At 42.6% G+C, this 121,896-nt stretch overlaps 2 protein-coding genes and 2 long non-coding RNA genes across 22 annotated transcripts; 1 reads left to right on the top strand and 3 right to left on the bottom strand.

Moving 5' to 3' along the window:
- Window positions 1-20,938: 20,938 nt before the first annotated feature.
- On the top strand, window positions 20,939-54,302 carry ADTRP (androgen dependent TFPI regulating protein). The gene is made up of 6 exons (XM_054190948.1): window positions 20,939-21,218; window positions 28,198-28,332; window positions 29,816-29,917; window positions 41,334-41,449; window positions 46,314-46,465; window positions 54,185-54,302. The coding sequence occupies exons 1-6, from the start codon at window positions 21,066-21,068 to the stop codon at window positions 54,226-54,228; spliced, it is 702 nt and encodes a 233-aa protein (XP_054046923.1). The 5' UTR covers window positions 20,939-21,065; the 3' UTR covers window positions 54,229-54,302.
- LOC128905217 (uncharacterized) lies at window positions 24,691-71,571 on the bottom strand. Of its 15 annotated transcripts, none has more exons than XR_008464786.1 (10): window positions 60,720-71,571; window positions 50,352-56,441; window positions 43,041-49,208; window positions 37,777-37,902; window positions 35,694-35,851; window positions 35,231-35,303; window positions 34,381-34,440; window positions 34,126-34,233; window positions 29,112-29,503; window positions 24,691-29,010 (listed from the first exon to the last, which is right to left on the bottom strand). It is a non-coding gene; the product is annotated as an uncharacterized LOC128905217 (long non-coding RNA). The 15 variants fall into 15 exon arrangements; XR_008464780.1 differs by having other exon boundaries at window positions 24,691-29,300; window positions 29,408-29,503; XR_008464791.1 differs by having other exon boundaries at window positions 24,691-28,343; window positions 29,408-29,503.
- LOC128905219 (uncharacterized) lies at window positions 71,572-83,148 on the bottom strand. Of its 5 annotated transcripts, XR_008464796.1 has the most exons (5): window positions 81,779-83,148; window positions 80,176-80,279; window positions 80,015-80,083; window positions 78,540-78,640; window positions 71,572-77,648 (listed from the first exon to the last, which is right to left on the bottom strand). It is a non-coding gene; the product is annotated as an uncharacterized LOC128905219 (long non-coding RNA). The 5 variants fall into 5 exon arrangements; XR_008464793.1 differs by having other exon boundaries at window positions 71,572-76,036; window positions 77,307-77,648; window positions 78,540-80,279; XR_008464794.1 differs by having other exon boundaries at window positions 80,015-80,279.
- A 772-nt stretch (window positions 83,149-83,920) lies between these two features.
- TMEM170B (transmembrane protein 170B) lies at window positions 83,921-111,929 on the bottom strand. Its single transcript, XM_054190949.1, has 3 exons — window positions 111,399-111,929; window positions 100,216-100,386; window positions 83,921-95,271 (listed from the first exon to the last, which is right to left on the bottom strand). The coding sequence occupies exons 1-3, from the start codon at window positions 111,493-111,495 to the stop codon at window positions 95,141-95,143; spliced, it is 399 nt and encodes a 132-aa protein (XP_054046924.1). The 5' UTR covers window positions 111,496-111,929; the 3' UTR covers window positions 83,921-95,140.
- Window positions 111,930-121,896: the final 9,967 nt, after the last annotated feature.

Below are 121,896 nucleotides of genomic sequence, written 5' to 3'. Positions count from 1 at the left end.
ACAAACACTATCTACAAGCAAATCTCAGGGGTGCTAAAATGCTTCGCTCCAAGGAAAGGCCAGGACATCCCAGGGAAGGGCACCAGTCACCCGGACTCCACGAAAACACGGCTTGCCCCAGCTTCACAATGCAGTGACAGCACCTCAGACACACTTTAAAAAAAATCCACCTTTTAACCCACCCATGCCCTGGGTGCAACACCATAGCGTTTGCTTCTTTTTCCTGGGGACTTACTTGTGTAGTGCTTCCATGTTCACACTAGCCCTGTCCGTCATTCACTACTTAATTGATTTGGCTTTGCATGCTGATGAAATCCTGCATTTTACTGGCTCTCACCTACCGACTCACTCTGATTTCTTTAATCAGGCCATCGCTTCTCTCTGATTCAGTGAGCTGGCTTCTAATTCCTAGTTCCGCTTGATTAACCACCAGTTTTATAGAGTTAAGGCTGTTTGTTCTCTTCCTGTAGGTTCAGGATGCCAACGACATTTGCGCTAGCTCTGCCTGCCTCACCAGAGTGCAGTCGGCAGCAACACCAGGAGGAGATGCAAGACGCGAGCAGACCAAATAGGCCGACGGTTTGCAGCTCCTCGGAAGAAGCTCTGCAACGTTGCAGCAGATATCAGCTTCTGATGCCTTAGCTTCCAAGGCAGATGGCTCCCCCATAAACATTACCCAGTAAAAACTCAGTCGCACATCAATGGATACTGCTGAAAAATTAAAACCTGTAGATCTTGGAATCAAACTCGGAAATGAATGAACTATTCATAGGAAATTATATCCTTCACACCCGCCTCTTCCTCTGTTTGCAGATTGTCCACCAGCATATCCCAACTTTTAGACGTATGTGTTGTCTGACATAATTCATCAAATAACTTAATCTACATGACAAAAATTATGTAGATTATTTGTGAGCAGACTCCACAGGCATTTAGTATTCAAAATTCAAGCTGTGGTGATTAGTCTTGATTGAACACACAAATAAGCCAGTGCCTTGCTATATTTGAATGATTAACTCCATTTTTGGGGGGGAGGAAAAACCCCACATCTTTATGATGAACTCAGAATCTGCTTTTTTGGGACTACTCTGATATTTGATTCGTTTTTTGCATGCACCCTTTTATTTTTTTATTTTTTTTTAATTCCACAGCACTCTTGCTGGTAAACCCATTTGCAGAAAATAAATAGAAAAGGTGGGTATATTCCAGGAGATTCTTGTAGAAATTTGGAATTTATTTTTACAAAAGTTTTCTGCAACACTTGCTCTGACCCCCGATTTTTCAGACAAATAATGAATTCATGCTGATGAACAGTGGACAATTTGCTGACACCAAGTCAAAGTGCTTTAGAATGATTTTCTTCCTCCTGCTTTGTCTTTCTTGCCTAGGATCAGATCAATGGATGCGAAAGACCGCAGACTGGGGGTCTTCCATTTAACTATTTTCAGAGGAACATCTTGAAAGTTTCCTTTCTCCTTCTTAAGATGAAAAGTCCTTTTGAACTCCATTGTCACTTCAGTGTCAGTAACGAGGTCAAAATGAAGGGTTTCTTACTGCCCCCCCCCCAGCCTACACCTGGAAGAACATCAGAGGCTATCTGATATTCTGAATATCTGCCACGTTTCCTCTTGTGGCAGATGTTCTCATCATCCCTGGACACTGCTGCCCTTTAGTGTGCTTATAAACCCAGTGCCAAGGAAGAACGCTCTAGAACAAACAAAGAAATCAACTACTAGAATGCAAACATCAGTATAAGTATCCTATTACTAGCAGGGTTTGTAATCAACTGTATTATCTTGTTACAGCAATATACACAAATCACCTACCCATGAGAGGCAACTGAAGCGGTAAGTATCCAGTAAAAGAAAACCACCATGGGAAGAGCACGAGTTCCCTTGGAAAACGGCCTTCCAGCAAAATCAGAGCAGCACAAAGTCACGCCAAGACATCAAGTTTCACTGACATTTTGTTTTGGAAATAACATCAAAAATTAAGTGTTGTCAATACCAAAAAGCAATCTGATAGCAGTGTTTACAGTTTCAGTATGCTAAAAATTAGGTTGTTTAACTTAATTTCAAAACCACCTTTGCTTCAGTTTTCAGTCAATCAAGTACAATCAGTCAATAGGTACAATCCCTACCTATACCCTCAAGAAAAAGAGTGGGATGGAAATGCTTCGGTTACTCTGAAGCATGCTGGGAGGAGGACTTGCAGTCATTTTTATTTTAGTAATTACTTTGGTCAAGAACAGTGCAATTTGGGGCTGTTATTCTGAATCAGTATGAAACCACACTTGGAAAAAAACTTCAGAAGTGATGGTGAGAGAGCACCTCTACCCTGCACCCAGCTCCTGGTGCGACAGCAAAGGGAGAGTTGTTCGGATGCTGCTCAAGTTCAAGCTCTTTCCTTTGCCTGGCAGGGAAGATCTAAGGATCCTTTGGTTCTTGCAGCTTCTGCCCATGAGGGAAGGAGATGCTTAACCTCCTACTGCCTGCAGCAGAGCAACCTTGGGGCAGGGGCTTCCATGGTAGAAACCTCAAGAGGGCAGAAAGGGTAGCAGGAAAGTTGGTGACTACGTGGGAGAGGGAAGGGTGAACAGGGCAGCTGCCTCTGGGGCTAGGGCAAAGCAGTTCTACCAAGGTTTCTGTAGGAGGGAATTCCCCAGCAGCTATTTATTGCCATTTCTGACAAAAAAAAACCCCAACCCAGGACCTGGGGAAATTCAGCACAGAGAAATACCCAACTCTCCATCTCCCATTTCTGCTTCAGATGAGGAAACTAACTGAAGCCTGCTTCTGCTCTTCAAAGCAGCTGCATCACACAACACACATGCTTTATAGGCATCTTTCATGCATCTTTTTGTGTGCCCAGGAGGAGGACAGGGTGAGGGGATCCTTCCATTCACAGAGATGTAAAACCTAGATTTGTTTCCCAAGAAGAGCAAGGCAAGGTCAGACAAGGTCCAGGTTGGCAGAGCTGTCCCTGTTTACGCTGTAAGGTATTTTTGGCACCTCCAAGGGGAAACCCCAGTTTCAAAGTGAGCCTCGTCCTACAAACAGGAGCTGTCTTATGACAAGGAGCCCATCTGACAGATGTTTGCAGGGAAAGGGGAGTCATAGCACTCCCCAGGAAAGAGAGATGCCTCCAAAACCCAGAGAGGTGGGAGGACAAGGAGGGGGGGAGGTCTGCTCCATCTTGAGGCTTCCTAAAAACCACTGCACTCCCACAGCATGCTTGCAGGCACATGGGCTGTGGTCTACCACAGAGGACGGCCACCTGGGAGTCCCTAGTGACAGGGTACAGTGTGCCGAGCAGCCCCAAATCCAGTGTTCTCCCAGCCTCATAGAAACCACCCAACACACTCCAGTCGTGGGAGCCCTCCCTTAGCTAGAAACACACCAGCATGACGAGGACAACCTGCTGAGCATGGGCAGGACCCTGCACTGCCACCGTCACACTGCTGTAAAGGATGGTGCCCAGCAGTACTGCTGCAACACCCAGAATCACAGAATGGTTTGGGTTGGAAGGGACCTCAAAGATCATCTAGTTCCAACCCCCCTGCCACAGGCAGGGACACCTCCCACTAGACCAGGTTGCTCAAAGCCCCATCCAGCCTGGCCTTGAACACTTCCAGGGATGGGACATCCACAAGTTCTCTGGGCAACCTGTTCCAGTGCCCCACCACCTTCAGAATAAAGAATTTCTTCCTTATACCCAATCTAAATCTAAAACAGTTTAAAACCATTACCCCTTGTCCCATGACTATACTCCCTGATAAGGAGTCTCTCCCCATCTTTCTGTAGGCCCCCTTTAAGTACTGGAAGGCTGCTATAAGGTCTCCCTGGAGTTTTCCCTTCTCCAGGCTGAACAACCCCAACTCTCTCAGCCTGTCTTCACAGGAGAGGTGCTCCAGCCCTCTCATCTTCTTTGTGGCCCTCGTCTGGACCTGCTCCAGCAGGTCCATGTCTTTCCTGTGCTGAGGACTCCAGAGCTGGATGCAGTACTCCAGCTGGGGTCTCACCAGAGCAGAGCAGAGGGGCAGAACAACCTCCCTTGACCTGCTGGCCACGCTGCTTTTGATGCAGCCCAGGATACGGTTGGCTTTCTGGGCTGTGAGCGCACATTGTCAGCTCATGTTGAGCTTCTCGTCCACCAGCACCCCCAAGTCCTTCTCCTCAGGGCTGCTCTCAATCCATTCTCCACCCAGCCTGTATTTGTGCTTGGGATGCACAAATCCCAAACCAGTGTCTTTTCACCTGCCTCAGAGAGGAGGGAGGCGGCTATGCTGTGGCAGGGATGGGGACAAGGGTCTCTCTCCCATGCCAAAACCGGACCTTCTCTCCCAGGACAGGCTCATTTCATCCACCAAGTGAACAGATGGCAAAGCTCAAGTGCTGTCCTAGTCTGTTTCAGAAAAAAAACAACCCAAGATAAAACCATCGGAGCGGAGGGAAGCACCACGTGAGCACACGCGCCCACTCACCAAAACACAGCTGGCTGGAGTTATTTTTAGACCCGCTTTGACAGGGTCCCTTTAAATTTCCCTGGCTTTTGTCAGTTTGTATCACAGAGCTAACGTTGTTTAAACAGAGCACATTACTTTTGGCCTGTGAATCACAGGACTCACTCGGGAGCCCTTTCATGCAAACGGTCGAGAGGCCTCTGTTTTCGCCACACCGGATTATTGCTAAAAAACCCTTAATCACCAGGTACGGTGATTGGCTTCAAAGATTTGCAAATTAGGAGTAAGCTATCAAATAGCTTCCTGGGGGCTGTAGGCCGTGCAAATCCCGTTGCCGTTAATGAGGGCTTACGCTGCTAAATAATAGTATCTTTTCCATACATGCACACATATATATATACCCACACACAGAGAGCGTATAGCGCCTTTCAGGAGAAGGCTGATGGAGAGCCTGGCTGATTTTCCCCTGTAAAGGAGCCACGTGGGGTTTCCCCGGCATAGCATCCTCGCTAAACCTAACCAGCAGGCAAGCGGGAAGGTCTCTCCGGGACCCCTCACTGGGACCATCCTCTGGGACCCAGCTCCCTGGGAGCCACGGCGGTAATTGCTCGGCTGTGGTTTTAAGGGAGATGCTGGCAGAGGAGCTGTGGGAGTGTTAGGAGGGAGGGCGAAGCAGCAGGGGACTTCTAAATGTTGGAGGAGTTGGGGGAAGGGAAGGCAGTTTGTTTTTCAGCTGTATTCCCAAAGACCTCATAAATACGTATGTCTCATGCCTAACCACTGTCAGTGGTGACAGGGAGCTTCCCGGCTCCTCCATGGCGGCGGGAGGAGGAACATCCCCAGCCCTGAGCTCGGTGCCTACGTAGGAGCGTGGTTCCCCGGCCGGGCTGGACGGCGGGCAGCCCTCCTCCTGCCTTGGAGGCAGCATCACCAGCCCCATGAGTCACAAGCTGCTGGGGCTCGTCCCCTCAGCCAGCAGACCGCAGCCTGCGTACGTAAGGCTTGGGGAAAATCAAAACAAGAAAACACCCAAGCCACGCACTCCCCTCCTCTCCGTCCCAGGGTCTGCTGTCCCAAGGATGGATTTACGAGATGATTTGCAGCTGTTGCACAAGACCTTCCGCCTCCGGAGGCTTCATCCCCTTCACAGCACTGAGGGGAAGGGAGGGCAAGGGAAAAAGCAAAGCCCCGAGGGGGGGGCGCAGCTCTGGGAAACCCAGTCCTCCCGCTGAGCCGTCCCAGTTGTTACTGGCTTTCCTCAGCTCGTGCTCATTTAAAACCGCTATTTTAGAATGGCAGGAATATCCAAATCATGACATATGTGTGAAAATGAAAGGAATGCAAATGTTTTCATTTTGTTTTGCCTTTTTTTTTTTTTAAATTGGGTCTGGAGATTCTCTTCTGCTCTAAATAAAAAAAAAATAAAATAGAGAAGCAAAAGTAAAAAAGAAAAAGCACACAGCTTGCATTTCCCAGGTTGAAATAAAATAATGCTTTTGCTCTCTCACACTGGGGATTTCCAGGCTCTCCCTTCCTCCGCGGGGACCAGCCCCTCGACGCTGCTGGTCTCCCCGGCACAGCTGGAGCCCGTGGCAAGGCCTGGGCAAAGGGCAGGGCACCAGTGGGCTGTCTCCAAAATAGACTCAGCTGCAGCCGCGTTTCCTCCTCACCGCCCTTTATGTGACAAGTGGGGAGCCTTGCCCAACCCTGTCTAGCCCGATTTTTCTTAACCGGGGAAAGCCGTGCCGCAGCTTGTCCAAAAGGGGTAAAGAGAAGGCAGTGTGGAAGGATGCAACGGAGCCCAAAAAACCAAGGAGGCTAGGAGGGACAAGAAGCAGGATTAAAACAGCAACAATCATTCCCAGAATAAAGATGGTAACTCCCAAGAAATGATGGCTTGGAAAGACTCCAGGCAAATGCAGACTCTTAAAACTTTGTAATGCTTTATTTAAAAAAAAAAAAAAAAAAAAGAAAAAACCATAAAAAAAACCCCCACAACCAACAAAAAACAAAACCCAACAAACCCAAGCCACAAACCAGGAGAAGCCCTGCCTAGGCAGCTCCATTTTAAAGACCACTTTCCCAACGTGGCAGCAGCAGTCATCGCCTTCGCTGGCCACATGGCCACGTGCAGCGGGCACTTGACCCCATCCCCCAGCAACATATCCCAACACAGCTCCTCTCCCCACGCTTTTCGATCTGGCACCATCATTTGAGCCACCTAAATTCAACCATCCCAGAAGGGCCGGAGAGGTGGGATGGCACCTCAGCGGCACCTGGGGTGGGAGGCTCAGGACGGGGCAGCATCACCCTGTGACACAGGTGGGACGTGGGCAGACGGAGGTCATGGGTGAGGCAACAGCTCTGCTGAATGCAGGTCATGTCACTTCACCTGTCCTCGCTCTCCCCACCACAAACATGGAGGAAATAAATGCATTCAAGTCTCAGAGGGCAGCCTGCGATGAGCACTCCAGAAGGGCTCAGAGCGACAGTAAGAAGAGGTGCACGAATGCAAGGTCAGGTGGTTGGTTTTTCCCCCCAAGCAAGCGTTTCCATTTTGTTCACTCTCCGATGACACTTTCTCACTTTGTAAGGCAATCTTGATCCACTCCAGCATCATCTTTGCAAGACATATCATTATCTGGGACTTGTGGATGACTTACCCACTTCAAAAAATACATATCACATACAATTACCACTGCAGCTTAATAGGGAACATATTCTTCCCAAAATAAACATGTTGGGCCAGTGAGCTTCAAGTGACTTTCAAACAAGGCTTACCAAAACAGAAATAAAACAAATGTGAAAAAGCAGGCCTACTTTTCACTCCCTCCCCCCACCCCTCCGCACTACAGAAATAAAACAGGTTTGTCCCCAGTGGAAGATTCCACCAGAAATGGAAGAGAGATAGGATTACATGGAGAGAACAAAGCCTCCTTCATTAGGGGAGGGGGAAAAAAAATAATATTTCTATTAAGAGAGAAGAAGAGTTTGATTACCATTAGCTGCTATTTCACCTCGACAGTTGAGCGACAAGAAGGAGGGAAATGAGTCAGTTTTGCCGTTGAGGGCACACAGACCTCAGCAGGTCCCAGGGAATAGCATCAGGAGAGCTTCCCACGATGTGCCTGGGACAAAACCACCATGAGCGAGGGAGAAGGAATGAACACCTTAATGCACAGCAAGCACCCACACAGGCAACTTCTAGGATTGCCTGATTTTGGGGGACAGGTCGGGAGGTGACAGGACAATTTAATGGCTTGCATGGCAGTCCTTTACAGCATATGGCATCCCTAAGGAGCCGGGATCCCTTCTCTCCAGTGTTTTACTTGAATTTAAAGTTGCTGGGCTATACCTCTGTTCCTTCACAGGAGACTACCAGCATTGGAAACTTTTCCCTCCTACCCCAAAAAGCTAATAGGGTGGAAAATGAACAAGGCAAGAAGAAGGAGAAGGTCAGCTAATGATCTCCCATGACCTTTTGACGAAACAGCCCCCATCGTCAGCGGGCAGACAGCCAGCTGCCGAGGACGCGCCGTGCACCAGTGGAGGAGGGCTGTGTGAAGTCAGTCCCCTCCACCGGTTTCCTTGAAGCATGCCATTTCCACAAGAATTGCGTAACGCCGAAAAGCTGAACCACCACAGAAAGGGCAAGGCATCGCATCGCTTCCACTTTAACGAGCATAACGCAAGTGCATTTGTTAAGAGCTGTCAAACCCAACAGTTACCCCCTTCGGATAAAACTGTGTTTGCTGACCACACATGCAGATGGTTAGATGAGCTCTGGCTGCTGAAACGTCAAAAACGGGAAAAGAAAAAGAGGTATTTAGGGGCCAGGGGGTGGGAAGCAAAAAACAAAACACAAGAAACCTCCTTTTTAAGTAGCTCTGCTGCTGCCGCATGATCTCAACGCCCACGATGCCAACCCACGGGGCTGTACAGACCTGTTCTACCCCCTGGGGCAGCCCCAGGAGTTTCCTCTAACAGGTGTCAGCAACGGGTCAGAGGGTGCTGGAGGTGAACTGGAGATCTCAGCCCAAGCCCAGCCCCAGCCTAGCATCTTCTGGGGATGATCCTCTCCAGGCCACAGCTGAGGTGCAACCAAAAGCATCCCCAGGGAAGGGGATAAAATGCACAGAAATGACTGCGCTTGGCTGGGTGCAGAGCCCATGGCGGCTCAGGTCGGGGAGGGGGGGGTGGAAGAACGAGGTGAGGGCCAGGTGACAAAGACCGGTTTTCCATGAGGCTAGTGTATTGCCCCTGGAGAAGGACACAACTTTGTGCGTACAAGAGCACGTTCAGTCAATGCATCTTCCCAACTAGAAGAGCCATATGGCCTCTGCAGGGACTTTCAGCTGGTTCTGTTTGAATCTGCCAGGGGCAGCAGAAACCCAATGGGGGCAGCTGCAACCCCAGGCCATGGGCATTGCTTCCCTGCTTACTCTGTGTGCCTTCATCTTAGTGTAAACCAGTTGCTGAAGTCGCCTTGGGTTTGGGGATGAGGCTGATAGGTATATGCTTCATCATTTTCATTAATGTCTAAGAGCTACCAGTTACAGCTACAGATACTAAGCAGCACACTGGAAATATAATGACTTCAGCTTCCAATTCACCCTGCTTTAGGGCAGAGGCTTAATCACAGAATAAGCAATGTTACACATTAAACGTGACTTCTGACTGAAGAGTGGTTAACACCATGGTCTGATACAGAAGTCCAACCCAGAGAGGCACCTCCTTCCATCATAGCACTGTTCTGATAGAAATGAAGGAACCCATGTAAGGTCATTCAGCATGTTGTCACATTCATTTTATACACACACACGCATATATATAAATTAATACAGGGAATCCAGAAGAGAGAATCCCCCTGCCTGCTTCACCGCACCACTTTTTTGATTTTAAAGCAACAGACTTAGCAGTATGTCCTTCTTTAAGGAAAGAATACCCAAAAGGTAACAAGGTCACTCTGAACTGCAGCTCCTACCCCAGCCACATACTTGCACAGGTGATCGTCTACATTTGAAACACAAAACAGTTTGAAGAAAATTATACTCCAGCTTCCTGGAAATTGTTTGCTGTTTCCTCTTCCCATACCTTTATGTCACTTTCCCCCTTGCCCTCCTAATTTCTTCCTGCAGTTCTCAGAATATTTTTCATTCCTTGACTTCATCTTTTTTGCCTGCCAAAGTTCTCTCCGTGGCCTAAATGCAAAGCTAACCATTGAGGCTCATTGAGAGAGAAAGCGCGCTCAGTGAGACCAATTACACAGAACCGAAGGCTTTTTTCTCTACTGCAGAAATACAAGTCAAATAAATTTTTAAGAGTCTCTACGTGTCTCACAGAATTACGTGGCTAGCTTCAGATTTGCAACAGCAATCCTTGAACCCATCGTATAAAGATGCCCAGACCACTGCACTACTGAGTCATTTCAAAGAGCTCACTTAAATCTATATTCTCCTACATGTTTCCACAGCGTGTTTCTGGCATTATTTCATATTTTCGATATATATTTAGAACAAAAGTCCGAAGAGTAAATAAGATATCCCATTTGCTGTTGAATGTATGTATTCAAAGTCCCTGTACATTGAAGTACAAGGCTCCTGGTGCAGACCTAAAGAAGGGCTTTTGTTCTCAGAGCTTGTCTACTTCTCCCCACTGTATGAAGCTTGCTGATGAAATCTGATCTTCTCTCTTCTGTAAGCTGGACTCACTATGGGAACGACCTCTGAAAGTCCAGTGTGGCCATGAATTCTGTAGAGTCACTGGGGACACTATTTTTGTGGAAGAAACAGATTTGGGATTTTAATGCCATGCAGCTTAGTGTTTTGGGTTTTTTGTTTGGGGTTTCTTTTTTTTTTTTTTTTTAAACTAACTGGTTACTCCCCACATATAACGTTTTCACTAATCTATAGCAAAGGCCTTGCATGGCCTTTTGTTTCTGTTCAGTTTTGTTTCTGACTTTTCTGTTGTTGGGAAACAAGCTCTCATGAAGGTGCAAGTCATCTTTGGTCTAAGTCAGATCTGCTCGATATTTCACACATTAATTTCACTCTGCTCAAGGAAGGTCTCCCCCGCAACAGGCTTCCAGCAAAGCAATGCAAAGCTGCGCCAGTAAATCCCTCTGCCAAGCTTGAGGTCCTAAACCTGCAAGTTGTCCCGGGCAGGAGCCCTTCTGGTCCTTCACAGGACTTCTAATTGACTTTTGCTGTGCTCATGGAAACCATTGCCTGCATGGTCCAGCCCTTGCTATTTCCACAGGTTTTCTGCATATTTTGCCTGTGTGTGCGCACACACCCCACCACGCTGCATTTCCCGGCTCCGCTGGAAGGAGACTCAGGCATGCGGCGAGAGAGAAGTCCAACAGCAAGCCTCATCCGGATAGCTAGGGCAGCAGGGCTGCGGGGTTCTACCCCACGGCTCCTACCTCCCACACAGTACAGATGCAGCCCAGGTGGCTCACAGAGTCTTTATTACTGCACTGATGGAGAAGCTTGAAGGAATGCAGCTTTGGACAGTCTGGAAGTCATTATCCCATGGCGCCGTCTTTAGAGTAGCTATTCTGCCTTGAACAAGGCTCTCTGAAAATGTACGCAGCCTAACTTCTGTGCTTTAATAGGTGAAATCCAGCTTTACTCAAAAGTACCTGCCAGGGTATATAGATTGCTCTTTGAGAGGAATAGGCGTTTGCTGAACTAGAACTGTTGCGGAATGCAGAGGTGCTCTGCTCAAGGATGTTACCAAATATCTGCAAAGAACCACAGAGGCCCAGCTTCATTCAACACAGACCTTCACTGTGCTGTACAGTCAGCAATATTCACACGTGATACTTGGCCTTCCTGAACCGCATGCTTTACAGCTCAGTTTTCAAAAAAAGCAAAAAAAAAAAAAAAAAAGGCAAAAAAGGCAGTTCAAAGCATCCTCAGCATGTGCTGCAGTCATGTGCCGCATCCTAGCTACAACTCAGGGGATTGAGATAGGCATTTTCAGCAGACAGTAGAGTAGTTTGATCCAAACGCTGGGATTCTCAGCAAAGCCTTTTTTCTAGCACAGCATCAGCGTGCTTCGGCTCTAACATCAAGCTGGATAGCCGATCACAAAACTTGCAACCTTTTACGTGGCAAGAGTGTATTTTTCTGTTTCCTAGTTCCACACAAAGAAAAACTTCTTTCCCCTTTAACTGTCCTAAAATAATGTTAGCTTTTGAGTGTGGAAACTTAAGTCCCAATGGAGAGAAGAGCGAGAGAGAGAAAGGGATAAGGGAGCAAAATAAGTGAAACTGGAAATGAGCCTCCTTTTAATGTGGCATTCTCTGTCCCTCCCATTCTGGTGTGAACTTTAGGTCCCTTCCTTTAACTAACTACATTTGCTATTTGGTTATTCCTTGGTTTTCATTCATTGCTACAGACAGCCTGGATTTTCCTCCACTTTGTCCCTGGTTTCATCATGAAGCATGCATAAAACACCGTCTGGTTTCATAACGCTAAGCCCACTTAGCTGACAACATCACCTTTCCTTGCAGCCGTGGTAGACTGAACCAGGTCGTTTTATTCCACAGCGACTACACGTTTAATTAGAAGAGCAATGGCACCTGGATTCATGCTTATTGCATGACCCTATCCGCAGACACAAGGACAGAAACACGGACTGTGCTTATGTACGTCTGTGCAAATGAGAGCTTCTGCCACAGAAGTCAGTGGAATAACACCAAGCTAAAAGCCAAGGGCACAGGCAAGCTCCAGGCTTTTAGCATCAGCACAGGATCACCTACTTTCCCCCCTGTGCTTTCTGCATACGTGCTGGGCTGAACTCCAGGGATTAATTTACCACCCACTGTGCAGTTTTGCAGAGGAGGAAGGGATCAAAGACGAGTTCAACAATGTGAAGCTGTCACTAATGACGCAGAGGCTGATATTTCCTCTTGGCAGCCCAGGGTGCAGAGAGCGGTGGCGCTGGCACCTCGTTAGGTGGCACCAGCACCTCGTTAGGTGGCACCAGCTCTCCTTCCCACGCCAGAGTGGCACTGCTGGAAGGCAGCGCTACCCAGCCCCGGATGGGTTTGACTGCAAGGAAATCTTCAGGCTCGGCATCGCGGCAAAACTCCAGCTCAGCTGACACGAGGCTGGTGCTGATGGTTCCTGGGAGACACCTCATCTGACTCAGGGGGTCCTTTTGATTGTTTTTCCATTCTTGCCCTTTTTACCCACCACATGTTTTCCTGCCTTAATCACCATCACCAAAGGGAGTCATCACCAACCAGAGTCCCCCTTGCAGTCACCTGCATCAGCATCACTCAGAATCAGCGTACATTAGCATGGGCAACTCCGCTATTGTGGGACACAATTTGGGGAGAAACAGGCTTCTCTGGACTCCAAACTGTTCTTTCTCTTTCCACCAACTCCCATCTAATGTATGGGGCACAGCACCCCTGCACAGCTTGTCCAGAAGCTCAGGTTTCCTTCCTCAATGCAAAGGTGACAATACCTCCCTTTTTAAAGGGTCTTGAAACGCCTAAGTGGAAAGCGGTACTGCAGGTTGCCGCTGCGCGTTACAATTAAACAACAGCAGAAAGCTTCCGATGAAAACAAGCAGGCAGCTCTGTCCTGCAAGCTGTGGATCAACTGGAGCTCGCTGCCAAGCACAGGCCGTTGTTAGCTGTGTGAACAGTAAACGGTAGAATTAGCTGATAACCAGCATCTTGAATTTGTCAAGGGCAGGTCTCTTTCCCACCCCCACTTTTAGGAAGCAAGAACACAAGAAAACTCCAAGCTTTTGAGACAGGAAGCTAACAGCAAACATCTCTTCCCTCCACCAGCTGATCCCAGGAACATAAAGGTCTACAAGCCACCTACGTTTTCACTAAGCAGCTAAAACATGTGACCAAGAAAGTTCAGATCCCTCAGACGCGTTTAGCATTAATGAAACACAACAGGTTTTCAGAGGGCAGCGAGAAGGAAGGGGTTAGCGCAAGAGTTTTTTAGCAAATGGCCTGATTCCAAACTCAAATTCATCCGATTATCTGACCAATAACCAAAGGAAGCATTGCAAATGCTGGAGGTGCTTTTCCTCATCACTGAAAATAGCTGTAAGGAAAGGAAGTGTGCTGATGCAAGTCGTATAATGGAACCGACAGCGGCAGAACAAAAGTTGAGGTGGAATTTTGTCAAGACGGATGAAAAACTGTTGAGAGTTTTGTGGTTTTCATTTGTTTGGGTTCCCCCCACCCCGACCCTTTCCCTCACACAAGTTCATTTCTACATAGGGTAACTTTTGAGGGATAACTTTCTGTTGCAGGAGACAGCCTGTCTTGTAAACAGCTATGGCAAAATGCTCTGTGAGAAGCCACCACTAAATCAGCCCAGTCCACGAGGTCATGACATGCTACATCAAGTACAGAGGCCCTGGCTGCAGACACAGAGGTGAACCACAGCTGCTGCAGGAAGCACAGGGCTCCCCACAGCACCTCTTTCCTTCAAAGAGGGTCACCTTGAAGCTGTGTCCCCAGGGCAGCCTGCAAACAGAGCGACCTGGGCTGAGGAGCAGGTAGAAAGTGCCCTTCATGCCATGCCCATCACCTATAGCACTGCTGCAGCACACTCACATTGCGGATAGGTGCTTTGTGGCCGAATTGCGTACTACCTAGCAGAGCTATTTGGATAATACACGCTTTACCACAGTACTTTGGGGAGGTAGGAAAAGGAAAAGCTGCCCAGACAGGAAGATCTGTGCAAATTAAGAACTACAGGAAGCAGGTATACACACGAGAGCTACGAGGAAGCTGGGGGAAGTGAACTGACCCCCTCACAAAGATGCTGGTGTTGGAGAACATCTTTATGTGGGGGGTGGTCATGGTGATCAGGATAAGAAGAAATGGAGAGGAGGTAGCACCGACTTCAGCTTGGGGAGGCAGGGCAGGGCTTGCTCTGAACATGATGCTTCCCCATCCCATCTTCAACAAAGAGGCAAGAAATTTCAGAGAGATCTTCCCAGAGCAAAGGGGCTGGGTAACAGGGAGCAATTTGCCAGCTCTTCACAGTAGCAGGAGTACTCATACATTGCCGCTGAAGGACAGTAGCTAAGACACTGAGATACCGTTGGTGTCCCACACAGCTGCTGCTCGAGGATTTGCCTTTTTTTTTTTTTTTTGAAGGAAGAGATGGAGAGTGGCATTCACTTATTAAACTGGACACTTTCCTGCTGACAGTGCCCCATTAGAACCTGATCGCCAAGACGATGCCTCACGCCTGAGCCCCACAGCCCTCTCGGTAACCCCTCTCCCAGTAAGGGACCGCTAACAGCTGACTGCCTTTTACATAAGTTGGGTCCAGAGCCACAAGCCGTGTCAGACCCTGGAGATATCTTATGTGAAAATGGCAGCAATAGCATGACTGCTCTTAGGCAGGAAACTCACTTTCTGCAGTCTGACCAACCCACTTTGAATTTCATTATGTTGTTGACATCACGTTGTTAGCATCATTAAAACTTTGCAATCTTTGTTTTACCATTGCCTTTGACAGACTGAAAAATGTACCTTGTTCTTCAGTGCCTGGTAATGAGCAGGAACTGGACACGGGTTTGGTGTACAAAGGATAGTCATGTTCCCAAGGACACTTGGGAGATTCTTGTACTTGCCACCCCAGCCAAGTTGCAAGAGCCTCAGCATCTGGCAGGTTTTCGGAGGCCCTGGGGGTTGCGTGATGTTTTATAACCTGTTGGGTCATTTGTCAAGATGATACCAGTGGTGGGGATCAAACCAACATCTCTTACAGAATTACAACCTTTCCTCCAAGATGCTTTAGATGCTATCAGGACTTCAGGAGAATGGTCATTAATTTGCTTTTCAACAGCAACTTTCAGTGTGACCTTGGACACACCATTTCACCGCTTTGGGTCTCACTTCTCCATGCATAAGCAGTTCCTTCCTCTGCCCAGCATTTGTTGCAACTAAATACCAAAGGCTGTGACAGATTCAGGCACCACACTAATACAGGCTGTAGGTAGGCCTTTATTTTAATTCTCCGGTACCCATTTGTAACAATAGCTGTTCCTCTAGGCAGATCTGCACATAAACATCCTCATTTCGGCAATCACCGACTGGTGAGTTAAGTGTTGGGCGATTCTCTTGCCTGTCAAATGGTTATTTATGATATACATAGGCCACAGATAGTCAAGAGTCACATACACTAGACCTGCTAATCTTTGGAGCAGCAAGTAGAAAAAAGCCACAAGTGATGTCTTCTTACAGTCGTGAAAGAAGAGCGAGTTCCCTGGTTTTTCTACTCTGCCACCTGCATTTCTTATCCCATCAGTCCAACAAGGTGCTTTCTACAACCACTCATAAATCTTTATGAGACTCTTCTATCAGAGTTATTGTGTCCTGCCCTAGAAGTTGCTGCATTTCAGTAGTAGACTGAGAAACCCCACACAAATCATAAAGCATTTTGATGTGCAGTATGTTTTCAAACACAGCTCTATTTGCAAGACCAGCTGGTACATTCTTGTCCCTCTCTAGAAAGGGCAAAGAAAAAAATGAACATAAATGCATCACTTAGCTTGCCCACCACAGTTATCTAGCATGGAAGTGTCTAATGAGAACCAGGCATACCTTGTGCATCCAAGATCTAAAAAATACCCTGCTACTTCTTCCCCAGTGCACCGTGGCACATTTGTTTGGCTCTGAACTTCAGATTGGTTGTGCACAATCTCTCTAAATGGTTAAAGATTAAATGTGCATTTCTGACAGAAAAGGGAAAAGGTAAAATTGAGAAGCACTATTGTATATCTCTTCAGAAAGCAGGTAAGTTCTGGAAGGTGTTGAGAATCAGTGAAAACTGTGCCTTTTATTTCTAAGCAGTACTCACCTTGCCAAGGGAGAGGATACTACTGGGCTTTGGTGATAAGGCAAACGATTACTAATTTCCACTACAAGGTGGAGATAAGATAGGCACGCATTTTTCCAATCAACTGTTTCTTATTTTCAACATACCTACTTTTAGGACCCAAGTTGTTAGCTGAAAAGGTTTTGTTTTGATTAATGTCATCATTTTCATTCATTAAAAAAAAAAAAGTCAGAAACGTCAAGTCATTGTTACACAGGAAGTTTTGTTTCTGGATTGAAGTGACATTTCATTTAGCAATCTGAATAAACATAGTTTAAAAGCCAATGGAACTCAACGGGAGGAAAAAACTCCGAAATCTGCGTGAGTGCTTCCGACTACTGAATCCAGTTTCTACTCATACACGACTCATCACTTTGGGACTGAAAAATCCTTCTGGATTTTGTTGTTTTGGAAGAACTTTTTAAAACCAATTCAGAACAAGTGTATTAAGATGAGATAAACCGCTTTCTGTTTTCTCCTTAAAAATATATATTTTAAAAAAAAACACAAAACAACACAACAAAAACTCACACAAGATAAAGAGGAGATGCCCGTGCAGGAGGATTCACAAGCTTTCAACCGTGTAACTTTCTGGCTTGCCACACACAGCAGATTGATATTGCAGCATTGCCCATTCTTAGATTTTTAGTGAAATATCTCAGGATATTTTTTTTAATCGATTTTCATTAGTTGTCACTATCGCTGCTGCGTCGCTGGGCAAGGCTTTTATTAGTAGTTAAAACACTTTTATGCTTGTTGTTCACACAGCTGTGAAAAGGAATTGGAAAACCGAGTCCCATAGAATCTGCTAAAGCCCAAGACAAATAAAACCAGGAAGAATTAAATCTTGTGAGTTACACTAACCACACGATTTGGGGGAGTTTGCCTCAGGATTTGAGGATGCCTGGAGCAGACTATGCCAGGCTTGCAATTTTGTCAATTATGTTTCATTTCATACATCAGGGCCATCACGGAGCAAATCGTTATTACAGATGTCCCCAGGGACACAGGAGCCCAGGCGGCCTCACGCTACACGCTAAAAAGCTTTCTTGGCTGATGCTTATCAGAAAAATGCTTCTTCCACACAGAGCCCTGCATTACCTGCAACTAAACCAGAATGTAGCAGAGATGGGGTCTATTAACTCTCGACACATCACATAACACATGGAGGATGCCGTACAAGAAAGGCCCCAGAGCCCACTTTCAGGGAACGCCGCCCTTAACGCAAGCCAGCTTATAATAACAGTAAATTAAAAACAAATAAATTCTGAAATCCACGTATGAGAAAATAGAACTGCATTGAGGAGAGAAACAAGCTTCAGAAAACTAGGAGAAAAATATGCTCACCCAGCTCCTCATGTTTTCCTTCACCCTGTAAAAATCTCCCTCTGACTGAGTCAAGTCCCATTTGCGCATCAGTCCCTTGTTATTAGATTGTGCCTAGAGAAGTAGAGCCAGACACAAAGACCCCGATTTGCTTCTTAGGCCCCCAAATCTTTCCTGGGGCTTCGCTTGTGCTTTGAATCCTTCCCTCCCACCTGGCCTTAACTGCTGTCACCTGCCAGTGATTTCCTGCCTTGCTCTCGCTGCTTCTGCCATTGCTGGGTGCTGCTCTGACAGAGAGCAAACCTTGCCGCTGCAAGAATATCGAAGCCTATTTGAAAGGTGCCTAACTGGTCTCTAAGCAAACCGCCAGCCTGTGAGGAAGCAGGAATATTTATTTCTACCAGCTGCTTCCTCAGAGGCAGGCTGAGGGGGAAGCCAAGCACCATGTGGTAATGATGGACGTACAGGGGGACTGCTGGGTAGCCTGGACATACCATGCCCATCAGCGGAGACACACAATGACATTGCGAACAGACACGTTGGTCTAAGGTACTGCCAGTTTGCACCGTTGGCTGTCAGATCTGTACCTGAACCGTACGAGCCATACAAGTGAGTCGAGCCCATTTCGGTGCAGCGTCGGGCAAGCTGGCCTAACCCGCTGCCCTAGAAGAGGGCACGAGCAGGGGACATTTTGTGTGCACAAGGTGATGTGCGGCTGCGGTTACTCGTTACTGTTCTTCAGCCAACGGGCGGAGCGGGAGCTCCCAGTTGGCTTCAGCACAAAGTCGTCTGTCACTGCTGAAATCAGAGGAGCCCCCGAGGCGGGCTGGGAGCGTTGGCAGAGCGCGTGAACGTGGCTCAGCTGCAGGGGAGCAGCAGATGTGAGCTGGGGTGGGGTACCCAGCAGATGGAAGACGGTATTTCCCTCAACCATCCCGCTAGATCGGCAGCAGCAGCAGCACATCTGCTTGTGCCCCGATGCGCTCCTTCCTTCTCCCTCCTCTCTCCCACCCCCTGCAAAAACTTTTGGGATGAATTGCCCGTTCCGCCGAGCAGATGTTCATAGCCACGGAGAGAAGGCATAAGATAGAACCTTTCCAGTGTATTTGCTGGCTGCAGTGAAATACGAAAGGCTCCATGAAGTGTGGGGTGTTGGACTTCAGATCCTATCGGGTGCTCATCCTTTCTTTGCCATTTTTCTACAGGCGAACTTCATCCCTAATCTAGGCTGAGGGATAAGTATCTTGCTTCTTGTATGTAGAAAAACAAAGCAGATGGTCTCAGTCTGTGGGACAGGTGTCCACATCAGAAAACTGTCACCGTACTTGACACCTTCCCAGCCATACTGGCCAAAAATCCTCCAGAAAAGCAAAAAACATACCTTGCCATTTTGCATACATTTACATTCATTTGCATACATTCGGGCACATACACATGCCTTCCCATTTTTAAAGTTGCACTACAGCAAAACCTCAGAAAGAGTGGTGTGAAGATAACTTGTTAAGTGCTGACTGCTTGGTGCCTTTGATATGCAAATCCCTAATAAAAAAGGTCCTTCCATGCCACAGTCCTATTCTGTTCCTGCCTTTTGTCACAGGGATGAGTCTTAACAAGGTGGAACAGAGGAAGCAGCTACCCAGAAAGTCTGTAAAGGAAAGGCAATTGAAAACTCTTTTCTGCTAGATTTCCTAAAACAAGACCAGTGACATTGTCAGAGTCCAAAAAACATATTCCCATTTTTTTTCCTTTTTTTTTTCCCCCCATCAAGAGGTTTTCTCCCCCAACCTCAGCCAACCACAAAAGGACCTACACCTTTATTTTTCCTCTAAGTGAGGCAGAAATATTTCATTGGGATTGTGATGGCTGGAATGCCTTGGGGAGTCTGGATGCGGGGAATGTGAATTAGAGGAGAAGTCAATGAAACACAGGAGGATATTGAAGGGCCTTAGTGCAAGGGCTGTTTCCCAACACACATGCACATTGCTGTCTGAGTTCATAGGAAATCATCTCGCATGGAGCCTTACGTCCAGTATCAAGGGGAAAAAAAAATGCGAGAGAAAAACCAAAACAAACCAAAACACAGCAGATTGCTCAATGCTGCCTGCAGGCCAGTTAGAAGGGTGGAAAAAAAGAAAAAAAAAAAAAGATAGAAGGGATCCCTTAATGAGGTCTGCTCGGCTGAAGCCCAGCCCTGCCCATGGGGACAGCCTGCGCAGGGGCCAGAGGAGCATCCCCTCTCCCCATCCTGCCCGGGGAAGGTCCAGGCACAGGCTGGGACATGGAACGCGCTCCCCACCAAGGCCCCCTGTAAAATACTCAGGTGGCACTTACAGCCGGCAGCACTGCAATTATGCAGACTCTGGCCCAAATAGGAAATGCCGTCTGTATTTTCCAGTGCTAATTAGGGCTGCCCTTGGCAGGAGGGGAGGGAAAAATGAACGTTTCCATGGGAAGTGTTTTTTTTTGATCGCTTCATTTTAGGGTCACTGCGTGCACATCAGTTCTTCTCTTCTGTGCTCCAGCCCTGACGGCGCGATAATGTTGCGCCAGGGAAGAGGGGCTGTCTGAAGGTGAACGGCAGGTAGGTGAGACGCCCTGCTCAGTGCTTAGGGTTTGTCACCCAAGGCCTTTGCCCTGTGTCCCCATCCCTGCCAGAGCTTCACAGCGACTTGGGGTTTGGCTGACCTGCCGTGCGTGGTTGTGACGGATCCCAGCTGCGTGGAGCGGCGGGAAGGCGGCAGAGCCTTTTCCCACAAAAAAAAAATGTCAACGCTCGCAGTGATTTTGAAGCCCAAGGACCTCTGCCTACGAATACTCTCAGCTTCCTTGCCACCTCCATTGCCTATCAACAAATCAACTCGTTTCTCTCTCACAGACCGTTATGTTTCCCACTTCTTCCTTTGGCATGAGGAGAAAAAAAAACCCCTCATCTCAGAGGCTTCCCAGGCTGAGCTGGAGACATGGCTGCTCCCATAGCTACCAGTAGGGAAAATGCCGCTTGTTTTCACGCGCTACCTGGAGCACGACAGCCTGTTACACAAAATCAGCAGCAAAGCTCCCCCTACTTTTGCAAAAAGAAAAAAAAAACACACCCCAAAACTTATGTAACTCTGCAACTAATCTTCACTAATCTTGAGCAAGGCATTTAAATCCAGGGAATAAGCCTATTCTTCTCGCCTCCCCCCCGCCCCCAGCCTATCTGAGTACAGTGAGAAGGGCAACAAATAGAAGCAAAGTTCACAGCCTTGTGAATATTCCTTTCGACGAGAGCAAAGTGGCAACGCATCCCGAGTCTGCTCCGAAGCAAACCCTCCTGCCCTGCCATTTCCCATGCACGGCGAGCGAGGACCTTAAGAGAAAAGCTGCTTTTGGACCGATTATCACTTGCTCGTAGCTAAAGCATGGAAATCTCTACTCTCACAACGTACCATTGCCTTGCTTTTGTCTGGTATATTTTCATCACCTATTCGATCACGCATGTAAGAACAGAAGAGCGGCCATCTGAAGTGTTCCTTTACGGTGGGCAGTGGAAATATTTGACAGTCCTCAATCTGGTAAGCGAATCGTGTTGTACAGTGATACCAGTATGTCTATTTGTTTGTCTGCCATCTGTGCCTCAAGACATATGCAGCTGGTATATTTGCTGCTGTTAAACTCCTTCCTTTAACGGTTTATACCCCGAAGGAAACTAAGTAGGGATCCATGCTTGTGCTGTGAGGTGCATTCGCAGGTTTAACGCAGAAATAATACTGGCTGGCAAGCTGCTTGACTTTCAGAAAGTGCTCTGAGGCTAGTTGCCTCTTTGTAAGAGGCAAGCTATCAGTGAGGGAAGAGGCAGAAAGGCAGGGTATGTCCAGCCCAGGACATGTGCAGTTTGTTGCATTGTTATCTAACCCCTAATTCAATACGCATTATAATGCTGCTTGGAGCATGGCTTCAATTTTTTAATAGGCTTTTATGTCTCGTAAGTTCCAGAAAAGGTAAAATAGAGCATAGCATGGTGCTAATTTCACCATTCAGAGAACAAGCTTAGTTTGAAAATCAGTCGAGAGCACGAGGGAAAGAAATTCCAGCCTGCGGAGAGAGATGCTTGTGACATTATTACGTGTGTTTTAACAGTGCAATCCACTGCTTGCTGCATTTCCTAAAAATGCACAGAAAAACATAGCCCATAACAAGTTCTGGTTCTCCAAAGATAGAAAACAAAATGAGAGCACATGAGATACCCTGGGGGAGGAGGCTTGTTCACAGTCCAAGTGGTTCATCAGTGACTTGTGGCAGTGGTGGCAGCGGCGTAGAAAGACTGGGTATGTGGAGAAGGTTCCTAAAAGGGACGTATTTCTGGGACACTTGCTAATCTGAAGGATGTCTGCAGGGACCTCCGTGGCCTTTCATCCATTCTGTGTGACTGTCAGAGTTAAATGCCAGTGGGAAGTCTGGCCCGGAGTATGTTTATCTCTACTTTTACTCTTCAGGAGACGCCCCATGGTGGAGTTCAATGGAAGCCTAAGGGCTCCCCAGCTCCAGGGGCTCCCCAGCTGAGGGCTGGGAAATCTGGGTCCATTCCAACCTCAACCACTCTGTGATTTTGTGAAATATTTGCAACCAAGAGGCCGTGAATGGCACATGAGGTGGCTACAACAGGGCGGGCTTCAGGGAGCCACAGCGCCCTTCTCAGTGGCCAAGCCGCTGTGGATGGATGAGGGCACATATGTCGCTGCAGTCAGGATGCTATATGCATGGTTTGTTACTGTGTTACCTTCGTATAAGTACACCCAGGCTTTTCATGATGTTTTTAAAAATTAATTTTTCTGAAAAATTAATTTTTCTGACAGCAATCAAACGGTCAGCATTCAACAGCCTTAAGGATATTCAGTTCGTCCTGCTGGGACATGTGTCCGTAGACTAAAATACCACCAGCCACATCCCAGACAAGCTGCTCCCCGTGTGCCCAGCTCCTCTCCTTTGGTCTTTGTGTAAAGCTGGCCCCGTTAAAGTACCACCCACACCCTCAGATAGAAAAGCATCACCATACTCTGGCATCGTTAGAATAAGATCTATCACCCAGTGTATGACACAGGTCTAAAGCACGATATCAAGAGGAGAAAGCAAGCAACTCGGTATTTTGGGATGCAGAAATACTCAGTGAAATGATCATCCAGCTTCAAAGCTTTCCCTTCATCTATCTGAAAGAAAAACATACCCGTTTATACTTCTGATGCCTTCCCTATCCTGTGGCAATGAGTGCCACAACTCAAACGTGCCAGTTCGTTTTGTTGGGGTAAACCTGCGTCCCGACAACTGAATTGGATGCCCCTTAACTTCTGTCTTATAATTTAATCATCCGTCCCTGCTCACTTTTTCTTTGCCAGTTATTAGAGACCTCTACCCGACTTTCCCGGGCCTTTTTCATCTCTCTTCACAAAGGGCTGCTTCTTTCATTAAAACATCCTTAACGCCCTTTTCAGTAGTTTTTTTAGTTTCGGGAAGGGGTAAGTAGGACAGGCTGCAGTGGTGGAGCTATGAGCTTATGGATTTATACAGTGGCCTAAAGGTGTTGCCTTGTCTGTTGTGTATTTCTTCTTAACAATTCTTAACTCTCTATTTGTCCTTTTGATTACTGGTGAGCAAGGAGCCAGCAATTTGAGAGCACTATCCATGGCGAGTCCAACATCTCTTTCCTGGATGGTGATAGTTAATTTAGAACCTATTGTTGAAAAATATGTGATTGAAGTTGCTTTTTTTCTGAAATGCATTACATTGCACTTACCAACACTGATTTTCGCCTGCTATTTGATCTTCCATGTACTCAGTATCCTGAGATTCTTTGGCAATTTTGCAGTCAGGCTTTGCTTTGACAGAAAAAAACAACCAAACCTACAAAGCTTTACCATCTCAGTGTTCACTCCCCTCCCCAGCTCATTTACGAATCTGCTGAACAGCTCAGGTCTCATTAAATCTCTGTGAGCGAGGGCCCTTGCTCCACTTCTCCAGTCCTCTGTCTCCGCTCTTTTAACTGCTTACTGGTTCGATCCCGGTGCTAAAACAGAGCTGTCAGCCAACAGGGAGATGGCTTGGGCTGAAGATGCTGCCTTTCTCTCACGCAGAAAACATGGCAATGGGGCAGGGTGTGCAAAATTACTCCTTCATGGCCAGTAGTCCTTCTTCTGCAGAGATGTGGGGTTTTTTTCAAGAAAGGGTTGCCAAAGAGTGAAAGGGCCCCGGGGAGAGAAATGCCCTCTTTCCCGCTTCTCCCCTTGATCTGGACAACGTTTGAGGGTATCCCTGGGTGACAGAAGTTTCCTGAGCTGCTGTATGCGTGAGGAAGACGGTGAGAAGACAATATGGCCCAGGGGGCTGTGGAGCTCCTAGAGCAGTTGTCCCGTGGTTTGGCATTAAACCACTCCCTGCTGCTGAGGGACATCAAGGAGCAAGAGGTGGCTGTCACCCGCAGACATCCATCAGGTGCACACCCGACGCTTTTATATTTCTGTGCTTTTGGAGGTAGTTCCAGGAAACTCCTCAGGATGCTGGGAGGTGCATTCCCGGGGAAGAAGAGCAGGGAAAAGCTTCCCACTGGGCTGTGCTGGTTCAGCAGAGCCACCGCACTGGAAAGGGCTCGGATGTGCCTTGGAGGCTTCCCCAGAGCCAGGCAGGCAGGGTTCTCGTCCAGCTCTTCTGCCTGTCTCCTGCCAGACTGCGATTGCCTGGCTTCTGGCACTGGCTGGCTGAATCGCTTGGAAATTTTCCCCCCAAAATTCCTCTTGGCTCTTTGGAATTGTATTTAAAAGTTTCCTTCTGTGGAAAGCCGGCTCGCTCTCATCCGAAATGGAAATACTGGGAAACACGACATTTTCTGGGGATGGAAATGCAGCTTGACTCCAGCTCTGCTGGAGGGATGCTGAAGAATTTTTTCTAGATATGACCCTCTTTAAGCACTTCATTCAATTCCTCGCTAGTCATGCAGTTCTCCCAAGAGAGCTCCAGCTCTGACGTTACTTCAGATTCATTTATCTAGTTAATGATCATAGCAATCAAGACTCAGAAAGGAAATATTTTTGGGGGGGGGGGAAGATAAGTGGGTTTTGTATCAAAGGAGTTCCTTGACCAATTATTGAACAAGCAGAAACAACAGATAAAAATGGTTTTGTATTCATTCGTCTGCGACACAAAACAGTACAAGCTGAATCATTCATTGCCTGAAATATCCAAGCTCATAAAAAACTGCTCACTGCTGTAAATCTATTAGTAAATCATTGCATAAAGAGCACACTGCACCTTTAAAAATTATTAATTGCATTCCTGCCCCATTTTATTCCTTACGCTTTTGTTTCTCATAATTTAAATACTTTTCACCTCTCTTGAAAGCTGTTTTTTATTTATTCCAAAATAGACCCAGTGTTTAGTATACATATTTTCCAGGTTGCTATCATGTGAATGGATGTGTGTCTACACTAAATGTTGGCTGTTATCTCTAATAGCCTACTCAGAATATTGGATTTACCCCCCCTTAAAGGCAGAGCTTGGAGCCCGATTTATTTGTACTAGTTGGAGATTCCAATATACACATATGGCCAGATCTTATACACAAAAGTAAATCATGTCAGGTTAGTTAAACAGAAACATCCCTTTGATCACTGCAGCAGATAAAAATTAAGGTTTGTCACTACGACTCTCAGTTTGGAAAATCAATCTGGCCAAATTAAGCATTTCTACAGCACCCAGCGCCATGGAGCTCTGCGGGGTCTAGAGAGGAAAGCAGCATCTCTTCAACAGGGATAATCATATCCATATTCCCCTCTTTGGGTTAATCATTAGCTTTCTGAATGCTTCCAGTCTTCCTTCTGTTCGCGTGGGAATACTTTAGGGTATCCTCTTCATTTACAGCCAGCGGATTTACACTCCATGCGCGGCTGCAATGGATTTCTGAGCGCCAGCACCGCTGTTTGGGAAATTCACAGGACATCTGGAATAATTTGATGTTTTCATGTCATTTTTTTTTTTTTTTAATGTCAATGTTTTCCCATTAGTGAAGGGCTGTGAGATTTGGATGCACTTTTCCTACAGGAATAAGCCTGGAAGAGCACGGGTTTGGAGATCTGACCCGAGTCTACCGGTGGTGCGCCCTGCCAGACTGAGCATTACTAGGGATGGTTCTAGCCAGGTTCAGTTTCCTGGCTTGAAAAATTACTTGTATATTCTTCCATTGCTCCTGAAAATACAGATGATCACAAACTGCCTGAAACCCCTTTGAACCCACATCAACAGATAAGGGTAGAGCTACGAGTAGCGCAAAAACGAGCTCCTGAGATGGAGTTCAAACTTTTTCAGGAGTTGTGCTTCTCCACGTTCAGCTGGAGAAATGGGTCAAGTTACACATTCGGATAAGCATTTTCCATAAGGAAGATAACATTGTCCTCCCCTGCACATGACAGAATACCGGTCTGAGAATGTGGCTGGTTTGGGACTGTTTCTTTTCAGAAATGTTTGTTTTAGTTAATTTTGAAGGGGGGGGAAAGAAGAAGCCTATCCCTGTCCCATGATTAATGTAAGGCTGACCATGAACAAGATAATAATAACCCCATCCTCTGGGAACCAGGCCTCTCCCTAATTGCTTTATTGGCAATTAGTCACCATGTGTCACCAGACTGTCACCACCCTCATGTTCATTTTTCATGCCTTTTACAGAAAGTTACTGCTGAGTCTACAGGGTGTAACAAGAGCTTCTGTTTATTACCAGGCTTTTCTTAGCTCTTCGTCGAGGACTTGGTTTTGGTGCCCTGGTGAGGCCGAGGACTGGGGCAGAGGTTTGGGTTGGACACGTGCTTGGGTCTGAGCATGCTGAGCCCCAGCGCGGACTTTTCTCAACTAGACCCACCCCTGACTTGGAGGGCTGAATCCCTCCTGACTGAGATTGCGCCTGCAGTTACAGAGGCTAATTGTGATACTGGGGAGAGAGAGAGAAAGGAGAGAAAACCACGTTTAAAAGAGCTGGTTCGAGTGCCTCAAAATTGAGCAAAACCATATACGGGTGCTGAGGAAGCTGTTTGTTTTTTTATGTAAGAATGTGGCTGTTCACCCCACGCTCTAGAGAGGAAACAGGGGGGGGCTTTGCGGCTGAACCTGGTGGTGCACGACCTCCGATACCTTGCCCAAGGTGACCCTGCGACCTGCAAACTTGCAAACTGAAGCATGCGGAAACCCTTATTTGAAGATGGGCATGGTGAAATCACAGACCCCTTCTTCCCTCAGATACTTTGATAACAGAAGAATTTCTGATGGAAAAGCATTGCACTAATTCCGTCCCCTCCCAAGCACCACCCTTCTCGGCTCCTTCAGAAACTGGTGAAGTAATCAGCCACAGCTTCAGACACTTCGCTCTAAATAAATATCTGATTCAGAGTAAGATCATGGCAAAAGAGATCTCATCCTGAAAGCCATAACGCGGCCTCTTTCCATTTCAGCATTGCTAGCTGGTCCAGCGTTTGCAGCGGGCTGCACTCCCCATATTGCAGCACTCTGGGACAACCTTAAAAAGAAGAGGCCACCCCATGAGTTAAGAGAGCTGAACTAGACTCAGTGCTGAATGCAAGGTAGTGGGAGAAGTATTCTTCTGCTGGGTTTTGCCTTCGTGCGTCTGACAAATCTGGTTCAGCATCATCCACTGTGTAGCGTTAGGAGAGAAAACGGAGTAATTAGAAAAGCAACATTGGCTTAAGCCACAATATTCTGACAATTTCATACACAATTTGTGGAATTCTGTTTTGCCACTGCACGCTTACCTAATTTTTTACCAAATCCTCCTAGCACCCTCCCCAAACAACCCTGCCCTCGTTACTTGTAAATGATTTAAAGAAAGAAAAAAGCCCCGCCAAACCAAAGCACAACACGCCTCTTACCCAACTCCAAAATTCATTAGTTATAAATTGTTTAAGTTATTCAGTTTTAATTACTGAAGTCCGCATCTCTGCTTCTAAGCACTTGAAATTCTTTCCTGAATCCCTCTGAGTTCAGCAGAAGAGGTTCTGGTTTTGGTAACTTCTGCACCTAATTCTCACGTTAGAGCGCTTTTGTGCTACTTGGCGCTGAGAACAAGGGCACCCTGAGTCCCCGGAGAGCAGGCCCTGTGTTGGCTAAATGGTGGGAGAAGCTACCTGGCAATTGCTTCGTAGGAAACACTTCCTGCCGTATTTTTGTTCTCCCCTCTGCTCCTGCTCAGATACATTGAACATAACAATTAACATCGGAAGCGTGAAGGAGCTGGCTTTCAACATGTCCTTCCACCCCTCCCCTCTGAATCACATCACACATCTCTGTTTAGTCTGTTAAACGAGATACTGTTAAAGTTATCTCCCGAACAACTTTATTTAATCAGTTTCAGTTAGTAAAAAAGATTTAGCCAACAGCTATTTCCCTCACGCGGGCTTGCAGCTCACGAACAAAACAGCTCCCTGAAGAGCAGGAACAGAGTTCATTGAGAAACGTGCTAATTAAAGCTGGATGAGTTTCCCTCATTAGGTGTAATTACTTTAGGTTTTGCAGGCTGTCTTCTATGGGGTGTCCTTCCTGGCTGATGTGTTGAGACTAATTAAGAAACTGCGATGTGCTAAGTGCGTAATTTCCAGCAGAGACCTTCTTTTCAGTGTCCTGGCTTTCCCAGTGTCCACAGTAAGTAACCTCTGTACGTAAAAATAATGTTTTCATAAATGATTAGGGGTGTGTAGCATAACATGCGCATGTATAAAATAGATAAGAGCTGCAGGCTTTCTTTTACCATTTGAAAATGGATTTGGACCGTTTAGAAGAATAAACAGTGCTGAGCCCGTTACGGTCGAAAGCAAAGCCTCTTGCACAAACTTTAGGATTGCTGTCCCCGAACGAACACAGATTGACCCCCAAAGGGTGAATGAGGTGTAACCTCTCTGTTAATCTCACGGTCCAAATAGCTGTGGAATTATCGACTTAGGGCATTTCTCTAAAGGGCAGCACGGGCCAGGAGGACATGAGAGGGTACCTAAGAGGCAGCAAAATTTCACATCTCCTTCTGTGACTCCAGCATGGCTTTAAATAATTGCTGGAGAGAAACAGACTCACAGGACAATGACTGTAGGCATAGCCAACATCTGATTCACCACGGATCACCTATTCCCTCGCAGAAAATGCTGTTTCTCGAAATGCTGTTTATCTGGTGCTGTGGGTTGGACGGGATCCGATGGGTTGCTTATGCACGTAGGTACCGCTCTGCGTGAATGAACCCTGCGGCCATCTCTGAATATCAAAGGGCTGAGAAGGGCTGCTTAAATCTGGTCCACAAGCAGCTCAGCCGGCTGGCTCACTACAAAATTCCTGCCAGTGATGGAGACGGAGAGAGATCGGCTAATTTATGTTCCCTGCACGGCAGTATTCACGATGCTGCTGTCATATCCCCCCCCCAAAGGCATCCTCACCGTGCCCGCAGGACAGAGGCACGGGGTAGTCTCATTCTTCAGCATCTCACACCCTGATGTCCAACCCCAGGCACAAAGTGTGCTCAAATACAAAGCCAGGCCAAAAAAGTGCAAATCGGCTCCCAGGTATCCATAACTGATGCCAGGGTGCATTTCCTCCTGTTAAGTTCTCCCACCATAAATCCACCTCTGTTGGGGGAAAAAATGGGTGCCCACGGTGCAGCTTGCACCTGCAGTTTATGGATTAGGCTTATGAATTGTGAAGGTAAGGATAAGTTTTGGGTGAACTGTCTTACCGAGATCTGTTTTGACTTTGTTACTGAGCAGAACAAACGCTGTGGCTTGACAGCCAATCCCTTGAGAAGAACTTCTGGACCATCAAAAGATCCCATCTGCAAAGAAAAAAGAAAAAAAAAAAAAAAAAGAAAAGAAGTTTAAAGCTAATCTAGTATTCCACAGCAAATGTCAGTGTTGGCAGTTTATAAAGAGGTTTTTCTCGCAGTATCAACACAGAACACTGCACCTCAGAGTAAATTCCTTTCTTTATGTTGTAACATGTGAGACACGTGAGTTTATCTGGCAATATCGCCATTTTTCATGTAGGAGATGTTTTGCCTTCTCAGAAATGACAGCACTAGCCAAATCCCATCAATTATGTCTGCCTTTCATTTTGAAATGTCTTTCATTTTGTATTTTGGTTCCAGTTTGTGTCTATATCCTTTTGGACACTGTATACCTACAATCGAGAGCTGGTTTACCCCAAAAGCCTTGATGGAGTCATCCCGCTCTGGTTAAATCACGCTATGGTGAGTAAGAAACACCCCCGCCTCTCGCAGAGGCAGTGCGTGTCCCACCGTTGCATTGTGCCTCTTTCCAGAAGAGTTTCACGGCTTCTTCTTCCTCACCTCCTCCTTCCTACTTATCTGAATCCGCTGTTGAGCTGTGCACAGCAACCAGATGCATGTGCTTGCAGTCGCCTCGAGAAGCCTTTTAGCGCACAAGGAATGTCAGTGAATCGGTGCTTGTCAAACCTCTGAAGTCAAAGAAATGATGCGCAGTCACAGGAAAAAAAAAATAAATCGCTTCTCAGTTATTGTAGCTCAAAAAATAAATTGTTTCTGCAAACGGAAGTCTACGAAATACAAAATGGCTGGGAGTGTAACAGAGCAGTTCTTAATTTTTTAAAAAGGTGAAGGAATTGAAGAACATCTGACAGCTCAACAGCTAATGTGTGCGCAGCTTTGAATAGCTGAATTGCAATGATTGTTTACAGATTTTCTATAAATACTTTCCAGATTTCTCCTTCATTTACTCGGGCTGTTTTTATGATGTGTTGAATAATCACATATTTCTCATCAGTCAAGTGTAAGGAGGCTGACAGTAACATGGAAACCGTGGGTGGATTGTAAGGTCAGGGAGGCCTCGTGGGGCTAATGCGAAGGGGGAGAGAAGGGAGAGGTTCAGCCCCAGACTGAATCAGAGAAGCCAGAAAGGATGAAATAATCACACAGAAGACTCATTTCTCTCCACGCTTCATTTCTTAAGTACAAGGCTTTGCAACCCACCGCAGCAGTTCCCGATGCGTGGGGAAGGTGAACGCAGAAGGCTTCAGGGTTTCTGGCTGAGGACACTTGCTCAAGGTTTCGAGCAGCCACTTGATTTAGACAGGCACATTCAGACACGTGTGCCTGGAATCCAAACACACATAGGCACGCCTGCATTACTGATATCCCAGTGACAAACTGCAGCCATCCTGCACTTTTAACCTTATCACCCGCTCTCTGCCCACCAATGCGTCTCCACCGGGGCCTTACGTGGCTGTCCAAACCTCCACATGGACGCAAACGGGCACTGCCCTTTCTCAAAACCATCGTCCACTGAAAAGAAAGATTCCTTGGGTCCTCAGCATCACACTGGTTTCAGGTCCAGGATCTGGTACAGGTGACTGGTTTAAGTTCGAAACCTTCACGGTAGTGGAGGTGCCGGGGAAGGGAGGGCACAGGGTGGAGCCAGGAGGAGATGGGCTTTGCTGCTTGTTTTAATCCCAGTGCACAGCTGAGAATTTGACCCTTCCACTTCCACATTTGTTTATGACATGGGACGGTTGAGGGGTACTAGAACGTACATTTTTATTTCGTGTGCAAGAATTCTTTGCAGGAATCCCTCAAACATATTCGTTATAACTTCTTTCTTACCCTACCTGCATCTACATTTCATAACAGAGTCATTCTGACAACAACAAAAAGCTTTTCCATTTCAGAAATGTCAAAAACAGGTGTTAAAAAAGGAAAACAATTCTTCCTCAAAATTATTTTGACGAGAGAGAAACTTCACATAAAGCAAACCTCTATCACAACCTAGTATTTTATTTCTAAAGCTCTTAATACACTACAGACATCTTGTGTTTGACAGTTCCTGGGTGGGAAATTTTCCTTCCAGTCACTATCGAGCATAAAACAGCTGCCACCAGAGTAGAGCGATCCCTGCTATTGACAAGCCCCATGGTTTGGGACACCTTCCAACAGGTGCCTTCAGGCTTAGCTGAGGCATTTCTTTCTTCCTACTCAAAATACCCGCTGGGAACACTGGGAAGATCCAGGGAGCTGCCGACACTTTAAGGGACAATCTCCAAGTTCTGATTGCCAAGCAGACGCTTTCTCTTTGGGTTCATTGCCTTGCACGTTGCTATACTTTATGGCTCTGAGACTACAGACTTTTCACGGCAGATTGAGGCAGCATCTAGCTGGCTTTGGTGGAAAAAGGCATCGGTGTATCAGTAGTAGACGTCAGTGCCATATCGTTTGCGGTGGGAGTAAATTTTGTGTGTGGTTTTTTTTTTTTTTTATCACGGTCTGTTTTAACGTTGTAAATAGGGAAAGCATATGTCGTTATGTAACTGAGGAGCGAACCTAAAAAATAATCATGCAAAACCACTTCAGGAATAGCAAGCTCCTTGAGTTCGCAGTGCTGCTGCAGCATTTTCCTTGCAGAAGTGAACGAGCCATTTATTTTTCTCACATTTACTGCTCTTGCAATGGGAGAGCGTTGCCCACCTGGTAGCCCAGCGCCGTGCAGAGCACACGACATTTTAGGCATGTTTTTTGCACTCTGAGCCAAAACATTTTTTGTTTTGCAGAAAGGAATCTTGTCAATATTTGAAGGAGGCCAAATACTCCAGACTACCTAGGTTTCTCTCTTTGCTTTTCTACTGAGTTTAACCCAAGGGCTGCACCTCAGTTTTCACTTTTGGTTGTCTGAGATAATTGCATTTCACCATCTTTATACAAAGCTTTGACCTTCAGGGATGAAACAAAAACAAAACCACCCTACTTATGTCTCCAGCACAATTATTTTATTTGAACAAGATCTTTGAATTGGAAGATGGCTGAGACAACAGATACGCTGGCCAATTCGTCAAGTGAAATTGTTTATTCTTTTCCCAGTCATCTCTTTTCAAGCGACATCTGGATACTCTCCAGAAGGCGACTAACTGCTGGAGACAGCTTGGGTTAAATCACATGCATGTATTATTCAACTTAACGGCAGTATAGGGGAACGCTCCATTTTGAAGGGTCTGACAGAATCGAATGCTAAACAAAGAGGGGCAATGGTGGGTCAGAAGCAATCGCTCAAAAACATTTTAATCTATAACAAAAGAAAAGATACACGTCAACATTGACCAGATGCGTTCACAAAAATGGTAATGGTACAGCTGCCTTTTTGTAAAGGAGGTTTATATTTTCAGTCTGTAAGGCGCAGTTCTTCTAAAACACAAATTTTCTTGCAAAAAAGCACAATTTTCTTTATTTTCAGGCTGCAGCTAAGTTTAAATTAGGAAAAGTGATGGCTAAACTATTCTGTAGCTGTGTTACCCTCTCACCTTGACAAAAATCAGCATTTTAGTGTCCTGGACACTGACACATAGTTATGAACCATGCATGTTCTGAAGACCTTATCAGCTACGTAACTAAGAACAAAAAAGGAGGGATGGTAAATGGAGGCACAGAAGAAAAATTACGTATGTGGCAGACTTTCAGCAAAAAATGACAACAGACCCCACGTGGCCTGAGCCTCTCAATCTTCTTTGCGCTTTGCCCCGATGAAGAGTACCTGAGAAGTATCTGAATGCAAAAGGAAAATATAGGGGAGTGAAAGAACAACCTGGGCATATACGAGTAATTTTCCTCCACTGAAGCAAGCCGCCTGACAACAAGAATAACAGCAAGACTCGCCATGTCCCCTCTCGTCTTGGAGCTTCTCGGTATCTACAAGCTCCTTGTGTTCTGCCCACCTAGCTGAACCATTACCTGCCCTAGTGTGGACACAGATACATCAACAGAAATGTTATTTTGGATCAGTACGGTTTACTTCCATCTGGAAAAGAAAATAAATCGTATGAATACAAATTACTCCCTCCCATGCGAGGGCACCTATGCGATGGATTGTATCTTTCTACAGCTTATTTTAGGAAGCTGCTGTAACACCTACCAACCAAGGGGGTGCAAAATCAGAGTGTGGAGCAGAACCCGCTTGTCCAGACCACTCTAACTGGACTCCTGCTCTGGGTGCATACACAAGAACTACCTCAGGTTCATCTTTGACCATCTGAAACGATTCTCCTTGCAATTGGTATTTAATGCTTAATAATTCTTGCATATTTACACAAGAGAGAAAAATTTCCATTTGTTTGCATTTCACAGCATCTCAGTCTTAAGCTGTCTGGCAACTATGGATGTTCATAGTCTTCCAATTACATTCAGCTTTTGGCAAAGAAGAAGAATGTGTGTGTGAGGGATATGGCACATGAAATTAATCACCCCACACATTTAAGAGCAAAGATGCTTAGCTTTTCCCAGCACTACATATATATATTTTTTTTGAAGTTTACATTTTTGTTGACATAAGCCCGTTTCCTCAGGGAGAAAGTATGTGTTTCACAGACAAATGTTATGTCAGGGAATTCTCCCGGGCTGCTGCTACCCCGACGTGCACAGGTGCAGTCTCCATAACCCACCCCGCGAAGGAACAGCTGGAGCCAAATATTCCACAGCGAAGGATATGTCACTTCAGTCTCATGTCAGCTTCCAGCTGCAGCGCAACATCAGCTTCTTAGACTAGGTATCTAATGTCAGGGAGAAACGCAATTAAAATTCTGGCATTGACACGAAGACAAAACATTTGCTAGTATGCAATAGGATATTCAGCCAGGGCTTTATTTCCAAAAACGCATGCACGCCTGCAGGAAATGTTATCTCTGAAACTCTTTTACCTTTGATCATACAATTGGTCTGATGCTTCATCCATTTTCACAATAATGCTCCCGAACTACCTACGCATCTCAGAAAAAGCAGAAAAAAAAAAATATGTCGCTTTTCAGGTGAGTATGAACAGACTTGGAAAGGGCAGAAAGAGACGGTAGCTGACAGTTCAGAGAGGAGTGCTGCTGGAGTTAAAATTGAGGAATAGCTTCCTGGCTCATTTGTCACCACACCTGCTCAGTTACAGGGCTCCCCGTACCTCCCACTCGATAAAATAAATGTGTGGTTCCCTGAAAATGCACCGATGGCTGAGAATATAAGAGGCAGCTAGTAACTCTGAGAGAGAATTCTTTCTTTAACTAAATATTTTAATCAAGGCAATGTACTAGTTAAAGAAATAAAATGAACAATAATGCTTAAGCCCCTCCCACCCTAAAAGATGAAGAGAGGTTAAGAGAGGAAGAAAAATGTAAAAGGACAGATTACAAAGGAAAATTTTAAAGGAGGTGTTTGAATGAAGGCAGTATCATAGCAGAATAAATCAAAAGAGGGAATTTGTTCCAAAATGAAGCCAAGAAAGGAGAGAGCATACAGAGATTCAGAAAATTATGAGGGGTATAAGACTAAATAGGGGTTACGGTGACAGGAAGCCATTTAGTTTTATTACAGGCAGATAACACAGGCTGTAATGGTTTATAAAAGCATCCAACCCAAGGAAATTTCCATAGACGAGAGGACGTTTCCCAACAAAGAGCTGAATAACTGAGTAAACATCTCAAGGGTCAACCAACGCACACTAGTTCCATGAGCCTCATAAGGCAGCACTGAAGTGGGTTTTTACTTTTCTGTGCAGTAACGTACCGATGGAGAAGATACAAGCATGAGTATCGGCCACAAGTGGTTGTCGGCACAGACAGCTCTGCGGGGAACTTGTCTGCAAGGAGAAAACACGGGCAGTTTTTCAAAAACACTCGATGGTGTCCAACTGCACCCAGAGGAGTTTAGTTTGGCCAGCGGTAACTGTGAAAAATCCCCTGCTAAAGTCTCGCACGTTAATGGAAAGCAGACATCAGAGGGTGCGTAAATGCAGACGAATTAGAAACAAACAGCGAAGGTCAACCGAGGCATCGTTTCCTTCGCCCGGGAGTCAAACGGGGTCACAGCGAGCCAAACGGCGACGCACGCGTTAGGCGTACGAGTGATCTCAGCAGCTCTGGGGAGATTATTCATGGGCTTAAAACCCAGCCTAGGCTGGAGCCGGCAGCTGAGCACAAGCTCTACCCAACCCCATCTCCTCAGCCCCAGGAAACCTGCTTCTACTTACATTCTCAACAGCAAAACGAGGCTCTAACGTTGAATAAATAGACAAATTACTCAACATATACGGGAAGTAAAAATTCCATGTGGTCTTCCCAAACAGTGGAAATAATATCCAGAGAGGGCTATTTATCTCAGTTTAAACTCATGAACCTGAAACGTATCCTGGGAAACATACAACATAGGGTAGGAAACAAAAAATAAACAGGAGAATGTTGTAATTTCATTCTTCTCCACAGGAGATGAATTATCATGCCAATATTTCAGATCAAGTTCAGCATATGTTTAAGAAACTTTTTCCCCACCGTATTCAGATGACAGAGCTTATGAGCAACAAAAATTTCTTTTGCAATTTTACAACTAGTTCAGATGCACCCAAGTTTGTCAGGAAAAAAGCAAAGAGTCCAAACCCAAGTTTAAAAAAGCCAAAAAGAGCCACAGAGGATTTTTAAATCAAATGTTTGGAATTAGAATCCAGATTACAAGTGTGATTAGTTAACAAAACGTCTCTGATAATTTGGAAAGTCCCATAACTTTTATCTTTCCACTGTACAAATAAACTAAAAAAAAAAAAAAAAAAAGGCATTTAAAAATACTTAAAAAACTTGTAAGCTGAAAGCTTTCCTCAACAAGCAGAGGCTGTAAAACAAGTAAATATATCAATATTTCAAAGAACATAAAAATAAGTACTAACAGGATTCCTGTCAAGAGAAGAAAAAAGCTCTCTGATTCACTTCGGTTCATTGATAGCCTGATCAGCACACACAGCTATTGTTTTAGCCTCCTTTCTTTACCTTGGAGGGAAATAGGGGTTTTCTCTCTCGGTGATAATTATTTTTGACAGTTTCACTGTTTATATGTGAAACTGAGAAACTGTTAATTGAAATAAAAAATGAGTCACTGTTTCCAGCAATTTTTGCCAATGTTTTGATCTGTGTCAATCTGAGCTTAATTATTAAGTTTTCTTTAAAGCAAGAGGCAAAACTGTATATTTGAATTTGACCCCATACAAATGCTGCACTCTTCAGACGTATGTCAGTTTAAGGATATAAAGCACAGCTAAATAGGGTTGAAAGTATATTTAATGACCATACACTAGAGACCTATGTTAAAAATAACTCAAATGAGAAAATACACTGGGGGTTTTTTTTGAGGAGGATATGAGAAGTCTTTAAAGCCTTTCAGCAGATATGATTAACCATGATATATGGTCTATCACTAATGATGCTGCCAAAGTCAATGTCTATCGGCTGTGAGAGGGAAATCGTTTGGGAAGCCAACTGCGTGTCATAGGCAAAGGGCAGAGTCTGCACCCCGGCGCCAACCACGCGTTCCTCTGGTGTCTGCTGTATAAATAACGCATCTGCTCTCATAAACATGCTCAGTTATTCCGTAGAAATTCCACCGTGATTTTACTGTTAATGGACAAACTGGGCTCGGCAGAAATACATGAAGTCAACAGCAGACTCTGAGATAGCAGAAGTGCAAGGGAAGACTTTCCCACATGTTTATTTGGCCTGGGGTGTATGCGTACATGAGAAGGAAGAAGGGGGCGGGGGAGGAAAGAAAAAAAAGCAGCAGCTTTATATCAACAAAGGAAGAATGCTAAAGCGAAACATTTTCATTCTGGTGCATGAAGTAGTGGAGAACTGTTGCAGAAATCTCTCTCAAGAAGGCATTTGCATGGCAAGTTTAAATGGCCCTACAAAAAGCATATCTAGTTAATAGACACAGTGGTTCTCTCTAACTAGGAACAAGATAATAATCTATTATAAATAAAATTGGATTAATATATGGCAATTTTTTTTTAAAAGATACAATTATTTGTACAGAAGACACAGCACACACTTTAAGTCATGTGCTGGTGTCATCATTGGAATTGTGAAGAAAGCAGCTTTCCTATGCCACAACAAATTTTCTTTTTTCTTTTCTTCTTTTTCCAAATCAGGATAGAACCTGTTCACAAAACAAGAACACAGCCCCACTCTTGAACACTTTCACCACTTTTGGAGGTGGAAGCACTCTTTCAGGGAGTGGGAAGCTTGGATTCAAGCTCCTGCAAATCAGGCAGAGTAGAAATTTGAACCTACCCCTTCCACCGAGCTCCTGGTTATTTCCAAAAGCAGCCAAATTTTCAGCTTTGCCAGTGACTTTCAAACTGCTCTTGATTTACGGGACATGAGTATTTTCTCTAACTCCTCTGTAAGTGAAAGAGCCTGCCAAAAAATGACTAGTTAAGCAAATCAGCAACATCTAAGTCAACACAGAATAAAAAGAAGAGTTCCCAAATGTCTTTCACAACCACTACCAGTTAGCTACTCATCTGCAGTGCCGATGGGTGTTAGAGCAGTGGGCTCCCCCTCGCCACCCCCAGCTTGTAGGTCCCTGTGACTGTCTCATGCTGTCCTCACATTGTTCATGTGCTGCTGCAGGGTGCCTCCAGCCACCATCCAGTGCCGTGCCGCTCACTCCCATGAGGAAAATGAGAAATTGTAAATGAGGTACAAAGCTCTGCTTTTCTCTCCTCTCCCCCCTTTCCTGCGGGATTCACATACTGTAGGGCAGCGCAAAGATGTATGAACTGAGAAAGAGAAGAAGTTGGCTAAGGGAGTGGAGACACTGGTGGCCTCAGTCACGATAGCTTGCTCCCATCAGAAGAGGGGAGCCCCCATTTCTCCGTGCTTTCAGCCTCTGTTTCTGGACGCGAGCACTTGCACCAGCTCTGGAGCCTGCACGGCCCCTGGCGAGCTGGTTCAGAGGAAAACGGAGGCTGGGTCAGAGATGCCCAGAGGGTGCTTGGCAGAATCGCACTCAACTTCTTGTCTAGCTTCTCCTGTAAAGGACTTGCCCAGCTTCCTTAGGTGGTCATTTACCTGCCCACCCTTGCTACATATTTCCCAGTATAAAGCTACATCTCTCTTGAGGAGAACTGAGCCAATCACTCTTGGTCCTACCCGCGATGGGCATGGAGAACTTGCCCAACGCAGTCATCACTGTATCAACCTCTCCCATTTTCCTTTTCTCTCTAGATGCAACAACGCATTCAGTCCTGATTTCTACGCCTGCCTTCGGACTGCCTTCCTCTTCATACTTTCTTGCTGTTTGTGCTGTCCTTTTCTGGACGTGCTCCAAATTATCTGCACCTCTCGACATGGGGTGCCCTAAGCCAGAGACAGAGCGCCAGCCAAAAACCTCATCAATTCAAGTGGAGCAGCATAGTTACTTCCCAGGTCTTTCTTACACACAATATTCCTGTTAATACCATCCCAGAATGCCACAAGCTTTTTCTTTGAAAGCAGCATCATATTGCTGACTTGTGCTTATTTAACATCCACTCTGAGAACAAAAAGCCACGAGCTAAGGAAATAAGTATATAAAATAACCCCCACCTAAAAACTGTTCACTTCAACAAAGGATTATATCACCAGGTCACTCATACTAAATCCCTCTTAGGACAGCAATAATACATCTGGAACAAACAGCTTATCGTTGTTAAAAGTGTTTAAATTAATTAAAAGACTAGGAAGGACGTTTCATATATCCCAAAGGGATTTTGTAGGCCACTGGATGTCAAATGAAAACAGGACCTATTTCCACTTCACATAACAGACAAATCCACCGTGAAAGGCTAAAGCCTAAAAGTGAGGACAAAGTGCAAGTTTTCCATCGTTGCTGTCTTGCATGGGCATTTTGTGTTTTATTCAAAACACACCACCTATGGAAAATAAACGTTTTCTAATCATTCCAAAAGCAGCTTAACACATAGATTTCCAACTAAGAGACAGTTACAGGGATTATATATGAAAGCTGTGTGCACTGGAGACATTTTTCTGGTTAAACGGATCCAGGAATCACTTGTACTGATGCAACAAGACCTCTGCTACCAACCAAGTGGGTTGTAGAGAACAGAGGAAAATCTCAGTGCCAATAAGCGAGAGGAACTGGAACATCAAATAGATCTTTTCTATCTATCTCTTTTCTCTGAAAAACGATCACTGAGATGGACGGCTTATTTTGGTAGTAGGACAGACAGGTATGAATAGCAGCTCCTGGGGGTGCGCTGGTGGGGCCTGAGGGACGACACGTAGCTTCCAGTGAGTTGTCACTTGGCAGTGGCAGACAAAAAAAAGAATGTCTGCCTCTTAAAAAAATAGGTAAAGAATGTTTTCATGCATGCTGTATGTAGCTCAATGTGCATTTAAAGAATTTCATGTGTGTTTGTGGCAACTTATAGTACAAATATACAGCACTAAAAATTTGGCACCATACTACTTTATGAGATACATGTTTGTCAGAAGCTGTGCTGAGTACTTTGAAGGTATGTACTAGAACCACTTCCCTGGGACAAGACAAAAGTTCATACCATACAACCAAGCATGTTGTGCCTTTAGAAAAAAAACAAAACACCAAAAATTCATTATTTTGGTGTTTTTTTCTGTTTAAAAGCCTAACTTTCTCTGCTGCCCTTCCCCACTTCTTCCCCCCATCTACTCGTGAAACTGTTTGCTTAATTAATAGGAATTTAACCAAGTAGTTAGCTACAGCTGTTGTTGTAGTTTTCTCCTGTTGCACCTCATTGACTGTTTTTGCTGTGCTGTTCCCCAGTGGTGTTTAGGCCTTCTGTTGTAGGTATTGCAACTTAAAACTATCATTTGCTTGCACAGGGAATATTACAAAACTTTTAGTGGGGAAATTTCACCCTAACTAATTATTTCCTGAAGTTGCCACAAATCAGCCAACAAGTTGAGGCGTTAGCATGCCAAGAGCCCCGCATTGCCTGTTTAACATCTGAGCCCAGAGGGACTTCTGCTGTGCTCCCAACTGCCCCATGGGCGCACAAGTGTGGACCACCCCTCTAGCAGGCAGATCCCCACCACAAAATAGTCAGTGCCACCAAGCTGTCCGCTCTGTGCTGAAAATCCTCCGTGCTCAGACAATTATCATCATAAAAGCCCTTGAAACTGAAGCTGCTTCATACAATTCAAACTCTTTGACCAAAAAAAAAAAAAGAGAGAGAAGGGAAAAAAGCTTCTCCAGCAAGCTAACACTTTACTAACTCTTGGTTAAGCTTGTCTGAAGTTCCTTCCTCATCTTGAATCACAGCTAACAAGTCCTCTGTATGTTTTCCACCACATTTCTCACTTTACAAAGAGAAGCACAACACGCTGCAATTGCACTGGAGCAAACAATAAGTGACAATATATAAAATACAATAACGAACTGAAGAGAACATGAAGACAATTTAGCAATTGCTTAATGAGTTCAAGGAGGAGACTTTTGACATCCTCAAGTGCGCATAACGATAGACTTCAATATCTTTTGTACTCTAATGGGAATTAACAAAAAAATTATTGCATTATAAAGTGTAAAAGGAAAGCTCACCTATTATAAAGTAACGCAGATCATTCTACAGGCAGACGTCATTACAGTACTTTTTACAGCATACTAAAAGAAAATTTCCATGCTCGTTACTGCAGGGGCACTTCTTCACTATAAAAAAATATGAAATATGCACATTTGTATACAACTACCTTCAGTATTGTGGAGTAATCTTTTGCTCACGGGCGGGCTCTTGAGCTTTCTGATCAGCAATGACCGAAGGCGAGGCATTGCCACTGATCAGTGACAGACTTTCTTTTCTCCTCAGCACACGGCTGTATTACCATTTGCTGTCCTGGAAATCCTTGCCATGCCACATCGTTACCCGGCAAAGAAGAAAGGAGTGATCCTATTAGGATTTGTCGCTTTTCTGTATATCAGTTGGTAAGAATTACGTACTTTAAAACATTTTCTTCAAGCGATCTACTTTGTGAAACAAGGCCAAATCCTGCACTTTTAGATTTAAATTCCCTCCCAGACACACGGGAGACAGCAGTCTGTTCTGTGGAGAAGTCATTTAAACTTCAGCTGAGATCCATGAAAACTATTTCCAGACGTAGGCAGAGCAGGTTTCTTCAAACACAATATAGGTCCCGAGACCATACATATCATCTCCTGCTCTTCTAAGGCCTCTTATAGAAAAGCAATTGAATTGCCATAAACTCTGGGTACTTTGAGTTATTTCTGATGGGCTGGAGTTTTTATTTCTACCAGTACCATTAAATTTACCTCCGCTCTCTGTCTTGCTCACTGCAAAACCACCAAATCTCAAAGGTCTAGGGGTCACTGGAGCAGAAGAAGAGTAAAACTCCGTTTGGTATTTGTCAGGGACACATGGCTGGGTTTAGAAACTTGAGATAGAAAATGATACTCAGAGCCAGGTGCAAACTGATGGGTAGCAAGGAGGCATCCGCCCCGCTACCACCTCCCACTCCACCAGTGGATACTGCCTACATTTCCAGCAACGTCCCACAGTTGATCTCCAACCTGTTGGAGGGTGATCCCAAGAAAATAAACTATATCTGACCCTCCCCCTCCAGCCCATAGCCATCCACCCACCTCCTGTGTGTGTCACACACCCCTGGAGCTCAGTTTGCATCCCCTCCTGCTCATTGCATCCCGTCTGCAGTGCCGGGATCTGGAGGCACTGCCTGCTCCATCTAACCGTGGGAGGATGCCAACACTTCAAACCACTCTGAGGATGCCTTATGTTGAGACTCAGCTCAGGAACTGGTCCATATAGTTTCAGGGTACGCTGCAATATCACTTTCCAGAGCTCAGGAAACACCTGGGCCCTAGGGGGGTGGATACAGAACAACTGGTCAGCGGGGAGGTGACGTCCTCATGCAAAGATTTCTGAGAAGGGCTGTGAGGGAATCCATCCTTCCCATTCCTTCCCACCAGTTCTCACTCTCAGCTAGAGACTACCTTCAGCCTACCAGGTGAAAATCTGGAATAGAAAATAAACTGAAACACTCTTGTGACTTGAAACCCATCAGCGTGGCTGTAGATGCAATGGACTTCACTGTTACACTATGTAACCAAGTCAGGAGCCATTTATCCTAATCCAGCCCAGAGCCTAATAGGATTATGACCACGGTTTCCTAACTTCCTTTTCTATGTTCGGTTCACCCAGTTGCTTAACGCCAGGTTTGTTTTGCTTGTCTTCTGACCGCATTTGATTTTTGCTGTCTTTGAGACCAGTGGGCTCTCCAGGTGACTACTGCAGTCACGTGTGCCATGCTTTCCCCTGAAGCCCCCATCAGCTGAGCAATTTCACCTCGCAGGAGACACGGCTCATCCTGAACCCTCATCAAAGGATGAGGATCAACACATTGAGCCTTCCCAGTATCTTCTTTGAATTGATGTTTCATGGTGCTGCTGGGGTCCTGAGTGGAAGGCGGCCCCTTAGAGCTCTTGTCCCCTGTGTCCCAGAGCCCTGATAACTGGATAAATGACATTAGAATTTCAATACCGTTGCTTTCTCTCTTCCTGAGGCAGCAAGGGACCTCCTGTCTTCTTTCTTTTTCCCTCCTTGTCTCGGTTCCCTGCAACCACAGACAACAGCTTTCAACTAACAGATGATTACATTTTTTAGCCTGTGCACTGAAATCTTAACATGCGTACACATTTTACTGTCAGTGCCGCAACCTGGTGATTTAATAGCCCCATTTGGGCACCTTACGTTTCACAAGCAACAGAGCCCTTCCTAAAAGCCTCTCCTTGAACTGTCACGGTCATCCCTGCCCTTCCCCTTCCCCAGTGTCCGTGGGCTGAGAACTGACTGGTCCCTGCAAGGCAGAAGAGAAACCGAGCAGCCGGGGACACCTTGCACCAGGTACCTGCTCTCTGAGCGGGGCTTCACGGTAGCTTGGAATACCCACAGAGTTCAAAAAGGAAAAGCGGCTCTCAGTTGCAGGACACTGGGGCTAAAAGAACCCTTAGGCATGCTAGTTAATTCTTGCAAGGACGGATCTTGCATCTCCTGGCTGCATTAAGTAGTGCCTTACTCCTGGAGTCACCACATTGAAAACAGTGAAGAATATATACATTTTAGAACTGGCATTTTAAATCTTAAGAAGGAAGTAATAATAGATTGCTCCTTCTCATTTCACTGGTAATAGATCAGTATAAAATAAATCTTAATCTTCGCAATTTTGTATGCGTTTTTGAAGAAAAGCTCAAACTACCTCCGCAAGGGAATACAAATCCTTATAGATTTCACTCTGTATAAAAAACTAAAATACAGAAAAACCAAAATACAAAAAAAACCCAAATCATATTAAATCTAGAGACTGACGTCTTCCTTGTCATATGTCCATATTCCACCCCTGTTAGGAACCAAAATATGTTTCCTTCACTGCATGCTCTTTTTCAGTTCACAACCTTTTAATTTTGAATTAACAACAGTCTCAGGGAGCTCATATGTAGCCAATATGTTCTTTTCTCCTTTCTGGATCTTCCCATTTAATAATTCCCTAAAGATACTTCCCCCTCCCCCCCTCCTTCAGTAAATGCAGTGGTCCCATTAACATTAATAGAAAGGTAATGAGAGGACAGGATAAATCCCCCACTTGCATCCAGCTGTACTATGACAGCACATCTGGTGTCTATATGCTGTCCTCTATCCTACAGCAGTTTGGCAACTTTGGTTATACGCAGGGTTCTTATCTCCCCATAATTCTGGGCGTTGTCTGCTTCTGACTCACTCACTGATATCCAAGGTAAAGTCTCCGTAAAAATTGAAATTTTGTAAATGAAATTTTCAGAATAATAAGCCTCTGAAGCCGGCATGTGTATTTAACAGGTCATTACCCATGAGAAATGAGCAATATCCATTTGCAAGTTGTGGGATGCATTTTATGAAATCCCTAGGGGAAAAAAAAAAACAAACCAACAAACCCAAACCTCAAAACTGTCAGCTATTCTGTGATCAAAATGAGTAGGGCTCAGGAATATGGAGGTATGCCCCAAGACAAAAATCTGGCAACACACAGCTCCCACCAAGTTAGAAAGATGAGTGCTTTGGTGCTTCTGCATAGTCATTTGTTTAGGTTCCAAAATACATGTTGAAGTGCTTCATATCAGGTACACCAGTTTGTCGAATTGGATCAAGATTTCATTATATAAAATAAATATTTTTAGTTCTTCCTCATATAAAATAAAGGCAATTGTCACTTTCTGTTTTACTGTTCAAGACACACGAAGAAAACAGTAGCCCTACGCAGTGAGGAACACACGCTGCCACTTGCATGGGCTCCAGTTAGCACCTGATCTTCAGTATCTTTCAGCTTCTCTATGGCCTTTTGTGCAGGCTTTTTTTAATTTTTTTTTTTTTTTAAATTACTTAGCTGTTTTGCAACCCAGTTTGCTTGATGAAAGAACCTATCCTAAATCACGAAAACAAGTCTCTACACTTAACGTTTCCATGCTCAGCCCAGACAGCTCTACTACCAACCCCCTGCATTTCTCCACTCTACCTCTTAGGTGGGGATCAGCAAGGTAAACCCCCTCCTTTCTTATGTACTACCCCTTCGTGCTCTAACTAGAGAAATAAGAAATCATCTTTTCAGACATGGGTTGGCATTTGTTTGTGGTTTTTCTTCTTAGCACTCTCCCAATTCCTTGGTTTTATGACACAGTTTCAGGCTGGTGGTGGGGCAGCCTGTTTGTCACTTCTCCAAGGCATGATGCTCAGTGCAAGGTAGCAGGCTGGGTGCCTTCAGAGAGAGTGGGATTACATTCCTGTGTTAGCACTGGTGGTGAAAAGTATGGCATACTCCTCGGATGTGGGTTTGGGTTTTTTTAGTCAAGAAAACGAAACCTTTTAGGACTCTTCGACCCAAAGGTTCTTTTTAGGCAAGCGCTGCCCATCGCTAGAATGGCACATCCTCATAACAATCACTGGAGACCTGACCTATTTTTTTTATATTCTTTACATATTGAATACAAATATATATAATTTCATCCATAAAATTTTTTTTTCCTATATTTAATATATAAAGACCATTTTTATATTCTTAATTCAAGAGTGTCTGGTAGCAAATGCCTGATGAGCCATAAACAACTAAAATAGTATCAGTGAACAGAGAGCCTAAGTAGAAGAAAAGAAGCCCTCCTTTTCCTTCTTTCCCTTTTCCAAACAGTGCTTTGTAAATGGTTCTGGCACAACGGAGCAAAGCAGCTACACCTGTTTCCTACCTACCTTCTCCTCCTCCTCAGACCAAGAGAAAAGGTGCTGGATAATTCTCCTTGCCCTCTTACCTCCTGCTAATTTCTTTCCACTCCCAAAAGAGTGGTCAACAGCGGCAGGATAGCGACAGTGGGAAACAGCACTTTCTGTCCCCACAGACCCTTAAGATCTGGATAGGGGCTGAAAAGCTGTTGTAACTAAAGAGCAGATGCATATGTGAGAGCTTATGTGAATAAGCTTCACTTGGTATAGCCAAGTGCACATCCCTATTATCTGAGTGTTTTACTATTTTACTGTGTTAATAGCCAATGCCACCAGAGTGACAGCAGAACATCGTGTGCATTTCGACCTGCGCTGAAACCCATCTCGTTTAGCAGCGGCTCAAGTGTGCTTCACAGCAAATAGCCCAAATGCCGAGGAGATGTATTGACAGCTGAGCTAATTTTCTCTGTATCAAGATTGTTTGGACAACTTGGCCCTTCAGGGGTTAGAAATCATGAAGTGGTTCTTCTAAATAAATGGTCCTAACCAAAGGTCATTTCTCTCCTTGCCTAGGGTCCTGTGGATTTATTCTGTAACGGGAGAGTGGGTATATCCTCTCTTCGCTTTGTTCAGCCCAGCCGGGCTAGCAGCCTTTTTCGCCGGTAGCCTTGCCATCATCATCTCCTTCTACAACTTCGGGGAGTTCCTCAACCGTATGATATGGGGTCAGTCCAAGTTTTGTTTTTCACTTCTATCCATATGAAAAAAAAATAAAAATCTAAAACGAATTCCTGTGATTGCCTAGGCAGGTGGGGAGAGGAAGGGGGCCCTTGTACACTGCGGGGTGACATTTGGGTGTCTGATAGAGATTTCCAGGTCCTAACCAGTTACTAACAAATAGAAAACAAGTTGGATCAAGAATCCCAACACCACCAGATAAAAGGCTGGGCCAGGTTTCTCTGATGGGGCTCGAGAAGAACCTCATACCAGCATAATAATTGGATTTTTAATTCCTTCTCAAACAAGGGTCCAGGAAAGCCAAATCTCTCTGGCTAAAACTCTTACACCTGCACCAGGTGGTGTTTGTCAGACTAGGGAATGGCACTGTTTACTGACAATTCACCGGAGGGCATTAGTGTATCCAAGTGAAAGCATCGCAGCAGGTCCATGAGTAAAACAGCTCTTCAGAAAGTTTTACAAACTGTTGAGAACATCTCCCCTTCTGCTTTAGTAGTGGTATAATCAGTAGTGACTTAAAGAAAACGAAAGGCAGCTTCCTTGGGCAAATGGGCAGTTGTTAGGAAAAAAAAAAAAAAAAGTAGTTTAGGACACATTCAACAGATGGAAGAAAGAAAGAAAGAAGTGATGAAGCAGCTTTAGGGATATGGGATGATATTATTATTATTCCCCCTTCTGGTTTCCTCTCTCCTTTTTCATTCAAGATTAAGTTTTTGAGGATGAAAATGTTCCTGTCAGGAAAACGTGTGTATTTTATTTAGGACAAATGCGTAAACATTTGCAATTTCTTAAACTAGCTTTCTGATGAAAGAAAAAACCCTGGAAAAACACCTCTGAAAATAAATAAGACAACCTCCCTCTGTTCTCGGGAAACATTTGAACATTTGATGCCTGATCCGTTTTGTGAAGTCTCACATGCCTGTCAAGCCAAAGTAGAGTGTCTGTAGCTAGTCTCTCACCATCCGTGCTCAGCTACCTAAAAGCAGCAGATTGACTTTCAAATGTGCTGAATAACCAACTTCACCGCTTGATACCTTTGCAAATAAGATGCTTGCTCTACATGTCCATGTTTGGAAATTTTTGGCTGAACTCTGTTCTTGCATAGACGCGATATGAGATGAGGACTGCTGGTAAATGAAAACAGATCCCCAGCCTTTCTACGCTAGCTTTGGTTTAAGAGGCATCACATAAATAGTAACTATTCTTAATCAAAGACCACATCGTCCCTACAAGACAGTATAGGTCTATAAATGAGATCTGATATCCGATACACCTAGGTATCAGATTTTTTTCATCACTGAGTACATATTTGTAGTTTCAGGCCTAGAGTATGCCCGATGCATAAGCTGGAGATAGTCAGAATTAAAATAATTTGATTTCCAAGGTGTTAATTGATCGGACAAAAGGTCGTGCCAAGCAAAGGTCAAATTAACTGTAAAAATTAGACACATTTTGAACAGCAGACTAAATGTACTCACTTAAGAAAGAGATGTTAATTTAAGAGATTTCTACAGACTCTGGGCCAAGCACACCGCTTTCTTTTCTGTGCATACAGAAAGGCTGAAAAGCACCCCCAGTTGTGACAGTATGAATGTAACCTCGGAGAATATATATGAACACAGCATACACGATATCTTCTGTTGACATCTGGTGTGCTCTTGCAATCCACGGAGGCCCCCTGTGTGTGGTGGAGTCTGCCTCTTCATGCATACTTGATATTTCTCAAAGGAGCCACAAAATCACAGCCTTAACAATTAACATGGTGTATTCATCTGTGTGCAGGACACTCTCCCTGAGTTACAGTTTCCCATGTTTGTGCAAACGCTTCTTATTTCACATGCATCCTCAGCTCTTCACCTCCAGGACGGGCAGCATTCCCTAGATTTGCTGTACACTGATAAAAAAAGCTGCCAGCTGCATCCCAATCATAGAATGGTTTGGGTTGGAAGGGACCTTAAAGATCACCTCGTTCCAACCCCCCTGCCATGGGCAGGGACACCTCCCACTAGACCAGGCTGCTCAAAGCTTCATCCAGCCTGGCCTTGAACACCTCCAGGGATGGGGCATCCACAGCTTCCCTGGGCAACCTGTTCCAGTGCCTCACCACCCTCACAGTAAAGAATTTCTTCCTAATATCTGATCTAAATCTGTCTTCTTTCAGTTTAAGAGCGTTACCCCTTGTCCTATCACTACACTCCCTGATAAAGATCCCTCCCCATCTTTCCTGTAGGCCCCAATAGCCGGCAACTCCCCAGCATCTGAGGCTGCAGTTTGATAACATGGGGGCTTGGGCAGCAATAACTTCTCAATAAGCTCCTGCCCACCGCCCCTCACTCCTTCCTACTCCACCACACACGCCTGTTTCTTGTGAGCAGGGTCTGTTTTCAACTCAGATCGTTTTCCCAATCCATTTCCCAGCTGTGTCCACCCAAGAGAAGGGCAGGACTTTCTTACGCTGGTATTGATAACAAGGTCCCAATAAGCATTGCAACACAGCCAGAGGGAAGCTATTCCAAATTACAGTGCTCCAAGGTCTTAATATGTTCCTGACTGAGACAAATCTTTGTCTCAGCATCGCCACAGTAAAAACAGCTGCAACCCGACTGAAGATGCAATTCCAACATACCTTTCTTCTCGCAGTAGGAATGGCTCTATGTACTTTTTTTCATCCTCCCCTTTCCTGTCTCACCTTCCTGACACCATAAGGGAGATGATGCAGTTAAAACAACCCTGCAGAAAAAAAACCCATACACACAAAGTAAAACAATCTGTGCTGGTAGAAGACAAACCTCTTCATCTCTCCGTACCTTCCACCCTGCCCACCTCCTCCCTCCCCCAAAAGAAAGGGTAGATGGAAGGGCACTTCTGCCCTCCCTTTTGCTGCCTGCTTTGTCCCCCAAAGCCACAGTTTGAGTTACAGGGTAATGCCAGAGTTTACTACAGGCACATCTGGAAACACCTTCTTTAATAACACCTGTAGCCACTAAACCATTAGATCTGATGCTGGTGGCATCTGCCAAGGTAGAGAGCCCTGCCTGGGCTGCTACAACCAGGCTTTGCCCCAAAGAGAAAGGCTCCAGGGCAGCTTCTTCTTTTTCTTTCCTTCCCACTTGAAGGAAGAAAGCTGGCTGAGTGTGTGCCCAGATAAGTTGTAATTATTCGAAGGTGCAAGAAGTGATTAACAGGTAGCTCCCCATGAGTGGTAAGCCCGGTTTCCTTCTGGATTTACATCCTGTAGCAGACTGTAGGCTGCAAATGAAGCTTGTCCCACAGCATACCATGCTTCATATGGGCTCCCTTCCATGGTCCTTTATAGCTCTAGGCTACTATCACTTTTTCCAAAACCAGCTGTGTAAATATTTACTCTTTTTCACTCTTAAAGGTGTATTTAGCTGCAAGTTATTCCAAAGTCCATGGATAGCAGCTTTCAGCTCTGAGCAAGTAATTTTTAAAGCTATGATGTCCTGTGCTTGACCAAACAGATGCAGTACCATTTCTGAGAGCTGGAAAAGCCAGGCTGTCGAACGATATAACCTTGTTTTTCCTTTTCAGAACAACCAAAAGATGCCAGACCCTAAATTTGTTTTATTATTTATAGACAAACTGTTTCATACAGCATTGAAGGTTTTAAAAATGTATTCTCTCTCATGTGCCTCTCCCTCCCCTTGCACAGTTGGATTGGTGGTAACTAAGGCAACCCAGCTGCACAGCCTGAGAGGCACAGAAAATAGTACCAGTAATGACTCTTTTTTTTTTTTTTTTTTGTTTTAAATCCCAGAGTTTCTAGAGTACTAGACAATGTTGAGCAATACAGAAACTCCAAAGAGGATAACTAGAAACAATGGGCTGATTCTTTTACTGACATAAATTTACCTCAGCCAAGAATTTGGCTGCAGGGTCCGAGTACCAAAGATGAACCGTGTGATAACTTCTCCCATTCCCCACGGGCAGAAAACATCACACAGGCAACTGATCTCATGTTACTTTGACCAGTCAAACTACAACCCTCAAAAATTAAGCAGGGCAGTTTTCCCTCAGGTTTTGCTCCTGGTGAGACAACCAGATCCGCAGGAGAAATTCAGATCAAAGTTCTCCACATCAGACAGAGGAACATTTCAGGTGAGGTCTCTTCTCTGGCACCAGCATTTGCAGATGGAGCATATTCATTTGTCTTCCATCTAACACACCTGAAAAAAAAAAAAAAACCAAAACCAAACCCAAATTCAAACAGTCATCAACTGCTGCATTTCAATACTTTGAAATGCAGGTGGATAGGAGCTACAGCTAGCAACAGCTACTCCCTCCACCAGTGATTTAAGTGCCTGCTGAGGGAGACTGGACAAACCACTTGTGAGATTTTACAGCCACAAGGCCTCTGCCAAGTCCAGAGAAATGCTCTGCTCCAGGTGATGGAACCATCCTTTGGGAGAGAAACAGGGCAGAAAGGGAGTCTGGCTGTTGGAGCGGGCAGCAGCTCAAGCAGACCCCTGCCTGGATGCTCTCTGTCCTCCAGAAGGGAAAGCTTTGGCCAGCAGCTGGCTGAGGAACACTGGGCAGGGGGCAAAGCCAGAACTAAAGATACTCTAAAGCAAGGGATAAGACAGTACAACAACAATAATAGCCATTGCTCTCAGGAAAAAGAGGAAACTTACGGTGGAATGATTTCCTAGTGCCCAGGGCATAGACGGATGTGCTCCTCCAGATCTTCTGGGAACTCTTGAATATCTTACAAAGACATTTCTGAAACAGATTCACCGAGGGCTATGCTAAAGTTAGATGGTGACCTTCTCTTTGACATATTTTTCCTCTTCTTTTTGGAGTACTTGCGCATTAAACGCATTTTCCAGAAACGTATAACACGTTAGGAACTGATTGTTTTCCCTAGGTTTTACTTTTGCATTTACACGCTTGTGAAACCAAGCTTCCCTAAAACCCTGTAGTCAGCTATTGGGAAACCCAGCTTATGTGACAGCGCATGAATCTGTGCAATACAAAGCAATACTATAATATGATTGAATTCCTGATGCTCTCATTCTTCCGAGCAGCTGTTGAGATTGCAGAAGCCCGAGTGGGAAATAAAGGGATGCAAAGAACAACTGTGTAGGATACGAAGTCATTCTGCCATTGTACTGGCACAGACTTGTGAACAGCAGTTTTAGCATAAACGTTAAAATGCTCACGTTCTGCAGGGAGTTATCATTCGAGACACAGGTTCCACCCTTCGTTATTACAGTGTCCAGAAGGGATTTTTAAACTGAGTCTCCTCTCCAGAAGATATTTTCATTTGTTTTATCATGCCTTTAAAAACAAAGAATAAACGTCCAGGGTATATCTATTTCCTTCAGTGAACGATGTTTATATCCACAATTTCACTATATTGCCGGTGACAAACGGAGCTCAAATTTTAGAAGATTTACAGCAAACTAAATAGGAATATTTACTTTTGTCTCATCCATTCATCCTAGTTATGCCACAAACCTGTGACAGCATATTTATATCCTTCGTATTTGTCACTCCCCCGAGCTGCAGTTTAACCCTCGGGTGGAGAAGCCCAGCTATTTAAAGGAAACCTGCACCATCTGTCACACGCCCTACTCTTGCTGACAAGTTTATCTGATGATCCACTGGAGGGAGACCCGATCGGAAGCTCTGGCAACCCAGGGCTTAGAATTTCATCACTGGAGGCCAGACACTAACAGGTGCTTGTTAATATGCTGTCCCTGGCCTAATAGGCTAGTCTGTTATTTTGATGGTGGTTTGTTTTTTTTTCTCCCTCATCTTTAAAATATCTATTTGGTCAGTACAAAATAATTACGGGATCATTTGGGAAGGGAGAAATGCCAGGATTTTGTTCCATATCAGGTCAATTGCCAAATGCTGTGCAGACTGGAGATAAATATAATACAGCAATTTAGTGCTTCAGAGCCTCTGAGGTCTACGGACAAGGAAAGCACCTTTAAAAGAGGGTTTCCTGTGAGTAAATAATCATCAACAAGGAAGAAGAGCGGCTGAAACTGTGCTTTAGATAAGGGTACCCAAATGTATTTGGTTGTTGCCACACTTGGTGCCCCAAGTCCGGTCTCCAGCTAGTGCTTCAGAAAGCTGTGGGTCTTTGGCAGGTCCTCTGCCATCCTGGCTAGACACATGAGGATGCTCCAGATATCTCAGCTGCAGGATTAATCATCTGCTGCCATTTTCAGATGAGCTTTATTTTAAAGCTTTTCACACATTCTTGCACCTAGCTAGGCTTGTTTGGTGGCAGATACTTTTTCCCCACTAGCAAAGCACTGTTGTTTTCAAGGGATGTGGCCCATGGTAGATTTCATAGAGTCATAGAATTGTCTAGGTTGGAAAAGACCTTTAAGATCATTGAGTACAACCATTAATCTAACACTGCCAAGCCCACCAATAAACCATGTCTCTAAGCACTGCATCTACATGTCTTTTAAATACTCCAGGGATGGTGACTCAATGACTCAACTGCTTCCCTGCGCAGCCTGTTCCAATGCTTGACAACCCTTTCGATTAAGAAGTTTTTCCTAATATCCAGCCTAAACCTCCCCTTGCACAATTTGAGGCTGTTTCCTCTCATCCTATCAGCTGTTACTTGGGGAAAGAGACCAACATCCACCTCACTACAACCTCCTTTCCGGCAGTTGTAGAGCACGATATGACCGTTCTGTGATAATGTCTCGCCTCAGCCTCCTTTTCTCCAGGCTGAACAACCCTAGTTCCCTCAGCTGCTCCTCATAGGACTTGTTCTCCAGACCCCTCACCAGCTTTGTTGCCCCTCTTTGGACATGCTCCAGCACCTCAATGGCTTTCTTGTAGGCCCAAAGAGGCCCAAAACCGAACACAGTGTTCAAGGTGTGGCCTCAGCAGTGCCAAACACAGAGGGACAATCACTTCCCTAGTCCTACTGGCCACACTATTTCTGATACAAACCAGGATGCTGTTGGGTGCCTTGGCCACCTGGGCACTGCTGGCTCTTATTCAGCTGGCTGTCGAGCAACACCCCCAGGTCCTTTTCTGCTGGGCAGCTTTCCAGCCACTCTTCCCCAATCCTGTAGCGCTGCATGGGGTTGTTGTGACCCAAGTGCAGGATGTGGCACTTGGCCTTGTTGAACCTCATACCATTGGTCTCGGACCATCAATCCAGCCTTTCCAGATCCCTCTGTAGAGCCTTCCTACCCTCAAGCAGATCAACACTCCCACCCAACTTGGTGTCCTCTGCAAACTTACTGAGGGTGCACTCAATCCCCTCGTCCAGATCATTGATAAAAACATTAAACAGAACTGGCCTCAATACTGAGCCCTGGGGAACACCACTTGTGACTGGCCGCCAACTGGATTTAACTTCATTCACCACCACTCTTTGGGCCCAGCCATCCAGCCAGTTTTTTAGCCAACAAGGAATATGCCTGTCCAGGCCATGAGCAGCCAAAATCGTTCCTCAGTAGTGGAGTAATCCCTTGCTTGCTAGGGACATCCCAAGGCTCATTTGACTTCTGCAGCACTTCGGAAGTAGCAGTGGGTCCAAGCTGTGCTCTCATGGCTTACTCCCACTCCCAGATGGGTTCGGTTCCCCAGGGATGCTGGGAGGCCAAGGCCAGGTTCACATCCTGCTCCCAACAGCATGCTTGATCTATGAGCAGACTTCTCTCTGTTTTTTTTCCAATAATATCTTCTCCTCTGCCTCCAAACAGGAGATTCGATAGCAATACTGGACTACAGGCGGAAAGGCAAGTGAATCCTCCTCTTCAAGCCAAACGATCTCTCCATGAATGCTGAAGCCATGAAGTAGAGGAAAATAAATGCAGCTGTGATAAATCCTTTCTCCAATGCATTGCAGCTTCTGGTGAAGCCATTATGTCATCAGACATATGGAAAACTGGTGGAAAATATGAAATGTTTGCCTCTTACATGATAACTCTGCAACTGCTATGAACAAGAAAATTGTGTTCATCTGTTTACACAGATTTCTCATCTCTTGCACAATGTACGTGAGGATGTGTCCATGGTTAAAACTCGTCACTGGTAAACGAACTCCCTCATGAGCTTGGCACCACTCTGTAAAAGACCTGTGAACGCAAGCCAGCTCTTGTTTGGATCGCCCTTCATCAAGTCTGGAAAAAATTAAGAGGAGGGATAATTTTAACAGTGCTGTGACTTCCAAGCTAGCTAGATAACAAATTGGGCTAACAAGGACTGTAATTAGGAATGTCTGCTCAGAAAGTTCACCATGAAGCCAAGTTCTTCTAACGAGAAACATTCTGGAATATTAATATGCATAATATCTCCCCTCCATTTCAACAGGAAATCTGAACACAACACTTACTTTCTTCCTTTTTCTTGGTTTCAGTTAATCTTGCAGCAAAAGTAACCTAATTATACTGACTGTATGATTGCTTTGACAGAAAGCATGTTAATTTAAAGCACTGTTTAACATAAAGCTGCCTGCCATATAATTACACTCCATTCACATGTTTACTAATCTTGCTCAATATAGCTGATTTCTGTTATTAGCCTCAACATCTTGTTAACATCTAAAACACTGCAAACTCCAATAAACAGGCAAAACCGACAGCAGAGTAAGTGTTCCTTAATGGTCAACATGAAAAAAGAAAGATCTCTGTTACTAGCCTTGCATTTAAATGAGGATTTGAAACTAGTTGCAGGACTTAAATGTCTAACTTGTTCTTCATTGCCAAAACCCCTAGCTCAGAGCTACTGGGTGCGCAGTTCGCCGGGGTGTTATTTTCATCTTTCGAATGCTGCTGGAGCTTAGTAAAAACGAAAAACATTGTAAGCCGCCTGTGAGCAATAAAAAAAAAAAAAAAAAATTATGTGTATACATAAGATTGTTCTTCTCACATGTTAAGCACCTGATAAAATTCTAGTCTGGGAAATTAACGTACTAGGGCTAGACTGTAAACTAAGTTAACTCAATGAAAAATGTGCATGCATTCAATAATTCCCGGCTTATCTAGATAACTCGTTCCAGCTAACTTTGCAAGGGGAATGTAAGCAATTACATATACACACCCCTCCCTCCTTTTCTGTTGAAGCTAAAGCAGAGACAGACAGAAGAAAAACCATGAGGGGAATCAGGGAAGAGGAGAAAGTTCAGGAGACTCCCTGTACAGGTTAGTTGGGTATTTTTTTTTTCTCTTTTTTTTTTTTTTTTTTTTTTTCTTTGTACCGATAGTCCAGTGCAAACAGTTTAAGTGTCAGAAACTCAAAACACAGCCTGGGCCCTGACACAGAGGGAGCAGTTCTTCCCATGTCCAACCAGAGGAGCTGAATGGCAGATCTCATCCTCAGTTCCTGCTTGCACCGGGATGACCTTTGGGATCTGGTGTGGTGCCTGCGCTGCTGGACTACAGGGGTTCGAGGAGCATCGCGGGGTGGTGGCGGAGGTTGTTTCTTTCTTTGAAAAGGGCTGAGAAGAGGCACTGCTCTCTGCTGCATCCTGCACGGAGAGGCTGGATGCCAGTCACACGCTTTGGGAAAGCAATCGGGAATGCCTGTCCCCAAAGCAGAACTGCTGGGATCTCGGGTTTGCTTTGCTCCTTTCTCTGACGCACACGAAGCCCAGAAAGGAAGAAGGTTTGTGAATCCTTGTTCACAAACCGACATTTTCCCTGTGATTTCAACAAGGCATTCCTGAGGTACTCTGAATAAGGATCTGGCCTTTACCATATTTACACTCGATTTCTCTTTCCAGTCTGTTTCTCTCTCTCATTTTATTTTGAGTAAGTATGCAAAGTCAGTCAGAACTGTTTATTTATAGCTGTAGATTTTCATGGCCGTATAAATTAGATGTTATTACTGAATGAGATGCCCGCCCACTCACCCAGTGCAGCTGTACAGGAATCCTTTCATGCTGCTCCACGGTACACACTCTCAATCAGGAGGAAAATGACATGCTCCCAGTCAGATGAAGGGACCACTGCTTAAACCCTCGGGTGAAAAAACAGCAATTAATTTTTTTTTTCCACTGTACAATGTGCAGTATGACAACTACAATTACCTAATACTATTTAGGCCTGCCACTTCTGTTCGGCAGAGAGAGAAAACGAAGGTTTAAATTCACCAGAGCAAAACCCCCCAAACTAGACCTTACCCCTGCACTTTCTTTTTACAAGATTAAGCGATTTTTCTTTGGAGGGAATGAGGGGACAGGGACAGCGAGGGGAAGCAAAACTGGTTGTTATTTGATACGGAGCACCATCAGAAAATAAAGACCTATCCCATACACACACACAGAGCTATTTCCAGCAGAAACAGCTGGAAAGCAATATCCGCCACAATTAGGAGCTTTCATCTTAGCTCATACCTTTGTAACAGTTTACTCTCCCAAAAAACACAGGCAAGTGCTAATTTATTCCCTCCCCAATTTCCCACACAAATTTCTTGGTTTGAGTCTCTGCCAGAGCTTCAGGGTCACAATCTGACCTCAATAACATAACTTAGGATTGTTCCGAGCCTTCAGTGGAACTACTGAAGATTTGCTTTGATGGATATGGGGCCGGGATCTGGCATGCAGAAAATATGCATTTACATTCTACCAAAGTCTCTAAATAGTTGCCCAGGGAGGCTGAAATTCAATTTGAGACCTTGTGTTCACTTGGCAGAGCACATAATTAAATATTTTGTGCCACAAAATTAACCAGAGAGTCTCAGGGGTATTGGTAAGAGGAGGCTTAGAATCAACCATGAGAGCCAAACTAAGACCCATTTCCCAGGCAAGTTATTCAGTAAATATTGAGAAAAAATTATCGCATTCCTATATGGGTTCATAATAATTTTTGTTATTGTTCGACTTCACCAGTTATCTGGTTACCTCAAAGGAAGAGGGTATTGGCTGTGCGGATTCATATGAATAACCCCAATAACAAGTTCCGCTCTTGACCTAAGGCTGCTGCTTACAGCTAAGAACTGTCTGTGACTGAATTAACTATTTGGAAAAAACAGCAGATAAATCTAGATACAATTACAACAGGATAGACCTCATGACCAGTGCCTGAAAGCTCTTGAAGTGATTTTTTTGTCTTTTTAAAGTTTAAGTCTCTAAAGGCCTTACCCTACAAGGAATTCAATACTTCCAAAAAGCAAGCCAAAATACCCAAGATGTTTAATGTCAACACGCTTCAGTTTAATTTCCACACATTCATGTTTGAAGATGTGTTTGAGTAAAACCTCTAGAATATGGCCCAATAATAGTTCCAAACCATAAAATTTAATTGCAATACTTGATATTTCAATGTCATCTTTTATCAAAGACATTCAAAACATTCAGCAAACATTCAAGCTCCTTTTGCTTTGATAAGGTAGTTTTCCCCCATTAACCAGAGCGCAGCACATACATAAGAAAATAATGCCTTTTTCTACACCCGAGACAAACAGAACTACCTCCTCTGAGTACGTGGGATGATTTGGTTTCGCTGTCAGTAAGGACTGTGTTCCTCAAGGAGAAAAGACAGAAACCTACATACACCAGCACGTACCTGCTTTTCATTCTGAGATGTTCATTCAGGTTTGTGGCAAGGAACAACCTAGGGACGATGTCATTGCCAGCTGGCAGGTGAAAGGCACGTTTGTCACTTAGTAGACTAAGATTTCGCCTGCTACAATACACCGCCACTTCTGCCTGTGTTTGAAAACACCATTTTTTCTGGGATCAAAAGCTCTGACAGAGCAGCCCAGCATAGGCAGACAAGGAAAGGGCCCATCTGCGAGGAGTTCAGGCCCCGGGTTACAAACCCTGCGCTGCAGAGAGAGGGGACCGTCCCCAGGCATGTGTCCTACCAGCTCAGAGGTGACCGTTCCCCTCCGCAGGGACAACTGAGCGGGCAGCACTCCTCCCTGCCCCGCCGGTGGAGCTCTTGCCCACAGGGTTCCAAGGCCTCAGGCTGTTCATCTCCAGGCCCACAAGCCTCCTTTCCCTGCCTCAGGCCAGCGGTGGGAATTCCCACAATCACAGAATGTGTTGGGTCGGAAGGGACCTTTAAAGGTCATCTAGTCCAACCCCCCTGCAGTCAGCAGGGACATCTTCAACTCGATCAGGTGGCTCAGAGCCTTATCAAGCCTGGCCTTGAATGTCTCCAGGGATGGGGCCTCCACCACCTCTCTGGGCAACCTGTGCCAGTGTCTCACCACCCTCATGGTGACGGGAAAAGCCTCGGCTCCCGCCTCGGGGCTCGCCCAGGCCGCCGGGAGGCGACAGCCACGTGCACCGCGGCAAGGCCGCAGCAGGGCTCAGCCTGCCCAAGCGGGCAACGAGGAGCCCATAGGCGAGAAGCGGAGCTCCACGCTTAAGCATTTGCTTCCATCGGGCTTTCCCAGACGCTGACGGAGAGGGGGACAAATTTGGCAGCGCGCCTTTGAAAGAGAAAAAAAACCACCACGCGTTAAAGCGGGGTTACCGCTGCCACCGGCCTCCCGCGCCCTAGGAAAAAAAAAAAAACAAAACAAAACCCAAAAAACTACCAAAATTCAGCTCCCATCGAAGGCTCTGACATTGTGGTTATTTTAACCCGCTTCGGAGACGGAGGGAGGGGCGGGGCAGGGGGCGGGGCCTGGGGAGGGCGGGGCGGCCCCGCCGCTCACGAGGCGCCACAGCGCCCCCTGGTGGCGAGCGCCGGCGCCGCCGCCACCTGCCTGGGCTCGGACGCTCCAAGCCAAACACCCGGGGCTGCTCGCCCGCCCCTGAACGCTAAGAGGGGCCGTCGTTCCGTTCCCCCCCGCCCCCCCCCCCCCTCCCGCTTTGCTGGGGGTCGTTGCGGCGTTAATACACAGTTGGGGACAAGCTGCGTTTGTTTATTACGTTATTAACATGTTTATTTCAGCATTAATTACGACGCTCAGGGATGCTGCAACTGGGGTTCGGCTCCAACATTACGAGCAGCGCTAATTAACGTGTCTCCCTTCTAGAGCACCCCACCTGAAGTTTGCCACAGGTGCAGCACTTAGGCATTTCACTCCTCAGGCACAGCTGGAGGTTTTCGGGCACAGGCATTATTTCACTCGCACGTGGGGGGAGCCCAAACCAGCCCGAAAGAAAAGCCAGGCTCTCTCCCCACCACCGCTGCGTCAGGTCACAACCAACCCAGGCTGTGCCGCGAAGTCAAAAATCACAGGGAAGAATAAATAGAAAGTTGGTCATGTAACATGTAACAACCATGTGCAAGAGGAAAGAAACACAAAGTTAACAGAGCACATTATTTTTATCCATAGTCTCAGATTTGGGGATTGCTTTGCCTTTTTTTTTTTTTTTTTTTTTTTTTTTAATCTCTTTTAAAACAGCTGTTGCCAAATAGTTTTGACCTTGAATCACACATACCTTAAAATGGCTCACAACCCTTTGAGGAACAGCCTCCAGGCTCCAAACCGTTACATCGCTAAAGCAGCCTCCTTGTTGCTAGCTGCCAAACAATAGCCATTGTTCCTGGAGCATCTAGCCAAAAATAATATGATATGCAACCGCCTTCCCACTGTTGCCTTTGCGAAAGTACTTATGAGTTCCAGAGATGACTTTATGGATGGCGTACAGCACAAATAAACCAAAGAGGAGCAGAACAACTTGAAAAGCATGTAGGAACATTGGAAGTGGGTGGAGTAGGAGTAAGAAAGCGGTAGGGGATGGAAGAGGAGAAAAACATTATGAGGAAGAGTTTATATTAGAAGGCAGTGAAGTGTTTAAGTTAAGCAGCTGTTTTTGTGTTGTTGCGTAGGTGAAAACAACACACAAATATTTGAATGTGTGCTCAGGTCATTAAGGCTTGAGTATTATTCTTGAGCAGCGTGGTTGCACTTTTGCACCTTAAATGGTGCTTTTACGTAGCTCTGACTTTAGAAAGAAAATGAAGTGCAAAAAGAGGAAAAAGATAGAGAAGGCTGAGGTAGTTTTATCTTTTACCTCCCCCCCCTCCCCCCCCTTCAACTTTTACAACAGCTTTGCCAGTGTTGATTCTCAAGACACAAATATCAGTTTGAATGACTATTTGTGAGGGAAAATAGCTACCCCGCCTCCTGGCTGGGGGGAAAAGGTGGTTATTTGAAGATGAAATATTTGGAAGTCATAGGCATCACAGACACACGACTAAATGTACACAGCCTGTGGCTTATGGCCAGTGGGTACTGAACTCAAAACTTTGCAGAAAAGCATACAGGAAAAAAACAACAACAAAAAAAGAGTTGATCCAAAGCACCTCCTTAGTTACTGAATTTATTTCCTACCTGTAGCTCAAAAAATATCAATGAAAGTCAGCTTGGCTTTTCTGCTATCAATAGTCCCGGCCACAGCACAGGCATTTTGGTCAACCAGTGGAACTTCATATCGTTGTTGTCGTCTGTGCATATATAAACCAAAGATAATTCATCTTCCATCAGTAATACATTTATCTTACCAATAAAGCAAGCTGCGAAAGAAAGGACACATCCGTATGCACACTGTACATCGGGTGAAAGCTTGACTTTCAAGTTTTCTTCCACACTTCTATATCTAGTCATCAGTCTACGTAGTCACACCAAGTCTCAGTTGCAGATCCCGACACAAATTTAGAGCTGAACTTTGATCTAAGTCCTGAAACAAATGTGTAGGAAAACCCAAAACGGGCTAAGAAAAGCCACCTCAATTATTTCAGACGAAAGCTAAATTTTTTAAATCCAGTTTGAAATTCTCACAAATACTGAAGCTCACGTTTCCATGTAATGCTATCCAGTTACAACATATTTACTAACCACAGCATATTTATTGCTAACAAAATATTGCAAATGCCTGCTATAAGGGGCCCCTGTTTAGCCATTACCGGCTATTTGATAAATGATCTGCAGTGGTAGGAGGTCACACAAGAATAATAGGGAAACATGGCGGGAGGGGAGAAAGAGAAAAACCCCAAAATCCCATGCGGCCAGCAAGACCAGACTGTGGGAGAGACTTAGTTATGCTCTTTTTTTTTACATATGAACATCCCTTATAAGGGAAAAAAACCACGACCAACGTAAAGCGCTGTCTGTAGGCGAAGCCTGTGCCATTCAGACGCATCCCCCAGGCTCTCTCCCTGGTGACGTGTCTACATGCTCATCCTAAAAGTATGTTCCACTGAAGGTACAGCTGCAGCGACTTCCTCCTTGGGGGAGCCAGCATCTATACATCTAGAGAGACGAGCACATGGTTCAGGTCCGACCACCCCAGTCCACACCGTGCCAGCTGCTTCCAGAGCTGAAGAAAGAGGAAACGACATGGAGGAAACGGTGTGGGACATCATTCCACCAGTGTGCTCTTGTCATCAGCCGGAAAAAAACCCAAACAAAACACTCACAAGGGAAATGAGGTTGATCTGGTCATTACACTGACAGAAAAATAATGCATTTCCTTTTAGTGGTGGTGGTGGTGCCACCTTTTAGGAGTTGCTGGTTTGTTTTGCTTAGTTACTGGGGTTTGGAGTTTCCCCAATTATCAGAGCACTCACAAAGCACTCCTACGTTCTCTGTCTGTGCATGCGAGTCCCGTCTCCTATTCCCCGATGAGAAAGGCATTTTTTTAACAAATTGATAAGATGGAATTTTCCCATACACTTGCTATCAGGCAACTGGAGCGCTGCGTGGCATGTTAGTGATGAAAAAATGCACTTAACGCTCTTTCTAACTTGGACCAGTCCTCCAGTTGTTCCTCCTCCTCCTCGTCTCAGGGCCACAGCCAGACAGAGAAACACCTCCCAGGCTCCAGCACTGGCATTGCTGTAGCAAATGCCAGACGCGGCCTCATGCCCTGGATTTGGTCTGTTTGCACACCTACCTTAACCGATGGGGAGTTTCAACAAAGCAGGAAAAAAACAGTGGCTGAAGGAACGAAAAAGAAACGGTTGCATCAAACATCAGTAACAAGCTCATGAAGCCCCCGCGCTGTATCTTATTTGTGTATTGACTCACATGCTTTGAGGAGCAATCCCTAAACCACGATTTCCCTCAGACAGACTGAAGATATCCGAGACCTGGGCTCGTAATGCAAAGCATGCTCATGCTGGGGCTCGCATGGGAGGGTTTTCCTGTGGGAAAGCAGCAAGGGGCGAGGGGGAATTCACCGCTTGCTAACACAAAACACCTAAAACTCCCAAAGGGTTGAAGAGGAGATTTAGGTTTGGGCAAGCAATGCAGTCGTAAAATAATTGCATAATTAACGGAGGGTTTCCTGCCACTCCTCTCCACTTGCGGTGGAGCTTTCGGTTCTCCGCGGTGTTGGGAGCAGCCAGGGCTTTCCAAGGGTGGGCAGCACAGCGTGGCCGGCAGCGGGCCACGTCTTTCAACAATGTGCTGCTACAAGCGGGCAGCGTGGGCCAGCTCAAGGACCTCGCTTCCTGCCATTGTTATCCCCGCAGCCCTGGAATTTCATCCAAATGAATTTGACCCCTTTGCTAAACAGCCCGTGCATGCTTCCCTGGTTAGGGTATTCCTGTGCGAGGAGAAGACGGAGGCAGGGGGGAGGGGGTGGAAGGAGAGTGGCTTGCTCCATCACTGCCAAAGCGACACGAGCGTGTTGTTATGCACCCAACTCCTGGTTTGGCATGACAGCTTTGAGGAACAACGGCTCCCCATCCGATGGGGAGCGGATCCGTGCACCTGGGGTGCACTCCACCAGCAGTAACTGCTGAAGGGGAGAGAAAAATAGAACACAAAGCACGCAGTTCTTCACCCGACTTGCATTTGCAAAAGATGTTTAGTAGGTGCCACTCGTGCCTTATGCTTTAGGAAAAATCTGTTGTTATTTCAAATTCTCAGCTTCTGTTCCAGGGCTTTCCCTTGACCCCTGGAGGGGTTGGAAATATTAGGACCACCTCTCTTCTCTCAAAACTTGGATTCAAACTCCCCATGTCTGTCTTAAATAGAATGGGTGAACAAGGAAGTCTTCCCACCTCTTCCCCCCACCCTACTCCTCCATCCCAGACTTGGCTCCCTAGCAGATGCCAATCACTCACCCTCTACAAAAAGCCATACTCCCTCCCAAAGTTCCCCTCCTCCTTCCCTTCAGGACCTCACAGAAGTACCATTCCTCTTCCTTTTCCTGTTCTAAACTTTTGCTCCCAGGCAAACGTGGAAACTTTATAAAACCTTATTAACCCTACCTAATGAAAAGACCTATAGTTTGCCACGTATTAACAGATTTTATTTTGGCATCCCAGGGCCATGGCTTCTTTGTAGCTTTAAGCAAGAGATAATGTCAGAGGATAATCAGAAATTCTGTTTCAGCAGATTGACCTTCCTCCTAAGAGCATATTAAACAATACTCTGTTTGAACAGATTGCCAGGTACTTTGGGTAGGAACTTCATCTGGGTGTCAGCATAGCTCCATTTGAAGTGAGTGGCATCACGTCAGTTTAAGTCTGGAGTCACTGACTTCGGTTGTTATACGCTGGCATAACATAACTCTGTATCGTGGCTCTTTCATCTAAGAAAATCTAAATATCCCCCAAAATATTAATTAAGCCTAAAAATGGGATAAAAGCTTTAGTACCACATTTACAAGCAGTGAAAATGAGTCTTGAAAAGAGGAGACCCAGGTACTCCATGATATCCGGTGCTTCTGGATGGGTGCACGTGAAAATGCGTCCAGACTGGATTGTCAGTACGACTCAGCACAACAGGCGTCAGGAGAAATGGTTGACTGACAGTACTTTTGACAGCCAGGTCGTAGGGGTCTCGTGCCAGATTACCCTCAAATAGAAAAGTACATAAACCAAAAGCTACTTTTAAAACACATGAAGCTAAAAGCCCTGGCCAAAACACTCCAGACTTATCAGAAGAGGTTCTGGATCTCCTGGCTCCCGGCACAAGACCCTCATTTTATTGTCTTTACTGGGCTTTGGATCAATACATGCAAAAAATGTTTCCTCTGCACTGGGCTTTAACTTTGGCCATCCCCTCAACTATGCATTCCCCTACAGTCACATGCTATTATTATGGTTTTAATCAGTAAAGGTTACACAACTATATCTATTGTTTCAGTAAAGTTTTGGCCACAAAGTCCACATGGTCGTACAGAGCTGAAACCCGAGGTTATCAAGTAATCAAGCTGAGCACATTTGTTGTAATTACAGCTCCCTATTTGTTTTATTCACACACACACACTCACCTTCCTCTCCCGCTCTCCCTTCTCCCAAACCCTACTGCCAGCTTACCAGCTCGGAGCAGCTTATTTTGAGCTTTATTTTGAGCCCTGAGCCGGCATCATGTAGGCAGCTGAATTAAAGCCTATCGCTGTACCAATCAAAACTGACACTTCAACAGAGGCAGCACGGGTGTGCCTTGGCAACGACGCGGCAGTAAATGGTGTTACAGCAAAGAGACACCATTTGAAGGGACAAAGCACGTTGTTTGTATCTGTGCTGCCTTGAGTTCAACTTCAAGCCAGGCTGCTCTTAGCCAGTGGATTCAAATACCATAATTAATTGAGAGTTCTTCCTGTGCTAAAAACAATAATGAGAGATAAAAAGGGATTTTGGATGTTCTTCCCCTTTCGCCCTCACCCAGACTCTAAAGAAACAAACAGCTTCATCGCACGTACACGTAATCAGGTGTTTTGAAATAGAAGTGCATATAGAAGACTGAAATTGCGGAACAAACTCCCTTCTTAGTCACACTGGCAATAGTCATGTGTAAACTACACCAAAATTTTCGTCCCTGCAAATTAACAGAACTTTCCTCTTCTACCAGCAAAAAAATAATTATATCTGATAATCTACATAAAGTGATTATTACTGGACACATCACTCCTTACTGCTGTTTTCTTATTTACTTTTCACCTGTCTTGGACTGTGTCATTAAGCAAGCCCATTTCATTTTCTTATTCAGCTTATCATTTTTTGGTTCTTAGGAATTAGCATGAGGTAGTTGTGTTTGGATCACTGCGATGAATGCTGATATTCAAAATTTGCAACAGGTTAGCTTAAAATGGCTTATTAATTGATTTATTTCAATATCTGGAAAATTTTATTTTGATAGTCTTACCTACTTAAGCCTCGCTTGGTTCAGTTTAATTATGCTTCTTAGAGATCTAGCTTATTCGTAAGCGTAGTTTGCCACTCCACTCTGCTTTCCACTGTCTTTAAATGCCATGTTGAAAAACCGTGGCATTAAAAGTACTTCAACTTGCATTCTTTTTGCTTGTATCCTGCCCAGCAACCCATTAGGTCCTATGCTTTTCTCAGAAGCAGAACAAAGACTAGAATCTTTTTTTCTGCCTTTTGTGCTCTATATGTGGAAAAAAAAAAAATCCCAGATTTTCTTATAATTACATGACTCCAGAAAGCAGAGGCTAAACCAATCTGCCACCACAATTCACAGCAAAAAAAAAAAAAATAAAAAAATTAGGAGCTTGCAACACAGCTCTTGTACTCCATAAAAACCAGTCTGGTGCACAGCCTGCAATTAGCTCTCACACTTGCAGCGTCAAGCAAGTGTAAGCCCAGGTTTGACCTTAGTGTATTGTCAGGCTAAGACTACACACGTGGTTAGGCATTCAGGTGACACAGGGCAGTTGTTAAAGCCCTCGAGCATCTCTGGAAGGGAATCAAGCCAGGTAACCCAAGGGTGCTAAGCTGGGAGTACCGGTGTCTTCCTGGAACAACAGCCTCTTCCCAGAGATCGGCTTTTGTTCTTTAACTTCCCCAACTAGTTTATTTCTCAACAGCTTCTCCATATAGAGGAGCCTTAAGTAGCTCCTCTTGAGCTCTTTAGCTTGAGAGAAAAGGATGCCGGCTATCCTCAAATCCAGCAGTGATCCCTTCCTCAAAACCTGTTTCACACAAGGTTTGTTTATGGGCCACACAGGTCTACTGTTAGCAAAACACTTCATGCCTGTAGCAGAGCGGTTTCCATCTTTTTCATAAATGCAACCACAGAAAAATCACATTCAGTTTAATTAAACAGTAAGATTTATCCTTCTCTCAAGAATAAAAGGGGTTTACAAATCTGGTGATGAAATCAGACTTTCATAGATCTCAGAACAAATGGAGCCAAGTCCCCCGAGACAACTATTCTTAGAATCCCCCCCAAAAAATAAGGAAAAAAGATGTAGGCAATTCTCTGATAAGAGTCCAGAGGTCAGATCTGATAGAGCAAACAGACAATTTTTGTTCTTTCTCAAAAAATAAGGGGGACAATCCGTTCAGGATTCCTCAAAAAATTTGTGCAAGAACTAACTTACTTTGGAAACCGAATGGTAATTAGTATCCCTCTTCTCAAGCATCTATTTTGTTTTCCCAGGCAATGTGTTTTTAAGCACAGTATGGATCAGCTTTAATTTAATGCAAGTTTTCCTGTCATTACTCACCCATAACGATGAAGGTTTTGCCTGCTCAAATGCAAATAAGAAGCAATATTCTTTTAAAGCAGTAGGTATTAAGCCATATCATGACTTGTACCTGGAATCTGACAGTTCAGAAGTTAAAAGAAAAAAATTATTATTTATTCTTAAAAACAAATTTTGATACTCCCTTCATTATACCTACTTTTTAAATTCCCTCCCTAACTTTCATATTAGCGAAGACCGTAGATATCTAACTTGGACAGTGGATGGAGACACAAAGTACACTCAGAACCAATTCACGGTGGTAAATATCAACCATATTTCATTTGACTGCGCGAGAGAGACAACCCCTGGTTTGCTTGTCCTGAGCAACCTTTTGTTTCTTTTACAGCACGGAACAGTTTGCATTTTGTTAAAGCCAGTGCCACTAACAGAAAGGAATAAGTGCTACTCATTGAGCATAATTCGTAATACAATTGGTCTGTATGCATGAAATCCATATCGGAATGAAAAATGAGTGGCATAGATTAGTTTTGCACTGGAGACTTGTTGCTAGCTATTTCATTGCTGTGCTCTGGCAATGCTTGTAATTAAATCTGACAGGCACAAGAAATTACTTAATGTTAGTAATCTCGTACAACACAGAGCTCCTGCGGAGGGCCAGAACACGAGATGCTCCCATTTCAGGCTTCTTTTGCGTCTCAGTGGACAGTGACAAGAGCACGTTATTGCACGAGTACTATTTAGCTAACGAATCCAGACTCTGGTTCACTTCCCGCTCACGGGATGCATCCAGTTATGGCAAGGCTGTGTAGCATGGAGAAAGGTGACACAGGAGGTAGGATGCCATCTCTTTTGCTAGCCAGATTGCACGAGGATACAGGCAATTACGAGGATTACAGCTGAAATACAGGCAATAAAAAGTTCACATCCACCTTCTACCCCTCTGGCAGTGACCCTTATGAGACTAGGTCCCATTCATTTTCTGTTTAACTGGCTTATTGTTACACACTCGGCAAGTAGGAGAAAGGGACAACAATTCAAAGCCCTGGCTGATATTTTGGAAAGCTTTTTTGTTTGGTTGGTTGGTTATGGTTTTCCCCCCACGAATAGCATTATCTTTCTGCCTCTGCTATTCAGTTTCTCCAGTTCAGCTTCCCCATCTCTTTCTTTGATGCCAACCACATAGTAAGAAAGGAATGTAACAGAGAGATTTAGAAGTTCCTACAAACCAAACCCTTTTGCTAAATCTGTCTCTGCAGCCCCAATTTCTGCGAGTACACAGTGAGAACAACATGAGGACGAAGAGACCTCTAGAAAGCACAGTGTTACTTCACAGCCTTTGAGGCAGCTTTTCCATTCCTTTCTTTCACTTTGTGTGAAAGAGTTCAATGAACCTAAAAGAGAATTTCCTATTAGAAATTTTAAGTGCTTGAAAAAAAAAAAAAACAACAAACCCCATAGTGGTGTAGGGACAGGCATCAGAACTCTGTGTAACAGATACAAAATATTTTAGCACTGGAGTTGGTGACATCGACTTACTTTTTATTCCATTTTTATTGTGCCTTTGCTTTATTACCTTACGATCTCCTGCATGTCAAACCCATTCGTGGCACTTTTCTAGTGGTGAGGGTTGCAGTGGCAGGACAGACAGCAGCCCTTTCCTGCAACAGAAAGTGAGCTTTTATTTATGCCATGAGTATCCTACACCACTTTAAGATGCCAAGTTGTTGGGTTGTGTGGTGAGTTTGGTGGGTTTCTTTTTGTTTGTTTTGGGTTTTGTTTGGTTGTTTTTTGGGGTTTTTTTTAGGGTTTTTTTTTGTTTGGTTGGTTGTTTTGGTTTTTTTTTTTGTTTTTTTTTTTTTGTTTTTTTTTTGTTTAACGGATATGTGTTTTAGAAAATATGCTAGCTTGCTCAAAATGCTAAGCAACTTCATAGTGTCTCACAAGGAGGAAATATAACTAATAGTCATCTTTTAAGAAGCGACAACCAGCACATGAGTAGCAATAGAGCCTCATGCAGTATAATTGCTGGTATTGCAAGAGGTGACTGTGTGAGCATGGATGTCTATAAGGCACCCTGCTGTCTGCATGCTAATTGAAAGTTGCTGTGGTTTTGTGTGATTTTTTTTTTTTTTCTTTCTGTGCTTTTATCTTCCCTGCAAAAGCAACAATTTAACTGTAAAGCAGAGCTTGGCAAGCAATTTTAGCTTACCAGTGACAAAACTACGGTCTCTTACAGTGTCTGATGCCAGAAAAGAGCAAAGAATATATGGTGATAAATTCTAAGAATTATTAAAAAAAAACCTAATTCTAAAATCCTGTTCTGTTTATATCTTAAGCCCCACTTACAACTAGAAAGCAGCCTCCTTCTCATCAAGCCTTTAAAAACAATTACATCTTACTTTTTTTTTTTTTTTTAATACAAGAGTATTTATTTAAAGATGGCAGAACATGGAGCTTTCTCATCATCCAGTAGCAGTGAAGAAGGCAGGGAAATAAATGGTAAATAAATACATTAAAACATATAAGAGAGGACATGTGGTGACAGTGGAAATGTTGACATCTGACTTGTACCAGTTAACTCCAAAGAAAACAGGTAAAAACTGCTATTGCCTTCAACAGAGCTCTGGTTTTATAATATGAATTACAATTATGTAAGCCAGGATTAAGTGGGCTCATACTCAATCTTTTAAATCTAGTTGAAAGAGGTGTTGGGGAGAGGTAGTGTTGACCAGTAGTTATAGTTTAACTGAGACAGTATTACGAACAAGAAGTAGCGGAACAACTCAGGAAATAAAAACCCAAAACATTTATGCCCCAAAACAAAATCTTTACTTGCAGGTCTCACTTTGTTTGAGATGCTGTTGTTCACATGTAACAAACTTGACTTTAAGCCCAGGAGAGCTTAAGAGTTCCCAGGAAAGAAAGCAAGTGGCTCAACAACAGAGTAATAAAAAGCTAAGAAAGTCCACACCACGCGCCGAGCTCTGAACCAAATGTCTACTCAGGGAGTGAGCTAATGCACAACATGATGAAGTAGGAAGTTGCTAATGACAGACAAGCTCCAAACTGAATTGTTACTGGGGATTCTCAGGTGCCTATCAGATGAAAAAATAATTGCAACAAAAGAAAATATAAGAAAACATCAGGAAAAAAAAAAAAGACTATTCTTATGGTCTATTGGACATGGAACAGTGTCCCTAGCGAAGAGCAGTTGCCTCATCTTGAGTCACTTTTCCAAACCTTTGCTAAATCAATTGAAAATACACCTCCTAAAAAAACCAGAATTGCATTGGCAAGGGGAAAAACATGGTGATCCAAAGGGTCTTTTCTATCTCTAATTACCATGACCTCAGCTGGACATGCCCAAAAACTTTTAGAGAGGAATGCGTCTTAACACTTACATGAGGACATGGGTCCCTGGGGAAATGAGTGCGCAACTGCTCCAGCAAAAGAACATCATCTAACTAGTCAGGAATGAAAAGATATTGTACACAGAGCCAATAGTAGTCTAGTTGGGCAATTTTTTTTTTAATTTTTTTTTTTTTTTTTTTAAATTACCATCAGCAGTCTCCTAATGTAATCCAGGTAATCGATTTCAACTAGGTTTTCTATCCCAGTTAGCAATGAACCTCCCAGACATCAAATACTTTTAAAGTTCAGATTAATTCAGCAGTATTTTATAATAAAATTTTAAAAATTTGTATCATTACTAGATAAGTAAGAGTTTGGTTTGGGAAGAAATTGCAGCACATTTCAGATATTCTCTTCACTGAGTATGGCTGCCCTCCAAAAATCAATGACTAGTAATAATTAGGGCTGATTGAACACCTATTGTTAAGACTACTTAAATCAAAAAGAAAATTTCCGTCAGCATTATGAATATTTATATACTGTCTGCTGGAAAGTTTTTAGCTGCAAAAAAAGCTTTGGGGAAAAGTATTTCTGTTTTTGCTTAGTTTTCAAATAATAAAGACTTTTTTTTTTTTTAAATAAAATTGTTACCAAACGTTTTCAGCAACACTATATATGTTTTTTGTTTACAGCTTTCTATTCAACAGGCACATTAAAATATCATAAGAGATTAAAAAAAAAATAACAACCTTCAAAACACATCCATTAAACATTTCCTGAGAGGGAAAAGGAATTACTGACATTTTTATTGTTTTATTTTTAATAAGAAGAAAGCACAACTGCTTTGTTTCAATAGCAAGTTCTGAGGACTTGTCAGAACAAACATCACTAAGTACTAAAGTGGTGATAGTTGACTGCAATTAGATTCACCTGAAGAGCTTATTGTATAATCAATGTAAACCTACATGATTAAACCAAAATCAAAGGATTAACATAAAAATCAGCATGGGAGTGTATAACCACGTCAGACCGTAGGCATGCTGCATCACTGACAACACTCAAAGTGCCTTAAAAGCTAGGATGGGGAAAGGCTGTACTTGAAAGAAAGATCAGGGTATGAACTTCTACCCAATCTCTGAGGGAGGTGGAGATTTTTTTTTATCATCATCATCATCGCTTTGTTATTGCTTGAGATTAGCCTTAACAAGAAGGGCTATTTTTGAAACTGAAACATGAGTGAAAAACGCTTGGGTAGCGAGCCAAGGTTTCCTAGGGCACTGTTCCTTAGCTGGGGTTTTAAACGTTCTAGAAAACACTTCAAAAAAAAAAAAAAATTCATTTTTTTAAACCTTCCCCCCCCCTTTTTTTTTTTTTTTTTTTTTTTAAAGCAACAATGTACACCGTTAGCTGCAGTGCAACACTCCTCGGTAAGGCTGAACCACAGCCGGGGGGAGATGCCCGTTTGCAGGTGAAGGCAGGCAGGGCATCCCCGGCTCCGGCATCGGGAGCCCTTGGCACCCGCAGAGGAAACACAGCCCTGCCAGAGGCACCTTGTTTCTGTGCTTCAGGACGCTTCTTGCCCTCCAGGTGAGTGAAAGGGCTGCAGGTCAGAGACCTACCCAGCCACGCTCTTTTAGGGTCACTAACTACTTAGCAGTGCCTCTAATCCCAGATACGCAGCCCAAGCAGGAGTGCTACAGGTGAAATAAATTGCTCCTTTCCTCTCTTTTCCCTAAGACATCCTTGACAGCCCTATGAGCTGGAGCTTATGTGTTACATTGCCCAGCCTATACCCACTAAAACCATGATATTTTCTTTTCTAAAGTCACCATACGTCTATACGCTGCAGAGACTTCACGTGTACACTCATATATGTAAGTATTCTAAAAATCACCATACACATGCATACGGTCCCTGCAGACTGGGTTTCCATACAAGCAATGCTCTTACAAAATGCAGCTATATGCTTATAATGCTTATAAATACTTAAAGGGAGGATGGGGCCAGGCTCTTTTCAGTGGTGCTCAGTGACAGGACAAGAGGTAACGGGCACAAACTTGAGCATAGGAAGTTCCACCTAAACACGAGGAGGAACTTCTTTACTTTGAGGGTGGCAGAGCACTGGAACAGGCTGCCCAGGGAGGTGGTGGAGTCTCCGTCTCTGGAGACATTCAAAACCCGCCTGGACGCGTTCCTGTGCAACCTGCTGTAGGTGACCCTGCTCTGGCAGGGGCTTGGACTAGGTGATCTCCAGAGGTCCCTTCCAACCCCTACCATTCTGTGATTCTGTGACTGTGTTTCTTAAAAATATCAAGCTGGTTAGACTGCACAGGATAGACATATATCAGCAAGGAATTTAAGTGTGTACTCCACCTTTAACTCATTGAAAACAACATGCATGTAGCTGAACATGCATTCACCCATCCTGCTAAATTGGGAACTCTAAGATTTGCAAGGAACTGCTACAAAATAAATCAGGATCTTCTTGTTCCATTTTCTCAATTGGGGATCCATAGTTAAAAGTTTGGAATGACAGTTTAATGAACATCAGATAAAATAAATGTTTTTCCGTGCCATTACAAAAATTCTCATGGATTAAAAAAGAATAAAAAATACAATTGACATTTTTTCTGAGATGGTTAAGGAAATAAGAGTTTTTCCTGTCAACAGAATGGGATTTTTAGACTGTCATTATTCTATGCAGAGGAGATAGTAGGCACCTGCTCCCAAAAATTTAACATAGCTTTACTTGTGTCCTTAATTGAGATAATTAAGTGCATATTGGATTAAAAATCTTGTTCTGTAGGGATCCTGCCAAGCCTATAAATGTCTCTAATATCTACAGTATTACTATTCAAGAACTGCCTTGACAGTTTGGCAATGATTTCCTAAAAAAAGGTTGTTTTTTTTTCTTCGTCTCAAAACTGACCTAGTTAAAAAAAAAAAAAAGTAAAGAAAAAACCCCATCACCATCCCCCCCGGCATCTACCCAACTGTATATTGGAAATAAATTACAAATTTGCACTTTGCAAAGCGCAAGTTCAGCCCGTGTTTTGGAAGCTGGGGTTTTACACATTGCCCTTTGTGTGCCGCTGGGCTCCTCTGCACCTGTTTCACACTGTACATATTTGGAATTTTTCTGTATTCTTTATCATTTCAAAGACAGGAACATAAACATCTCTGCTTTTCCTGAGATGACTGCCTGTGTGTGTGCATATGCATCACTGAAACTTCCTAGACTCAAATGCTGTTTTCTCTTGCCAGGCACCCTTGTGGGTCTTCCTGAACAGCAGGCACTTTTTCAATAGCAACTTGGAGCTACTGGGGGAGAATAGAAGGTCATTTTCTTAGACAGGATGCCAAGAGGACAGGGATTGAATGGCGCTGGCTGGCCACGAGACGCCATGCAAATCAAGAATGCAGCGTGGTCCCCAGGGAAATAGCTCATGAGCCTGGAGTATACGATAAACCTGCAACCAAAGCCTTCTTAGGCAACTGCGATAACAATGTGTCACATTCCAGAGGAGTCAAAAACAAAGGTTGCAGAAGTCCTTGCAAAGCAGCGCTCCCTTAGACATCAGCGCTTTCAAGGAAAAGGAAAGATATGGCAAGTTTTGTCACTTCTTGCTATTTGATGAAAACAAAACAGAACCCTTTAGGCTTAGTCCGTCTGAAAACCCCTGAGTAAATCACAGCAGAAAGTAGTTGCTTAACCTTCAATAGGTTAAAAAATTAAATATGCATATGCACCCATAACATATTGAAAATAAAGTAAATGCCACATTCGGAAAGTGGTAAACACAATTCCGTAGCATATTACAAATAACTGCTTGTGTGAACGTAGTGTTAGCCACCAGCTAGGACAATTAAACCCATCTCTTTAAATTGGCTTTCTTACCCTTTCCATTTAGACATTGCGTTACTTGCATAGATAAGTCGTCACTTCAGTGCTGCTCATAAATTGAGCATAAACAGCCTGAGATACTTACTCCTTCTATTATTTGTCATTGTTCAGCGACTAACAAACAGATCACGAAGTAACTGCAGTGAGTATTTGTTATTCACTATTAATTATTGATGCTGGCTGACCGGCCAAGTCCCATAGGCTGTGGGAGACGGGAGGGAAGGAATGAGAGACCAAATATAACACCCTTGCTAAGGTGACAGACAAAATTCCGCCATGCCTGAGATTTCACAGGAGAAGCATAACCCACGGTGTCCTTCTGAGAACCCAGGAAGGAAAGATCAAAAGTGCCCCAGAACTCAGAAAGCAACTACATTGCACTTCTGTGAATCAGATCAAGCTCACTGCCGCACTCTGCTTTCAACCTTGAGGTTTGCTGCTTCTCTTTCAGATCTGAAGCACCCAAGAGCTCATTTGCTCCTTTGTTCCAGGTATTCCTGCCAATCGCAGCACAAACAACACAGATCTTTGTGGTGTTGCTTTGTAAGAATTCTTTGATATCATCAAAGATGACTTCTTGCAGACTATCACAGTGCACCTCAAAACACACCACTTCAACAGCAGGACAAAGGCCTTCATGCCAAGGCCTAAAGCTGGAGGACAATTAGCTGAATTTAAAAAAAGAAAATAAGCGGAGAATAAGAGCAGAAAAAAAACAGTTTGGAAAAAAAGCACACGAATTATTCCATTCCAGGTAGGAAAGCTGTATACCAAAAAAGAAAGTGCCGGGAAGACTGCCAAGACAGCAGCTGAGCTATCTGTATCAAGGCTACGTCTTTCACAGGGACCCCCAAGAACTAGTACATCTGTTCAGTACGGCTAAGGTAGGCACTTCCCCCTTATTTCTCAGAGGTATCCAGAATTTATGCACGGGTGAATACGAAACACACATCCACAGCAGAAAACATCTATAAAGAGACCCTCTAGAAAAGGATCTGCTGTGCAAGGGTGTAACACCATATGACCAGAAAACCATCAAGGTTCAAATACAGGTAGGTGTCCTGTACCATAGCTTCCATTTCTGGCACTATTTCTTAAGGCATCTTTTTGCCCGGCTGTCAGTATTGCTGTTTATGCAGTACTCTATTTCCAACTCCAACGGCATGACCTCCTCTCACAGACCTTGGAGGACACTGTTCAGACCACTCTATTTAAAAAACTAAATAAAGATTAACAAGTTACTAGTCATTCTCATCTTGCAAGGACCGAAAATTATCCTCAAACGCTCCAGCAGCTTCTAATTAAGAATACAGAAAGTGTCAACTTGATCAGAGAAACTGCTAAAAAGCTATTTAACAAGTGCAATTTGCTGGCATAACCATCTCCTGAAGAAAAACTCAGAAGTTGCCATTAATTTTACTTTCTTTTTTCGGAAGTGCATTTTAAGACAATCAGTCCTTTGCTTCACTGGTGATCCCCATACTGACAAAGCTTTCCCCTTCTCCTCTGCCCTCCATCTGTGCTTCTGAAGAAACGCAGAGCCACAGAAATAAAGGCAAGCTGTAATGCCAGTCATTCACTCTCACGGACTGTTCCTTCCCTTCCTCCCAAATAGCCTCCTTTCACAGTAGTATGACCGCTCTGGATAGACAGAAAAAGCTGTCCATCCAATGGACAGTTAAGAGGGCTACGTGGTTTGGGAAGTCAGGACATTTTGTTGTTTCCATTACCAGTGAAAACGCAGTCCTTGAGAATACCTGAGCTGTGCAAGAAACAAGCTGTGCAAGTCTCCGTTCCTCCATCCCATGCCCGCTCCACAACTCCCAGGCTGTCAGCTGGTTTTCCACCAAAGTTCAAATCTCCAGGTGATTCTTTCTCTCGGAGTCTCACACACACCAGAGATGAGTATGAATCCTGGGTTGGGTATGAAGCCTGAATTTTCCCCAGCATTCAGAGTTGCTCACATTTAATTTTCCAGGTCAGACTCACCTGCAGAGATTAATACGTTTGGGAAAAAGAATAGCACATTAGAATGGTGATGCAAAGCCTGCAAACGAAAAAAAAAAAAAAAAAAAAACAAAAAAAAAATCCATTTTCTATGCAGATACTGCCTATAACCAAACATACGTATTCATCACAAAACTGTTATAGGCCTGACTCTTGGTTTCTACTTCCTCATACTCAAAAACCTCCTACACAATTATTTCCTATATGATTCTTTCCTTCCTACCCACCCCAGCCACAGCCCTTCCTGGTAGCGCGCCAGTTTTGTTATTATTCAAAGGTGAAAAACAAAACCGATCCAAGGAACTAACTCTGGCAAAACTTAACCTGAAATGATTAACTTAAGAAGAGTGAAAAGGCCCAGTACAGGGGGCTCCAAGCAGGGCTGGTAGCCCTGATATGGCACAGAAAGCTGCACGCGTCGCCCTTCTTTCCACTTGCTTTACAGTGATAGAGCTGACAGTCCTGCAAGTACAGAAAGCCGATCGCATTCAAGAAAGTTAGAAATATGCACTTACACTTAATGATTAACTTCCAGGAGAGTAATAATGAGGTTGCCACGAGGATGCTGTGGGGTTTGAGAGTAAAAAGGGGGGCAAGCCATTCAATCACGAACAGAAGCAATGCTTCCTTCCCACATAGCCTCACCACACAGCTAAAGATTTTCTCCATTTATGCAACTTGTGAAACAATTTGACTAGGCATCTAGGTTGCCCAGGGGCAACCTACAGCTTCTGTAAAGCCACCTAGAAAATGAAGCTGAATAATGAAGCTCTCATTATTTGTACCGCCTGGAGATCTGCTTCCCCAAGGATCATTGGCACTCTGTAAGAATTTCACTGTCAAAACTTCACACTTCCCTTTTCAGCTTGCAAGATCAACGCCCTGGTACTTTGTTTTATTATAATTTTTTTCTAAGAAAATAAGTGGCCACTATAGAGAAGTGAATTAGCCTTCATTCAAAACATGTTTTGCAAAAGGTTTCATTTAATTCAGTGCCAACTAAAAGACAGACGGTGATCTTATTTATGAGGGCTAGATCTATTGTCCAAGTTTAATTAGCTGACTATTAGACTTCCCATTTCTGTTATTGCAGATCCTTAATTCTTTTCCTAACATGATGTGCTTTAAAAAATGTTTTCCAAAGAAAGCAGAAGACATTTCTATTCATCCTAATTGTTCAGGAAATTAAAACATGCCAATTTTTCTTCAGCTAATTAGCTTGACATACCTTGTTTCTCACTGCCAGACTGACCTGTAACATCTTTCTCATTCTCTCTCTAAATCACCAACTGCTCATTTGCTTCCTTTCGCCGTCCTACATCACTCAGCAACTTTTTCCACAGGACATTTCCTCTCACCAGTTGTTCATTTGCCCATAAGAAAACATATCCTAATGGACGCATTGAGCTTTTTTTTTTCCCCCTCGCCGGATATCGACACAGCATCCTACTGTTGATGGCAGAAGTAATTTCTGGAGGAGTAGAAGGTGCTGCTTCATGTAGGCGAAGGGGAGGAGGGGCATGCAACACGCCAGCACGCTGCAGGCACAGGTAGGCAGGATGCTGAACAACCACTGCCTCTTTTTAACTGGATTCTTTAAATATTGTGATCATGGGGGAGCAAAACAAAACAAAACAAGACAAACAAAAAAAACAAAAGTGAAAAGTTTTAGGACTTTGTCATCACTGCTTTAGCCAGTAATTAATGTGACCAAACACTTTTGGGAAGTCATCTGGGTCTTTAGATATTTCTGTCAGCACCATATAGGACCCATCAATTAAGTCTTCCACATGCTGACCTTTAACGCACCAATTTTAGAGACCGGTTTTAACAACACTTATCCACACATAATGTAGGTTAATCGTTCCCACCTAACTGTGTATGTGAACCCTCTTACTTCAGAATTAATTACTTTTTGACCTTATTTTCATATTATGGAAAACATCCACAGGAAGCCAGGCCCTACACATCTTTCCTTGCAAGCCTCTCTCTCAAGTGTTTGAGATTGCACGTGTCCGTATGCAATTTGTTTCGGTAACCAGTGCACGTAGTATGTTTTATCCTTCATCAGAGCCTGAACTGCTATCACAAGAGTAAGGATTTAAAACTAAATTGACCCCTTCTTTTGACATTGGATCAATGCACCCCTGACATGTGCAGCAACAAAGAATTACGGGTGAAATGCATTTACTAATGTATGGTTTTACTGCTGCTTCAGCAAAACACAGAGTGCTTACTTACAAAAGTCAGTGGCATGAAACATCTATCCAAAGTTCTTCTACGAAAATAAATCGGAGCACGCTTAAAATAACAGTAAACCTCCTGAAAGGGCTTGCAAATACTATTCAGTACTGAGACAGGGAACACTCGCAGGGATCACATACGCCACAGAAAATAGCAATAGGGCTTCTTCGTATTCTCCTTCCCTACCCCTTCGGCTCTTCTCTCATGATACCACTGCCCCGGGAAAACGATGAACACTTACAGGAAGAAAATTGTTCTACTGCCAAAGCCCATTCAATGCACGTCATCCTTCAGAACATACTAAGAGCTTGTTATGGTGGCATTTGCAATGTGGACAGTCATCTGCAAAGGATGAAGTCATCAATATATTTCAAGATACATCCTGGATCATTGAAAAGTTCTGAAGTGGCATGAGTGTTTGGGGTTTTTTGTTGGTTTGGTTGTTGTTGGTTTTGGGGGAGGGGTGGGGGGATGGGGAAGAGAGGGGGTGTTGCTTGTTTGTTTGTTTGTTTCTTCTTTTTAAGTGTCTTTTGGCTTAGGAAAAACACCAGAGATTTTAGGATATGCAACTCATCAAAAGTAAATTTAAAACACTGTATATTCGCTGACTAAAGCTGTGGTAGTGCTCATCTAGCTAAGGAATATTAAGCTGTTATCCTAGAATTGCTGCTTTCTAAAATAACTCCAGGCCTCACAATAAAAGATGCGACTACACCAATACATCTTTTTCCCTTTCTCCACTCTAGCTGCTACAGAAAGTCCTCATGGCAGAAAAGCAAACGAACAATATCCAGTAAATACCCGTGCAAAAATCTTGCACGTCTTCAGCTTGAATTTTCCTACTGCTCCCTAGCAGATTGCCTTTCTTAGGAGTACCAAGGCAGGAGATTTTACTATGGTATGTCCATATGATTCCCCTTGCTCCTAAAACCCAAGAACCACATTGTCTGTACTGATGTCTTTTTGTCTGCCATAAGTCAGTTATCACATTTCCCTTACATAGCTAAAAGGAGTCAGAAATGCATTCAGTCAGACAGCTACTGCAGGTCTTAAAGCACCTGGAAACGGATTCTCATGGGTAGGGAGCAAACAATAATTTTGCTTGCCCCTGGTATAATAATGTTTTATTTGTTTTAAGTCATACTTTTAATAGATTTTTCTTTTTAAAAAAAAAAAAGTTATTTTTAGGCTGCTTAATTTCTGTCTCAAGCTGCATGAAGGAAAAGTTCCCTCTTCCATAGCCCATTTAAGAAATCCTGTCAATAAGATGCAGCCAAAAGCGAATCTTGGAGAGGAGGAATATTTGACAGTCCTCATGCATAACAATGTATTTGTAATATCAACCATCCCAGGCAGTTCAAACCAAATATTTTTGGATATTTTGAGGCAAGCTCTATTGGAATTATGGTGGGGGGGGGGAATCATGCAGGGACATGCAAAAGCAGTTGTAATTTCATATCAGTACAGAAAACAAACTATTAAAAAAAAAGTGTCATCTTAATTAAAAAATGAGAAGTCAGAGAGAGACCTCCAGTGGGAATTAAAAGCTATTTGTAAGAAAGTTATCCTCACTGAAAAAGGGGCATATATTCAGCATAGGTGCAATCAGACATACAGCATGAATATGACCTAGCAGACTGCTGAAGTTTAGAAACCCTTAAAAACTTGTTAAGAGCAATTGAATAGCATTGTGTGTGTTGCAGGACTGCTACTCACCAGGGATTACTCCTTCACTCCAGCTTGCATTATCCTAGTGAGCGTACGTATGTATGAGACAGCGCGTACCTAGAGGATTTTTGCTTTGTATCAAAACACTTCAGCTGGCTACAGCAAGGAGAAAATTACATCCCATATTTTTTACTTAATCTCGTACTCACTGTAAAGAGTGAGTTACAGGAGGCCAGGGGAACCAGAAGGGAGCAGGGACAAGTGTGGGTAGATAACAGCTTTTTAGAAGAGATGCAGAATTCACGTCAAGAACCTGTGAACGAGAAGGCAATACGGTAGCACCTATTAGTGAATTGAAAGTATTGAGAAACAAGCTAGTCTTAAAGCTGTTCACACCTAAAGCTTAGCTCAGCCTTTTAGGACATGGTATCACACTCCCTGTGCTGTTTATACAAAAGTAGAGACCATGCAAGCGCTGGGGAGATTCAAAACTAACACCAAGTTCACTTTTTGCAGGGATCTTTTTCACCATGGTCTAGCAATAAATGTTATGACCCTCCACCCCATGACCCCCCAGATTGTGCATACTCTTATGCTCTTGAGCTCTCGGCCTTTATTTTCATATAACCATACAAGCCAAGCAATTCAACCATGCCCCTATTAAATTACGTGTTTGTGAAACCGAGCTTGGAAAGGGAAATTTCCTGACGATTACAGAAGAGAAGCTGGAAAGATCAATTGATATAACCTGGTCATGACCCATCTATTATTCAGAGGAAGTAATTAGGCAGATAGTGTTACAATCACTAATATTTTCACACAGGTGCAGCACCATCTGCTTCTGGTCTTTTTGGCATGGGGTTATTAGATGTTCAGTCCTAAGTCCCTAATTTAGGTATAGGGTGAAATTAATAGGTTCAGCCTTTATGATCCAAGGGAGATCAGTGTCAAACACTTGGAGGAAGATCAGCAGAAGCGAAGACTGAAGGAGCCTAATACTAAACTATACCTTGCAGACATTTGGTTTAAGATTTGTAATAGCCACTTTATCAAACAGCAAACATACCCTTTAAAGCCTTAAATGCACATTTTTACAGTTAGATAGGTTTCATTGTTTAGCTAACACTGAGACTCCAACTAAAGGAGATCATCCCCTTCTCTCACGTGGCAATCCAAACTCAGGGGCAACAATCTCTTGATCAGCCATAGCTGCACATTTTCATACTGATCGTGGTGCTGATGGGTACTGGGTTTTCAGAGGGGGTATGCTGGACTCTTTGGTCTCAGAAGATGGTTATCCATACTCATTCCTCCTGCACTTTCAGAACTCAGCCTGACCTTTCGGTACAGACTTGTTTTGCAACAGGTCAGACTATTTAGACTTTGCTTGTTTGTTTTGGCTTTAAATGAAGGCATTATTTCTTCAAAATTCACAGCTCTACAAGTTTCAGGTTCAACATTGGAACTGTCTGAACTTATTCAATGAATCTTCTACCACTTCTAAGTTAGTATTTTGACATCAGGAACAATGGCCCATCATGCAATTTCTGGCATCTAATAAGCACTTGCTTTACTCTTTCTGTTTAATTATTGGAGTGATAAATCTCTCCCTTACAGTTTCTTTAAAGTACCTTTCAAACACATGATCCACACACTACATTCTACACACTCAGAGGCCCCTCAGCAAAGGCAGGAACATTCAACTATTACATTGCAATCTAACTAGAAAACTCACCCCTCAGACCTATGGCAAAGGGCAGACTATTACTGTTACTGGCATTGTTGAAAGTTTACAACTCACTCACAACTCACCATTTGCTTTTTCAACTGGAAGTTTCCACAGGCTCTCTCAAAGATGTTTATAGATTAATTTAACAGATTTTACACTGTTGAAATAATTCGTTGGATGACTTCAGCTAGCAGAAGCACTCCAAAGACTGTTTAGCCTGGTTGAAAAAAAACCAAACAAACCAAAGAAAAAAACCCACAGGAAAAACTCCACACATTTTAATTTCTGAAATCTGAAGTCTTCTTTTATATCATTGACCTACTTGAAATTGGTACTCAGAAGCTGACAAAATTAGACATAGAGTCACTATCTTACTGATCCAACAAGGAGTTAACTTTAAATGCAAAGGACCGCCAAAGGCTGAAGTTCTTCCTTCCCCCCTGTTTCATTGCAGGATAATACACTATTATAACATAAATAAAAATATCACGAACAAACTTGTCTGCTGTTCTTGTTAATACTACACCAGAGCATGCTTCTCAATCAAGATATAAGTCGTCAGATACAGAAGGCAATGTAAGTGCTGTTATTTCTATTGTGATCGTGGCAAAGAGCTTCAATGAAGACTGGGATTCCACATTAAAAAAAAATTGTTTTAAAAAAGCCCCTTCTGCATTAAGTCACCCCGCATTCATCTTTCTGCTCCAAAATAGGTCAGAGTTCTCCTTTTTGTTGTTGTTTGTTTTTTTCAAATGTATACATGTTCCCCAACACTGCATCCTCAAATCACCATGTTTGAAATCAATCTGCCAAAAGGCTCATCCAGTCTGGAAAATATGGCAGAAAAATGATGATCATCAAGTCCAAGTTGCACTAACTGAATGGCTCAAATATCTAATTTTAAGAGGCCTTCTGAGAGGTGGGGTCAGGCTTGAAGTCATAAATCTGAAATATGAAAATAAGTGGCTCGGCCCTGGGCGTATGCAATCACTGTGATTATGTGACTGTTTAGGCACATAAGTGAAAGTATGGGGTTTTTTTAATGCTTATACCATGAATTTCAGGCACTTTCCTTCTCCGCTGTAACAGCTGGTGGAGTTGAAGTTCACTACGGGACAGTTCGGAATCCTTCCCACAGGAGATGAGGTCCTGCAAAATAGCTCTACGTCCAGTGGGAACTAGTAAATTTCTCTCTCGGCTGACAGATTTCAGTGTTATTTTGATTGATCTGGTTGCTTATAAGGCTGATCTTCCTTAGACTTCCCAGTCAAGGCATTAGTTGACCAGAATCCTCTCTGTCTGCAAAGAAATTACTGTGACTGCCAAACAAATGTTAAGTCCTTTGCAAAGATTAAAATGCAAGACCCTGTCTTGGCACTGAAGTGTTGCTTCCTTGAGTGTCTCCTATTTGTAACAGGAATATCAAAGTTCTGGAGGTGGGAGGAATGAGATATACAAGTCTAACTCACATTAAAAAAAAACCCAAAAAAACCACAACCCCCCAGACAATATGTTGTTGTTTGCTTGGGTTTTTTTTTTTTTTGGGGGGGGGGGGGGGGGGGGGGGGGGGGGGCGGGGAGTGTTGGGTTTTTCTCCCTCAACCAAATGGACAATCTGTTTAGCGTAACACAACACAATCACTATTGCTATCTACAGGACAGAAAAGTAAGATAACATTAAAAAGGCATTTCTTTGCTATGACGGAGTGCAATAACAACCTGAAGTGTGAGTAGGTCTATTTTATTTCCCCATCCTAGCACTAGGGAGAAGGAAACTGCAAGAAAACCGTTGGTACATCAGTTACTCTGGTAGAGGCATCTAGCCAAAGATGCCAGCTTGGTAAATTTGGGTATGTAAGACTCAAGAACGGAGTTTATTAAAACAAAAATATTCCAAGAACAGTAGGAGGAAAGAGTCAACAGAGCTGTAGCTTGAAAACTTTTTTTCAAGTTTCCAGACTTTCGTTTTGTTCACAATGTTTTCTTGTGCAGAAAGATGACTAGTGACACATACACAAACCTGAAGAACTAGAATTTGAGCTTTATTCACGTTTTAATACCTCCAAAAATCTCTGCTTCGGAAACATGTTTCATATTTAGGAGCAAAGGAACTCGACCAGTTAGAAAGCCAAAGAGGACTTCACTTTCCAAAACACACAATGGAAAGCTTTAATAGAATAGAACACATAGAAAGCTTTAATGCAATGGCCAGGCACTAACAGAGGTGAGTCTAAAGTTCAGCTGTGCAAGTCTGAGTCCTGACTTGCATTAGCAAATACGTAAGACAAAACCATCATGTTTAGTAAACTCCTGAAAAATTCCCCATTTGTCACCGGATGCCTGTGAAAGGTGCTGAGTTAGAGCTGCACTACATGGAAAGAAAGAAGGTGTATCAAAGAAAGCACCCACTGTAACAAGCCAAGTAGAAGCAAAGTCTCAAGGAGAGATTCCCTTCTGTTCCAGTTTGTTGTCCCCTCTCACTTTTACTGTTTCCTTACTACCTGTCACCAGGCAAAAGCTTTTTTGCCTTGGATTCCTGAACCTATACACTATCACTCTGTTCCTTTCTTTAAAAAAAAAAAAAAAAAAAAAAAATCCATTTTTTTCTGCTATTCAGGTAAAGAATAATTTAACATTAAAGTGTTCCAGCTCTGGATTTTCTCATCTGCTCCTGTAGTTTTTATTTTGACTTTTAGAAGTATTCACATTAAGAACACTACCAGCCACAAATAATAAATAATACCTTGAGTACCAGACGTCATAAGCAAAGATAAAGTTGAGAGGAAAAAGATGAGGATTAATTGTTTCAGTTTGCCCTAAGCCTTTAAATGTTAAGACTTTTTACATTTGTAGACACAATATTCAGAAGCAGCATTAAAACAGAAGCGAAGGTGAGGATTATTGCTTTGGTCGTTATCTAGAAGGGAGGAGTGGGAGGAAAGGGAGCGAGAAGGCCGGCAGAAAAGCAAGCATGCACAGGCCAAGATCACCACCTAGTGACAGAACTTTTGCTTTGCAGGAGGTTTACTCGCATACCAATCAAGCTATTGTGCCAGAGAAACAAACCATCCAATCCTTTTACCATTATAACCCTCTAACGTAAGGATTATATATTCCTTCAGAATTAGGAAAAAAAAAAAAAAAAAAATCAGAGCATATGATCTGGTGCAGTAAGCTACTTAATACTTTGTTGGTTTTTTGCCTTTTAAAAAAGAAATAAAATCAAGAAAAAATAAATTCTTGAATTTGTGGAACGCTAATTTGGCAAGGCATCTGTTCTAATATTCCCTAAACTAAAAATGTAGTTAACTGAAAAGTTAAAAGTTATTTGAACCTGAGCAGATTTAAAATTATTTTGGCATTACTCAACAGGGGCAGGTGTTTTTTTGCTCTGGTGGGACCCTGAAAAAGACAGACTAAGAACTCTATGAAAGCAGAAGCATCCCTCCTACATGAGGGCAACAGCCCTAGATGTGTGCCTTCGTGCAGCACCTGACTGTGAAGGAGTGGCGGGTGAAGTATGAAGATTCCCTAGAATTTGACTTTAATTCTTCCAGCAGAATGTATTATTCTTTTATTTTGTATCTCGCTACTTATTTTCCCTCCCTAGACCACACTGCCATCGTTCAAAACAGTAAACTTAAGGCATGATCTTTGATGTGGACATCTATATTTTTATGTTCAAAATAACAAATCTCTCCTACAGGTAGCAAGTTGAAAACTAACCTTTCAGATGAAGCTCATGCCATCTGCCCTCTTGTTATTGCCATGCTTTTTTTTCCCCCAGCCCTGAGAAATACACCTTTCTTTGCTCCATCCCTTTCAAACACTATGCAGATCTTTGCCATAACCTAGTGCATCCTGTCTTGGCCACCCCATCCCTTGCTCTGCTTCTGCATCCCATCTAAGTTCCATGCTTTTCTTTGAAGGTATTCCATAGCTTGTGCCACTCAAGCGATCTACGCTATCGTTTTCACGCACGTGCCAATGGGCCTGTCATGTCACCATCCAGCAGTCGTTAACTTCTCAAACACTGTTATGCTTTATTCCAAATCACTCAAGCTACTTAGCTTTGTGATAATGGGATTAATTATGGCTAAAAAAAAATATTATTTAAACCCTATCATTTTAGCATGCCAAACAATGCTGTGTATTATCTTGTAATCCTGTTTTTAGACGACTGTTTTCTACTGTCTTACATTAGTCTCTGACTATTCCCCTGTTGTGCTACCATGCCCAACACGCGACCTACTCCAAAAAGGCTATAACTAAAGCTCCAGGTTACCCAGTCCTAGGAACTGGGCTGCACACCTCACCCGGGTAGTGGCTGAACAAAAAATGAACCAACAACTCATGCTGAATAATTACTAGACAACAAATAACATCTAAAGCCTACAAGGAATTGTACTAAAAGCAGAAGCTACACCCAATAAGCTTTTGAAATAAAAAGGCATGCATTAGCTGCAACTGCTACAGCACTGAAAAATAGTGAAGGCATTAGAAACACCCTTTTTAAGGCAGAATTTTTTTTTTTTTTTTTTTTAATAGCACCAGGGACAGTTTAGACAGCTCTAAAGTAAAACACAACCACTGTACGAAGGTACTACTCAGGTAACAGGCACTGTGCAAAGGGATAGCTTTGTTTTTGGAGCTGTTGCGTTGAAATAACTGCATGTTAAATAGGAAGCTATATGTTCAGACAATTGATTACTCTGGCTCCCCTTCTACTGACAAAATTTCAAGCTGCTATTCTACAGCAATATTTTCATTCAGCTTTTAACAATTAAAAAAACCCACAACCCTGCAACTTCAATATCTATCATGCCTGGAATGCCAGTAACCAGCGTTTTCTATAATCCATCAACATAGGTAGGCTGATACACGCCATAATTAATTTGGACAAAAGGAACATATTTGAAATAAAAATCAAGTCTTCATGCTCTATGAATAATTTAAACATGTATCCTATATTACAGTTGAACAAGCTCCACTCATATTATACTTCTGTGCCCAAGCTTACTAGAAATACTTAAAAATGAGAAATAACAGGTATTATTTTTTGAAAGAAAGGGTAAAAAACTCAATTATTTACACAAGTACAGACAGCATGAGTTCAGCTAAACATGAACATATGTATAAAATTCTGTATTATACATCTATATTTATATCTACATATATGTATGTATACATTATATATTTTATAATATATAAAACATATTAATGTGGAGTTTTATTTTGTTAATATCTACCTCACCAGGCTAATTAGTTTTGACACGAAAAGATGAAACTATTTCTCTTGGGTGTCAGAAAGAGGGAAACAGATTCAAAAACCTTTCTGTGAAGCAATGTATAAGATGCAGTGGCTTAACACCATTCCCCAAAAGTAAGCTCCTCAGAAAGCAATAAAGTCTGTTCTTCAAGAGAAAATGTGTCTTAAAAATAAACACATCTTTTTTTTCCAAGGAGGAAAAGAAGTGCCCAAACTAGTTCTGAATGAGCCATTTTGGCACACTAGAAATGGCATTTGGACATCATTCTTCCCAGAGAGAGGGCTCCATTCTGGAAGCGGGGATGGACTTACCTTGGAGCAGCTCTAGCACTTTCAGCTCCTGTTCTCCCCCTGGTTCCTGATGCGGACACAGCTCAGTTTTTCCAGAGATCCAGATTTCCTGCAGCGGTCCAGGGCAAGCAGCCAGGAAGCACTTAGGGTGGTGAGGTGGCCCTGCTGTGGTCAGAGGTGGACCTCAAAGGTACCCTGCTGTTCTGCAGAGGCAGTTAGCCCACGCAGGGTGCAGAATTAAAGCAGCTCCTTGCTTCTGGCTGTTACTCCAAAAGCTTATACTTTTGCACAATATTGCATTGTACCTTACACAGGTTCCTCCAGAGTTTATAACCAGAAGATTCAGGTATTTTGAATCTTTTCCTTCAGACTAATTCCCCTTCTTGTGCCTCCACGACTTGCAGTAAACACTCCTCTTGAAAGCAACTTTAACTTACAAATTAAAAAAAAACAAACAACCAAACAAAAAAATCCCCAAATGCACCCAATGAAAAAAATATTCCACCACTACTTCGAGATACAGCAACCTGGTTTTGTACTCTCTAAAGCCCCTTAAGCTCTTCATGAAAAATTAGCTATTATGATGCCATCTCTAAAAGCAGCACTTTCAGGCTGCATGGAAGAGAGACAGATTTACTGATGAACGTTCTCAGACTGATTTAATAAACTATAAAGCAAATAAAACCGTGCCTTTTATTTAAAATAGCCAATACAAAGCTTACATTTTATTTTGTCAAAATGACATCTCCAAAAGGTAATGACCAATACACTCACAGTGAATTAGACTTCCTTAAAAACAAAGCACATGTGACAAATGCAGGAATAAATAGCATCTACACACCTCAGCAGGTCAACAAAAAAATAAAACAAAGCAGAATAAAAAAACCCCACTTTTACATTATGTTGACCCAGCATATTTTTCCCCAAACAGTATTCCATTGTGAGCTGGCTTAATCTGATGAACTAAATCAATCTGTTTTCATTTCTACAAGCAATTTGTTTTCTAAACTATGCGTATCCAGTTGCATAAACAAATCTTCATTATAACCACAAAAGCAGGTGCCTCAGTTTCTGTTGTAACTAGCCACTTACATGTGTTTATTTGCTCAGGCATTTTTTTCCCCATGTGCTAGAATTTAACTATCAGGAACAGAGGCCACAGGTATTAAAATATTATGTGAAAAAAAAAAAAATGGAGAAATTAAAGTCTCGCCCACAACACACTTTAGTCGTGTGCCAACATAGATCCTATTGAGGTCTTTTTTAATCTATAATAAATAGATAATTTTATATATAGTCTAAATAAGATGCTTGGCAGGAACGCATCACTACAGTCTAGAAGAAAGTGCATCACTTAAGTATTAATTTTAGCTTTATTTTATGTGCACATTTGTACATTTCAAACAGGTTCACAAAATGTAAAACTTATGTTATCAGAGTATTTCATACAGAGGTTGACGCATAGCTTTATGACTACTTATTTATAAGCACATGCAATAAACTATGGGAAGTTTATGAAAATATTTTAACAGAAACTTTTAATCAAATAAACAAGCACAAGAAGTTGTGTTTGACTTGTAAATTCTGTTTATAAGCTACTATGAAACACTTCCTATCACAGAAAAAAAAAAAAAAAGAGATAAAAACTTAAAAACTACTTAAAGGCTCTTGAAATCTTACAATTGGACAAGTGGTCCATTGTGCCTCCACTCTAAAGCATGGAAGTGGAAATTGTGCAGAAAAAAGTTTTACTTTAAATAATTGTCCAACTGTTATTGCTGCTTTTCCAAGAACCTGAAAGCGTACAGTGAAAACAGAACTAAACAGCCAAATGGACGTGTTTAGATCAGTACGGCAATTAAAATGCAGAAGTTAACTACAAAAGTTTCTCAAAATGCTGTGGGTTTTTTTTATATGTACATAGAGGACTGTACACAAATAAGGAAATAAAAAAGTTGCTTAAAAAAATGAAAGATAATAGTATACAGTATTTACAGCTTAAGTTATCACCCATTAAAGTACTATTGGTTTTTTTTAATTGTAGCTAAACTGTTACATGAACATGCAGTACATCCACAACTCAAAATGAAGACCTTTTTCGCAGCGTAATATAGTCCTGTACAAAGCATAAATCAACAACATGTTAAATCACTCTTCTCCATCACTTAGAGAGAGCTATCTTTGAGCTTTGCAACAGTGTCTAGGTCATGATCCTTTAGCTCGGGTACTTCACCAAGTGAAAATATGAACATTTATTTCTAAAACAAATTTGCGGAATGCATTCTATCCACAAGACATTTTATGGCGAGATCTTGTGCTGCATTGTGTATGATCTATTGTTTCAGCCTTGCTTGATGGAAACAGTATTGGAAGGGAACAATTTTATCAGTGCACTAATGGATACTTTTTGCCTTTTTCTTTCCTAAAGACGTACAGATTCCCTTTTTCCTTTCCTCCTTATTTGCTCAGCCAAATCCAAATGGTTATAATACTGATTGTGTTTGTAAAGCTTATAGTACAACTGTTATAGTTATCAATATAAATGTCAAACATCGTAGCCTTTTTCTAACTGTAAAATGGATATCTATCTTCAGTGATTTCTGTAAGAAATAGCAGTTATGAAGAAATATATGCTATTCTATATATTGCCACAGTCAGAAGTTTAGTTACATAAATACCTGATTATTCTCTAAATCCCCAAGATACTAAGGACTTTCAAAACTTCAATATCTGTATAAAAGTTAACTACACTTCAAACAAGTAAAAACCTCCAGCCAAGTAATTTTAAAAAGTTTTAGATTTTTAGCTCTGGTGGCCTCATCAATATACCTTATATTGATGGACAATGCAGAAACCAATTTTTACAATGGCAATATTAAATAACTGAACTACACTTAAAAAGTTAGATCTCAAATCAGAAGCACTGTCATTTATACCAATCAAGTATTATTTATTTTAATCAAAATATTTCTTCAGTATTTACTTTGCCTTATAGGTTGGTGGGGTTTTTTTCAGTTCACAAAAGCAGCACAAAAGGACATACTATCCATTCCCTTTAACAGCTGACAAATCTTACTAGTATTCCTGCATTAACTTCTTAAAGCACTCAGTACCTACAAGATGAACAATTAGAACTGGAAAAAAAAAGTGTGTCACTGAAAGAAGGTCCTTTAGATCATTACTTTAGAGTATAATTGTTTTGACTCCTGCTATACCAGGAAAAAAACCTAAGCAGTAACATAACTTTGCAGACTTCAAGATACCTTTGTGATTACACTTAAGCCTAATGCAGAAACTGATTTCAAGTATGAGTCTAGGCACAAACGTGGGAAACAGCATGCTGTCAGGACACCATCTTTCTCACTTAAAAGGTATCAAATGGTATGTACTCCGGTTAAAGTCTACTTTCTATGACAACTTCATTTTCACCAAAGGATGTGCAGCTAAGTACACAAACCAGTGCAGCCCAGATGAAGATTTCATTGCTGTAACAGAGTACAGAATATTTTTCTCACTGACCTTCAAGGTTGTGGTGGTATAATTGAGGTGTGACTGAAAATTTGACTTTTAACCCAATGCTGGGTTTTCAGCTGTGTTAAATTCACCTTTACACAAAGAACACTTATTTCTTCTGAAGCAACAGCTGAGGATTTAAACAGTCTTTTCACCTTGAGCTGCTCCCAATCTAGAGGTTAAAAAAAAAAAAAAAGAAATATTTCAAAAGGTATACTGTCAACATGCCAATGCAGTTGCGTGTTTAATTCTGGTAGCACTCAAAGTTACATTGTAGCACTTATATAGATGTAGCACTCCCTTGTAATTTATAAACAAATTTCAGAATTTTCATTTTATGTCTAATTGCTTGGAATTAGATTAGGTTGCAGTTTTCATTCTAACCACCAACCTCCACATTTTTCCTTAACTGAAGTACACATATGATGAAAAAGGATATTTACAAAAACAGAAGAGTAACTGAAAAAATTCTCACGTTAACCATTGTTTTTCTAAGTCTTATTAGTCACATACTTTTTTTTTTTTCCTCCCTAACTGATTCATCCACACCTCATTACACCTAGGAATATTGTGTCTGAAGAAGAAAATTAATCATTTATGTGGAGTTATAAATGTGTGATGTTGAATGGCTATGTACAAAACCATGCAGCTTAATTCGTTCATGATATAATATTCTGATTTAATGCAGGAAAGGCATTATTAGAATATGCTTAGTGCATGAAATACATAAATTAAAACAGAAAATAACAATCAAATCAGTTTTTATAGTTATTAGAGCTTAGACTTCATAACAGCTTCCACTCAAATGACATTATATATGCCTCACCACCAACAGAATCGAAACAGAAATTGTAACCAAAATAAATATCAATATGCGATATGTTGAAGATTAATACTATAGAGTAAAAAAAAGTGTACTTCAAAAATAGAAAGCTATATGACACAAAATCAGGACTACTCTCTTTGGTCCATGTTGAACGTTCGAATCTGGTTAAATTATTGGTTTCTTTAAAAAAGTTTCAACAGTAAACTTCAAATTATATCACTAGTCATGGTACACATTAGTTTCATAAACTCAGAATTACCCATGAAATGGAAGGCAATAATTATTTGGGAATATAATCCCAAAATTAAATTGTATTAATGCATTATTTGTTCTTTACTAGAAATTAATCATTAACAATGCACAGAATGTGCCTAATCAGACAATGCAGACAGTCAGAAAGCTATTTGAAGATAGCGCTAAGAGATCCTGTGTGGACATCCGCACAACACTGTATTGTCCAAAGGGAACCAGAGTACCATCAGTGCCGTTCACACACAAAACGTCTTTGTAGTCTAATATCAAGGCGGGGGATGGGGGTGGGGGGAAGGTTATCTGAAGTAATTTTCTTTTACTTGGACAAGTTATTTCAATTGTTAGTGTGTGCAAGGTATAGAACACACCCAAAAACATCACTCATACACATATATACACCATATATATATATGCGTACATTGCACTCTGACTAGAGCACCTTATGTTTAACAGTGCTCTTTCTAAGGATGTGGAATGAAACTTCAAAGTTTCACAGACATAAGGCCACTTACACTTCCTTTCATTGCTGGAGTTACGCAGTAAATTCATGCTATCACCAAAGAATACTTCATAGACAAACTATTTGTCCTCATATATCTCTCACAAGAAATAGTTAAAACCAATTTTCTATCAAACACATACCTTTGTCTCTGTTAAGCCACTTAGGCATTATATTACCTGCTTATTCTTTGCTGCCAGGTGATAATGCCATATGAAGCAGAGACAACTAAGCACCTAACAATGTTTTAAAAGTGATTACAATGACCTATGCATAAAAATTAATTGGAGGAAGGTAACTTTGCATCTGCAAAGATGCCTCCTTGTCAAAGGAGGAAAGTCACAATGGGAACAATTTAATTTGCACTGCAATTAAAATAAACAATGACGGTCATCAATAAAAATTTTGTCTATGCATTTTGTAGTTAGCATGAGTCTGTTATCATTTAACTTAGAGAAAGACAGCAAGCCATTGATCAGTGGCAGCCTAGTAGCCTCATACAATAAATAAGAATTGAAATGCTCGAGGACATTTGGAAACTGGGAAGGAGTTTAAGTGTGAGGTAAAGTCATGAGACAATGTCAATTACTGAACACAGTGCTTCATGAAACAGATGGTTTTGATCCACACAAGCAGTTCCAGGTTGTCAAACAGAAGTGTTTTAATGTCTATTGACCAAGACATTATATCAAATAACCAAATTAATTAGAAATAGCAAAAATAGAACAAGAATGAAGATATGGTAATTTATTTTTTTAAATCCTCTCCCCTAAAAATATACATAACAAGGCACATAAGGAGAAATATCTTCAATTATTTTATTATTCAATTTGAGTTAAATACCTGAAACCAGTCTTCTCAATATTTAAAAAAATGGGGAGTTTAAATTGCCTTTTACAGATGTAATAATTTCATTGTCTACTAAAGTGCAATGATTGTTATGCCAAAAAGTATCAGCAGAAAGTAAAAAACTACAAGACAAAAAGCCCAAACCATGAAAAATAAATAAGTTTTTGAAGACATTCAAAACAGTGAGAATATATGTATTCAGCCACAGTTTAAAGCAGTTCAAAGCCAAAATATAACACTGAAAGGTTTATAAACCTATGTTTTACCTTGTTCCCTGCAAAGTCCATAACTTTGTACATTTTCCAAACAAGACTTAAATACTTTTAAAGAAAAAAAAAAATAATATTAGCATCCTTAGCACTTGAAAAAAAAACAGTTTGTGGAGTAAAATAAAGGCAGACAGGTTAATTCATTATAGGATTTTTAAGCACTAAGCAATACGCCTGGATTGCAAATTGTATTTTAACCATATTCTTTTATTTGCACGGTAGGTGCCAGTGGTTTCAGCAGTTCTGAAAGTCTTTCTGACATCTTAATAGCAAAACCTTTGAGTAATTTACTCTTCCCGTCAGCATTAAAAGCTGACTGCTGAAAAGCATTCAGTTAGAGGAAAGATGTAAAAGATCCCTTATTCCTCACACTGAATTTTGTGCCCTTTAAATTTTGCATTTCATAAATAATTAGTAATTAAACTTAAAATGTCTATTCACTCCAAAACATTCACATTTAAGACATTTCACATGCACAACACTACTGTCCCTTTTAAACTAGAAAAGCACAAACTACTGAAGTCTTTTGAAGTATTTGAAAGTTCCAGGTATCTTAATCTTTCAGAGACACAAAGTGTTCAGAAACAAGGTAGTAAATACATTAACGCTGCCCCACTTCCAAACTTTTGTAGTATAGTAACTATTTATTAAACACAACATTTTTGTTTGGTAGAAAATCAGAACATATTTTTTTTACCCCTTTCTATTTTCCTCATAGGTGTACCCTTTTAAAGTCTGTTATATTTCTGTGTTCTTTAAAGAATACATGTAGGGTTATGAGTCCTACCAGTGCTTAAATAAATATAGTGAGCTTATGTGCAACAAGTGGCCTTTCTGAGCTTTTCAGAAGGACTGGTAACCACCTCTGCTTAAGACAAAATAATTTCAAGGAAAGCAACAATTTAAGATTTCTTTGTGCATACGCAACACATTATACTTAGTAACCCCCATACAGTCTCCTTAAACTACTGCTTTCCAACAAGCTAAACCCATGAAGAAATGACGTGCTGAGCTTCAGAAAACTGCCATGAGCAGTCCTACACATAATGCTAATTACATCAGGGCTGCTAAAGTTGTGGTTCTTAAACCCCATCAATGTTCATCTATACTTCAAAACAGACCTAACAGTTAGTTTGGATGCTGAATAAGAATATTCAGTATTCAAAGATATTCTGCTAATACAGAAGTCAGTTATCTTGCTATTTTTCCTGAATTCAAGTAGACTGTATGTTCACAGCATTCTTCTATAATTACAATTTCAAAGCTTACCCAACCAACCGTTAAGAATTAAACTCCAAGTTTGGCACATGCAGCGATTTTCATGAGTGTCCCTTCATTTTATTACAACACTGTTAAGAACAATAATCCCATCACCAAGCATTACCCTGACTGGCAGCTAATTCAAGGTGCTTTGTCTCAACTTCTCACACATGGATTGCACCTTGCCTGCGATTGAGGCACATAAGGCGCAGTGCAGAAGTACAACAGTTCAGACACTAGAGGACAGTCTGTTCATTTGACTGAACCTCTAGATTTGGAGTGCAGGTTCCACGTAGCTTCCTCCTTCTTGCACTAGAATTCAAGTTCGTAAACTGATGAATCCACTTTCAGGAAGCTTCTTTTCAGATTAAAGATTTCTTTAAACTAGTGGATTTTTTTTTCCCCTTCTACATAAATCTCAAAGCGTTGCAAGAATTCTTGAAAATGAGATAATTAATGTCAGTACTGTCTGTCCAACACCAAAGACAAGAGCTTCTAAGGGAGCCATATTCTTTCCTGCTACTCTGTAAATTCCAGCTACTGCAGCACCTAAGAATCACAAGAAAAACAATGATCAAATCACAGAAAAAAACCCAAGGCTGAAATACATGACAAATTTTTTACCGTGTCTATGCATCAACTATTTATAGAACATTACCAAACACTGTATTACTTCATGGCATTATGGAATTATTAGCCTTGCTTGTATTTTTCTAGTTACACAAATCCTTTAGGAATAATTTTCACAACTGAACCAGATTAACTTTTCCAACATCAGTTCGATTTAAGAAAACTGAATCTTGCCATTTCTTGTAGACGTCTTCAAATTTTTTTTTTATATTTTTGCCTTCTGCTAATTTGAAAAAGCAGCAAAAAAAAAAATCCTCTAAAAATTGACTGAGTTCTAAGCGTGGTTTAATATTGCTTATGTGGGCAGGGAGAATACAACAGTAGTAAAACTGTTTGTGTCTACAAAATAACTGTAAACACACATTTATCAGCTTCATTTAATATTTCAGTTCAATAAGCTGGTCATATTGTGTCAGTTTAGTTTTGTCTTAAGCTACTAAATTGTTAACAATTGTTCAGCAAATCAAGCAAAACATGAAAAAGGTCAAAGTATTGCAGTTATCCATGAATGTGTACAAGAGGAAATTTCTAACCGGCATGACTAGATTTTAAGCTATATCACATTAAAAATTAAGAGACCTTTTTCTTGTACAGTTGAGTGTAAATTCCCGTTGAAAGTATAACATCAGAAGGCCAGGATAAACCAGAAACAAAATAATGTACTCTAAAAAAAGCCAGGTGCCAATAACTCCTTTTTACTGTCTTTCACATACTGAATTTATCACACGCATTTGAAGAACAAAAGTCACAGATCAAATGTATAGCTGTGACATCTTGGAGTAAATGCCTAAGAAAAAGATAACTCTTCATATCAATCAGTCAAAAAATAATATGTTAATGACGAATAACATTTTCTGCTCAAACAACTTTGAGCCTTTTAAGGATACTAAAATGTTCATTCAAAAAAAGAAATACAGGCTTGTATACAGCTGTGTCCATACATAAAAAATTTACTCAATCTGGACCTCAAAAGTTCACTTAGAATGAAGCTTTTATTAAATAACGTCTGAACTGATATTTTCTATACAGTGCTTCCTTTCCTTGCCTAAAGAATAAACATTAAGTTTATTGTCCTTTATTTCAGAATGAATTCATTTTTCCTAAAGACTGAACCCCAAAATTTCATTATAGGCCTTCAGTATGTATGGTCTCAGATGCTATCTAATCATAATTAAATGCTTTCAGATATCACAGAAGCTTTTTCAGGCTCAAAGAAAACTGAAAAGCCACCAAAGTTTTTCAAATAATAGTCAAGAGTTAAAAAAATTTGGAATTTCCTTGTTTTTGCACAGTCACTAACAGGAATAGTATGCTGAAGTGATCAAAACCCTATTAATGACACAGAAATACATTGAGTCCCAACAGATCTTCTGAAAGTATAATCTGTATCATCTGATATCTTAGAAAAGTAACACCTAATTTTTACAAAAATTTTAGGAAGAGTAGAATTCACTAATAATTGTGACCATAACAGTATTTATAAACACTATTAATCAGACTGTTAGGTGAGTAAGTTTGGAGTTGTTTGTTTGGGTTTTTTTATTGTTGTTTTTTAAAAAACAACACATTCTGTACAGGAGATTTTGTCCGAAATATCTCACCAGAAGGCTAGCTTTATGGTATTTCACTCAGCTACCTTGCATAAGCTTTGCCATTTGTTCCTTGACTATCTGCTGTCAAAACACGAAAAAGATCCTTTAGACAGAGCCCAGTACAGACATTAAAGTTATTTTGGTGATTGAATTCTCAAAGTGAATTCGAATCAGCCAAATTGGGATACCATAATTTGATGCTATTAGATAATCAATAACAGAAATTTTTGGCTTCTGGAGAAAACACTGAGATATTCTGGAGAATATCAATAATAAACCCATAAAAATTTGGGGGTTGTTAATTATGTATTTATACTCATCAAATAACAGTGTGCAATACAGCCTGTAATGCATAACCCAGCACAATTGGCACAGAGCCAAAGTATACTACCATAGGCTGCCAATGAGGAAAATGAGAATATGTCACCAAAAAGGAGTGCGCTCAGGGAAAGGAAGAACAGACCCTTCTGGATGAAATACAGCTAAAATCCTTGCCTCAAAATGCCTGACATTTATCTATTCTTGGGTGTGGGTTTTCTGGAATTTTGGGTTCTTTGGGGGGGTTCTTTTGTTTGTTTTGACAGTATTCACTGCTATTTAGTAATTTTTTTTTTATACCTTTTTTTATAACCATGAAGTTCCGTGATTTTTCAAAGCCTAGAAACTGTGGGGTTTCTCGCTTTTCTATACGCTAGTAAACAGATCCCAGAAGGCCAGAAAGTTTGAAAGGTCTACTTGAGTAAAAATACGCTTATATTATTTAATAGTCTATACTGCATTTATTCACCTACACAAATGATGCAGAGAACCGTAAATACAAAATGGAAACTGAAGTCAGTTTGCTATTTCAATTGCTTAAGCACTGGACAAGGCATATCCAAATGACTAAAGACTTGAAACTGCATCCCAGTTTGCAGCACAATAGCTATTAAAAATCCTCAATTTAATATTTTGACACTGTAATTTGTCTTCAGAAGGTCCCCAAAGAATTTCTTTCAGTATGAAACAACCCACTGCTGTCCAGAAACAAAAATACCTGAAAATAAAAGTATTTGGCTATCCAAGTTGCAATGCTCTGTGCAAAACCTTTGGGAACCGCACAACAAGTCTATAGTCTAAGCTTGGAGAAATTCTCTAGTGAATTTACACAAACACAGTACTGCTTACTTGTTTAATGTTTTGACCTGTAAAATTGGATGCCAAAGATACAACTGTGTTGCTCCTCTTTTTATGCATAGATAAAAGACAAAGTACTTTCAATTTGAGAATCACTGAACCTGAACCTTTCCCACCACAGAATACTGTAAAAGTCTCCGCTTGGATATTCCAGCATCACATTTCCTATCTTCCGTTTTTCAGAAATCCTCATGCATGATTGATCTTCTCAGAGGGCCACTGCCATTTTAATCACAGGACAAAAATCAGCATAACTTGTAACATAAGGCCCTCAGCTGGTTCCACCTCACCTTAGCAAAAGGTTATAGTCCAGTTATACTGAACAGTTGCTAAGTGATGGAAAATCTAGGCTGAGAAATACACAGCAATTAAAACAACCTTTTGAGAAAAGTCTTAACAAAACTTTTCATTAAGTTTGCATTTTTATTTAACCTTGAAAACCAACAGGCAAGAAGGACTTTCAGTAGCAATAAGAAATAATCTGTCACAAATCATCCATGAATATGTCCAAAGCTGAGGGATACCACTATTCTGACTATCTGGGCAGTACACAGAAAAACGGGAATGAAAGGCAGCAAGGCTGGCCTACAGTTTAAAAGGTCGCTAGATTTACAGTCCCTTACCCTCAAAGGCCTTTCAAGTTAGACCGTCTAGTCAACAATACTGAAGATCCTTGGGCAGAAATTGCTGCTCAGGTTTACATAGGCCGCATTCAATCCATTGATTTTAATGTTGAGAACTCCTTACCTGCATTGTTTCAGACAACAAAGCACAAGCTTCTTTGCTGTGAAAATAATATTCACTGTTTCTTTTCCCCTCCCAGACAGAAAACTCACCATGCTCCTATTTGCTTTGGAAAGCTACTGTAATCTATTTATAAGACAGATAAACATAGCTGGATAGGATAAGGCCAAAGACTGAATAAAGTGTCCTACTAATCTCATGGCATATATTTCAGTATTGACACAGATAATGGAATATCTTAGGAAACATAGAAAAACAATATCTGATACCAATAACTCAAGATGACAACAGCTAAGCAGTATTTCCTAAAAACCCTCTTGGCAACATCACTTGTGTGCCATATTTGGTCAGGTGTAACACTTCTGCACTTTACTGCATAAAATACTCCTGCTTTCTGCAACATTTTAATGACGCGTATAGGTTTTAACTATACTCTCTGAACAATTCAGCATGCTGCTTTAACAGAATAATGGTTAACATCTTATCTGTGGATGCAATGCCAAGAAATAAAAAATGTCTAAAACGTATCTCAAAATGTAGGCATTAGACTAACACAATAAGAAACTCTGTAACAGATGCCCTTGCCAAAGAACATTTTATCTAGAACAGCATAGCTTAATTTTATATTTTTTTGGGGGGCGGGAAGTCTAATGGCCTTCCTCCCTCCTTCCTCCCTACCCCAAATAAACTAGAAAGAAACATTCTGGCCAAGCCAAAACTGGAAAGTTCTTTCAAATCCATACGACAAGTGCAACTTCTCCAAACAAAGAAACAAATTTTCTTAGCTATAAAACACTGCCTACATTGCACTTCATTTCTTTTAAAAGAGCAACATCCTATTCAGGTGCAATTTAAAAGTCTCCAGCAGGCCAAGGAAATGAGCAGGAATTCAGCCTTGTCACCAATGGAATCAGGATCTCATTTGCAAGAGAAGTTTGCGGTTTTAAGGGTACTAAGAGGTGATCTTGATCAGGAAATTTTGACCAAAAAAAATCTGCAACAAATATGGTAGGACAGGACTGCTCTTCCTGATCCCCAAAAGATATTACCTGCTGACCATACACCTTTTGAATAGCTTAGTACCAAAGCTTTCCAAAATGAAAGAGTAGGGTGATTTCTGCACTCCTCTAACAATTTATAGTAGTTTTATCTTTACACAATAGAAGAGCAACTCAGTGTCATTATCATTAGGATAGCTATACCTAAGGCAAAATCCTTAACAAACAATTAACAAATCACTAAGAAAAAGGTTTTTGTGGTTTTGGGTTTGTTTTTTTTTTTTTTTTTCTTTTTAGAAGTTAGATTTAAAGAAAGAAAGAAAAAAAAGCAACAAAACAAGAGACAGACTTACTGGTTATCATTGCTCCAGTTATAGAACCCAGAAATCCAATGCTGACCACAATGACAGAGATCAGCCTCCCCTGCCTATGCCTCTGCAGCATCACAAACATTAATACTCCCACAGCACCATGGACAAAGAGAGAGGAGAAGAGAGCCCAGAGGAAAACCCAGTACCACATCTCTGAAAGAAAGGAGTCAAATAAAGGGTTAATATTTCTGAGACAATAACTTTATAAGTAAGAAACTTTAAAACATTGCATACAATCAACAGTAAGAGAAAAGCAATACTGATTTCCATCTTAAAAGGAATCAATGTGACAACACCAGCTCTTTCAGTAGTCTATCATAAAGGACTAACTTTATTATGACCAAAAGATTATAAAAAGGATTCTGGCACAATTCCTGATTCAGATATATCACTACAATAAGTCCATCATTCTTTTAATGATTTCTTTAAACAATGTTAATTGCAGTTTCTTACTAGGTATTGTAACTACTCCTGAAGAACGAAATATTCTCTGAAACAAACAATGAACCAGGAAAAAGTCAAGAACTGCGGGGGAATGTTTGTGGTTTGTTTTGGTATTTTTGTTTGGGTTTGTTTTGTTTTTGTTTTTTTTTTTAAAGGAAGAGACAGCATCAGGTAACATCAAATGGGAAAACTGAGATTAAAGACTTCAATTTATCTACCTAGGAGCTGTAATGAACTATTGTATCATACTAGCTTCAAAGGCAAAAATAAAAACACTACAATTTTAACAAGAAATTTTAACATGTCTAACTCCTTGCTTCTAATTCCTTAGCACAGAACTTCACAGAGACAGGTAGTCACTATTATTTAAATTACTAAGCAAGGATGGAGAAAGTACGGAGTACAAACATTTCCCTGAAGAATGCCAGCCATGATCATTACCTTCAAAGAAAAGAGCAGGAACCATCCATGAAACTACATAAGAATTAAAGAACCTTTCTCACTTGGTGGCAGTTTTCTAAAAACATTAACTATAACTCAAAATGGTGGGGAAATGCAACAAATGGGATTTTTTTTTTTTTTTTTTTTTTTTTTTTTAAATCAACTACAGTGGGTATATATCATCACAGAATTCAGCAAACTGAGGCACATTTTCCTGGTTGTCATAATCCCATGAAACTCATTAATTCAGACTTTTTGCTGCAGTTCCCCCCAAAAAAAAAACAAAACAAAAAAACCACAGTTTCCTTACAACAGCAGGATACTTATTATGAGGTGGGCCTGTATTATTGCAGCTTGATACACATCAGTTATTTGAGGAGAAATAATACCAATTAGCTAATTTAAAAATACTTAGCAGCTCAAACAAAACACACTGTGAAAGGATGCTGAGAAAGAATAGTTGCTAGACAATAACCACAGCCCTTTGAGTCCAATGTCAATATTGTATATAAGCATATAGGACAAATACAGTTTAAGCTTTTTCATTTGGCAGTACTTTGAGAGTAGACTCAACCCTTCCCCTTTTATACAGGCAGAGAAGGCAAAACTATGTCATAGGACAACTCCTCTAAATTATGGTAACAAAAGGCTTTCTTAGGAGAGCAGCAAGGTAGGTGGGTGGGTGGTAAACCTACATTCATTTAATACTAACAGCTGTAGTTCAAGACATAATGTCTCTGAGTGCTTGGATATATGCACTTATATATTGAAGGCAGCTCCAAGCAGCTCTCCTCAGATCCTCCATCTCTTCACCCCTGACCCCAAGTTGGGTCTCAAAAAATCTTTGCAAAAGGATAATGACCACAGTACTGTTGTACTAAATGTCTCATCTTTCTCAGAAGCTACTGTGACAGAGCAGTGGCAGAAGTGCCAAGTAGTCACTCTACAAATACCTGATAAACCCCCTCACTAGCATTAAGAGATTGACTGATTGTTGATCTAATCTGCCGTAGTCATGGATAGTTTGGGAGAAGAACCTCTCCTGCAGTCTTAACAGGCCTTGTCTGTTATTAGCACAGTTTGGGTATTCCCACTGTTTTTTTCTAGTCGAAGCAAATAAGCAAGGAGATTAACCAAAGGATCTATCAATACAGAACCTGGCAGCCCTGCTAGGCCTATAGTTTGATCGTAGGTAAACAAGCCTTAGGACATGGGGAAAAAAAGTTTACTTTCCTGCAAACACAAATAACATACAACTTTGGGCAGGAAAACCGGGTCAGGAAGGAACACTCATTCTTCTAGCATACATCAGAAGAGCTACCAGGGAAGACCCTTTCATTTACAAATGTCACAAAACCAGATTCCTAACAGCCAAAAACACTATTCTATCCAAATGATAAAAACTAAGCTCCTGTCCCATGAGGGATCATTTCCTCAAGCACCAAATAGACTGTTAGCTGATACTTAATAAATTTTAGAGGTATGGACTGAGCAGACTGTAGTTCAGCAACACACTGAACAGGTCCTCAAGTCTAAACTGGTTTGTCAACACTGGCAGCGAAAAAACACAAGGTCTATGTTCCATTTTACCATACGCATAACTATGAAGAACAAATGTTAGAGAAAAGAACTCTAATATGGGAATTAAGGATGTATCTAGTAGGCAAGATCAAGCGTTTCCTTGCTTGCATATGTTGATCTCTCAAGACCTTCAATCCTAGAATGTATTATGTGCATATCTTAGCTCTTCCATTTTAGTTCTCCAGAGTAATGTGGTTGGGCCCTTCTCCCAGATTATTCAGAGAAATACAAAACGAGACTGCTGGCAGGTAAATGCAATGCAGAATGCGCTATTTCAAAAGATAACTTGTTCTTACACAGAAGAGGATGATTTGTCTTGTTTGCCAGTAAATACTGTAGTGGAGATGCTACTTATTTTCTAGACACAGTACTCCTCCCTGCAATCAGGTCTGTCACACAATTTTCATACCTCTCAGATTATACTGATACACAAAATACTCAGTAAAAGAGAGGCCTGGATCATCAGAGTGGAGTGCTTACAATGTTCTTGATCCAAACTTTTATTTCTCTCAACTAAGATGGATGCAAGAGATGAAACATCAACTACCAAGAAAAAGTAAGGACCTCTTGCAATATTACCAGAGTAAAGATAACTTGATACCTCAGTGATAGACTATGAGAATACATACTTCAAATCCACAGTTGAAGAGAATGCTTCATTCTTACATGGGGTTACGTGACAACTGCAGGCTTCCAAGATTGCCAAACACTCTGTAACTACACCAATGGTGCATTGATTAGTATTATCCCATCATCTCTTCCACACTTTAAAATGAAGCTTCTGGAATGTGTGCTGTTGTGGATACCGAATACAGGCAGGTATCAACTGATTTCATAAAATTACATCAGAATGAGACAAACATGCCCCCAATTTAACATGAAGCCCAAGAGCAGAAGACTGAGTTACTTCTGCTGAGAAGGGACCTGCAATTATGGCAGCCTGTTCAGCAGCCAGTTATTCTGAAGTGAACGGCCAAAATATAGATATGTTCTGGGGAAGAGAGCTCTTGATATTGTCTTTCTGCAAACATATCTGAGGTACAGTCCCAGGACACTGAAAGCTGCACTTTCATTCTCTCTTAAAATGCCATTGCACCTGAAAAGCTTGAAAATGGACCAAGAAAGTCTGTTGGAATCCAACTCAGACACTGTCCACTGTCATTCCCTGTAATTTCCACGGGGTTTACTAGGTACTGCATTACCTTTAAGGAAATCAGTCTTTGTGGTCATTATCAACCCTCACTATGTAGAAAAGGGAACTGATTTCCAGTCTTAGGAAGGCTTATTAAGATGACTATATTTTCAGAAAAAAAGGAAAGACTGACTACTCCCCTGTAACTAAGAAACCAAAAATATTTACAAACCTTACACAACAAAATAGCTGCATAGTCAGTAGCTATCTTGGGTCTTATTTACATTCCAAATAAAGCTCAAGGAAAACTAGCATCACCCCTCACTTCATATTTGGGGCAGGAGATGTGAGAATAGAACCAGCCCCAAATGTCCCATTGGATAAAGGAATATAAACTTGAGTTTGTTGGTACATGGTTTCTTCTCCTACTCCTTGAAAGCAACACGCATATTAAATGCATTCAAAAGGAAATTAGAGAACATCCAGAAACATTCCTTGTTCCACACAAATGCAGCTGTAGCATTTAAAGAAACCAGTTATAAACCATCACTTCACAGAGGCTTAGGTTTCCAAGTCAAGAGCATTGTAAAGTCAGTGACACAAGAAATACAGGTAGTGTTACACATACCTGCAATAATCCAGTACCTTTTTATTATAAATTATTCACAATAGCTTATCATTTTGCTGAACTGACTGTAGATGCTAAATGTTGTAGGCATTCACTTCGGAACAGTTGGGGGAAGGAACACCTTTGTTTCCAGCTGAAGATAAGAGGGAGTAAGGACCAAAAATTTGTTTATTTGGGAAGGAGACGGAAGGGGGAAGTGAGAGGTGTGAACAGAAGTGTTAGGGACATAAGCCTGTGATACTCCTATTTGCAGAAGGCAGGCAGCAGGGTGAGAGACACAGCAAGCAGTTGAGGACTGGTTAACTGTCTTTATCCTGTAACTAGGCAAATTACTAATAGATCATCTTCTATTTGGAGTTGCTTTTTTTATTTGGGCAACTCCATCAAGTACATACAATCTAGATTATCCCCTCTCCACCAACTTGCATATTTAAATTTGTTAAATGGAAGCAGCTGAAGAGCTTTTATTTACCAAGTTACTAGATGAACAGAGAGACTACAGGAATATTTTTGTTCTCCCCTTCCCCTCACAGACATTCTTCCTAAACACTCTCACTTGCTGCATGCAACAAGAACTAGATTTTAAAAGGGAAGGAAGAGAAAAGTCTCCCTGAACAGGAAAAAAAAGTACAGTTCCGACACTTCGTCTTGTGGTTGGAACTATTCTAGTATCTCCCCTCAGTACCGAGATACCTCTAATTTCCTGGAGAGTTGTTATTTGTTTTTTCCTTTTTTTTTTTTTGGAATAGTTGATATAAGCAAGGAATAAACAATAATTTACATTGTTGCATCCTGACACAAAATAAAGAAAAAAAATAATCACACTACTCAACAAATATTCTGGGATGACAGCTTACCTAATTGTCATACAACAGTAGCATTTTAAGATCTGGTATTAAAGAAATTGAGAACTTGATCACAGAAAGCTTCTTAGTCATTGATTGAGATCATACCTTTCTCTTGCAACGTTGGCTTTTCTAGTGAGGTACTCAATGAAACACAGCAATGTATTTGCCATGAAACTTCTACAACATAAAAAATTGGAGTAATTTATAATCATAATTCATGAACCTTTCATCACAGTTATCTTTGTCATGGTAAAGTAGCTGTTAAACCTGAAAGATCTGTAATTCAGAGACTCATATCAATTGACTATTTCACATAAGCGTTTCCTGTTCTTTGGCTACAGACGACACAATTAGTAAGTGACTACATATTTATGAGCAATTCTTCTGAATACAAAAATGTCTTTAGATTCCTGGGTAGGCATCATCCACTTTGTTAAGTCACCACCTCACTTCATTAAAACATCATCTCAGTCCCAGAAGCTGAAACAGGACAAATCTCTTTTGAGCACTTTCCATAGGAAAGGCCCGAAAAGTCATCCTTTCTTATCCTCCTTTATATGTCCTTTTTATGCCTGGTAGTTCACCACACTCACTTATTTACTTCTGCTCGTTAATTAGACCAGAGATGAAGATGACTGAGTAAGCTGTTTAACATAGATGGACAGAGTAAGGAGGACAGCCAACTTTTTAAGCAAACTGGAGGAGGCTTCAAGCTCTATAAAACCAGACGACAACTTAGTTATTCTTATCCTGACAGGTTAAGGGCAAACAACTTAAGGTAGAGGAATTTCTGAGTGGAAGAGTTCAAAGTTCACTAAAATTCAGTATCATCTAACTTCAGAACCATGATTAGAGATGACCCTCAGAAAAAAATGTGCTAGAGTAACAATGAGAAGCAAAGAATGAGTTGAGGATACCACTGAGAGATGCCACTAGAAAACAGAGGAAGAGAACGTGGACCTCTGGACACAAACGGTCAAGACTTGTCTTGTTCAAAAATAACCAAGTAGTTGAAAGATTTGCAATATCTATAAGGATGAAGTGAGACTGAAGTGTCTTAAGAACACGCTGGCACAAAAACTATTTATGTCCTATATATTGATTCATATTCTAAGAGGTATAAACTTATCTACATGATCATTGCTGCTACTTCAATAAATAAAGCATGTTGTAAAAAAAATTTCAGTCTTTGTGTAGCTATACTGAATAGCTTGCTCTTTTCATGATGAGCTGCACATATGGAGTACTTTGCTGGTATGGTAATAACAATTTGGCTTTATCTGGCAGAGAGCTCCAAATACTAACGTAGCCTCAGTTTATTTAGTCATGTACTCATAGGGCTACCCTAAAGAGCCATGAATAAAGTAAAACTTTAGAAAGACCTCCCAGCTTCCTTTCCTCGACCCTAAGAAAGTTTCAGAGTCTACTTTCAGTGTATCCAAATTACTTTAGGTAGCCAAAACACAACTTATTTGTATCAAAACTCCACAGCTGACAAAGGAATGCACTGACAGGAAACTAGGAAAGATCCAGTACCTACTATCTTACAAGCATAGTGACATCCAATCTACTGCACAGAATCCAGAGCTTTTCGTATAAGGACAACTGAGATCCATGTTTCACGTTTATTGAAAAATCTTAGCAGTTAACCACTCTCTTAAATCATGTCTTCAGTTTATGTTCCTTTCCACTGGTTGTACTTGGGTGGGGATTTTTTTTCTACCAGAAGAGCTGCAAGGCTCAAATGACTTGTAATTTATGCCCTATTACTTCAGTTAGGGTACTTCTTCGCTAATTTAGGTATTTATACATATCATACATACATTATTCTTATGTACTACACATACACATTATACGTATCATATCGGTGTAGGCATACACCACCATCAAGACCAGGACTTGAGATTAGAAAAAGAGTTTTTAAGCATGCTACAGTTTAGAATAACATTCATATCACTTCTAACTTATCAAAACTTGGAAGTTGCACTCCATCAATAGCTTTATCTTGGGTAAATAAAAAAAATGCAAAGTCAACACACAAAGTATATAAATGCTAACATTTTCAAATACTATCTATATACATGAACACGCTGTCCTGCTGCCACTCAGCATCAGTAAACAGAGTCCTTCATCTTCAGTAGTTTTCTTTTTGATTAGTACTTCGCTTGTTTTGCCAGATGTATAATGATTGCCTATAACATTTCATAAATCAAGACTGATCACTCCAAAAGTAAGCATCTCTCTTGATATTCTAATCTATGTACGCAGCCTACCACTATTAGCTACAGTTAAGTCAAGCAATAAGTATCTGCGCTGTGAATACAAAGATACAAATTTAAGTCAACAAGGTAGCACGTGTTGAAATTTGAATTAAGCAACTGTATAACATTCTATTCCTGTAGACTTATAAACTCAAAACACTGTTAAGAAATGCCAGTATATTATACCTGCAAGCATAACTCAGCTCTTCACATGTTACAGTTTTTTCTTCATCAATGGGTCCTTTCCTTAATTATTGTATTACCTGGTATTCTCTAGGTTATCAGGACTATACTGTCCTGGTTGTTGTTTGGAGATGCTAACTTCTTGCTGCATTAAGTGGAAGAGAAGCACGTGCTGAAGAGCATTTAAATCATAAATTACAGACTCAAGTTACAGATACATAATCCAGGCAATCAGGATGAAGCTTAGGAAAAGAAATAGACAAGGAGCAACTTCTATGTGATACCCATAATCTCTTTAAAATGTTCACTTTCAACAAATTCAGGAGTTATTACTGTCCATCACTCTAAAATTGTAGATTTTTATTTCAAAGTGTATTAAAACAGTTGTGGAGTCTTGAGCTCATTGTCTTCGGACACTGGGGGTGCGGGGAGGAGAAGGAAGATGATTCTGACTTTAGAAGTCATACAGTACAACTCTGCATGCAGTGGCACAGAGAAGATGAGAGTCTCCTCAGAGGCTAATACAAAACACATTCAGACTAGAAGCTTATGTCTTCGGAACATACAATAACTAGATATAAACAAAATGTTTACATTGGTTACAGGAAGAGTAGAAACATTGCTAAGTTCTTCATTGTGGAAGCAGCCTTTAAACGTAAATATTTATTTTAATGGGCACTCAAAATGGGATTTTTTTTTTTTTCAGTTCAAATTCAGCTATTATTTGACTTGTTCTAGTAAACCCTGATCTACCACTAACTCTAACACACAACTGGTCCATATAAAGGAGCTTTTTTGGGGATTTGCTGGAAGAGGTAAAACATGACAATGTAAAAGCCTCCTCTCCCATGGTGACTAGAGACTTACCTCCACCATTTACAGTAGCACTCCTCTTCCTCCCAAGTGAAGGCAGGAAGATATGAAGCAAAGATATCATGTTGGTGGGACAAGGTTCACTACAAAGAACAGTGCTTGCAGCTTTAGCTATCGCAAGGTGTACCTGCGTATGTGGTGGGAATGAAGTTGTCTGCAGTCTCCTAGGTATTTTGGGCCATGAAAGATGTGATTTTTTTTTTTTTTTTTATGTTGAACCTGAATCAGTTATATAGTATAAAAATAATGGTTCAGTTTCTCATTAAGGGGGGGAAAAATAAAATCATAATTAAACCATCAAGGTTTGAAGCACTTCCTGGTTTAGGCTGGAGTTCATATCAGGTCCCTGTTGAAAGTTTTGGAAAAGCAATATATTTTAGAGAAGTTTGCTGATAAAACTTAAAAGTTGTGTGCAAACATAACACTGTTTCTCTAAATAAGATAAGTTTTCATTTGTGCAACTTAAAAGCCAAGTCCGGATCACAACTTTAAGTACAAAAATAAACACAAAGCAGTCTTAATGAATATTCATGGCATACTGTATATTTATGAGTTTCTTTCCCCGGTACTCTGAAGAAATTTCTCCTTATACTTGAGAGATATGCAGAAGGGAATGAATTAAGCAGTCAAATGAGACAAACTCATTCACACACCTATTTTCTTAGCATGGAAAACCAGAACTTCTGTTTTTGAACAAAGTTTACTTCTACATTTGGTAAGTATTTTAGGAAGGGTTTATGTAAGTTTAGTAACAGCTGTTTCTTGATATCAATTATTAAAACCAATCTCTTAAGATATAATCAGTAACTGTATCTTATATAGAAGATTTTTAAATCCAGTGAAAGTTATTAACTGTTGACAGTCCATAAGAACATTCAGCACAACAGGTTATGGCTATAAGGACAACCTGCCTTTAAGCACCAAAGCAGAAACTGTAGTGCAACTACAACTGACACTGACATACTCTCCAACAATACTACAATGGATAAATAATTCTTTTTCATATTCTATAAATTAAAAAGAAAAACCATTCCACATTAAAAATACCTTGTGCAACCCCTCGTTATATTGCAAAAGCACGGAGAAACAAACTGTTTTGCTTACTTAACATTCAACACTGAATTTCATGGAAACGCCTATGTTGTGTAATGCTGTAATAAGAGAAACTTTATAGAGGATGTCTGGCACAAAGAAAAGTTAAACACATTGCTAACTTTTTCCTTTAAGAGTACAAGATGTATTTTCATACGTATGCAAAAACAACAAATCACAAAACGAGCTGTATTAGTGTGTTGCCACACTAATACCTGGAAAATTTAATCATCAGACACACATCTTAAAGTTCGTAAATCAAATAAAAAAAAGAAAACTGTATAGCCTTTATATTACATTAGGAAGTATCCTGGAAGTTAAAAGAACAGAATAGATAATAAAGCCTAAGATGATCAATTTCTGTTTGCTACAGCTTCAACTTCAGGTACCTCTCTATTTTCATCATATTCCTTCTACCTTGAATAGATTTCAAAAAAAAGAAAAAAATCTATCAATCATTAATACGGGGGGCGGGGGGGGAAGATAGCATAACACTCTTTCATAAATATCAGAATATTTTCATAAATATTCAAAACATATCCCCTTTACTCAACATTTTCCACTTGTCTGTCACCACTGAATATACCCCTATACAAAGTTGAAAGAATTTACTTGGTAACATTTCCGCTATTGACACCAAATCCCTGCTTATTCAGAGCTGGAAACTTACGCTTTTCTTTACACCTGGACAGAATAGGAAATCAGGAAATTCACCTCTTACGTTATATGCCTTGCGTCTCACAGTAGCCCATACCCATTTTTCAGCACGAGACTGAGCAGAAAGTAACGAGTTCTTGCCAAAGCTAGCTAAAAGCTCCCCTCTCCTAAATGAGGATGAAGACCCGTCTCTACTTTGGTTCACATTATTTTTTCAGAACAGCTCAGTCTTTAAGAATCCCTGATGTTTAAGATTATGTCTATTCGTCAGGAAACATCTGCTACCCCATTAACTCCCACAGCTCTCATTGTCCGGAGGTATACTCAGGGTGGTGATGGGGAAGTCCCTGCTTCTCACATTCTGTTTCACACTCTGCTTTTTTATAGCTCTGTCAAATGCTAAGGAGCATATATACACACAAAAAAAATAAAAATCAAACCACCAACACTGCCCCAAACATACACCAGCCTTCCATACATATTTATACACCCATACTTTCTACAACCCTTTACTCACACGCAGCTACGCATCAATTTGCTCATTTACGTACACCTTATACCGTTAGCCTTTTATTATATACGTACACATAAAAGTGAGTGAACACATGCACATCCTCAGCTCCTTTACTCATGCAGATCGCAGGTGCACACACCGGTGCTCCCAACACCTAACACACAAATCCTTCTCGCTTTCCTGAGGATCCCAACCGCGCGTTATATGCATGCTCAGGCAATAAGCACGTATGCACACACATACACATGCATACGGACTCGGGACACACCGACACCACTCCTCCCTGCGTGTAACAGCCAGACCCCAGCCCTACGCACCGGTCCTACACCCACGCCCTCCATTGTGTGCCACCGGAGCTCGCACCCCAGCCACGGAGGGGCCCCCCCGCCGGCTCCCACGCCCACTGCGCTACTCGCCCACCCGCACCCGGGAGCGCACGCCCATACCCGAGCCACTCTCCAGCCCCCTCGGCCACCCCACCCCACCCCACGCCCCGCCGCCGCCCGGTTACCGGTGAGGTTGCGGAGGACGGTGCCGTGAGCCCACAGGCTCAGCACTTGCTGCACCGACAGGTTGATCATGGAGTTGTCGCCCGCTTCCACCTTCATCGTGGCGGGTGGCTCAGCGGGCCTCGCCTCAGCCTGGGGAGACGGGCGGCAGCGACGGCCTGACAACCGGCAGGCCGGACGCCTCTCGCCGCCGGACGGCGGGGCGGGAGGGCTGCGGTGGCGAGAAGCAAGAGGGCGGGGAGGCGGCGGCGGGGCCTCGGCGCCGCGGGGGAGACATCGAGGACGGCGGGGGAGATGGCGGCCGGGGCCGTGGGGGAGCCGGGCTATCGTGCCGGCCACCGGCGCTTCCCCGCGCCTCAGGGACAGGGCGGGGCGGTCCCGAGGTGCGAGCTGGCGGGGACGGGCGATGAGGCCGGCGCGAGATTCATCGTTATCGCCACCGCCTCCTCCTTCTTCTTCGTCTTCCCCATCAGTAACGGCCGCCACCGCCTCACCGGCGGCACCGTCGCCCCGGTCACCGGCATCACCTGGCGCGCGGCGGGGAGGGGCGGGGCCGCCGCGAGGCACCAGCTGCCCCGCCCTGATGGGGGGGGGGGGGGGAGAGAGAGAGGGAGGGGCGGGGCGGCCCCCGCGCAGGCGCAGCGCGAGGAGCCGGAGGGCGCGAGCGCCGCCGCGGCCCCCGGCGCTGTGCGGGGAAGGGGAAGGGTCCCGGTGACCGTTAGGCCGCGCGCGAGTTGTGCCCCTCTCCCTGATTGGCTCTCGCCACAGGGACGGGCGCGCCCCGCGCGCCCGTGGCACCGCCCCCACCCCCGCCTCCCGGCGGTTGGGGCTGTTGGGCGGCGGCGGCGGGGACCCCTCACCGGCCAGGCGGGACCGAGCCGCGTCCCGGGAGGCCGTGACCGGCATGGGTAGCGGGAACAGGGCCGGCTACGGCTTTTCCACGCAGCGTTTAAACACGAAGCGCCAGGGAGCGCGGGCGTGAGCACCTCCGCGGCCGGCGCGGCGGGGTTTGAGGCGGCCCGGCCGCCCCCTGCTCGCCGCTGAGGGCCTGGCTGAGGAGACAGGACGAAGCGATGAGCGCTGGAGGGACGGGTTGGGGCAGGGCAGGGCAGGTTATGCACACAAGGTGAATTTTAATCAGGGAGGCCGGAGCTGCCTGAGCTCAGGTGACAGCAGGGTGCGCAGCCGAGGAGCTGTCATCCTGAGGCAGCATCCAGGCAATGCTGCCTAACCTTCCTGCCGGTTCCTTTGAACCGGAGAGCTCTACGGTCAGCGCTGCTGCGGATTAAAGCCCTCAAAGGCTTGAAAGCGTGAGAAAACTTGAGTAAGTCTTAATTCTGTAGCCATACTTTAGTTAGTTCCTTTGCTTTATGTAATAAAAAAATACATTTTTAAGCTAAACACTACCTCTTTCAAACCACAGGATGTATGGTGCTTACTGATTTAAGAGACAGCAATTTTCCCCCCCCATTGTTAAATACGCGGCCCCAGGCCATATTTATTGCACACAGTTCCTCACTGGCCTTTCTTCAACAGTGCTTGCTATAGGACTTCGTGAACATAATTTTATTCAGCATCCTTTGATGCGAGGGTTGGAGAGGTAAAGTAATTTGCAATATAATTTGCAATTTATCTATGAAGAGCCATGACAGAGAAATCAACTAATGTCCTGCTTGATGCCAATGACCTGACTTTTTCAGATAGACCATTGCAGGATGTTTGGTTCGGCAGACCGCTCCCAAAGCCTTTTGTTTGCAGCTGACAATGCTTGGCATTTCTGCAAATAGGTATCAAGCCAGGCAATGAGAAACTCAGAGTGAACGGCTCCCTAGAGGGCTCTGGGTTTGACAGATTGAGCACTGGATCACTGTGACAGAGAAAGAACCCAGCTGCTGGGCCAGGTCCACCCTTCCATGACTGGGGGAAGGTCCTCCCTCCCTCTTCCTGCAATCCCACCACCACAGCAATTTACAGTTGGATAATTCAGGCCTCGCAGAAAACTATCCCCTTCGGTACACAGTACTGATTCATTTTTAGGCCAGAATTATTCCATACTTTCGATAGGGCTCAGTGAGAAAATAGCATTATCATTTATGTTTGAATGTGAAACATACAATGAAGTGTTTAGAAACAGTTACTCTGGTTTATTCTTTTCAACTTCAGCATGGTGAACTTTGAGCAAGCAAACACTTTTCCATGCCCTTAAAAAATCCCCAACCCTAAATCTGTTTGCATTGTAAACCAACGCCCCAAGAACAAATATACAAATACACTCCATGGGACACTGTGGTGTAATTAGAGAAACTCCCAGACAAAAAGTAACATTTTGTGAACATTTTAGCTTATAAACCTTATTGGAACCTCCTGACAGATGTCAGCCAGACCATCTGATAGGCCAGAAGCATTGCTGTAGCCTGCAGACTATTGTAATAGTTGCTGGGGAGCATCCCTTAAGGTTGCACAGATGCTATCCCCCTCGGGACAGAGACTTTGGAAACCTGTTGGGCCTCCTCCAGGAAGGGCTGATCATGCTGCAGCAGAACAGGGGCTGCAGGAGCACAGCACTGCCTCTCTAGGTCTCTAAAGGGAGAACAAACAGGCTTCCCTCCCCAGAGCGATCCACCAAAACTGCAGGCCAGCTTCTGCTGAAACTCTGCCTCTAGATGGTAAAAATGGTCATCAAACCTCAGGCATGCAACATCTTAATCTCAATTAATTGAACATTTTCTGATCAAACACTGCTGACGCACTTGGAGAAGCTCTGTTGACAGTGCAGGAGGGATAAGAGGGATAAAGGTGCAGAGACTCGTCTCACAAGGGACCATAATTCGTCTCATTATTCAACTTAGTCCTCCATCCATCATCCAGTGAGCAAGCTGGATACAAATTTGAAATGCACTTTTTGCCACGTGAAAAGAAGGCTAACTGGATCATCGAGGAAAATATTGTTAAAGTATTGACTTTAAAGCAAAAAAAACGTGGAGCATGGCAGTGACAGTGCCCAGTAGCACAACGCTGGGAGGACCACACAGGAAGAATGGAGTGCCCTGAATGAAGCAGCAGAAACAACCAAAATTCACTCCTCCAAACTGTAGCTTCAGATGAGCAGGGACTTGTGGCCAGCGTTTGGTCCTCAGCAAGACCCGTCACCTGAGAGGCGTTGCCAAGGCAGGCCTGAGCGTATTAGCTCCCTGCGGGGATTATTATGAGCTCTGTAGACAGCAATGTACAGAGCAACAGCGATGACGTCAAGGGGTCCCCAGCGGGGCTGAGGCAGCTCGGCTTAGGTTCCTGCTGAAGCTGTGACCCTGGGGGAGAAGGCGGCGGGCACCCTTGGGCAAGGCAAGCAGAGTCTGCGGTGGCAGAAAGGAAAAGAAATCTCAAGGAGGAGGAATCTCAAGGGGCAGCGCTGCCCTGGTAGATAAAGAGGGAGGGGGAACGCACGTGGCCCAAGGCAAACATGGACTGTCTGACAACTAGCCCTGGGCACTGGGTGGTTATTAAAGCCTTACAGACTCCAAGCTGCTTTTATGACTAGGAACACACCGACAAAAAACTCCACGAGGAACCCCTGAAAACACATGGACTAATCTCGATTCCAGACAATCTCACTTTCCTTCCAGCATAACTACTGCTCCCCATTTCCCTCGTGGTAGCTGGGAGATTTGGAAGCTTCCCTGAGCTGCATGAATGCAAAGCACTGCAAGGAGCCAGCTCTAAACCCTGACTTCACTTGAAGGAAATTAGTTTTACAGGTGGAAAAGTAGGGCCAGCTTAGTTTCTCTGTCCTGCAAAAGATTAGAATATGTCTACATAAGTTGTTATTAACTTCTCATATTGCTTTCAGAAGCTGAAGAAATAATGATAAATTTGATTGGAGAGCCCTTGACTGAATCATTTTCCACTTGGAAAGGTACTGCTCTTCAGAATGAAGCAATTTCTTAAATCACATCTTTTTAGGGAAACGAACAACACTGAGTGTCCTGTATTGTCATGTTTTGAAACAAATATTTAATTTTTGCATCATGAAATCAGCTTTTTGTCATAGTAAAAGTAAAAATCCAAACAATATATTTTGGTCCCCTTGAAGAAAGACGTTCCACTCGAGTTTTTCTAAGAAGTGTTAGCCATGCAGGTTGACTGGCCCTTCAGTTAAAGATCTGTTCGAGACCTGGTTTTACTGAATGGATAACCCCAGGACTGTTCAGATATCCAGACATTTTTTTCCTCCCACTTCAAAGTGATTCTTTTTAGCCTATGTTTCCAGTCGCTGACAAGACATTACCAAGTGCAGATAGTAAATGAATACCTCAGACGTTAGCAATAGATTTCTGTGTACTTGCCCCCCTTTCTAGACCAGCACAGCAGTCACTACTCAATCAGAAGAACTGGCAGCCACAGCTAGTTGTGGTTTGGGAACCGGGTCACTGAGAGAGCCTTGGCCTCATAATCTCAGCTCTGAGAAGGCTGAAACGCGATCTCAGCCCCAAGCCTCCGTGGTGGATGAAGACGCCTTGACAGCGCTGTAGGAGAGGAAGGAAGTAAGGTGATATCATGGGCTAAACATCGCACGAAAGCAGCCTCACAGGTCGATCTAAGCCACCAAAACCCGTTCAGAGCCGGCTTCCAAGGCTGCGCAGGGAGGCGGTGGTGCGCAAGAGACTTCTCCCACGCACCGGTAGATGGAGCGCTGTGGTGCCGCAGATCTCCGCACAGCCGCGCACACCCTGGAAGCGGGACTGCTGCAGCCACGCGTGGCGTCTGCCGCACGCTGCCGTGGCTTTATTTGCTGTGTTATTTCAACAGAATACCTGTGGATACTTGGAATCCGCAGTTAGAATAGCGCTCGCTCTCTTTATTTTTTGTTTTAACTAAAGCTTTGAAAGCAAAAGTCCCATCGGAATATCACTCTGCAAGATGCTGACTCTTTGCCAGTAGATTGAATGTATTAAAAAGCCTTGAAGATTGGACCCATCGTGAAATACACATAAAAGTCCCACTGACTACTCGAAAAAGTAGTCAAAATTTACGACTTGTGAAGTCCTGTCGTAAATTAACCCTTGCCTAAACTGGGATCTAAATTTTTTTTTTTTTAATATTTGAGGCCGCACTGCTTAAAAGACCAAGCCACATATTTCTTTTGAACAATATTACCACTCAGAAAAATAAGGCTTTCTCCTACCCTCTTCGCACATGCACACATACACACACGAGTGTGCATTCATACACACGCAGCAGTTTTAACTCAGGACTACTGTTAATATCAACTGTGCTGCTATTTCAAAGAGGATTTTTTTACCCTCTGTGAACACATCTCAAGGAATCTTATGATTAAGAACATTATCAGGATTCACAAGAAGTCTAAATTATCATTTGTGTTTCCCCTTTTAAGCTGGTTGAAAGCAGGCAATTACTTGTGAAAATTGTCATTAGAAAATATTTGGAATAGGCTAGAGGAAACAACCGTCTTTCAATACATGGATGAGACTAGTTTCACCATTCCCTCAGGAGTTAAGAATCAAGTAAAAGTGTGGAACAATCCTTGCTCCTTTGTTTCCTTCAATGCCACGTTCAAAAAGGTTGTTTGGCTGAAATGCAAAAAGCTTGCTTGCTGCAAGACCTGTTTCTTTAAGAATAGTCCCGTCTCCCACTTCCACAATTATTTTTTAAATACTGTACCAGACTCTCAAGATCCATGTCAACAACTTGATGCATGATAGCCACATCAGGTTTCTCGTATGCTTAGGTCATTAGTTAGCAAGGACATTGTGAAGTTATCAGGTTTGAAATATCCTATTTTTAAATTCTTTGTTTTGAAGTTGACGGAAGTTTGGTAGAGAAATCTGTTCCCTCATTAAACTAATTTTTATTTAACCCTCATATAAGCATGTTACTGTCCAGACAGTGGATAGGCTTTTATGGATAGCTTGTATATACAAACCTGAGCACTGGGATATCTGATTTGCAATACGTGTTTGCATTTCTTTTATGATTCAGAATTCAGGAAAAATCAGCTTCAAAATATCTAAATTTTGTTGAAATACCTGTAACTTCTACCTGCAAGGTTAAAGCAATATCTGTGTGTATGTATTTACAATCTGTAGCATCCATACTCTGAGTTCCATCTCTCCTCTTGTTTGATCTTCAGTCAGTGCACTTTTGAGCAGACAGGAGGTGACACATCAGCATCACAAAGCGGGACATTTCCTCAAAACTCCTAGTTTTCTCCCCAAGGCAGCTGTGCTACCATGAATTGCGTCTGTGCTTTGCAATAGCACAGACAGCCCCTAACCGGGTTCTCCCCCCACTGACCAGGCATCCACTGAAGTAGCCTGGAAACAGCTAATTGATTTCAGTGGACCTCACGTTCAGTTCTGAATGGTGGAATTATCTGGTCTTCTTTTCACCTGACAACTATAATTATGTTCAGTAGAACTGTTACAGGTGTTTCTAGAGATTCAGTTGCCTCAGAGAACAAACAGTTCCTTTCTGTCAGTAAGGGCCCCTGGTACGTATTTTTGTTCCTTTGTAGTATAGGCCAGTTTAATCTAGTCTTACCCAGTTCTTGGTTACCCCAACACGTTTGCAGTGCTGATTTGTGTAACCTATCTGTCCATTTTATCAATACAGTCTACTTCAGATAATATCTTTGAGGCCATCTCCTTCCCCTTTTTTAAAGACGTACAACTGTGCTGCCATCATTTTTTTACCTCCCTTGGTTCCTCCAGCCCTACCACAATCCCATAAAATTAAAAATCTTACTCCTGCCTTGATTTTAATTTACTAGTTAATTTGAAATTTTTGGCACCACCACAAGCCTGTGTGAGTTCAGACCATTGTGAGGTTCCCATGTGAATTCCTGGAATTTTCAAGCTGTTTGAACAAGTCTTTGAATTCCTGTCATCCCCTTTAGATTTTCCTCTCCTAGTTCATAGTTCAAGCCGATCATATAAATATGCCACACAACTATGCTTTCCAAATGTATCCACTTTTGCGCTGCTGAGCAAAATGACTCAGGGTAGACAAAAAGGAAAAAAAATAAAAATCAGCTCATGCGGACAACAAGGGGATCCCACTGTTCTGAGGAAAAGAAAACCGAAGTCATACGAAACTGTGGGTGGTTGTAACTGTTAAAGCACGTAAATACATGGAGTCTCGCATTTCCTTTGGATCGGGCCTTGATACTCTGGAAAATTCTGCATGTATGATCCAATCACATCCCAAAGTGCTTCTTGGGAATGCTTGTTTGTACTGTCTTTAGTACTGCTACTACCTGACTCTTCAATAACACTACTCTTAAAGTGAGGAAGAGCCCAGCAGCGTAACCGAGGTGCACAACCACCAATCGGGAGACACGGCATTGCTTTCTAGACTGGCTTCATGTTGACAGGTAAGTCACACGGCCAGATTCATGTTAGACTATCATTCCCGGTGAATAGCCGCCTTGTCCTCAGTGGGCCCCAGGGCTTGGGTAGTACTCAAAACACAAAGGGGTCTCCAAATTCTATTTGGAACCCCTTTGGTTTTCAGTTTCTCCAGTTGGAAAATAGAGATAACCTTACCTGCGAGGTTTAATTTACTGACAGTTTAGTATGCACTGAAAAGATTCAGATAGACAGCAGTGAGAAGTATAAAGTATTGCCAAAGATAAATACTCTCAAGGCAGCTTTGTTATCGTTCTGGCTACATGCCCACAGCGCTTTGCATGCAATTTAATACCACCGGTTGGAGAAATATTTGATTTACTAGATTTGTAAGCTCTAGCTGATTAAAAAATATAAGGGGTGGGGTGGTGGTGGTGGGGAAGTGAAGTACTTGATTAAGCCAGTATTTAACACCCTGTCCAGAAGCAGTCTTCTGGTCCCTTCCAAGTGGGCTGTCACGATACTCAATTTTTTTTTTTTTAAGAACAGGGAAAAAAAGAGTCAAGTGAGGACGGGAAGTGTGCTTTCCCACTTAAAGGATGGCCTCGGCCACTGTCTCTGGGCTCAGCCTTCCTCTGTGATCTGCTGTAAGAAATCTTCAGGAGGGGAAAATTTTGCCATTTGGTTGCACAGAGCACCTCGCCAATAGAGGCTTGAATCGAGAAGGCCACACAGTGCCACACCGTCTTGCCACCCTGTGAGTGTGGAAGCAGCGTGGCCGCATTTGCATGGGGCTGTGCCCAAGAAAAGGAGCTCTGCCTTCTGCATTTCACTCTCCTGCACTCCCAGTTCCAGTATTAGCGCAAGCTGCACTGCATGAGAGTAGCCTGCACTTGCTTGTGCGGAAATGCCTGAAGTCAGGGGCGTTTTGCAAGCAAATACGTGCATTCATGGCCAGGCTCCCTCTCCAAAGCTCTTGTTAGGGGTGCAGTTTCACAACCAGTTTAAGCGTGCCTAAGGCTGCACTGACTGAAAACGACAGTCTTGCGCTATTCCTTCACGTCCCCCCCTCCAAGCCAGCACTGGCAAAGCTGTGCACTGAGACCGGAGTAGTAAACTGAGTGGCCTGAAAAGTAATTTATCTGTAGGAGAGGGAGGGAATGAGTCCTTTAAGACATTTGTACACAGATCTGTGCACAAGTACGTCGTAAGTCCTTGCTTTGCGTGGCAATAGCAGAAGAAAAAGAGGGTAATACAAACTTATCCCTGCTAGGAAAGGCAAGATCTGACCCAAAGTGGCCAAGAATGCAGTGGCAGTACTCCCAGTTTACACAATGTTAGCTTTTGACTGCACCAATTGCTGGCTATGGCCCTGCCCTAAAAATAATTCAAGTCCCGATAAGATGAAAAAGATCATCTCACATTTTCCTCTCATTCTGTTTGCTTGGCAAGGAACAGAAACAATGCAGTAGAATTAGTACATACAGGTAGCAGTCATCACAGAAATTACTAAAAAAAAATTAATATATAAGGTGAAAAATCTTCCTGAAGACATCAAAATTTAAACAGGTTTGCTTGCAATGTGCACTGAATAATGAACCCGCTTTAAAAGAATCCACTACTCAGGAAAAAAAAACCCACAACCAAACCACAAAGTCAAGAATAGTCTTACAAAAGGGAAAGGACCACAACTAATTTCATAAGTTATTTTTTACAGATAATTTTCCTGTCCCTACTCTGACATTGGGAAAAAATATCTGACAGGGTTCAGGTAGACATTAGATGTCCTGTCCTCAGATAATCTCTGAGCACTCAGAGAACAGGAATTAACATAAACAAATACAGCACATTTGAAAAATATTAACTAAAGCTGGGAATAAACTATTCTCTAATGGAGGTCTCAGACCTGATTAACAAAGAGAAAAGCTGAAGCAGATACTTTCCAAGGGAAATGTATACAACAGAACTATGCCAGGCTTTTATGACTTGATCTTTAAAGCTGGCCAAGAAGAGATTTCATTTCGTTTACTTAAACAGATTACAAAAGGAAAACGTCTCACCACTCTAACCCTTTGTCAGATGGATTCCAGGGCAGAGGATTAGCTAACAGTTTGGTCTTACAGAGGACTTACACGTACCACCTCGCATCAGCAAGAGGAAGTTGGTCAGTTTGCAAAATGAGGAGAAATGCACGTTGGTCCAAGTTCTCTGTTTCTGTCAACCGCTATGGCTAAAGCAGCACAGCGGGTCAGGACGCTAGGGAAAAGGTTTTAGGGGTTACTTTCCACTTCTTACTACATAACATGAAAAAAAAATACCCTTCCTGTTTCTACTTGTTCATCTAGGAGTAAACAAATACAGCTTCCGCAAAAAAAAGCACGATAGTACTGTAGGCACTAATATCATCGGTATTACAAAAGCGTTAGTAACAAAATCCTCCTAACTAAGGGCTGAACCCCTGTGCCAGCATGAAGCCTGGCACGGAGCCTTCCAGACAGACCGTCTGTCTGGGGAGGAAGTTGGAGTGAGTGGCTGCAACCTTCCCACAGCCAGAGCTACCAAAGGAAACCAGCGCCGCTCAGAAATCCGGATGGTGCTGGCTGAAGAGAGCTGTGCCGCCAGGGTGCAATGATTCAACGCCGGCCGCCAGCAGCCACTCGTGGCGGAGCTCTTCTGGAGGGTTGCCCAAGGCTTACAGCTGCCCCACCTTCACCCACCCTCCTTTGCAGTCTGCATGGCACAGTACTGGAAATGCGATAATTTCAAGGCTTGCCCAGGCTAAGGTGTGCGCTGAAGATGTTCCTTAGTGTTGCTTCTTCCCTTCCTTTTGGATTGAGTCCTCCCCGCAAATCTCTACAGCCATGCAGAACCTCTCACTTTCATCTCTTCTGCTTCTAACTGTTTAGAGGCAGCTCCCTCCCTCCTCCTACATCTGAAGGGGTGCAGAGGGTCTTAAAGTCTAGAGTAAGTTCAAGCGTCTTTTAGCTGGAAATTTAGTCTATTCCTAAAGGTTTATAGTGGGTGGTGATTTGGTCATAGTGTCTTTTTGGCTGTATTACTTCTGTTTTGACTTCTGCAAGTACAGTCTGGTTTTTATGCCAGGGGCTTGCTGATGTTATGATAATTTCTATTTTAC

The sequence above is a fragment of the Rissa tridactyla genome, chromosome 2 (genome assembly GCF_028500815.1).
Source record: "Rissa tridactyla isolate bRisTri1 chromosome 2, bRisTri1.patW.cur.20221130, whole genome shotgun sequence".
Lineage (NCBI taxonomy): Eukaryota > Metazoa > Chordata > Aves > Charadriiformes > Laridae > Rissa > Rissa tridactyla.
This window is presented reverse-complemented; position numbering and strand designations above follow the sequence as displayed.

Coding starts and splice junctions, on each gene's coding strand:
- ADTRP (XM_054190948.1), top strand. CDS start 21,066: ATGGAAATCTCTACTCTCACAACGTACCATTGCCTTGCTTTTGTCTGG. Junction 28,333..29,815: donor TGGCTTTCCCAGTGTCCACA/GTAAGTAACCTC, acceptor TTTTGGTTCCAG/TTTGTGTCTATATCCTTTTG. Junction 41,450..46,313: donor GCTTTTCTGTATATCAGTTG/GTAAGAATTACG, acceptor CTCCTTGCCTAG/GGTCCTGTGGATTTATTCTG.
- TMEM170B (XM_054190949.1), bottom strand. CDS start 111,495: ATGAAGGTGGAAGCGGGCGACAACTCCATGATCAACCTGTCGGTGCAG. Junction 100,387..111,398: donor CGTCCTCCGCAACCTCACCG/GTAACCGGGCGG, acceptor CCTTTCTTTCAG/AGATGTGGTACTGGGTTTTC. Junction 95,272..100,215: donor AACTGGAGCAATGATAACCA/GTAAGTCTGTCT, acceptor TGTGATTCTTAG/GTGCTGCAGTAGCTGGAATT.